The sequence below is a fragment of the Poecilia reticulata genome, chromosome 2 (assembly GCF_904066995.2).
Source record: "Poecilia reticulata chromosome 2, P_reticulata-male-v2, whole genome shotgun sequence".
NCBI classification, from domain to species: domain Eukaryota; kingdom Metazoa; phylum Chordata; class Actinopteri; order Cyprinodontiformes; family Poeciliidae; genus Poecilia; species Poecilia reticulata.
This window is the reverse complement of record NC_088831.1, coordinates 36,562,449-36,674,494: the sequence shown is the minus strand read 5'-3', so window position 1 is coordinate 36,674,494 and position 112,046 is coordinate 36,562,449. Positions and strand designations below refer to the sequence as shown.

At 37.6% G+C, this 112,046-nt stretch overlaps 4 protein-coding genes and 1 long non-coding RNA gene across 9 annotated transcripts; 2 read left to right on the top strand and 3 right to left on the bottom strand.

Annotated features, from left to right (window-relative positions):
* Positions 1-9,528: 9,528 nt before the first annotated feature.
* Positions 9,529-10,319, bottom strand: LOC145554216 (uncharacterized). Its single transcript, XR_014090251.1, has 3 exons — positions 10,189-10,319; positions 10,006-10,108; positions 9,529-9,781 (listed from the first exon to the last, which is right to left on the bottom strand). It is a non-coding gene; the product is annotated as an uncharacterized LOC145554216 (long non-coding RNA).
* A 5,850-nt stretch (positions 10,320-16,169) lies between these two features.
* Positions 16,170-50,867, top strand: LOC103461746 (alsin-like). Of its 4 annotated transcripts, XM_081604532.1 has the most exons (41): positions 16,172-16,387; positions 18,002-18,196; positions 19,432-19,592; positions 20,349-20,573; positions 21,793-21,983; positions 22,062-22,094; positions 22,899-23,099; positions 24,057-24,181; positions 24,294-24,532; positions 24,624-24,711; positions 26,173-26,342; positions 27,941-28,097; positions 28,938-29,034; positions 29,227-29,304; positions 30,443-30,634; positions 31,626-31,797; positions 31,874-32,069; positions 32,982-33,047; positions 33,232-33,391; positions 33,533-33,664; positions 34,839-34,967; positions 35,133-35,156; positions 37,078-37,148; positions 39,245-39,311; positions 39,412-39,593; positions 40,429-40,494; positions 40,600-40,698; positions 40,837-41,001; positions 41,415-41,526; positions 41,675-41,752; positions 41,826-41,956; positions 42,406-42,558; positions 42,938-43,052; positions 43,133-43,290; positions 44,161-44,262; positions 44,354-44,533; positions 45,331-45,376; positions 45,562-45,623; positions 46,509-46,658; positions 46,740-46,836; positions 48,299-50,867. In XM_081604532.1, exons 2-41 carry the CDS (start codon positions 18,177-18,179, stop codon positions 48,335-48,337), a joined length of 4,929 nt encoding a protein of 1,642 aa, XP_081460658.1. In that variant the 5' UTR covers positions 16,172-16,387; positions 18,002-18,176; the 3' UTR covers positions 48,338-50,867. The 4 variants fall into 4 exon arrangements, 2 of the variants coding, with proteins under 2 accessions (XP_081460658.1, XP_081460659.1); XR_014086606.1 differs by lacking the exon at positions 48,299-50,867 and having other exon boundaries at positions 16,170-16,387; positions 46,549-46,658; XM_081604533.1 differs by lacking the exon at positions 35,133-35,156.
* A 4,729-nt stretch (positions 50,868-55,596) lies between these two features.
* Positions 55,597-75,364, top strand: serp2 (stress-associated endoplasmic reticulum protein family member 2). The gene is made up of 5 exons (XM_081604531.1): positions 55,597-55,616; positions 55,706-55,952; positions 71,421-71,644; positions 74,121-74,193; positions 74,953-75,364. The coding sequence occupies exons 3-5, from the start codon at positions 71,561-71,563 to the stop codon at positions 74,991-74,993; spliced, it is 198 nt and encodes a 65-aa protein (XP_081460657.1). The 5' UTR covers positions 55,597-55,616; positions 55,706-55,952; positions 71,421-71,560; the 3' UTR covers positions 74,994-75,364.
* Positions 75,365-77,247: 1,883 nt separating this feature from the next.
* Positions 77,248-90,027, bottom strand: LOC103460977 (TSC22 domain family protein 1). Of its 2 annotated transcripts, none has more exons than XM_017302339.2 (3): positions 89,746-90,027; positions 82,472-82,523; positions 77,248-78,771 (listed from the first exon to the last, which is right to left on the bottom strand). In XM_017302339.2, the coding sequence occupies exons 1-3, from the start codon at positions 89,853-89,855 to the stop codon at positions 78,496-78,498; spliced, it is 438 nt and encodes a 145-aa protein (XP_017157828.1). In that variant the 5' UTR covers positions 89,856-90,027; the 3' UTR covers positions 77,248-78,495. The 2 variants fall into 2 exon arrangements, with proteins under 2 accessions (XP_017157828.1, XP_017157826.1); XM_017302337.2 differs by lacking the exon at positions 89,746-90,027 and adding an exon at positions 82,723-85,659.
* Positions 90,028-90,874: 847 nt separating this feature from the next.
* Positions 90,875-109,647, bottom strand: LOC145547511 (TSC22 domain family protein 1-like). Its single transcript, XM_008403303.3, has 2 exons — positions 106,369-109,647; positions 90,875-100,979 (listed from the first exon to the last, which is right to left on the bottom strand). The coding sequence occupies exons 1-2, from the start codon at positions 108,804-108,806 to the stop codon at positions 100,967-100,969; spliced, it is 2,451 nt and encodes an 816-aa protein (XP_008401525.1). The 5' UTR covers positions 108,807-109,647; the 3' UTR covers positions 90,875-100,966.
* Positions 109,648-112,046: the final 2,399 nt, after the last annotated feature.

Sequence of the window (112,046 nt, the reverse complement as noted above, 5' to 3'; positions counted from 1 at the left end):
GTTTCAAAAACCTCCGGAATGTAACCTAACAAATCAGAAGGCGCTGTGCCGTTGCCTAGCAACCACAGCTAGACCCAGCCTGTTACCTAGCAACCCAAGTGGAGCTCCAGCACGTTTTCCCAGCTTGTTTTGGAATAGAATAAAATAGAATAGAATAGACTTTATTGAATCCAAGGGGAAATTGCTTATAAGTTGACAAGCTACTCCATCCTAAGTCTTAAATATTAATCAATCAATCAAATTTTATTTGTATAGCAAATTTCAGCAGCAAGGCATTTTAAAGTGCTTTACGTAAAAAAAACCAGCATGTGACATAATAGAAATATAACTATAAGAGATTAAGTTTATAGTATTATATATATATTTATATGTCCACACCTAAGAGTGATGTAAGTGATTCAATATGAGAAAATAAAAATAAATAAATAACAAGCAAGCACATGCAAATATGATCTAAGAATCTGAAGATTTAAGTTACTGAGTTACCGTTGTATGTAATGTACAATGGCTGCTGGAAAAGGCAAGAGATTTTTTTTGTTGTCTTACCATCCTGAAACCACTGGCTGCATTCTTTTTGGTTGTGCAGGAGGTTCCAATTCTGCTTTTCAAAGATGTACGATTGTACAGTTGCACTTCTGTTTGTAGAAATTTTCATGTGCGAGTGTAAATGTTAAAATCATTATCTAAGAGGGATTTTGTGGTCTTGCTGGTGATCTTTTGAGTATTTTTCTGCTGCATAACATATGTTTACATTTAATCCTCCGTTTTCTGTCTTCTGAAATGGTACACCTTTTATATATATTGGCATTTGTTTGTGTGTTTGAGTCCCAATATCCCTAGGAATGAGTTTGAAACCCTTTTCCAAACAGATAGATGTTCCAGACTTTGTTTCTCATCTGCTCTTAAATATTTTGAGATCAGATAAAACAGAGGAAGGAAGTAAAGGAACGAGGAACAAAAACATACTCTAATTTCCTTTTTCCACCCTTGATTCTGACTTAGCTGAGATTTCATATTTTTCAGACTTTTTAAGACAGCGTTTGATCAATGTTAGCAAACTGTTGCACCAGTTTTATTGGTTACATTCTAACAGTGTAGATGCAGGAGAATGTGATGTGCCAGTGCGTGTGGTTAAACAATGGCAAGAATGATGACCACATGAGATTACATCACAGGAAAGTGATGTGAAATATCCCCCAAAAATTGTCTTGGAGTTCTCTTACTTTATCAGCTAGAAGGAAAATACTGAAAACAAAAAGACGTGGCTGCAGAGGGGGTTTAAAGTGAGTTAAATGGTGGGGCAAATCTGTTATTTTCCCCAGTATACACAATGTCCTGGTGTTTTACTTACCCTCCCCCACAGAGCACACAAAAGTCTTTGAGGTGACGTGCTAATTGATGCAAAGTAATGGAGGAGGAGAACACACAATGGCTGCCCCACTAAGCTTTACATAAACTTATCTTTCTTTTACGGTAACAAAACCTACCAAAAAGTATGTTCTCTTTTTCTTTTTTGGTAATATTTAGTGGAACCAAACCGAGGAGAAATCCAGGAAAAAGTTTGAAGAACAGGAGAAGGAGGAGGGGAAGTAGAAGAAGGGGTTGACCTCCTGTGGGTCTGGGGTCCCCTCACCCAGCTGTGGTCGTCACCTCACACTGCAGGACACACACTCACACACACACGTACACATACTCACCATGGCTATCGTTGCTCTGTGGGAGTTTGACCTGAGCCAGATGGCCACCACTCTCCACCTTTTATGACTCTCCTTTTTCCTGTTATGTTATCTCACTAAACTAAAATATTTCACACCTAAAAAAAAAAAATAGAGATCCAGGGATTCAGAATACACTTTTCTGGGATGGATCCATTTCAAGACAACGCTAGTCTTTCATTGCAGCGTGAATGAGGTGAACAACACTAAATCAATTATCTATCAGTTAACACGCTGCTTTTATGGACGGCTGTGATTAACGGAGAGTAAATAAATCAAACACGTCAACTCTAGCAGCCAGGAGCAATGTGGTGACTGACAGGGTGTTTTGCAATCAACGTTATATTGAGCTGGACACAGTTTTAACTCGTTTTATCAAAAGTAGAAGGAAAGAACAGATTGTAGTCAGCTTCATTCTTCATCATTTTGTCACATCTGAGGTGGGTAGAGTAGCTAAAAATTATACTCAAGTAAGAAAAACAATAAGAAAAAAGTAAAAAGTAGAGTTTCAAGAAATTACTCAAGTAAAAAAAATATATTAAAGTACTGAATAACTCATAAAATCTGATTTAATATTTTAAAATGTTGCTGTCAGGCAGTCAATATGTAAAGTTGTAATATAATGTAAATGTAAAGTAATTCTGGCATTTAAAAGACTAATTTAAAAAAAATACTACAAATAAGAATCTGACAGCATATTAGGGCTGTTAGGAAAAAAAAGGAGAAGTACATTTCCACCAAAAAAATGTCAGTAATTTTCTATGAGAAAAAATTTCTGAGATTTTTTAGAAAAAACTTCTGAGGTCAAACTCAAAATGTCTGTTTTTTTTTTCTAGCTAATTTTGGACTTTTCAAACTCAAATTTTTCGAGATTAATCTCAAAATTTCTGAATTGTTTCCATGGAAATTTACTCTTCCTTTTTTTCCTATTTACTCTGGCCCTTAAACCATCATAGTAGAAACAGTTTTCAAATAAAAGTTTTCATTACAATATACATAAATTAGTATTTGCAGTAGGTAATGTTAGTTTTACTGATCTCCTAATACTATCAGCAGATAGAAAATGACATTAGAACAAAAAAGTTGGTGCAACAACATGATGTCTGACTTTACCATAAACTGTAGGTTTGTGTCTGTCTTTTCTAGATCAATTATTTTTGTTCTTTCTTCATTAAAGTTACTTCTATCTAGAAATTTTGCTCAAGTAAAAGCAGCAAAAGTTGAAATTAATGTGGCTCAAGTAAAAGTAAAAAGTATGGTGCAGTAAAAGTACTTCTAAAAGTAATTGTTTTTCTAAAACTTACTCAAGGAAATGTAACTCTTACCTACCTGGAGCTCAGCTTGGGTTGCTAGGTGACAGCCGAGTGCCCTGATTGCGATTCAAAAATCTGAAGGTTTTTTTAAACTGCTTATTTTCCAGATACTAAAAAGCATAAACCTACTGCCAAAAACGGACTATGTGTTCTTTTAAGTATTTAGACAGTTTTTAGAAGCAGTAGCAACTCAAATGGAAGTACAAAAACATGCAAAAACGTGAATTTTGCATGAAAGATCCATTAAACAGACATATGGGTGTCAGTCTGACTTTAGTCACAAATAAATAAAATTTGCCTCTATGTCCCATAAAATGCCTCTAACAGTAAAATTTTGATCTCCTTTCTGTTGTATTCTGAGTTTCTGCCTCTGATTACACAGTAGCGGTGCAACTTCTTAGTTTTACTATTATACTATTGAGACATTGTGATGGTGCAGAGAATCTGTGGTGGAGTCATTGTGCCACATTTTCTAAATAGTTGTATTAAACTCCTGGGAAATTGCACACAATTTGATAAATCATGTACTTAAATTTGTTTTTTGCAACATTTTTGCACGTTTTTAAAATGTACACTATAAATTTTTGTTATAGGTTAAAAAAATTATTCTTTCAATATTTTTGTGAATTTTATATTACAAATATCAATATTTTCTCTACTCGGATTTTGTTTATTGTGTGATTTTTTGTCCACTGTGATAATGCATTTGTCAAAACAAAATAAACACTGTAAAATTATAAAACTGAGGTTGTGCTGAAAATAATGATACCAAACAAGGTAAGGTAAATAGTTTTTTTTTAGGTGAAAATATAAAGGTAAAATCAAAATTAGTCAAAAACGGCCATTTGGAACAGAGACTCCAGAAGGTTAAAGGGCCGGTTGTGCCAGAATGTATTGACAAAACCCATTAACAAATTGTTAAAATATCAATGAATTCTTAAAATTAAAGGATATTTAACATCTTTTCAGTCCCTTCTGGGTTTCATGATTGTTTTGTGATTCCTTTGCATTAAAAATCAAAGTGTTTGACATACTAATTTGGACATATAATATTTCCAGTTGCATTTATTTATATTGGTAAATGTGACTTTTTATTATTTGCTGTACAGATCATGGACTATAATCTGACACCATTTAAGGCTTAGGCATCTGTTCAGTACAAGTAAAAAAGTTTTTGACAATTTTTGAGAAAAATCTGCAATAAACTCTCAAATATGTATTAATGCAGAAAAAGTGCAGGGATTTGTGGATTTTGCATGAATTACCATGATAACTTGCAAGAGACTGGAGGGACTGATAGATATAATTTGACAGTAAACAGATAAAAACTACATTGATTTGATTGATAAAGTAATATTTTAGCACATTTAGTGTTTAGGCTAAAACTCACAGGGCCTCATAAAAAGCTATGGTGGGCCGGATCTGGCCCATGGGCCTCAGGTTTGGCACATGCGCAATAGATGATCCTCCACTAGCCATGTGATCTGACAAATACTTTGATCAGCATGATCTGATGCACATAATAACATTATGTGACATTTATCATATAAATATTGCTCAATGAATGCTGGAAGTTGTTATTCATTCATGTTGGTTTTGCAATCCCAGCTGCATGCATATTAAGCTCACGATTTTGGTCACTTGAGTGGTGTAAAATTTGAAAGTGGAATAAAATGCACTCCAAAACATACTGCCAAATTACAGCAAAATGGTTCACCAAACAAGAAGTCAGTATTCATTAGTTAATATATACGCTCCAGGCTTAAATCCAATAGAAAACCTTTGAGGTGATTAGCTTTGTTATGTTCATCCCCTATTAAAGTAAGAGAGGACATTAAATGAAGCACAAGTGGGCTAAACTTTTGGATTTAATAGCAATTTTCACAACTGCCATCCAATTTCTTTAAATTTTGTAATTGTTTTTCACTTACTATTGTTCTGAGGAATAAACTTAATCCCCATGTTAGCTGAAACAGCCCCAGTTTTCCACCAAGAAGTCATTTAGTCAGTTCCAAGAGCCTGAACACTGAGATGCACTAATTTAATTTATTCTATGTGCTATTAGCTTAATTAAATATTTAGAGCAGATATTTGTTTGGTTTACTGAAGAACCAGTAAACCACTCATCCTTAAAACACACAAACATTTACTAACCCAGGAGTATGAGCACGAACCCACTTATTCTATAGATTTCCTGCATGTTCATTTGCTTCTTAAAGCCATATGAATTAAACTATTTTGTCTCAAATAAGTCTCTGATATTCATATTTTTATTAATACATGCTATTCTCCCAAAGCGCCTTCATAAAAGGCAGCTTTTTGTGTGTTTTCTGGTGAGTACGATCATGCCAAATTACCCAGCGCCTAAAATATTCTTTATCAAGCTCCAGACATGTGTTTTCAATGTTCTTTAAATATACTGCCTCTGCACACACATATTCACACACAAAAACGCACATGCACAAGTATGATGCCAAATAGTTAAAAGAAAACCCCTCCCTTTACTCTCTGAGTCACAGTTTAGTATATCTCCATTTTGTTTTCTCAGTATTTCGTGTCAGAGAAATTTAACAGACATTTACTATGTTAAAACATGATGCTTATTTGCTAAAATATTAAACTATTACCGAAGCTATTTTCACAAAGAAACAGTTTCACCAAACAGTCACAGTAATTATTCTTGGAACAGAACATTTGCATAAAGTAAAATATCAAGCACCATTCATTCAGTCAAAAACCATGAATGAATGGCTTTCCACTGAAGGGACGAATGTTCGTGTGAGCGCAGGACGCTGTGGTCAGTAAGCCACTCTTGCTGCGTCTCTGTGGCCTGGCTGTAACCCTGCATGGGTTTACCCACCCACACATGCACACACGCAGCCTCTGCAGCCTTGTAAACCCGGGTTGTGTTGTTTCCAGCAGCAGTAATATTTTACGAGAGCTCGGTAGGAGAAATACAGGCTGCTCAGGTCACGACATGAGGTTACAGGCATGTCTGCTTTTGAGGGTTCTATCGAATTTGGGTTTTTGTTGTTGGTTTTTTTTCAGATGCCAAGCTACTATACGTGCAAACATTTTAAGTTTGGCATGCTCCAGATATTTTGTTTTTGAGAATGAGAGGCTTTATTGTAATCCTTTAAAACTGTTTTGAAAAGTTCTTCAGGCTTTGTGAAGGAGAGTGGTTCAAATGGGCAGATGAACAGCATCTGTAAGTCATGTACTTGATCAAAATAAACACAAGATGCATCATTTACTTAGTTTATCATATTAAATTAAATTAAATTAAATTAAACCTTTATTTAACCGGATTAAAACCGATTGAGATCAAGATTTCTTTAACATGGGTGACCTAGTCAAGAAAGGCAGGAGCATACATCATAATAGGCAACAGCAATAACAAAAATAGACAGTAAAAATTTATAAACTGCAAACAATTTGACAAAAACAGTGTTGTTGTGACACTAATAATGTCAAATGTAAAAACACAAGCACTGTTGACAAGATTTCCTTTGTTCTTTGCATTTTTGTAGGCTAATAATGCTATTATCATAGATAGCTATAAGCTATTAGCTTAGTTATGATATGTAACACATGTTAGCTATAACTTTTAGATAAATTAGCTAACATCTAACTTAACATAGAATAGACATGTGCTAGCTATTAGCTGGTTTAGCTACAGGTGTATAGCTAACTTACCATACGTTATGGTAAGTTAGAACTAGTAGTTCATTCTCTTCGTACTCAGAAGTCAGATTTTATGAGTTACCAGTGGGAAACTATCAGATCTAGGACATAAAAACAGCTTTTGTATTTAAAATTGTGTAGCAGTAGCCAATATAAACTATGTAGTATAAGGACCTCTGGTGGTTTTTATCTCTTTAAACAAGAAGAACACACAGTGCTCTCTCTATATCTTATTTTACCTTCACGTTAAGATAAATGTATTGCTATTAGCTTGTATTGCTAACAGCATTAACCACTACAACATTTAGCAAATACAGCTGTTTTCTAAAATGTTATTACCAGGTTCCAAGACTTCTGCAACAGCTGTCATGGCTAAGGGCTAATGGCAATAGCTATTAGTCCTTAGCCGATTAGCCTATAGATAACTGACTGTACATGATAGCGATGAGATTGTAAGAAGTTAACAAATAACCAACTTACAATTCATTAGAAATGTTACTCATCTCTATAGAGGTTTGTTGGTGCTAAAATAATTTATTTTAAGTCTCAAACTGTATTTTTCTTGGTATTTCAGAAAATTTTACCAAATGTGGACAAGGTTTACTAAGCCTTGATGATTCAGCTTTTTAATAAAATCCCTTGATAATGGTCAGGTGTTGGCAAAAGTGAGTGAAACTGGAGCCAAAGTCTAAGGAAATCATTTAGAAAGTCCCAACCCTATAGAGGCATTATTATTAAATAACCTTAAATGGTTATAAAACACTCTAACTTGGGATGATGCAAGATTCTTGCACATTATGTCAGATTTTAGATAATAGGCAACCAATGCTATTAATGACTACATAATTTCAGGCTCTTAATTTCTCACACAGCCCTCAGTTTCAAAGGTTCAAAACACTCTTGTTTTAGAATCTATTGATCTAATTGGTTTGTGAAAATCTGATCAGCTCTTGTTCTTTAGTTTACACACAAAGACAATGTTAAAATGTGAGATGACCACACCCACGGTAATTGAAAGCATTTACGTTGACATTGAATATCAGATGACCTGGAAAAAAAGAAATGAAATAAGATCATATCAGTAGCTACTGCCAGCAGCTGTGCTCTTTTAAGGTTTAATGTTTGGATCCAACACAAGAAAAATATTAAATGTTCCTTGTCTGAAATACCAGCCGTTGCTCTTTTTTTTCCCCTCTCTCTGTTTTAAGAGTTGTTGTAAAAGTCAGAGCCAAAACCTGCTGGATGCTTTTATGTAGAAAACACTAAAATTGCAAATAAGAGCAAATCACGAACGTGAGTAAATAGAAAAAGAATGGGGAAAAACAAAAGAAGAGACAACCATTGTATGTGGAGGGAGGAGAGATTAACTTGTTTCTTCATTAATATTAAAAAAAGTACTAATTTAAGCATTTATTATGCCTTGCCTGTCTTTGTTAAAGTGCATAAAACAAAGTATTTCAGCAAGACACCACAAAATTTGAATGTTTGACAACATCCGGCATCATAACTTTATTTCTCCCACTGTAACAAACCAAACCATGTGAAAATCAGGTAAAAACTGAACTTAATTGCGCTACTTATCTGATCCACAAAGTGCTGTAAGAGCAGTAAAAACCCGAATGTTCATGTGAAGAATGACTTCGACCGTTTGGATGCTGATCTTCAGTAATCATGAGGTCACGAGGTCACGGGACCAGATGTATCCCTTCTGTGTTCGTCTCAGGTCCAGTAGGTCGACTTCACGACAGACACATTCAGGTTGTCTGTATTTATTCTAACAAGAAGAAATCAAGTTGGTGGTTAACATCAGTCCAGCAGTTTCTGCCCCTTAGTTACAAACAGCAACTGAAAAAAGGGGCAGGAGCTGTCAGTTACCGGTTGCTACGGTAACCACCAACTTCCAAGAGCAACGTAACAGAACGTAAAACACCAAAATGTCTAGAAAAACAACTTATTGACTAAATAAAATAAATGGAATAATTAAATAATTTTGACAAACTTTACATCTATATAATTGTTAAAATAAAACCCTGTTACACATGCAACTTCCTCAGGAGAAATAAATGCACTTGGGTGTGTGTGACATCATCCAAGATGGTGGCCATGTCACCAATGCTTGAGGTGTTACAAATATAACATGGTGTGCTATAGTTACATGGTAGCGTTCACAGTATTTCTATTGTTTAAATTTAATTATTTCCTCTGATTATTTTGTGTACCCACAAAGTTAGTGTATCCTTAATGGCGGGTAGCAAAACCATTGAGAAATTAACTTTATCACAAAATAGATTATTATAGAGCTGAAAGAATAATTTTTATTATTTTAAATAATATTTTAAAAGGTTCTCTGTTGATGTTGGTTAACATTAAATTAATTGGGCCTTCTTTGTTGTTTTTCGTTACAGTGAATCAGTTTGTTTAACATTTCATAAATTTATTTGATGCGTTTGTTTATTTCGCTTAATATTTCTTGTAAAAAAAGATGGAAACATTGGCATTAATTTTCATAAATTTTTAAGTTTACTTTTACTTGATGGTTGTTTATGAATCTTAAAAATGATAATACTCTTATTTAATCACGTTATTGGTAAAGTTATTTGTTTAAGATTTGATACGTAAGTTTTAGGATTTGAGACTTGAATGCTTTCACTGTGGACTCATCGTTGGTCTTTCAGGCCTTTATCTGAGACTTGTGAATATGTACTTAAGACTTACTTGTGTCTAAATTCTGTTTTTGTCTTGATTTTACACTTGAGTATGTGAATATTGATGTATAAAGCAGAGTACTTTAAATAATGACAGTCCAATGATTTTTTTATATCTCATTTTATTAGTATGGTGTATAGATCCAATAACGTTACATGTAAAGATTTAAAGCAAAGCCAAAAAGGCTTTAGTTAAAATACAATGTTTTTGATATAAAATTATTAATGCAGATCAACACAAACAAAAACATAGGTTTTCATTTGCTTGTTTAACATCTTTGAGAGCAGTGGAGTCTTCAGTTCCTCTTGACACATACATATGAGCGAGTTGAGGTACAGGGATAACTCCTCCAGCAGCCAGTCGCTGTGAACACCAGAAAGAGAAGTCAGAAAACCAAACGGCAGAAAAACTCTAAAATAATCAATCACGCCTTTCAAAACTGACTAACAGATCTCAGTTTTACAAGAAACTAAAACTGGATTAAGGCAATTAATTAATTATGACATAAAATAATGTATATTATCAAGGTAAACTGAGTCTTTGAATCTTCTCAGAAATGGGAAATCATCCTGCACAGTTTCATTTACCAAGATAATTCATCGTTGCACAGCGGTTTGAGCTAAAAGGCTGTCCAGCACACCAGTTTGCATCCAGAAAATTTCTTCCATCACTCCACAACCAAACAGAACTCTGGAAACAATAATATTACAGATTACATATTTCATTTAATAGTTTATTGAAAAAGCTACAAAAAGCATTTGTACTGATACCTCTTGTGCATTAGTGGCTCCAATCCATATCTCTACTTGGGAGTTCACTGAATCTAATATCAGCCTGTGAATGAACTGGTATTCGTCATAACTATGAATTGATGCAAGGTTTGCCTCCATGGTCAAGCAGTTTTGCTGCAGAGGAGACGTAGGTAATGTTTAGTATCAGATAACTAATATTGTACAAGAAAATTGGTGATGATTTAAACAAACCAAAATTTTTCCCCAATGAAGTCCTTCAACCTGAGGCTGGGGAAACTGTTCCAGATGGTGAGTCTGATTAATTTTGTTTGTAATTTATTGATACGTTTATTGATAAATACCACTCATCATATTTATTTTGCTACAGGAAATACTTTACATCAGAATTTTAGAAACCTCAGTTGAATTCTTACAATAATTTTAGTCATTTTGAGAAAAAAATATTGTGGTATTTACAATGTCAGTTTATAACAAACTAAATAATGTTTCAAAAGATCAAGATAAAAAATTTGACTTCCTTGTGTTAACAGATTATTACTCTGGTTATTATTATTATTATTTATTTATTTATTATTTATTTATTTATTATTTATTTTAACAAATAAGTGCAATTTTTTTCTCTTTTTGAGAGAGACTGGCAGTTAAAGTTTTTTTTTGTGCAGTTTCATTGATAAAAGTATAATAATTATTAAAACACTCATCCACAAATTCTTAGTTTGAAAATTGGCTGCCTCTGTCTGGAGTAATGTTTTGGATGGCTACTTTTACTTTCACTTTTAGAGTTGAAGTAGTTCTACTTACTAGAGTACGTTTTTGGGTGCTCTGCCCAGCTCTGTGTTAACCAGAGATTTTTCCTGTGTGTTGTCAGGAGACCCCCAGGTCTTGACGGTGCAGTCTTGTCCTTGGGGCTGGTCTCTGTTCAACGGTCGATGCTATCGGTACTTTTCAACATATAACACTTGGGCTCAAGCTGAGGTGATCTTCTGTCCCTTTCATCACCAATTTTCTTGTACAATATTAGTTATCTGCAGTGGTGGGAAGTAACGAAGTACTTAAGTACAATTTTCGTGTATCTGTACTTTACTTAAGTAGATTTAATAATGGGTACTTTCTACTTTTACTCCACTACATTTTACAGTAAGTATCTGTACTTTCTACTTCACTACATTTCTACAAAACTGTCGCGTTACTCGTTACATCCAAGTCGCATTGCTCTTCCGTTAAAATATGAAGTTCAGGTTCTTAAGGTGGCACCGTAAAATCCGAGCAATAACGTGACTTAGTGTCTGTTGTCACCCGTCGCCTCCACCTTTACTCGCACGCAGAGCTCCAGACATGCGCAGTGGTTTCCTCTGAGCGGGAGAAGCTCTGTCTAATCGTCAGTAATATAATAGCGCTGCATAAATCATAATATATGGCGACATGTAAAATCAGCAGCGCTTCGCTTTCACAGACGGTGGGGACTTCGTCCAACTTTTAGCGTCACTTGGAAGGAAAGCTTAAAGAAAGGTAAGATCTGTGCTAGCAAAGCTAGCTGTACAGAGACACATGTTGCATCTGATGAAAAAAAGTTGTCACTCATGCACTGAATTATTGTGTGGAGGTGTTGACTGAGGTGTCGCATATATGGGACAACGCTGGTACCAAAGTCTGCAATATAGTGATATGACATTCAGGAACGATCCGATTCTTCTGGACGGATCTTTACTAAGTCCTAAGGACTGAAGCCGTTCTTTGTTCTTGTGTACACTGCGGTAGCTATATATATATATATATATATATATATATATATATATATATATATATATATATATATATATATATATATAATCGCTGAATAAGTAAAAGTTGAACGTATGAACACAGAGCATGCTCATTGCTCATTGATTGATTTCGTCTCCTGTCATGGTGGCAAACATCGCAGTGGGAGGGAGGGTGAGAACAGTCACGGTGCTCATTCTGCTTAGTTACTTGTTGCGCCGTTGGACAGTGTTCATAGTTGAACATTTACCGTTAATTGCGATGTTTCAGTTGTGGGTTCTGACATGGGCAGTATGGGCAACCAACCGCCCAGGGCATTATTTTTCTAGGGATAGCAAGAGACCTCTGCGGATTATAGCACAGCGATGAAAGCAAAACAGAATGAAGTGAGTTTTAATTGATACTGGTTAAATTCATTTCAGCTCTTAAGTATTTAATATCTAGTTGTTTTTATGGGAATGTGGATCTTTCAGATCAATCTGAAAAGCAATTTTGATAGGTAAACTTAATGTTATTATGTCATTTAGCGCGGGGCGCTGGTCTTGGGTTCGGTGGTCTTGACTACAACTCTGCTGCATGGCTCCTTGGTTGCATGTCCTCCACCCCCCCCCCACACCTTCTTTACATCCCCTTTCAGTTAGATTTCTTTCTAAATAAATGTGACTAATGAAGTTCATGCTATGTTAGGACAGGAGACAAAATGTTTCCATCCCTGAAATTATGATCTATAGAATCACATATCTAAGTCTAAACTGTTACAGAGAATACACACAATAAGAACATGTTTCATCTGTGGCATTGTTCATTAAAATGGCACATTTCTGATGTATTAAAATTAAATACGATCGGCACACTTAATGATATTAGCGATTAGGTAATGCATTCAGCGAGTACTTTTACTTTTAATACTTAAGTATTTTTAAAAGCCAGTACTTTTTTACTTTTACTTAAGTAAAATGTTAATGTGGTACTTTGACTTTTACTTGAGTACATTTTTGACTGTGTATTTGTACTTTTACTTAAGTAAATTTTTTGAGTACTTTCTCCACCACTGGTTATCTGATACTAAATAAATCAGATAACTAATATTGTACAAGAAAATTGGTACTAAATAAATCAGATATTCACATACTCAAGTGTAAAATCAAGACAAAAACAGAATTTAGACACAAGTAAGTCTTAAGTACATCCACCAAAGTCACTAAACCTTTAATTAAACATCTTAAACAAAATAATTTGAAAAATGGTGTAAACTTAAAGATGGAATAGGTTTCTTGTACTATATGCACTTCTGAAAAACTTTAATGAAGATGCAACTGAAAACAGTGTATTGTCTTAGAATCCCAGTCACAAAACACAGGAATTGATATTTATTTTGCAGAAAATTATTAAAGGGAAAACTTCTGTACTCCCTCGTCCCTCACTGGGGTCAGGAGGTGCTGGTGCCCATCTCCAGCTAACCTTCCGGGCGAGAGGCGGGGTCACCTGGACAGGTTGCCAGTCTGTCACAGGGCAGAAAACTTCACGTATAACTATGAAATTAACATCTCACGTTTTTTTTGTGGGAGCGGAATAGAAAGCTATTTGGTTCTTATTTTCTTTAGAGATATCATCATGATTTTTAAACTAATGTTTTCTTCTCAAACTAGAGGAGAAGAAAACTGATGTCCGACTTCCTGATGAATTTATTATTACATTTTTGGTCTTTAAAGTCAAAATATTTATAGTTTATTTAAAAAAAAAAAAGACATTTTAGTTCCATTAGTCTTTTTATTTCTCAAATGTAGTATCAGGCATTTTTTTCTATTTTTTACATATGCCGTATGTTTGTCCTGAACTTGATCTTTATTATTAACTCCTCTTTATTCCAAACTAACTTTTAGCTGCATAAAATAGATGGTTTCATGAGTAAAAAAAATCATGTCTCTAATTAGTCAAATCACAGACTGTTAAATTGAATATTAATACATATTAATGAGTATTTTTTTTACCATCTTGGAAATATGGCAAAGTTCACAGAGCAAGGTCTGTAGCATAAAACTTTAATAAAATCAGTTTTTAAAAGTAAAGTATTGAAATCATTTTTGTTTCAATATTTACACCTTCGCTCTTACTCTTCTGAACATATGTGATTACATAAAATTTTGCTCTGTATTCAACAAGACACAAACGCATTTTAACAGCCAAATATCTCCAGTAATGACTTAGGAAAGCAAAATTATCTTTACTGTACATTTTAGAATATATTTTTTTGTTGTTGTAGTTGTACTTTTAACAGCACAAATGCCTGGAAAAGTCCCGCCATTTTGGATGTCGAAGTTACGACACAGGGCATACTACTGTCCCAATTCTCACATTTTTGCCCACTTGTAATCTGCTCACTCAAATTCTTATGTGTACTTAATCCACACTTTATAGAGGGGCGCAGGGTGCGCACTGAGCATTGGGACCGGGCCGTAGATACATGTTAGGATCGACTTATATGAGTTCACAGAAGAGTGATGTCACTATGTATTCTTTTACTTGCCATTCATAGCTGCGCTGCTGGAGTTGAACACTTCTGTTAACAAAATGAAACCTGGAGATGTAGGTATTATTAATTTAGTGCAGTGAGCCACAGAAAAAGGAAAAATAACACGTTTTACCTTCTGAAGACCGATTAGGCTTATGGTACTAAAGGTTGGTCCTAACATGGATAAGTCCTAATATCGGTAAAAATACAAACTGTGTCATTTTTTGAAAAATAAAAAAAAACAGAAGTATCTTTATCAAAGTAGACTACTCTTAATAAACGTACACAGTAAGTCGTCATGAAAAATCACTGATGATATTATGATTTATTACTTGTTGACAGACAAAATTTTTATGACAAACATTTATTTCCACAGAGTAATTTGTAGGAGCATTACATCAGAGGATCGCCATCTGAGGCATGCCTCCAACATCACATCTTTTCCCAGTGCCTCTCTGTGGAAGTCATTTCTTTACATGTTCCTCAGTAGATTAAACTTTTTAAACATAGTAACCTAATTTGTCTTCTTTTTGAAAAATACTTACCGGTAGTATAAATATCGCCAATTATGTTTGTTCTATTTAAGCAGAAACTGTTGTTAATCCATAATGCTTGTCATTTTTCCATGTTCTAATCTATAACATTAAACCTGAAAATTAACATCAAATACTTCCACTTCTATAGTTTGTTTTATTTTTCCAACCATCAGTCATTTTGGTGAAAAGTGATGAAAATGCCTTAACTCGTATTCATTTAGTTTTGATTACCCATTCATTGGATCAAATCTTAGCTGAGTTTGTTCATAAAAAATTTTTAGCTGGTTGTTTTAACTTTTTAAATTTCCCCAACTTTTACTAATTTATAGTTTAGCATTGAATGGCAAGTATACACAAGTATTTCCTTGTATTTCCTCCTGTTTATTGTCAAAAATGTGTTGTGTCCTTATCTGAGTGCTTTGCAGCTCAAGTGAGTGAGACCTCTGCTGTTCAGATGCATACATTACTAGTCGATTGTGAAAAGCAAATAAATGACTAATGGATAATTATCTAATTTACTGGATAATTTATTGGTACATATGATACACTTTACAAATGTTCAAAGATCTACTACTATTGGTATGAAAAATCTATATTTGTGGTTCAATTTACAGGATAAAGTATTCATTTTTGTTGTTAAATATTAGAGCTGAAATGTTAATTTCTTTGTTATGAGTCCTGAAAAAATATCTAAAATATAACAAAAATATTTTTATCAGACTTTAAAGAATAAACCTTAGTAAAACACTATAAATAATACAGTGTAATAAGAGTCTCTAAACAAAGTTTATCAGAACACAATAAGAGGTAAAATAGTAAGGCTTTGTTTATGATACTAAAATTACAGGATCTGTTTTGAGATAGTAAAAAAAATAGCCTTAAGTGGTTTATTTATTTATTTTTTATGATTTTTTTTTGTAAATCAAAATTGTGTAAATTAAACTTTAAAAATAAGGCAGAAAACAAATGCAAAACTTTTTATTATAATTTAAACTTTAACTTTCTATTTTAGCCTGATCCAATTAAGAATACCACAGCTCTTGAAATTGAATCAGAGTATGCCCTCTTTCGTAGAATAGAATATCTCTACAACTGACGGCAGTTAGAATCGCATCGGAGTGGGACCTCTTTCGTACACCTTCGCTTTTCTGTCACAGCCTCATCAGCGGCAGTTACAGGTGTGTCGTCACCGCGATGTTTGTCCCTGCGCGGATTCCATCGCACAGTTTATCGTCCCTCCCAACAACATCAAGTGTACTTCTGCTTTCTGAACTCCTGCAGTGATTTAAATATATTAAAATTCATTAGCTCGCCGTATCAGCGGTGCCAGTCACACCAAATTATCGTACTGAAAGCCGCCGCGACAAAACAGCTTCTTCACTTCCAGACGAGTTTGATGGAGTCGCTGGTAAGTTTAATTAGCCTGTTTAGCTTCGGTAGCTGCGCTAGCCACTAAGTTAAATCGCTATTCGACTGCCGAATATATTGAAAGACATCGTTTACTTTCTATTCAATTAGCAATGTGCAAATACAGTAAAAGTGGATAGAAAGAGAAAACGTTTGTTTCTGGTGTAACACTGTAATACGCATGTCTGTCAGCAAGTTCAGAGTGTGAATGACTTTAACAATAAATAAATCAGCGGGGTGTTTACAGAGCAACCTGCATGAAGATAGGAGAGAGGACAATCATAAATCTGTTTCCTTCACTTTAACTGGATCTCTGTGCAGAGTTTGAGTTTGAAGGATTAAGACTAAACAAGACTAGTATGAGTTCAGCAACTATTTACAAGACATTGCAAGGACGGAATCGTATGTATTGTATTTAGATTTTGTTAAAAAAATAATAAATCTAGTATGTAATTTAGTTCTTTTTACCTTTACACTTAAAAAAAGGTAAACAGACTCCACCTTCAGTCAACATCAGTATCAAAACAAACTACATAATGACTCTTTAGTGGGGTACAGGAAAGTTTGATCATTTTGAGTACAACTTGGCAGCATCATGCTGTGGGGATATGCTGCGTTCCAGTTGTACTCAGAACTGGGGGATTCTGACGTCACAGTCACCTGGAAAAATCACCTGCAAGTCAAATTTCCCACCAGGAAATCTGGAGCAACTCTGACTATCCCGAATATGTTTTGTGTTTCAATAATATGGCCACTTTTCAGATCAAAATAGTACTATTTTTTTGGAAACATGTTTATTTTATAACACACATGTAAGGGAAAATAAAATAAATGCTACATCTAGAGCCGACAGCTCTAATTAAAAATGGTTGCTTATTGAAAGTGAACCTGAAAATTATGTTTGTAAAAGTACTGCGAACAATGTCTATGGATGCCGCCATGTTGAAATTCTGACACGTTAAATAGTTGTGAGAAGGTGGTCTTCTTCTGCTTGTTTAATTGCATTTAGGAAGCAACATTTTGGTGTATTTCTGCCATTTATATGCTAAATATATATTGGGTATATTTATAAATTACTAAAATAACTAAATAAAACATATATCCTCTACATTAATTAGATTTTTTAGGTACCCAACCAAAAAAATAACATTACGAACTGAAAACTTTGTCCAAAGGAACATGATCTGTTTAGAAAACCTCCTGAATAATTAAACATGGTGATGGCAGCATAATGCCGTGGGGATAGTTGTCTTCATAAGGGGTTAGGAAATGTGGACAAACCTTAGAAAGCTTGTTGGAAGTTACAAAAGACGAGGGATTTGGTGTTCACACACCATTCAATTAGGTGGAGCTTTAGCTTTGTTGCTAAGAATTGTGGGTAAATATTTTAGCATTCAGATGTTCTAAGATGGTTGACAAAAACCCCAAAAGACTTGTGCGAAGTGCTGAATATGAATCTTTTTTTCTCTCTGATTTTTGATTGCTTTATCTGGTAGAAAATCAAATCCCAATAAAATTTTATAAAGTTATTGTTTTTGGTTATGTAAGCAAGATGTGTTAAAGTTATGGACGATTTTGCTTGACAAGGTCTTAATCTGTCTTATCTGTTGAGCAGAAGTTCAACAAACAAGAACCTGGATCCAAATGAGCAGAAGAGGCATCAACTCAGGACGGAGGAAGCTCCTGTCTTTATGTCAGCTGAACGTAATCAGAAGAGACAACAGATGAGTTTTGAGTAAAATGTTCATAAAGGGGCTGTTGCCGTGCTGGAGCTCTGAGAGCATGAAGTGATGGAGAAACCAGAAGGAAGGTGAGCAAACCATGACAATCTGTTTCCACTAGTGTTCAAAACAAAATCACAATTTTAAAAAATCAGATGGATCCCTCATCTGCTCTGTTAGGTTTCAGTTTTAGTCTTGTAGAGTTACTTTTAATTAGGTTTGTGTATTAATGCCGTTTCACAACAAAAGCAAGCCTTTTCTTTCTGTATTTCTGAATTATGATGTGAAAAAGTCTGCCATGAAGTGTTTTGGACTGACTGTATCAACTTTCCTAATAATTTTCTATCATATACTGATACTGTGCTGATGTGTTTATGTGACTACAACAAATATTAGAGATCATTGTGAGGTTCATTTTTGTTTGTTTGTCATGTGGAATCCATTATAAATTTTCAGAAAATTAAACACATTTTAGTTATATTCTACAAACTTTCTGTCTTTTTTTCTGCATATTTTGTCACAACTGTTTGATAATATCAATTAACAAACATAAAATTGTCCGTTTATGGCCAACGTACAGGTGAATTCACCTGGAGCTGTTTTGTTTTTGTTGTATCTCGTCTTTTATGTCCCTAAGATGTTTGTGGACTGTAAGTAATCCTGTAAGTTTTAATTGAAAAATAATTTTTTTAAATCCATCAGTTGATCTGGTTAAATGTGATCTTTGTTAAATGATCCCCTGTAAGCTGTGAAATGTTTTGCATTTATTTTACAGAGAAATGAAGTGTTTTCTGCTTTGGCTAGTAACATTTCTGATATTTCAATTTTAAACAGGCTTTTTGCTATACTTCATTCTTATACATAGCATTAATTTATCCCTTAAGTTTAGGAGCTTGTAAATTAAGGTAAAAATATGTAAAAATCCTTAAGAGAGTTTAAAGTTAAGTTCTTTCAGCAAAAACGATCAACATGGCTCAGTTTTTTTTTTACTTTGTGATATATTAAGAGAATAATTTATAAATTTCTCCTTTACATGATTGTGATTCATGTTTGCTATCATTCAGACGTATAGCGACCGTTTGAGTTTTAGATTTGTCTTCTCTTTGAAGAGTGCTGGCATGTCTGGGCGTGCAGATCCCATATAAGCCTTTTCAACTTTAGGGATGAATGAGATGGTATGCTAACTCCTTTATCTCTTCAATCTTTCACTTTCAGACGGCTTTCTCTTTCTTTTCGTCTGTTTTTTATGTCGTAATCGGCTGCAACATTTGCTCTAACGTTGTGCTCAGTTAAATGCCAGAGTTTGTTGTTTCTGTGCCGGCAGCCCTGCGGATGAGAGAGGCCTCCAGCCTCCAGACAGAGGCCTCCTCCATGTCTGGCCTTCAGGGGGAGGAACCCAGCAGCTCTGCCCAGAGACGGTGCTGCTGTCCAGGCCCGTAATGCACGTGTCCCTGGGAGAAAACCACGGCATCCTCCTGACACAAGGTGCGTTTTTAATGTAAACTTTACTACTTAGGGAATCATCTTGGAGTGCTGCCAAGATCTTGATTTTTGATTTCTAATAAAACTTTTGGTCATTTGAGAACGGTTAGACACTGGACTGAATAAATAGAAACGTTCCATGATCTTCTTTGCTGATATAATGGAGAGAAAGGAAGATATTTGTATTCAGGATTGAAACGATTGATTGTGACAAATCAATTTTTAAATTTTCAGAAAATGAAACACAATTTATCTAAATTCAAATTCACTAAAGGATTGCTAAGTTACTGCATTTTAAGCAATAATATGTTCATTTTAATATTTAATAAAGAAATTGAATGAGTTACATAATCAATGTATTTCTAATATTGTATAAGAAAGGCTTATGTGGTTAATTAATTATCAGCAATTAACTATATGTTAACGATTAATTGCGATTAATCGCCAACATAATTTCTACAATAATTGTTAGTTACTTTTAAAATTAATTTTTAATTTTAAAAGTTAAAAAAACATTATTGCTGTCAGTCTGCAGTTAGCGACTATTTTAGTAAAAAATTATTCTGACAATTACTCAGTTACTCTGATAAGAAATTGGCACATTCTACATATTCTTTTAAGCATTTTAATGCAATATAAGATGTACGTTAAAAAATTGTGAACAATTAATTCACTTCTTTTTTTTTTTATAAGAAAATAAACATTTTATTGCCTAAAATGCAATTACAGCATTCCTTAGTGAACGGTGTTGTTTTCCAGGGGGTCTGGTGTTCTCGTTCGGGGAGCTTTCCTGGAGGGGGGTGAGCGTCCCGGTGTCGGCTCCGGTGCTGGAGGCCTCTTTGCTGGGGAGGACGGTGGTCCATGTAGCCGCTGGGGGCTTCCACTGCGGCGCGATAAACGAGCAGGGCGGCGTTTACATGTGGGGGGAGAACACTGCAGGACAGTGTGGGCAGACGGACAGAGCATCTTTCACAAACACTACAGGTTTGTTTATTTCATCATGTCAGACCAGTTTTTGGCAAAAATGTTTGCTTTAAAGGGGCAGTATAATGTAAAATCAATGTTATAATGTTATTCTTTCATGCACGTTTGAGGAATCCCTCAATCTTCTGTGGCACCAATTCGGGGTGCATAAACCCAAAACTCTTCATTGGAGCTGTAGTCAAGCTTCCTCAGCTCCTGCAGACTAGCGGCAGCAGAGGTTGGCAAACACCTGGTGAAACTGGGTGGCCTTCTCAGTCCAAAGCTCCTGAGAACGTTTGTAAACGGCATAATGGAAAGGTATTGCTGTGATGACATACTGAAGGCGGAGTGTATGAAAGAGCAGGAGCTTCTTAAAGAGACAGAGACGTCAATTTACAAAGTAAAATGTCTTTTAAGTAATGTTTGATATATGAAGACATGTCAAAATAACTCGTTTTGCTGGATGATAAATTGTTCCAGAAATTATTGCAATAAAAGATGATGTTGTTTTGAGACAATTTTCAAGTAATATTTTGATAATAATTAAAGTTTACTCTCTTAAAGACTAATAAAGTTTAATTTTGTAAATAACACTGCACATTGAAACTGGAATGTGCAGCTACAAAAAACAATAAATAAAAAGCATAAACAGATTATGATGGCTAAACAAAATGATCCTTCCAAAAATATGAATAATCAAAATGGAAATTATTTGGCTCATTTTAATTTATAACACAATTAATAGCTTATTATGACAGGCGTAGATATAAACAGCATTTTTTAATAACTTAAGATAACATATTTATTGTGCTAAAACGTGGCACCAAATGTCTCTAAAATATAATTTCATTAAATGCCGTTTTGCCTCACATCATTTATTTTGCTTCTACACTGTGCAGTAGCTCTGTCTGCACTGATGAAGATTCACTCACCTCAGCATGCTGGATGCTTTGAGTGGATAATAAATTGAGCCAAAATTGATTGGCTCACTTTAACCACTCATAGACTCTGGATGTGTCATTAAACTTTGAGTCCAAGGTGCCGTCATTGAATATTGCTGGAAAAGAGATTTCATGGAAAAAGTAACAAACTGTAATAATCTACACATTATCTAAAGCTGCTCCTTGAAATATTCAAAACACTTTGCTTTCAAGACAGGAGTTGACATTTAAAAGTTCAATTTAATTGCTATATTTCTGTTTATTGAGGTAATAATAAAGTGAATGCTTCCCTGTGACAGTTCCTGAGCCGTGTCCCGTCACTGTGGTGGACAGTGAGGTTGTTCCTCCCGTGGTTGTTCGGGTCGTGAGCCTCGCCTGTGGACGGGAGCACAGCCTGGCTCTGTCGGCCCAAAACGAGCTGTGGGCCTGGGGGAGCGGCTGCCAGCTTGGCCTGGTCACCAGCACCTTCCCAGTGTGGAAACCTCAGAAGGTATCCTCAAGGCTGAACATCAGTTCCTCCTATATTTGATTTTATTAATCAGATTCTCATTGTTATCCGTTTGTGAAGGTTGAACATCTGGCAGGCAGACATGTGATTCAGGTCAGATATACGTTTGTTGTTTTTGTGCGATATGTATAAAATGCTTTTCCGCCTCTGATGGTGTTTTCAGACCTGATAGTCCAGTAGAATCGGTTCGATTGGGAACCAAAGCTGCTACATTTGTTATGTTTTCAGCTGACACAGTTTGGTTTCACACTGCACCTCCTAGCCTGTGGTGGCGCTGCACCAAGAACTACTGAAGGAAGCAACATGAAAACCTCTGAGGAAGACACTGAGCACATCTTACTTATTCACAAAATTTAAACAAAAATGAAGTGGCATCAGATTTAAGTGGTTATAGGATTTCACTTTTTTCTTTGTTAAAAGACAATGAGTCATTTCTCCTGCTAGACAAACATGTTGGTTTTGGTTGTATTTACCCAGAATGCCTTGAGTGAAGTCCACTTCCTGCTTTTGGAGTGATTTCTGGTTCATTTGCATTCATATTCTTTGGAACCGCCAGGTTTTTAGGCAGACTAGAGTTTGTTTTTGGTCAATGTCAGAGTTTGACTGTTCCTCCCCAAACCAACCAACTCCATATTTGTTTACATTATGTGAAGAAGTAAGTTGTGCTCTGTCTCTTCTTCAGATAATTTCTGGTCATTTCCTTCAGTTGTTCTTGCTGCAGAGCCTCCATGGGCGAGGAGGGGAACAAATTTTTCAATTAGTTTGGATCATTTGGCAGTGCAGTGTGAAACCAAATCAGACCAGCTGACGATGTAGCAAATGTTGCAACTTTGGTCCCCATTCAAACCAAGTCTACTGGACCACCAGGTGTAAATGTTTCTGTTTTGTCTCTTGTAGGTGGCATGTGGTGCCTACCACAGCCTGGCACTTGTCCGCAGTTTACCTGCTCAGGACTTTAGTGCTCAGAGTACCCCGAAAATCAGGGAGCGGGGTCGGTCACCTCAGTGCCCGTTGGCAGACAGGGAGGAACTGGCTACAACCGATGATGCAGTCTACTGTCCGCTCGGGGTGGAGCTCTCTGAAGTCACAAGAAGTGAGGTAGAGACGCCATTTTTGTTTGCTGCAAGTTAAAGAGAGCAGCAGTTCCTTTGCTTCGCAACAATAATGGGCAATGAACTAATATAAGTCTGAAACGTTTGGGATATTTTGGTTTTATTTTGACTGATTTGATTAAAGGGGCAGTATTATGTATAATAAATTTGTTTGTTTAGCTTTACATCATGTTGTAATGTCATTACCTCATCAAAAACAAACCTGGAGTGTTGCTTTGAGTCTTTCAAGCATGTTTGACAAATCCTTTAATCTCCATGGCAACAGAATGCCTGGTTGGACCAAGCCCCGCCTTCGAGATGTAGCTCCTCCCCCACTCAGCTCCTTCAGACTAGACGGTAGCAATTAGCAAACACCTGGTGGAGCTGAGCACCAGCTGATCTCATTACAGTAGCTGGTAAAAACTTTGTTAAATGGTTAATAGAGGAGCCATGTTGTGATGACTAAAATGTATAAATGTATATATACAAAAATTTACCAAATTTGAAAATACAGAATATGAATAAATATAAAATATGTATAAATATTGCACAGAGGTAGTGTTGTTGCACAATGTAAATATTGCCTTGAAATTACATAATACTGCCCCTTTAAACTGCAGATAACTGTACAACCTGGTGTTGTATTCAACCATCCACTTTACTGAGTGTGTTGGTGTTTAAAAAAAAAAAGAAATCCAGATTTCATTAAATGCCTTTTTGTCTCACATCATTTATTCTGCTTCTACGCTGTGCAGTAGCTCTGTCTGCACTGATGAAGATCCACTCACCTCAGCATGCTGGATGCTTTTTTGAAATTAAAAATTAAATCCTCAAAAAGACATGTAGGTGAATGTTCTGGAGAGGCCTAGTCAAAGCCTGAATGTAGTGGATAATTTGTGTGAGGATGTGAAAAGTGCTTTCATAGTTCTTATCTCTTGCTTCTCCTCTTTGATGTGCATTCCAGCCTTCTTCCCGGAGACGGGTTCCCAGGCCGCGGCTCCATCCGGCTGGAATGTCATCTGGCAGCAGCCGCGGCTCCTCAGCCAGTTTATCTTCATTCTCTGATGACAGCAGATCTAATCCTAAACAGTACCGTGTCTTTAAATATGTCCTCCATCTTCCATCAAAAAAAAAAAAAGTGTTTTCTGACTGATGAAATATTTTTCCTTATGTCTCCATTTTCTGCTCTCTGAACCTTCAGGAGAAATTTCCCAGCATGCAGCAGGCTGGAGGCTGAGGAAAACAGAGCGGAGTGCGCGTCGCAGACTGACGGCAGCCCTAAAACTAATCCGGCGGCGGATTGGGCCGCCAACAAGGACTCTGCGTTTTCTGACGACCTGGAGCTCCAGAGTTTGCTTGATAATCTTTCTGTTCAGTCGGAGTCGCAAAACGCCACGGCGACGGGCGACACCGACTCAGTGAGCAGCCAGACCGGATCAGGTTCGGTTTGGATTTCTTTTTCTTACTCAGTTTTGGTTCTTACTTTCTTTCCTGTAATGCTTCCTCTTCTCTCTTTTAACCTTTCATCCAGAGGACAGCTGCATTTCTTCAACTCCGTCTTCAGATTTATTGACTTCAAGTTACAAAGATGATTCAATTTTCAAGATGCAGACAAACAAGTAAGAAGAGCTTTAGCTGAACCAATCACTTTTTGTCATCAGTCTGAGAATATTTAGTACTGTACAAAACAAGGTTCTGTGACCTGATGATCAAAACAGATTAATACGTTTAGTTGTTGCAGAGCATTTTATTGTTTAGAGCTCAGTTTATCAATAACATTTAATCAAGATTGCTCAGTGTGATTCCCAAAAGAGAAAAAGTACAAATGATTCAATTGGATTTCCATTTTTAGGCTGAACACAGAAAGCTTTTTACACTGGTAACTTCACTTCTTCAGTTAATTTCTTTCATATTTTTTGTTCAAAGTTTTTAAAAAATATTGCTAGTATTTCAGTTTGTCAGAAGAGATGGAACATTTTGCATTTGCTGTAAATGGACTTTTTCTGTTTCCTGCATTTTTTCTGTGAGCTGCAGTTTATATTTTATGAATTTATTTACTCTTTATTTAACCAAGTAAGTTGATTGGGAACAAATTCTCATTTTCAACAATGACCTGTTTAGAAAACATTAAAACATCAAACAACATAATGTCATAAATCAGAGAGAAAAATAGAAATGCAAAATTTTTGTTTGTTGTTTTTAATACTGGAATAAAGTTGTAAGTTGATGATAAATCTACATCAAACTGTATTAAAATGAGGAATACTGAGCGTCTTCTGAAGTCATAGTTGGTATTAGATTTACAAATAAGAAAATACTTAATCTTTTATCACGTCTGCATTAAATTTTTGTCAGCCCAGGGCTTTGAAACAAATTCTTTAAATGTCTGAATTCATTTAAAAGAAAGAACCCCTTCGTGCTGAGCTGCTCACATCAGATCTTCATGAATCTATCGAAGCTTTTTTCTCATTAAAACAACTTTTTTTCATAAATTTATGGCAGTATTGTGTCTTTGGAGCTGCTTTGGCAGCACCTTTTATGCCAATCCAACAATAACCTGCATATTTATGCATTTCTATTTATGGATGGATGTTCAAAAGTCTCAAATCTAAAGTTAAGGCCTTAAAATGTCTTAAATTAATAAAAATTTAAGTTGGCCTTATCACTAGTGATTCATTTTATTGTAGCAGGACAATTTAATCTTGTGATTTATGTTGTCTTTTTTTCTCGTGGTTCTTTTCAGTCAGGAAAACGTTTGAGTCTCGAGGCGGTTGAGGCTACTGCTAACTAGCAGCTAATATATCGTTTCTAGCTAGCTAGCTAAAAGGTGTAACTTTTGTCTTCGCCTTTGGATCATTTCTTTTGCCAAACTATACAACGTTACGATCAGTTGGTGCAAAATAATTTTGGCACCACTACAATATAAAATGTAAAAATTTCCGTCATGATACAGGTCTTATTTTTTATTGATGATGGTCTTAAAAAGCCTTAAATGAAGCAGAAGCCCTGTATTTACCAACGAATGTCCGCTGGAAACAATCCATGGTTCAGTATCTGACCTTTGACTTTCCATTCCGCAGCGGCGGGGCGTCTGCGCCGCTCTCGTCTTCGCCGGTGTGTCTGGAAGAAGTTCGTTTTTGTGTGGAGAGGGAGAAGCAGGCGCTGCTCGGCTGCAGCCTCACAAACGCACACCAGAAGGGGAACGTGGCGGCGAGCGGCAGGCGCTCGCTTCCTGGAACCCCCACCCACGGTACGATCGGACGGGTGCGAACGGACGAACTGTTTATTTGGGAAAGTCGCTTATTTTCTTTTGTGGACGATTTAGATGAAGGGATTAATACCTGAAGCCTTCAACGCTGAGCCAGGAAGCTGGCGCTTTCAATTAACAACTAAAAATATTTTTGTTTGAGAAATGCAAAAGTAAAGTAGAAAATGTTAATTAGTTGGGTAATTAAGCTCCATTTGGATTTGGTAGAACTTTGATCTGTTGATGGGACATAATTATGATTTCTATCTAGTTCTGCTCTCCCATTTCCGTGTTTGACCGCGTGTCAACAAACTGTTTTTATTCATTCCTGAGAAATTTTACCCCGATTGAAGATCTCCAACCTGAACAGCTCACAGTTGAGAACAAATGTTTCCACTCTGCATTTTTAGGCTAAAGAGAACAACACAATGCTTCAAATTTGACCCTCATTTTGCAGAAACCAAATGAATAACTAAATCAGCTGGCGAACAGGGAGGATCGTTTGGTTTTAAAAAAATAAGCAGACTGGCAGATCAACTTCCCGTTTTCTGGGTTTCCAGAAGTTTCAGGATCATAAAAATGAAAGTCAGCCAGCAGCCTCTCTTGTCTTCGCTTCTCTCAGCTGGTTTGATCAGCGCAATAATTTGTCAGTTTGTGTTTCTGTGAACTTCCTGTCAGCTGATGAGGCCTCTGAAGATTTACAACCTAACCACAAATAACACAAACTCTTCAAAGCCTTCTGGTTCATGTCTTTTGTGAATGACTGTAGGGCTGAAACCATTAATCTATTATTTAATTATTGACAGTATAGAAATTGATTAATCATTAACTAGAATGACTCAAAAAATTTAATTTGCTGAACAACACAGAGGAGATATTAACCCACAACTGTACAAAAAATACAGTTTACATTTGAAATGATAAAAAGCCCAAATATGTTTTACCCAAAACTCCTCAAGTGGCAGTTTTAGCTCTTTCTGATTTAAAAAGCCTATTAAGCACCTTTGTCTATCCAATTACTGTATTAATCACTTAATACTCAACAGATTAGTCCGTATTGATTTAAGCTTCAGATGCAACCTTTGGACAAATGACCAAGTGTTTATAAAGGATAGCTGTGTTTTCCATTTTAGGAAATAAATGTTTATTTTCTTATTTAATACAGGAATTAAGTTATTAGTTTATTTGTATCTTTTAATTATAATTTTATATCAAAAAAGCTTAAGTGGTTAAATGAAAAATCAGCAGAAAGTACTATCTTTTTTTCTCTGACAAATTGTCTGAATAATTGGTAGAATAATATTAGATAATCATTAGTTGCAGCATTAAATGACTGTTTATTGTTCAAGAAAGTTTTTTTCAGTGAAGATTTGCACATTTTGATATTTTTATTATTATAACTGAAAACCAGTCAAGATCCAGTTCTTTTTCTACCAGATCCCCAGAGTTTCACTTAAATTGTTCTGGTAAATCCAGTAGAAACCATGATGAGGTTTTCATGGCTTCTGGAGCAAAAGCAGGCCCACAGCATGATGGATCCTAAAAACATCTGGTTTTATCTCGGTTATGAGCTCATGTCTGTGGGTCTTGTTTTCATGCAGGATCGCCACGGAGACGCCGCCAGGCTGCCTCCGGGTTGCTCTGTGCTGGTGCAGCATCAGATGATTCAGGAGATGGGCTGCCGTCCCTGGAGACAGAAGTCTGGAGCTGGGGACGCGGGTCTGAAGGACAGCTAGGACACGGAGACCAGCTGGCCAGGTTTGTTTTATGAACTTTAAACGTGACATTACGTTTCCTTAAACAGGTTTATGAGTTTTACAAAACAGGTTTGTTACATTTTTTGTTCAAAAAATAAGATTTCAGTCTGCTCTGTTCTGCCTATTTTGAGCTCCTGTCAGAATCAGCTGACCAAATTTGCTTGAGTTACGTTTAGGTTGCTAGGTAACGGGCTTTGCTTAGCTGGGGTTGCTAGGTAACAGGCTGGGCTTAGCTAAGGTTGCTAGGTAACGACATGGAATGTGATTTAACAAAATGAAGATTTTTGAAAAGGCTCATTTTCCAGACACCAAAAAACATGAACTTCTTTCCAACTGGGTGGATTTTTTTAAAGCATTTAAGCTTTTTTCCCTTTTTTTCAGAAACAGTTGATGCCACTTATTGTATTGTATTTATTTTAAAAATTTTAAGTCTTAATAAGAATTTTGATTTATTGTTGTAACAATAAATTTCAGTTAATGTTTAAAAAAAAACTGGCACAACTGTTATTCAAATCATGTTAAAAGATGTCTCTCTGTGCAGTTTACTGACAGTGTTTGTGGTGCTATGAATGCTGTGCCATACAGTTACCTAAAGAAGTGATTAATAGTTTTTAAGCAACATTTTTATCGTTATCACAATAATACTTTAAATATTACAATTAAATTTTAAATGTACATCTCTGGACTCTGAGGGAATTCCAGAGGGAATTACAGAAATGTGCAAAAAGTGAATTTTGCATCATAGATCCCCTTTAACACACTTGTTGCTTGTAGTTACATTCATATCCACGTTTTTTCTCTAACCACTGCTGCTATGGTTGTGTGTGCTCTGTGTGTTTAGGCTGCAGCCTTTGTGCATCAAGTCTCTCACAGGGCAGGAAGTGATCAAAGTTGCTGCGGGGTCCCACCATTCGCTGGCGCTCACTGCACAGTGTCAGGTAACAGCCAGATTTAAACATGCAGCCAAACCATCCATCAAACCCGCTGTACGGCTTTCATCCAAAGTGTAATTTGAGCTTAAAACGATTTGCTTTTATTGGTTTGTTAAATTAATTTGAGCTGATGGATGTTGTGAGGATTTGAAAAATAAATTTGTAGCCCTATAAATAAATAATTCTCGTGTGTTGCAGGTTTATTCATGGGGAAGCAACCTGTGTGGACAGCTCGGTCGTGTCGACGGCCCCGTCACTGTACCTCAGTTAGCAAAGGTTTGGTCATTGATTCCTCTATGTACGGTCATATCAATGTTAGGCTTTAATCATTTAATTAGTTAGTTAGTTGTTTTTCTACTCTAGTTTAGTGTAGCTTATCAAATACACACATATCCAGTAATATAGAGAAAAGCTGATCTCTGCAGAAAAACCACATGTTGTAGCGTCCAGCATAATTCTGGCTGTATATTTGATCACTTTATTTCATCAGACTTTACTAGATTGTTGGTTTCCTGATAGGGACTTATCAGATTTCTTAATTTTTAGCTTTTCTTGAACTCGCTCAGAGACATTTAACCAAATATAATTGGGATGTTTTTAATCATCAGCAAACTGTGAGTGTAATTTTGATCTTGTGTGGATTAGAGAAAAGTGTTTCGTCATTTGATCATATTCTCCTTAAACTGAAGAACGGTCCAAATAAAAATTAAAAATCCCAAATTAAGCTTCAGCATGTTGTTGTGGATGATCAGCCTAGTCGTAATGGCCACTGATAACGGTGGATAAACAGTTTTTCCTGTAACGGTAAGCTGTTTCTCCACTACTATTGGAATGTTGACCAGCCAGTACATGAGAGTGATTGGCAGCACTAATCATCCTCATGTAGATCCTCTCTGCTGTAACAGCTGGAAAAGACGAACAGCGTGGCTGGTATGACCTAAGCAGCTGTATCTGTGTGCATCCCTTGGAGGATGTAAATGATTACTCTTTGAATTCTGAGATTTCCATAAACTTGTCAACACAAAACCTTGTAGTTCTTGTGCATGGTGTTCTCTGCCATCAGAAAAACATTTAAATTTTGAGTTTCTGCCAAGCGACTGTTTTGTGATTGGTTGCTTCTGGTCGGGTTCGCTGCATTTCTGCAGACGTTAATAGCGGCTAAGGAAGGAGGTGAAGGAGATCGATGTTTTCATAGATGATCTGTTTCATGACAAACTGTCATGACACGGTGACAGTTTTAACAAATATGAAAAACAAACATAATACTGCAGCTTTAATTGATTTAGTTTTTTCTATGGCTATACCTTGTTTCATGCTGTTAATGAGAGTGAAAATGTGCATCCTGATCAAAAGAAAACACTTTTTTTTTTTGATTTTCCTAAATCCACACTCGTTTCTTGGTTGGTTCCTGCAGCTGTCTGACGGCCTCCGTGTTTGGGATCTGTCAGCCGGTCAGGGCCACTCCCTGCTCCTGGCGGACGGCGACTGCGTCCAGCCGGTCCTGTTGTACTGCGGCCAGCAGAGCGAGAAGCTGCAGAGTCAGAGCTCTCCCCTCAAAGCGAAGAGTTGCACGGAGAGACCTACGCTGCTGCCCTTCTGCATCGAGGTTCGTGGATTCAACGCACAACTCCAGGCTGTTATGGGTGGAGTGTTTTTCCAACCGGGCCGCTGAATGTATGGAGGAGGGATGAACTTGGAAGTCAGAAATACATGAGAAAACTGCAGAAACATTTGGAATAAAATGTTCCATACAGAACTCATATAATCAGTGTTTTTGTTTCAAGTCTAATCTTTAAATTTATCGGGTCATGCTTAAAAAATGTCTGGGTCTAATTTTTTAAAATCTACAGTCAATGATCTGTTTTGGTTTTATTTTTGTTCACTGAATACACAAAGTGACAACAATCTGGTATCAAAAAGTATTTCCTTCTGTCTGTTACATCTGCAACTAACAATTACTGTAGTTATTGATTAGTACGACTAATCAATCAGAATTTTAAAAATGGTACGGTCTGCAGGTTTTTCATTTAAACTCAAGTCTTTCTTATACTAAATTAGAAATGCATTAAAAGTGCAAATTATTTTTGTAATAAGAAAATAAACATTTTATTGCCTGGAATGCAATAATTTCTGCTGGGCTAACGTTAAGGCAGTGTGAGGCTGATCTGTTTTTAATAATTGGCAGGACTTGAACCAGGTGAAGCTAAAACTTTGTTACTTGAAGAGTTTTTGCTTAAATGTATTTATAGACAAAGATTTTTTTTCATCTTAAATACAAAATGTAAATATTTTTGTACAGTTTTGACTGAATTACAGCTCTGAGTGTGTTGTTGTTTTAACAAACTGCCTTTTTTCGAGTCTTTGCTTCAGTTAATGATCAATTACTAAATATTTTTTTCTTCTTTTTAATTTATGTTTGTTGCTATTGTTTGTTCTCTTATTCAGTTAATTATTTTGTAGATCAATAAATGTGTTAGTCTGTAATATAAAAAAAAAAAGATTACAAAAGATGATTATTTCATAATCGATTAATCACAGTTGATCCGATTAATCGTTTAATCTCTAGTATGCCTACTCCTTCATCTGTCTTTGTGCAGATGAGTTACATCAGCAGCGTGAGCAGCGGCGGCCGGCTCTGCGCGGCGCTGACGGATCACAACGTGATGGGTTTCATCGCGGCCATCCACGATCTGGCCTCCAGAGAGAGGCGGTTCTCCTGCTGGATGAATGACGTCCGGAGGGTCGTCATCGCTCCGCTGCGTAAAAAGGGTGCGAAGCTCTGCTGCTTCAATCAGAGATCAAACCCAGGAACAGCAGAGGATTTGATGTCATTTATGTCCCACAGAGACGACGTGTCAGACGTTGGGGGATCCATGCACGCACCTCTTCTTTGCACTTTGCGATAGTTTTATTCAGCTGAGCAAGATGATTGGTCGGCACGCCACGGCGCTTAGCTACTTCCTGCAAAATGCCCAGAGCCGTGATGTAACTTCCTTTCCCCTGCTGACGCACTCTGAACATTTTCTGGAGATGTACAAAAAGTAAGGATTTTATTAAGCCTAACTGATGAATAAATGGTGGCTTTACTGCTAGTTTCATTTTCTATTTAGTGTTTATGCAGTCACTGATCACACAGACAGAAAAATAAATGTTTTAAAGTTGATATGTTGTGCTAAATTCACATTTTGCATGTTTTTATACTGCTTTTAAAAACAACCAAAGCTCTTAAAAAAAAACACCAACCAGTTTTTTCAGCAATAAGTTTATAGTTTTTTTGGAGTCTGGAAAATGAGACAATTCCAAAGTCTCCCAAATGTTGAGTCACATTCAATAGTCGCTATGCCGTTACCTAGCAACCCCAGCCTAGCCCAGCCCCGTTAACTAGCAACCCAAGTGGAACTCCAGCACGTTTGGTCAGCTGGTTTTACCGCTATGTGTGCTGTACAATGGCTGCTGGAAAAGACAATTGCTTTGTTGTGGACTTACTATACAGAAACCATTTGCTGCAGTCTTGTTGGTTGTACAGGAGGCTCCATGTTTTTAAAAGCAAATATGCAAATATATTATACAAATAATGTATATTTGCTCATCTGTTTGCAGCCATTTTCATGTGTGAGTGTAAACTTTGATTTTGGGGGTGTGGCTTATTTGAATTTAAAGTGACAAGCGCCCCTAAAACAAGAGCTCAACAGAGCCAAAACTGACCAAATTAAGATCTCATTATCTAAGAATGATTTTGTGCAAAAAATGTGATGAACATGTTTCGTTCAACCCACAGACCTAACCTAACCAATAGGTCACAGTAAGATTTTACACATCTTAAGCCAAGGTTCCAGTAATTATAGTTAAATAAATACTTTTAATTTAAAAATGGATAAAGTTCGTCCCTGACTGTGCTCTGCTCCCTCCATCTGTTTCGCTAATCAACATGAAATCTGTCTCTGTGCCTTTAGGTATTGTTCTGCAGTTGGCGACTTTCAAGTAATGGGTGGATTCCAGTCACTTCATAAACTCTCACTGTAGGCCTTTTTTTTTACGTTAACTGTTTTCATGGGAGGAGTCCAACTTCCCCTGCTTGCCTTGCTGAAAACATTCTGAATCTTCTCTTTGTTTAACCAGAATTTGCTAAAAAAAAAAAAATCTACTATTGCTGATTGTTTCTGATGCTGTAAAAACATGAAGTTGTTGTGTTTCTCCCTGCAGGGAGTGCTTGTGCGGCCAGCAGGCTGTTCTCTCCCAGCTGTGTGGAGCAGACCAGTCTGTCAGCAAGGAGATTGATCTGGTTTCAATGTTCTACCAGCCTCTGCAGCAGCTCCACCATTACAGCACAGTCCTGCTCAAAATGGCTACATGCTATGACGTGGTGAGCACAAAGCTAGTTTCCCTCACTTTTACTATTTATTTTTATTATTCTTTCAGTTTTATGTTTCAGCTTTCACCCATAATTCAGTAACTACAGATTTATTTACTGTAAGGTGTGTTGAAAGCCTGTTTCTCTCCCCAGCTCACTGAGGAGTATCATTCTCTGCAGCAGGGCTGCAGTCACTACGAAGCTCTCTCTTCGTCTCTCCTGAGGAGGAAGAAGGAGGCTGAAACCACACAGCTGTTCTGGAAAACTCATTCTGGCAAAACTACTGTGAGAACAACGCCTTATCAGTGACCCCCTTTTTCCTTGTCTGCTTTTGTTGGGAGTAGATATAACTCTTTGGAAACTTGTTCTGCTAAAGAGATTTCTCCAAAACACTCAATATTTTTTTCCTTAAACATCTACTATTTTCTGTAAGCATGACTGTTTATCTGCAGGTTAATTCACATGAGAATTAACTTTGTCACTTTTTTGCATCATATAGAAAACAAATTACGTTTCTCCTATCAGTTTAAATTGAACCTATTATGCAAATTTCACATTTCACACATTTTTGTACTTTTTGGTTTTGGTTTCAACTGCTTTTAAAAACTGTTAAAACATCCAGCAACAACTTAATGTTGATTGGTGTTTGGAAAATGAGCTGTTCCAAAAACCTCTCAAATGTTAAGCCACATTCCTCAGGAACTCTGCCGTTACCTAGCAACCCCAGCCAAGCCCAGCCTCGTTACCTAGCAACGGGAGTTCCAAGCAGAACTATAGGAAGTCAGCTGGTTTTACAGAATCACTGTATTGCCATGGCCAGTAAACAAGTTCACAGGCTACAAAATCACTTTGATGTTATGGTACAAACATAATTTATTTAAATAAATAATAAAATATGAAAATATTATTAAGCAGCTGGAAAAAATGAAGAGCCCACTGCACTGAATCCCATTGAAAACCTCATGGTTAATCCATCAAATGTTGATTTATGAACTCTTCCTGAGGTAAAACATTGGCATTATTGTTTTTTTTGCATTATTTGAGGTCTGAAAGCACTGAATCTTTTTCGTTATTTTGACCATTTCTCATTTTCTGCTAATAAATACTAAATGTTTGCTTGAAATTTTAGAGACATGTCAGTATTTCATAGAGTAAAAAATCAATGTTCATTTTACTCAAACATATAACTATAAAAAGTCAAATCTGAGAAACTGATCATTTAAAGTGGTCTCTTAATTTTTTTCCAGAGCTGTATATTTTACGGATTTACAATGGCTGCTGGAAAAGACAAGTGTTTTGTTGTTGACTTACCAGAAACCACTTGCTGCATTCTTGTTGGTTTGGCAGGAGGCTCTACTTCTGCTTTTCAAAGACGTACAGTATTTCAAACATCTGTGGCAGTTTGATGGTCTAGGTCTGCCTTTACACTATAGCCAACAGGTGAGTGTTTGTTTTTCAGGAGAGTCTGCGTCTGCCGCAGCGCCGTGTCATTTGCGAGAGCAGCAACAGATCTCTGACTCCTCAATACGCTGGCCGCTTCTCCAATCACTGGTTTATCCTGTTCAACGACATCCTGGTGCACACACAGGTACCCAAATTAAATGCCTATAAGTTGCTTCTATAAATCAGAATGCATTTATTGTCAGAATGTTTTGCTTATTTAAGGTTTAGAATCAGGGCGGTGTGTTTGTAGCTGACATTTCCAGTCGTCCTCCGTCTTTACACGTCTTCATTGTGTCTTTCGTTCACTCAGGGATCTCTTCCCTCTCAGAGCTTTGTAAGTATAATAAAGTAGCATCTTAGTTTGACGTCCCACCCACCAGTTTTTGCTCCATCCAGTTTCCACTCTGAAGGTTCAGATACGGGGCAATCAATAAATGTGAGCGCTGGACGTCGTAAAGTTTGCAAAAAACGTTTTCCACCCGTCCAGACGGCTGCGTTTGAAGTTTTCAGGTTTATTTTTAAAAATTGGACAATAGTTATTGGTGAAAATTTACATTTAAATACATAATATTAAAAGGAAGTGGCTAATTTCCATCTCTAGTCGACATTTTCAGCTTTTCAAGAGCCATTTTCATGTGGTGGTGTCGGATTCACCTAATTTAAATAACCACATCTGAAAAAATCACCTTGTTTTATAATTGTGGAGTTTTATTTTTCTCAGTCTATACCAATGTGAGTTGAATGATGTTATAGTATCACTACTAAATCTTGTTTTTTCTGGGTGACGTCCAGTGCTCACGTTTGTTTTCTGCATGTTTATGTAGTGGTGATAAACGGGGGTCTTTGTGCTCATTTGGGTTTAATGTTTAGAGCGTTAGTGGATCCACTCTGAGAGCTGGTCCACTAACGTTCAGAGGCAAACTAAACTAATCTGACCAACTCCAAACAACGAGGCATTGCTGTAACTTTGGACTGGTCTCCTGTGTTTCCCTCACTGGTTGTTTTCATCTATTATAGAGACTAACTTTGTCCTCCTCTGTCTGGTTTGCTGTGGTGTGTTGATGGAGGAAAATGCTACATTTAGGAACGTTTCCCTTTCCCCCAAAGCTTTATCACCCTGAAGCTTTAATTTACTGGCGTTGGTTAAAAGGTTGCTTCTTTTCAAGTGCTGCTTCTATTGTAAGTCATTGATAACCTGTAAATTCAATCAACTGTATCTAAGAAGACAATACCACCTTCTGCAAACACAGCTCCAGAATACAGTGATAAATTATCTTAAATATCATTAAATAAATGCATATAGATATAGTTTATTATCATTAAAAGGCCTAAAAAACATGTTACATTCATATTTGTCTTAAAGGAGATCAATACTAGGCACAATCACTGCAGTCTGATAGTTTTCTACTAAATTCAAATCCCTCCAGAATCAGATGAAATGTTAAATTTGATCAGAAGTTTGATTCTCTCAAACTTAAAACCAGGAGGGAAAGCATGGAGGTTGTGAAACAACACAGAGTTTCAAAATGGAGGATTTACTCTTTTTGACCAGAAAGTAAAAATCATATTTAGAGTTTAAAATTAACAGGAAACATGATCTGTAGAGGAGCTTAAACTGATAACGCTGACTCATGCTGAAAAGGTTTATTAAATGAAAAATGCTTGTTTTCCACAGAGACATGACCATTAAAGGCTCAGGATAATAAATGTGCCACCTGTTTACGTTTCTGGTGATACTTTTACAGGAAGTGAAGCTGAGAGGGAAAGTTGTTCTCCCATGGATTAGCTTAGTTCCTGGGAAATATGCCTGAAGTAAAAAAACACATTTTACATCTTCAGTTTGTGCTTCGTTTTGAATCTCAGTTGATTTCATTTCCATCGTTGGCTTTAAATGTGTTTTTCCATCATAAAGAGTCTAATTTACAGTTTTGAAACAGTTTTTTAAATACAGTCTTATTGCTACAGCTCCTCTCATTGCTACTTTTCCTGCAGTTGCAACTTGCTAATTTATTTTCCAGAGCCGTTTCTGAGCAGAAGCACATTTTGTTTGGTGAAACTGAAATTAAGTTTCTGGGTTTTTTTTATGAAAGTTCCCCAATTTGTCTGTTTTTAGGAAAAGCCCTTTTGACGACAACTGACACATATTTGTTGGTCGTTTTTTTGTCAAGTGATTTTCTAATTTCAGAGTGAGTAATGTTGCTCAATTTGAGAATTTCAGAAAAGCTGTAATTTCTGTCGCTGCGTTTTCTCTGCAGTTCTCCTCATTTCGAATCTATCCTCTGACCTGTCTGTGGGCGAAAACGATTACCGGAGACAGCAGCGGACTGTGAGTTTCTCAAGACGTTCTGACCAGAAATGTGAAGAAAGTAGATAAATTATGATACTGACATTAGCGCTCATTAGTCATTGGGGAAGTTCAGATGACTTTACAGCCAATTATGTGACTATTTCTGTTCAATAACGAAACTAAAACCTTTCAAAAAGCTACAAAAGAAGAAAACAAAACTTGGTAGAAGCGTTTTTTCATTGGAGGAAGATGAATTAGTTCCTAAAAACTGAACATCCTTCCTGCAATTGCTTTATTATTGCCTTTATAACCACAATCTGCTGTCCTGCAGATGAACTTCTGCACTGCGCAGCGTTTAACGGTCATTGGCAGATACCATGTCTACAACATGAGGCCAAATTAATACAACTATTTTTTGATAAACTTCACACAAAGAACAATCTGCTTATGACGTAACCATACAGCAACAAGTATCTGTGTAAGTGTAGATTGGCCACATTTTAAATTAGTTATTATGCATTTAGGGGTTAAACCTTCTCATATTTATATATTTTGTTGTAAATGCCGTCACATTGTGAAAGACCAGCACACAAATGATGGGAAATTAAAACTATTTGCTGCAGTTCAGACTTTACAGAAAATAATTCAGAGGTGTGAGGTAGCCCACCATGATACAAACTAAAGGCTGCTTTTTCATTTAGTAGGTGAAAAGCTGAATGTAATTGATTACATTCAGTTTTACTGTAAAGGAAGCACAAATTACATCAGTACAAATTTGTAAAGACTCCGTGTAACAATGTATTTGCTTTAATCATTGCAGTTTGTGCATTAAAAGCTAAATGTAGAGATGTGCCGATCAGGTTTTTTCCTGCCGATACCGATCACCCATGAGGGCCGATCACATAATTATTATTTTTTTTATTTTTGTCATAAACAGTACCGGTTACATTATGTGGAAAAAGGAACCATGAATTTACCTCAATTTAGACAAAAACTTGTTTTTAATAACTTTTTCCAAGAAGAAAACTAAGCAAACAAGCATTGTGCAAATTGTACTGCTATCGGTAATAATATCTTTGACTGATAACATATGAAGGCTCTGAAGAGGCTAAATAATGCAAAGAGCCAAAATAAAACCTCTCAACATTGCCAAAAAAATTCAAGTATAAAACGTAACATTCAAAGGCAAATACAGGTTCCATTACAATAAACAATCCAGAGTTACTGTATGAAAACTTCCTAATAGCATGGCGGCTAGCTGATTACTGCTAGTTCTGAGTGGCTGTTTCTGACTGAGCGGAGTAATTATGCATAGCAGGGAGGAGATCGATTATTTTTTCAGAGATTATCTGTCTCATGTTAGGACAGCGAAAGTTTTAATACGTATGTAAAATGTATTTTTTTAAGTTAGATGCTGCAGCTTTAAACAGAGGTTTGGTGTGAGAGTCACTACCAGGTGGAGCAGAAGCGGCGCTCCATCTGTCAAATATTACTACCTGTAGCGCATAGCAGCGGTTCAACAGCGAGAGCAGAACCAGCGTCTTACATCGCAGCTCGAAGACTTAAATAATTTTGCTGGTTATTTGTTTAGCTTTCTGACCGTCATGCTAATCCGGGTGAGTGTTTGTAGCTGTGCGCTGCTTTATCTGCTATCTGATCCTCCATATGTCTATTTTTACTGCAGTGATCCTTGATGTAGCCAAACTCCATCAAGTATGGCATTGTTTTTATGCCATATTAGCTTTGTTGTGTTGATGCATTTTGACCTGCTTCAATTTTCTGCCGCAACACGCAAACTTTCCCATTCACTCAGTGCGTTATAGTTACACATCGCTTAGGATTTGTTGCTGCACGTTGTGCTCACTGCTGCTTTCCACTTATTTAAAATAAATCTTCATTGTCACAGTAGAAAGAGAAAAAAGTCAGGGAGGAGGCAGCAGCAGAACGAAGGTGCAGGGTAAGGAGGGATTGTGATCAGAAAAACAGGGAAAGGGAGAGTTATGTGCAGAAATGTCAGCGTTGTAGTAAAACCACATCACGGCAGAAATAAAGCTTAAACATTTTTTTAAATGTCACAAAATGTAAGCACTGGAATATCTTTCAGGGAAATTAATACTTTATTGTACTTTTCTCAGTTATACGATCAAAATAATATGTCCAGAGGAGAGTTTCACCCTGGCGGCCTCAACGCCACAGGAAAAGGTACATTTTTGGTTTATCTTTTTATTATCACTGTGTAATTTGTTTTTTTAAATCAACCCTCACGGCGGTTCTTTACTTTGATCCTCCCGTCTCTCTGTAGAACAAGTGGGTGCGGTCCCTGAACCAGGCGGTGGATCAGGTGCTGGGAGGTGCAGGTCAGGGGTCATCACCAGGGGTCACGGCTGCAGTGTGCCGCACGGCTTCGTACAAGTTCGTCGCAGATGAGCGATTCAGAGACGCTCAGTACAGCGGCGGCTGGATGGCAGGACGGGTCCACGGCAGGTCAGACCGCTGCTGCGAACCCTTAAAAACGCCCACAGTGGATTAGTAAAATTAACATTTTAATAGTAAAATATCTAGAATAATTATTCTCAGTTTTTCTTTAACTGAAGAGCCATAACTGCTTTGCTGCATCTGCTCATGTGGTGGCATGCGTTCTTTAAAAAATGTCTTTAAAGGCTGAAAATATAATATTTTAATGTCACTAATAACTGGACTAATCGTGATTATTTGTAATTAATCAGATTGATTGTGATTAATCAATTCTGGAAATAATCGTCAATTAATTAAGTAACCGATTAATTATTTGGCGTACAAGCTCAGTAAAAGGCCAACAGCTGAAAGAACATCTCACTCAGGGCAGTAATCAAGCTAAAACTGTGCAATAAATACATTTGCACTCTAGTTTTCTAAAAAATGTTTTTAATATGATTTTACAAGCTAAATCTGTAAGCCATGAAAAAGGTTAGTTTAGTTTTCTCTGATTTTAAAGTGTCAGTGTAAAAACGACAATTTTAAGATGCAGAAATTCTAAATAAGAGCGATGAGAAGAAGTGGTCCTAAGCCCGGCCCTGGGGGACACCATCCCCATAGCATGGTAAAACCATGCTATGTTCTATGAGATTATCAAAACAGACGAGTCTCCGCTTCTACAAATTGTGACTTTCGTCGTCAAAAGCTTCTGATAAATCGATGAAAATAAACTTTATTTTATATATCATTTTGAGACTTTGTGTAAAAATGTCAAAGAATCTTTTTTTATCGTTGTTTACATGAGTCGGTGACGCTTTGAAGTGCTGAAAAGCTGAAAGTGTAATCTGCACATTTTGTTTTCCAGAGGAACCATGAAGTGGCCGGACGGCCGAGTGTACAAGGGAAACTTCAAGGGTGGCCTGGAGGACGGGTCTGTATGAATCTGGACCAGTCGTTCTCAAACTGTGGTCATTAACTGCGAGTTTTAAATCTTCTCTACAAATTAAACCATGTTTTTATCTTTTTTTCCCCCCAGTTACGGAGAGTGTGTAATGCCAAACATAGCGCAGGACAAACCCGACGTGTACCAAGGACAGTGGAAAGAGGGGAAGATCCATGGCTTTGGCAAGTACAAGTCAGTACGGCGTTTTATTCAAACCCAATCAAAAAATGTGTTCAGGAACATCAGAACAGTTGGTTACTGGATGCGTCACCAGATCTGTGACGTCTTAACCTAGAGCGCCCCCTTGTGTGTGCTTTGGGTGGCACTCAGGTATGGCAGAGGAGAGGTGTACGATGGCTGTTTCTGTGACGGCCGTCGCCACGGTTACGGCATGTTGAGCGCTGGTAAACTGGCCCGCGCGTCTTCAGGCCTTTTCATCGGCCAGTGGATTCAGGACAAGAAGACGGGGTACGGAGTCCACGACGACATCATGAGGTAAAAATGAAACATTTCTGAACAAAATGTGAGATTAAACACAGAAACACGATCAGATGCTTTATAAAAACTATAACAAGGACCAAAGTTGTTATAAATAAAACTCAAGCATACTGTTGACTACTATTCATCCAGTCGATTTATATAAAATCACAATACTTAAAAAAGTTCAACCAAAGTATTAAAAAAACCACAAAAAAATTAAATAAAACGTAACTTTTTTCACACTGGCTTTTTTTCCCCCTAATTCTCCGTCACCATAAAAAATGCCTTAGTCGATGGGTTATCATTCTGTAGCAAAGTTTCTGAAACAATTTTTGATCTTGTAGATGATCTTTGTTAGTTTAAATTAATTTAATTAACCTGCATTAACAGAGCTGTGGGGTTGAATTAATCTCGTTTTTGTTTCTCAGGGGAGAGAAGTACATGGGCTTCTGGCTGGATGACCAGCGGCACGGCAGTGCTGTGGTCCTCACCCAGTGTGGAGTTTATTTTGAAGGGTCATTCAAAGAAAACAAGATGAGTGTAAGTACAGCAAAGGATAACTGTGATTTGTTTTAATGTCAAATATAAGTTATAGTCTGTCTGTAATTGAGCAACCAGAGACATTGTAAACCAGACATGTTATGATTCTGCTGGTTTTAATGGCTTTATCCCTGTAATCTGTAATCAGAGTTCAGGCCTGTTGGTGTCGGACGATGACACGGTGTTTCACGGGGAGTTCAGTGACGACTGGACCATCAACGGGAAGGTAAAACACGCCCGCTTTGCTCTGAAGGCTTTCCTCAGATGAACTGATCGATCTTCTTCTTCTGTTTCTGCAGGGGGTTTTGACGCTTGCGAACGGCGACCGTCTGGACGGCCTGTTCAGTGGCGAGTGGAGCGCCGGTCTGAAGGTCGTAGGAACGTACGTCAAACCAGCCGTGGACGAAAGCAAAGAGAAATATGAGCCACCGTGAGTATTTACTTTACTTCCTCATAGAGATGAATGCAGTCAATCTACTTACAGTTAATTATCAGTTAAAGATTTAGTAGATTAAAATTAGTTCCAATTTATTGACAAAAAAAGCGTCTGCTTAGATTTTCTGTTAGTGTTGTAGTCTGGCCACCAGCCAGCAGAGGGCGCCACTGGCCATCCTTAAATGGAGCCAGGATTAAAGATGGCGGCTGTTCCAGGACGGGAAAGAGAAACGATACAGAGTGCGGTTAGAGACTCAAAATTCACCATTTTGAAGTTTTATTTTGAAATACAAAAACTGGACAATCATTAAGTTAATAGAACCGCAGGACAGAGCAGCATCAACATTCAAAAATTCACTGCAATATTCGTCCGGCCCCGACTGTGACGTTCGTCCGGCCCGGCCCCGACCGTGACGTTTGTCCTGAATGTTTGCGTGTCGACAGCCTGGGTCAGTACGCCGTGCCCGCGGCTCAGAGGTGGATCTGTGTGTTTGACGAATGCTGGAGTCGACTCGGCTGTGACGGCGCCGGCAGAGGACAGCGGACCGCAGCCTGGGAGAACATCGCCGTTACCATAACAACGGCTCGACGGCAGAGGTAGGTGCACAAACAGCAAGACTGAGGAAACGTTTAGCAAAAGTCAGGGTTCCTGCAGAATCTAGAATTTTTTTTTCTAACTTTAACCTCTGCTTTGTTTACTAAATCGTCCATCCATCTTTATATTCATCTAAACCAGCGTTCTGCAACTTTAACAACCCAAAGAGTCAGTTTCCCCCTAAATCCAAGAAAAATAAAACTTCTTTAAAGCCAAAACTTTTCTAAAAATGGCAATTCGATAAATGTCAACCATAAGAAGTTTACTGTCATTTTTTAAAGAAAGGGGAAAAACAAACTTCATTTGTGAAACCTGATTATTAATAACACTTGGCTGTCTGTTATGATCAATTAAATGTGTGTGTGTTGTGTGTGTTTGTAGCCCAGACCTCAGTAAATCTCACACCAAAGTTCTGGAGAGTTTGGAGTTCATCCCTCAGTACGGCGAGGCGGTCACCACTGCGAACTACGACAACGTCAGACGATACCTCACTAAGGTCGATTCTCCCACCTGAACGTTGATCTGTGCAGCTCCTTCACAGGACGGATGAATCATGTGTGTGTGTGACTGTGTTAGGCCTGCGAGACGCCCCACCACCCCCTGGGCTGGCTGGTGGAGACGCTGGTGACGGCGTACAGGATGACGTACGTCGGCGTGGGATCGAACCGCCGGCTGCTCCGGCAGGCGGTGCTGGAGCTGCAGGCCTACCTCACTCACCTGTACAGCATCATCAGGTAGATTTATTCACCACCAAGAAGAAGAGAGGGTGGCATGTTCCTTTAAGAACATGTTGAGTTCACATTAAAGGATTCAAAATGGCTGACCCTGATTTAAAGGTGGCCTACTATGCTTCCTGAAACAGACCAGGATATTAGCATAGATCTATGAGCTACAAAACATGTTGATTTCATTATTTTTATCATATAATTCTGAAATAATGAGGTTATAGTTCTGCTTTTTTTTAGTTCTTTTCAGAATAATTTTACAATTTAATGTATTTTTTCTTTTTTTTAAATGTTTTAAGGCTCTGTCACTTTAAATCCAAATAAGCTGCTGCTGGCCACGCCCCCAACTTAACGTTTACACTTGCACATTAAAATGGCTGCAAACAACAGCACAATTATATTGCTTACATCTTTGAAAAGCATTAGTAGAGCCTCCTGCACAATCAAGAAGAATGCAGCAAGTGGTTTCTGAATGGCAAGTCAACAGCAAAACACTTGTCTTTTCCACCAGCCATTGTACAGCACATGCAGCAGTAAAATCAACTCTCTAAATCTGCTAGAGCACCACTTGGGTTGCTAGGTAACGAGGTAGCGTGACTCAACAACAGCTCAATCCAGACATCAGAAAATATCAACTTATTGCTAAAAAATGTCTGGATGTTTTTTGTTTTTAAGAGCTTAGATTGTTTTTAGAAGCAGTTTAAACTCAAACGGAAGAAAAAAGCATTAAAATTATGAATTTTGCATTATAGGTTCCCTTTAAACGACAGAAATCTGGGCTTCATTTGCTCATTGTGTTGCTTCCAAGGCTGTTGGTTTCACCTCAAACTACAGAACAAAACTGATGATCAAACTTTGGCTGTTTGCTGCTGCCTCCAGGTTTCTGTTTCCAGGGTTGCCAGATGATGGCGGCATCATCCCAGACGCTCCTGACATCAGTCCGTATAAAGCCCGACGAAACTCAAACAAAGTGGATCAGGGGTCAGAGTTCACACAGAGGAGGTCATATGAGGAAACAAGATAAATGTTGAGAGGTAATTTTAAGTCGTGTGTCGTTTTATTTGTCCTTCAGGGTGTTGGTGGTGAGCTGCTCCTCGCTGCTCCTCCCCCTGCTGCTGCCTCGGCTCTACCCGCCTCTCTTCACCCTCTACTGCCTGCAGCAGGAGCAGGAGGAGGCCCAGTACTGGGAGCGCATCCTGCGGCTCAACAAGCAGCCAGACCAGGCGCTGCTCGGCTTCCTGGGAGTTCAGGAGTCAGTCTGCAACACACGCGCACACACACACACACACACACACACACACAATATACCGCTCTATCACTCCAGAGCATAAACTGCCTCATGAAGAAGAAAATCATAAATACAGAGTTGGTAAAGATGCTTAAAATCCTTGAAAATACTTGAATTCAATTATGTGTTTTCAAGGTTTGGAAAGTGCTTGATATTCAGAAGCCAGAAATTACTCAAGTAAGAGTAAAAAAGTTTTTGGTAGAAAGTCTATTTAAACACTCAGTAACTGATCAAAATGATCAATCGTTTGATTTTTAAGAATTACATCATCAGAGAGACTGAAATATGATATGAATAACTTTTTATTTTAACGACGAAAATGACAACAATTCATATAACAGAAAATGAAATCAGTTTCTTTCAATAAAAATGAGTTAAATTCGTGTTTTGCTCTCAGACCAGTCAGGTGTGTGAAACATGTTTTAAAACATAACATTTGTAATATTTTGATTCACTTTGTCCGAGCTGCAGAATGAAGAATACGACCACAAAAAACATGCATAACAGTAATGCATAATAAAATATCACAGTGAATTGAAAGTATTTTTTAAATTTTTATTTTATTTTCATTTTTATCTTCTTTTTTACATACGTTTTTTACATTTTAATGTCTTTTTTACATAGTTTATCTTTCAGCCAAACTATGAAAGATATCTGGCGCATAGTGAGGAACATGCAGTATTTTCCTCTCTTCATGCATTGAGCAGTTAGCGGTTATGCTAACAGCTTTTTGTGGATATTTGTTTTGTTTCCTGTTGTAGGAAGTTTTGGCCTCACTGGATGTCGATTCTGGGGGAGAAAAAGCAGGTCAGGATGTTTTTTATTCAGCTTTCACAAGTACTCCTTCATACATACATGATTTAAAAACATGTATAACTAAAAAGTAATAACACTGAAGTTTCTTGTTGTGATGTAAAAACGTTTAAAGTCATCTTCAGTCCCTATAAACTGTATTTACTTTGTTTTTTTACTTTATTTTATGGTGTCTACAGATCGTTTCCAGCAGTAAAGACGCCTGTTTCATTTCTGCTGTTGAGACTCTTCAACAAATCAGGTGCCACAAAATAAATGCAACACAAATAATTGGCTCAGATAAAATCACTGCAGAGGGATTACAACAGGGGTGTCCAAACTTTTAGACACATTTTGCCAAAATTGTAAACTCAAAAACAGACAACCTAAAATCAGATAAATGAAGCAGCTGGAGATCTACTTGTAGATCCAAGATTTGAAAGGGATTTCTACAAAGGTGTATTTTAAATAGCGAAAAAGTAAATTAACACCAAAATCTCTGAAATTTTGAGATTAATCTCAGAAATTTTCTAGAAAATATTTTCAGAACAAACTTTGACATTTTTGTATAAAATTTCTGGTATTAATCTAAAAATTCCAGATTTTTTAAAAGCAAGTTTTGAACTTTCCAAACTCAGAAATTTCAATGTTTTTTGGGGAATATTTCTCACATTAATCTCAAAATTTCAACGTTTTTTTCTAGCAAATCTTCAACTTTTGAAGCTCAGAAATGGCCTCAATTTTTCTATAAAATTTCTGAATTTTTTGGCAAAAATTTACTACTTTTTTTTTTGTTTTGTTTTTCTACAATATCTCATACTGCACTTCCTATACTTAATCAACTTTAAGAGAGGATAAAATCTTAGCTTTTCAGTGAAAGTCTTGATTTTAAAATTTGGTTATAAAAAGACGAATACTTTGTGTTGTACTTTACATTTTGCTGTGTCAAAATATTATGTTGGTAATTATTTTAACCCTGATTACAAACTAAAAGTCTCCATCTGCATCTAAGGGCCAAGTTTGTATCATTTATGAATTTCAGTTGGGGCCTCACAGAACCAGTCCAAGGGCCACAAATGGCCCCCGGACCTCACTTTGAACACCTCTGGATTAAAATCCATATTTAATGAGCATGTTCTGCACGCAGCACCACGTTTACACCGTCGGATAAACTGTTGGTGATTCAGAAAACGTTTGAGGAGCTGACGCTGGAGGTGAAGCCCTTCCTGGCCGGGGACTTCCTGTGGTGCATGGACGACCTGTTCCCCCTCTTCCTCTACGTGGTGCTCAGAGCCAGGTGGTGCAGATTCACCAGCACCGGCAGTCCAGTCCGGATGTTTCTGAGTCGTTTCTGTAGCTCATGTTCTTATTTCTGCAGGGTCAGGAACCTGGGAGCTGAAGTCAGCCTGATTGAAGACCTGATGGATCCCAACCTCCAGCATGGAGAGATGGGCCTCATGTTCACCACACTAAAGGTGAGAAAGCCCAACAGACATCAAAACACTAAAACACAGATCACACTGGTGCTTGAAATCCTTGAATTTCAACAACAGGGTTTATTAAAAGTTTGGAAACTGCTTGAAAGTTCCTGATAGTCAGTGTGCAGTTCTTCAGAGTTGCCAAAAAATAGAGCAAAACTTCTACTCAATTTTTACTTAAGTAGAAGGAAAAAATACTTGAGAAATTACTCAAGTAAGAGTAAAAAAGTGTTTGATAAAAAGTTTACCAAAATACTGAGTAACGGATCAAATTAGCAATCACTTAAAAATTCCATCATCAGACGGACCAAAATATAAAGTTCAGTGGAAATTTTGGTATTTTGAAAATCAAAATTACAATAATTCATTTAAATAACGAATAACAAAACCAGGCAAATGAAAATTTTCCAAATCAGTTTCTATCAATGAAGAACTTAAGAAACTTTAACAAAAACTGCAAGTGTGTTTTTTTGTCTGGTGGATTTTTGGTTAAACATGTTTGTTTTTCAGTCAGTGGGTAGAAAATACAGAATTTTACTCAAGTAAAAGCAGAAAGTACCAAATAGTAAAAATACTCCTAAAAGTTTTTTTTTCTCCAAAAAAGTTACTCAAGTAAATGTAACTAGTCACTGCCCGACTGCAGTTTTGTAATAAATGTCAACTTTATTTACAGTTGAAGCCAGATATTTTCATACAATTGATAGAGAAACATTTTTTCCTCACTGTCTGATGTAAAACGAGATAAATTTGGTCTGATTTTAATTCTGTCAGAATCACCAAAATGATTTCTGTTTGCTAAATGCCAGAAAATGTAGCGAGAACATTTTTCAGAGATTTATTTGTAGCTCTCTTTGTATATTGTGTTAAAGCATTTTATTTAATTAGATGCTTAAATACATTGTTTCATACATATGTATAAAACGATGTATGTGGGTGTTAAACAATGTTATAGAATTTTATTATTTATTTTGGGTTAAATTATTTTGTTTTTTGGACCAGATTGGTGGTTAGGGGATGAGACTTTCCAAAACATAAAATGTTGTTATATTTTAATTTACCTTATCTCTGATGTAGCATACCATCATGAGACATCATTAATGCCAGTAATAAATGACATAAAGTAGTGAATTGAAACTGTCTTGTTTTAGTTGATACTGTTTTTATCTCCATAGTGTGGTCCTTGAAAACTTACCTTGAAAATGCTTGGAAACTGTTCAAACCTTGTTATTATTGTTCTGTCTGTGGATTTGAACAGGTTAAGGCAGAACTTACATGACTGCATGCCTTCTTGTTTTTCCCATTTTGAGGAGTTACTGAGACAAATGGGCTTCTGTGTCACATCATATTTATGCCCTATGGAAACAGGAACTCATCGGATGCTAATAAAAAAATTTCAGGGTTTTTTTTCTCTTTATATTCTGGACAAAAACACATTTTTGAGTCACTTTACTCTCCGTAGGCTTGCTTCATCCAGATCCAACAGGAATCCACCACATAACCAGTGATTCAGTCCCAGTTTGATGGAACAGAACCAGTATTATCTCCCGGTTTCCTGCTGCTGCAGCGACGCAGAGAGGTCGGCGTCCATCCGGCGCTGCAGAAAAAGCCGGTCTGCCCGCCGATCATTCAGGAAGCAACAGTTGGCAGAATGACGCAGCACAGCGCCCTCTGCTGTTGGAACCTGGTAACACCTGTTCATATTCACTGACGTTCACAATGGACCTTACCACAGGGGCCGCGTTTCATTGGCTAATGCCCATTTCACGTCACAGCGCAGCTACCACGTGTGTGACCGTCTCACAAACACAAGCTACAGTAGTAAACACATGCTAATGTACATTGTGGACTAACAGACCGGCAGAAAGTTTTTGCGTCAGGACTCGAAAAAGAATGGTTCTCCACTGTCAGTGGGGTATCTGTACAGGCGATGTCAGGTATCCTGATTGTATTTGTGTAACTAAAATTCACATATTTCCAAAATTTGAAACGGAATTCCTTGCTTGGATCAAAGCTTGTGCACGACCGCATTTGCAGCTCAACCGTCGTAGGATCAATAAAAACAAAGGAGTGTCTGCTGTTGTAAGTATTATTGCTTTGCTTTCTTTGTGTATAGTGAATGACAAAAAGAAAGTCAATAATAAGCACATCCATTATGAAAACCTTTTAGCCAAGTACAGCATAATGGCAGTACCAATACAACTTCTACACCCTGAAGCTTGTCTGTTACACAGCCTTACGTTAGCTGAACAGATCAATATGCAATGTATACCGTATCTGACATACATTAAAGATTTTATTTGACCTGAAAAAGCTTTTTACTGAACTGTACTCGTGTTAGCCATGCTAGCTTTTACTAAACTGTAATCATGTTAGCCACGCTAGCACCGAGTACAGTGTATAAGGCCTACGCATACTCAAACATTTGAAAACAACAGAAATCACTGATTCAAAAGTAACCCTCAAAACCATGAATGTCTGACTTACCCAGCCTTGCAAGAAAAATAGGAATCAGTGATCTTGTCCACAGCTATATTTATGCTGAGGGTGTGAGGATCTGCTGTTTTCCTCATCGGTTGGTAGCATTTAGCTGCGACGCGCTCAATGTTAGAGGCATTGCGTGGCTAAAACATCTTGATGTCGTCCAAAAAAGATGACATGAACTTGTTGGTTCTCTTGTCCATTGTCGCGGCTGATATTTTTTGAAAATCCAGCAGAAATGCTAAACTAATCGACTCAGAAATACACTGCAGAGAGTCAGTCGAAATGAAAGACTCCATGTTTACACATAGAAGCTAAGCTCCGCGAGGCTCTGTTTGTGAGACATGAAGTCACGTGGGACTTTCGAGGGGCGTTTCTGGGCGGAGCTTGGTAAGGTCCATAGAAAAGGAACATTATTCCACAGAGGGGAAATTCATGTGCAACAGCAGAACAAAAAGTTACAAAAGTTTTGAAAATATATAAATAGAAAACAATAATAATAATAATATACTGTAACTGTACAAAATTACAGATAAATATTGTACTCAAATAAATGGCAGCATGTACATAAACATTTCTAGACTTTGATGGTTTTAGAGTCCGACTGCTGCGAGGAAGATTTTTGTTTTAAACATGTTTGATTGAGATTCAAAAGTTGGAGCTGCTGTGTTTCTCTTGTTTTCTCCGTTTTTATATTTAAACTTCAGGCAAAAGGAAACAACTACTTAACTTTAAAAACCTGATTTATTCAAACACTTATGAAATTAGTTAAAATGTTTTTTCTAACACATTACTAACAATTGTCTTGAAAAGAACATACAGGTTGATGAATACAATGGGATTATTACTACTAGAGCAGCTACGTGCACAGAAAAGGGAATAAATCCTGTTTTTACTGTAATGTTTTGTTTCTATGAGAGAAAATATTAGTAAAAAAATAATGTCAAACCGCTTTGGATGCAGAAATGCAGTTCATTGTTTTACTAAATGCCTTGTTTGTGGTTTTCATGAGTGTTTAAAACAACTAACAAACCTTTTCAATGTCTTGTATTATGTCAGCACTGAACATTAATCACTACTTTTAAAGTTAAATATTTTATAAGATATTTTAATTGGAAAGAAACAAAGATTTAATTAAGATGATTAGAGCCAATGTTCAAATATCAGTTATTTAATCTCAGATGTTATAAGGATTGGCTAAGTCATTATTTGATGCCAGGAAATGTTCTAGAAAGGTATGTTTATACCATCTTTTACGATGACGCATCAAGGTACTTCTTTTCTCTTGCAGTGAGTGTAATGTAATTATTTATTTATCTGAGAGGTACTTTGATGTTTTTATTCTTTATTTTCCTAAAACACTGCTTTTAAAATGCACTCAGAGTAATTCCTGCATTGCAGTGAACATTTCAGCCCATCGTTTTGTACTGGTTGCTTTTGTTTTCACAAACTGTAGCACCTTACACATTACCATCCTTTCTCATCACTTGAATGGAACTAAAGTGATTATTTTTCTAATCAAGTTTGTATATTTTTTAACTTCATAGCTTTATAAAAGACTGATCATCTGCACTGACTGTTTAGTTTGATGGTTGAATATTTAAAAATCTAGTAAGAAAAGGGGGTAATAAACTTATTTTGGTTCCTGAAATGTGTCCTGACTGATTTGTTTTGTCTTTGTCTCTGATTCATAAGTTTTTGGACAATGAAATGTAGTTCCGAATTTTCTACGTAACAAAGTATTCAGTATTTTCTCGCCATTTCTCCCTTTATCTACTGTTCAAACACTGAGCAATATATCAGCATTTCGTAGTGAAAGTTTTTACAATCATGACGGAGATTTAGTAATCTTTATTGAACAAGAAAACGGTAACGGTTTTTCAAAGGGTATTCGTATCCTAGCAACACAAGAACAGAAGACGAGCATAAAAACCAGATCCGGTTAAGAATTCTTCAAAATAAAACACTTCCCGTTTCCAAAATAAGTCGTGCTTGGCACTAAAATGTGTTTTACTTATGGTTTTTGTAATTATACACAATCGTCACATTCAGTGAATAATAAATTATACTTCACAATAGATAAATGAGCAAGAACGGCAGGAAAATCGGAAGGAACGAACAACTAAAGAAAACGAATAAAATAATGCATTTTAGATAGAAAATTTTAAAGATAACGGGATAATTTAGGACTTTTACACAGTTCTTTCTCACTAAAGAGTAAGGTGGAAGCCTTTATTAAGATACAGACTTCATATACACACCTCCTTAACATTGTAATATTGTGTTTGTAGACATTTTTTTTAGAATCAACTTACTAATATTTAAAGACTGCCAAGTTAAATTTACAATTACTACACACAGCTGTTTATGTGGACATAAAAATATATCTTATATAAATATATTTTCAACCACCTGTGCTTTGCTGTTTTCGTTTGTGAATGTGAAGCGTTCAGATTTACTTTATTTAAATCTTAACATTTTTCAGCTAGTCTGCAGATTTTGTCTGAATAATGGCACCAAATGGACTCAGGAGGGAGCCAGTGGTGCAGGTCAGTGTTGTGTTTTACGGTTTGTTGGAGGGAAATAATAGTTGTTTATGCATAAAGTTGATAAAAAGAGAGAATGAGCACCTGCAGTGCAAACACCTGACAGCTTTGTGTTTAGTCTGTGATCAGGCTGGTGCTGACTGTTGACTCTGAAAAGCAGATTAATCTGCGAAACTGCAGCTTTACTCTGGCTGGCTTCATGTTTGGTTTCTGGTGTAAAACGTAAAAAAAAAATTAATTTGTTCAAATAATGAGCTGCAGAAAATAGTTGTGAGATCTGCTTTCATTATGAAGGATTCATTAAAGTATCATGGAATATATGTTATTTTTATAAGAAAACAGTCTAACAAAATTATTTTTTACCAGATATTAGAGTCCATATATACGGAAGAGGATTAGGGCCAATGAACAAAAAAAGGAATTCTGACTTTTTTGCCCTTTGAATATGATTTTTCTTTCTCCGAATTTTGGCTTTTTTCAGAATTCTGAAAAAGTCGGAATTCTGAGAATTCTGAATTTTCTCAGAATTTTCAAACTTTTTCTCATCTTTCTCTAAATTTTTACTTTTTTTCTCAGGACTCTGACTACAATCTGCTGAGATAAAAAGGCGTAATTATTTTTTTATCACTGGCCCTAATCTTCTTCCATACATTAGACGGTTTGCTCTCTTCAGATTAGACTTGGATTGAGTTTTATAGCAACAAATTCTGGGTGAATTTGGTGAGAATCAAAGAATTTATATTTATATTGCTTCTCTTATAAAAGGCTCTGGGGAGCTTCCTTAAGTGTAAGTTTTAAGTAAAAATCTTTCTACTAATTATGGACGATGATCCAAGAGTCCAATGTATGATTCACCAGACACACAAAGAACATTCCACCATTGCTATTGTCTCAATCTGCAGACAATCTGTGGTGTGAACTGATTAAATAAATGTATCAAAACTAAAGATTTATGAAATTGTACTCAAGAAAAGTATTTATCGTATTAATTTTTTTTTCTTGTAATGTTCTTACAGCAAGAAAATTATTTGGAAAAGTCCGACTTGAGTTTTCAAAATCAGAGATTATCAGACCTCAGAAAGTCGCCTGCATCTGACAGATAATGGCATAACAAAAACCAATTGACTGGTTCATTTACTCTTTCCAGGCTGCGTGACAATTTGTCTGAAGCAGACGCGGTTCAGCGAAACGCGGGAGGACGTCTGCCGTGTTTAGGAAATAACCAAAAGCTGCTGGCTCCTGTTTTGGAAAAATCTGAACAATGGAGACGAGTGAGCGACACAAAAACATTTCTGACAAAATAAGATTAAAGGAAAGAAAACAATCACAGCAGCAATTAGAAGAATTTAGATGAACATTTACTTCTTCAACTTGCTAATTGTGCAACTGGATGTTTGTAAACTGACTTAACACTAAAAAAAGCCCTTTTTTCTCATATAAATTGTTCTGATTTGTGTTATGATTTGATTCATTTCGGTTTGTTAGAGTTTAAGACAGAAAATCAGGGTTTTTATTCGGCTAAAGGGAAATTATATAGTAAAAAGTGACTAAATGAGAGGCAGAAAACTAATAAATGTGGAGTGGCAATAATACACAGCGTAACAGATTAAATCTTATCTTGGTGTAGTCTTATGAAATGGAAAGATGGATTTTCATCAGTGTAGAAATTTTAATTCCTACTTAATTATATTTTTTCAAATCATCTCTGAATTAATGAAATTTAGAGGAGGAAAACTCCTTAGTACTTTAAAAGATGGATTCCAGATTTATCTTCACCGTGTCTGATTTGTTTTGGTGATACAGAACGGTCCCCACAGTGTTTTCCATCTGGGTGGAAAACTTTCTTTAGCTTCCAGTCAGAGTTTGAACTGCAAATAAACACATCAAAAACTCAGGATTTCCATATAAACACCTCAGCTGTTCCTGCTGAGTTTCTCAATAGAAATAATGTTTTACATCTCTGTAAATTGGAATCTCAAATTCAAGCTGAAGAACAAGCCCAGAGTGTGATAATGGTTTTTTTTACACTATACAAATATGCATAAATGGGATGAACAACGCCTTTTACAAGCAGCAGCAGAAAAAAAAGGTTGTGTTGTGATCTAGCATTTAATATTGCTTCAGTAAACTGTGTTTGTGTGCGTTCATGTAACTTCCGACTGTTTCATTCCCCCTGAACGCACCATTAGCCTTCCTGTACATGTCAATACTTACCTCCTTCTCTTCCTCGCGTCATTAGTTCTGTAATGAAGATCACCGCCTTGAATCTGTGGTGATACATTTACTCTGTTGAATAATAAAACTGTGAAAAATATGAAGACTAGTCGACATAATTATTCTCATCTCCTTTCACTTCTCTGGGTTTTCTGTCTCCGGTTGATTTTCTACCGGCCCAATCAGCAGGAGACAGAAGGAGAAGTCTTGAACGATGACGTCAATTTTCTGCGCTGTTTTGTTCTGTAGTTTTAGCGACGGAGAAAGTTCCGTTCAGTTCAGTTCTTCCATCGGTTTAACATTAACAGCCGCCATCTTGTACAGCTCGGCTCTTCGCAGCGGGGGACGGTTGTTTACAGTGTACGCAATTTCCGCTAAGTTTCATAGCGTCAAATTGGCAAACGTTAGCGATTGTGTAAAATTTTAAACTTCAACATATAAAGCTGCTGCAGCTAACAATCGTTTCTCGATATCCGATTGACTCCAGACCTTCTTTTACAGGCTAGTATCGATTAGATCTGTGGCAGAATTTTTGTCTGCATGTTTCAACTTTTAAGATATCATTAAAATATGCCCTACAACGGTGTATTAGGCCCACTGTGCATTTTAAAACATGAGAAAATTTCCGCCAAAAAACAAGGAAATTTCTAAACTCCAGAAGTCAAATTTGCCAGAAAAAACTCAAAGTTTGACATTAATCTCAGAAATTTCTAGAAAAAACTCGGACATTTCTGAGTTTAAAAAGTTAAGGGTCTTTTCGAATTTTCAAAACGTTGACATTTTTGTAGATTAATCTAAATTTTCGGAATTCTTTCTTGGAAATGTTTTGATTTTCAAACTCGGTAATATATTTATATTTTTTTCTAGCAAAATTCTGAGATTAATCTCTAAATATGAGGGGGGGAGGTGGTTTGGCAAATTTTTGACCTATACATTTCTCTGTTTTTTTAGAAAATTTCTTAAGATTTCTTAATTATTTTACAAGCAGATTTCTAAATATCAAATTCAGAAGTTTCTTTTCTGAATTTTCTGACAATAATCTCAAAATGTCTCTAATAAATTTTCGAATTTTCAAACTCAAAGGTGTCTTTGCTGCAAAATAAGAAATTTTCTAGACAATAAAGTTTTGACACACATTTTCTTGGTTTTTCTAGAAAATTTTCTAGATCTCAAAATTTCTTAGTTTTTTCCAGGAAATTTTCAACTTTTCAACTTTAGATTAATCTAAAAAAATTTGTTTTTTATAGCAATTTTTTTATTTTTAAAACTCAAAAATGTCTTTTCTCAGATTAATCTCAAAATTTCTTAATTTTTTCTAGTAACTTTTTGAATTTTTAAACTTAGAAATGTGTGTATTCCAGAAAATTTCTGAGATCAATTTAAAAATATTAAAACTTTATTCTTGGTATTTTATGTTTTTATTAAAATTTTTCTTAGACCTCTCTGTCATACTTTTGAAATTGATAAATAAAAAGCTAAATCTTTTCTATGGATAATCTCAGATTAGGCCACCAGTTTGTCATTGCAGACAATAAAGACGTAAGTAGTTGCATTTACTCAATTACATTTACTTGAGTAAAAGTACAACTACGCCTTTCTTTTTACTTTACTCTGAATGTTTTTATTAGAGATGCCCCTGAACATGTAAGGCGAGGAGGAAGCTACCGCAGTATGACTTCATTTCTGTGAAATCTGCCAGCTGGGAACTTCCAGGGACGACTGGACGACTGAACTCAATAATTTATGCTCCGTGTCGCTGCGAGGATCTTCTGAAGAGCAGCTTCTCATGACATCCACTGGAAAACGAGCTAACAGGAGCGGGAATCCACATTCCTGAGGATGGCCTTGCTGGCAGAGGTTCTCCTTCACATCCTGGTGAGGAATGTCAGATTCAGCCTTTGTCCACACACTGACACCCTGACTAATAACCAGGGTAAATATGACCTTAGAGGTGCTGCTGTGACACCCTGAGGCCTTTTCTGACCAAACCACGAGGCCCTTTAAGAACAAACTGCTTACTTCCTGAAAGATTATTAGCTCCTTCACAAATTCTTCACTTGTTTCTTTATACATATATATGCAGGGGTGAAAGTAGTTTTAAATTCTTGGGGGTACTATGACAATATATACATTTAAATATATACATATATATATTTGTGTGCTTTGGAGTTTCTGTGCTGAATAATTTTTTTGCGAAGCAATAAAAGCTGATAGCTCTTGAATTGCTACAAAATAAAGCTGTATTTCCTCCTTCAGCCCACTGGCTGAAACGTTGACACCTTGAGATGCCATGAGACCTAAATCCTGAACATCATGGCATGGAGTGCATCCCAGTTTTCCATGTCTGGCATATAACCATTCATTTTAGCTTTTAAACTGGTTATATTGATCCTGTGTCCAGACAGAGGGATAATCAGTAGCCCAGCATCATGACCTGATTGTTCTGAGCTTCCACTTCTAACATGGCGCCTCCTCACCCTGACTCTCATACTGACAGGAGGAACCACAGAGCTCTGTTAGGTTAAATCTCATCTTCTGAAGTTGGGATCTTTTTCTTCCAACAGGTTCCAGAGGAACATCCAGATGTTGGACTGGATTTTATTTCAATGTCATTTGTGAATGTTAGCTCCTCATTTTCAACAGTGGTTGAAGGTTGAAAAAGGTTTTTATTTTGGAGAAAATCTCATCAATATCAATATTTCCACTAAATAAGAGGCAAAAAATAAATAAATAAATTGTTTGATAAAGTAAAAGTCTCTCAGACTCTGAGCCCGACAGCACCAAACTATTTTTTTATATTAGACAATTAATTTAATTTCACATAATTATTGCGGTAGAAGTCATTTGTTAGTTAAATACTTAATGAAACATATTAACCGTGTTTGATGTTTGTTGGTATATTCAAAAAGAACGAGATAAATAGTCTAAGTTTGTGGTTTATTGAACGTTCAGAAATTACAGCGGCTGTGATGCGCCACAGCAAAGGTAAACAAAGGTAAAACAACCTGAACAGGTGATCAACTCTAAACCGCTCGCACCTTTTTACTCTCCGTCTCTCTCTGTCATTAGCACACCTGTTACCATGGCAACCGCCTGCGCTCCTCCAGCCGAGCACAGATCACATTAAAAACATTTAGTCTGTTACGACATTAGGTTTTCAGGCTTGATATTTATTTTGTGATCATTAATAAGCCTCCCCGAACACATTGGTGGTTGATTAGTTCATTTTAAACTCCTGCTCTGCTAGTTATTTTGGTAATTGAACCGAAACGCACAGGATTGCCCAACACCTTATTGAAACAATAATCACTGAGATTATTATTATTGTTGTGTCATTAATTTGAACACGTTTTATTGATTATTTTTGTTGTTGTTCTTTAATAAAGTTAAGAACGTTTTGATAAGGAGCCAGAGGAGGACGTGCTGGTCTCAGCCTCCTCCGCGACCGACTAGTTGCCCCCCTGCTCTAGCAAAGCACGAACAGTTTCAGTAACAATATGAAATGGGAAAAAAGTTATTTATTAACTGATTACGTCGTGTTTTAGATTGTTCTTGAAAAACTAATTAGTCACGGCTGCACAGTGAACCCGTTGATTTTTTACAGCAGACAGCCGCTCCCCTCTCTTGCAGGTACTGCGTACCCCCGCTAAATCTTTTAGGGGTACCTACCCCCTTACTTTCACCCCTGTATATGTATGTGTGTGTGTGTGTGTGTGTGTGTGTGTGTGTGTGTGTGTGTGTGTGTGTGTGTGTGTGTGTGTGTGTGTGTGTGTGTGTGTGTGTGTGTGTGTGTGTGTGCGTGTGCGTGTCAAGATTGGTTCATTTATTATTCAAATTCATTTTGTTTAGTCAAAAAGCTATTTTCTGCTGACATTTATTGGTATATTGGTTTTGTCCATGGTGCTTTTGGCAGTTGGTGGTTACCATAGTAACGCCATGAGACCTTCACTGACCCACTTCAGGAGTTCGAATTACCATCATCGTGCTCATTTGGGAAGCGGCTCTTTAAAAACAAACTGATTAATATATTATAAAACTTTCACTTTTTTCTAATATATTTCCTGAGTTTAGTAGTAAGTAGTTACATTTACTCAATTACATTTACGTGAGTAAAAGTACAACTACGCTGTACTTTATACTTTTACTCTGAAGACACTGAGCACAACTTCTTTCTTCCTGAAATATTAACAAAAATGGAGTGGCATCACATTTTGTAGGAGTCTGATGCCATTTGTCTTGTCATTAGTAAAACACGAACCATTAGCCTTAGACACGCTCATTAGTTTTGATTGTATATTTACCCAGAATGCCCTGCGCTATAGTTCGCTTTCTGCTTTTGGAGCGACCTCCGGTCCGCTTGCATTCAAACCGCATCAGAGTTCACTTCAGGAACCCTAAAACTCAACCTCCAGTGAAACAGATTATGGCTTCAACATGTTAAACTTTACATCAGTTATTCTCACCCTTCCTGGTTCTTTTGTTTTCTGCCCTCCTGCACATTTTATATTAAACATGAAGCTGAATTTGATCTCAAAGCAGAGAGGAAACTGTATACTTTATCTCTCTACACTGCAGCGTCCGGACCAAAAATGACATTCTGTGTCCTTCATTCTCCCTGTTCACTCTCAGGTTGTGGAAAAACAAGAAGACTGCGTCCTCATGTTGTTTTTTCAGCAACATTTTATTTTAAAATTGCATAACAGCTGCTTTCCAGTTGTTTTTGTTTAAATAGCATTTTTTAAAACTTGGGGCGTTTTGGACGCTCCCCAACTTTGCAGAACTGCCGTTAAATGTTTGTGTTGAGCTGAAGGTTGGAGTCAGGCTGAGGTTTGTATCGTTGGCCTGCAAAGTGCTGACCCAGTTCTCCTGCTCTGGTTGGCATCACCTGCAAACGGCGGCCAGCTGCACAGAGACGCTTTCACTGCGCCGCAAACACTCGCTGGCCAAGTCTGTGAAACGTGACTGTGTTTGAAGTGATGATTGAGCGAGGCCCCAGAAACAAGCTGCAGGATTTCTGCTACTCCAAGTGTGTGTGTGTGTGTGCGTGCGTGCCTGCGTGTATGTGTGTGTGTATGCGCGCGCGCACACGTGTGTATGAGGCAGACGTCAGGAGCAGGACTCTATCCAGAACTTTTTTCCAAAATAAACACTCAAGCGCTTATACTAAAGCTAACAGATGTTAAAAATAAGCCTCTTTCTACATCATGTGTCTTTGAGACGCAGATGGAGAAAGTGTCTCTGGAAAATTTTCTTTTTTCTTTGTATGTGTGTGAATACATTTATAGTGGTCTTTGCCTCCATAAAGCATGTAAAAAAGTTTAATTGGACCCTTTCTTTCAACATTTTTTGTCAGGATGCACATAATTTATTTACTGCAACATAGAAAATCTTTTTCTGTCATTTACCTGCAGCTCCTGTTTTTACAGAATATTTAATTTAAGGATAGATTTATCTTGCTAACTAAGTATTTAGTTTACAAGCTAACTCCTGGTTAAACCTGTAATTTGGAAAATAAATTTACTTTGAAAATTAAATATATAGTTTGGAAAATCAAAGTTTAAGCTCGTGGTTGGGTGCTAGGGTCCAGCGGCCCATCGTGTGAGTTAAAAAATGTTTAAGATTGACGAGAAATTTGAAAATATCCCTTGATAATTATCTGTTATTGGAAGATTAATATCTGAACACAAGCTATAAAGTCTTAAAAAATGCAAAACATTTTTAAAATTTAATTAAATAAGCAATGTTAGCCTGGTGGCCCACCAGGCTTATAATACACAGGAGGAAACCCTGGAAAATAAATATTTACTTTGGTAATATTTAATTGGAAGCTAAATATTTTGCAGTTAAATATTGAGATTAAATAAATAATTACAAATTTATTTATTAATTTAGTAATTACATTAATAATTTTATTAATTTAAATAAATAATTGAAACTATTTTAAGAAGTTTCATTCAAACCTGTTGATGAAATGATGACTGAGAGGAAGCGTTGAGTCAGCTGGGATCAGATTATATCTTCACTTCATGTTAACGCAGATTAAAGCGCTCCAGATTGTGCTTTAACGGCTGTGAGTCCGTCGGTTTTCAGATCACTATACCAGGAACACGACAAGATCCTCCAAGAATCTCTGAAACTTTACCTGCAGCTAAACTAGACGGGTCAAGTTTCTCTAGTGTTTGTGCATCTATAGGGCTAACTCTGCTAATTTAGCGACATGTATACATACATTTTTCTGTGCAGAAATAGATTAATTTAATATAATAATGTGGAAAAAGTGTGACTATTTTCTGGATGGATTGTAGCTCCAGAATATTTCCCCAAACTCTTGGGAATCATTAAGATGCTTTTGGAAAATATGAAATTAAACCTTTTTTTTGTGATTTTATTACTGAATCATGAACTTTGACCTTAACAGATGTGAGTGAGTGCTTTAGATGTTGTTCAGGGTTATTTTTGGCGTTATGGGTGAGTAATTTCATTTATTTATTTAAAAAACTCAGTTTTTAAAAACAAAAAAAATCAAGTGATCAGCGAAAACAAATGCATACATAACCAAGAACAAAATAATTAGCTTACTACTTTTATGTTTGAAAAGGAGTAGAAAGAAGTAAACACTTATTTAATCTTACCGCTTGATATATATATATATATATATATATATATATATATATATATATATATATATATATATATATATATATATATAATTATATAATAATTATTAGATAATTAGCAGAAATCTGTTGTTAAAACCATGTTTGTATGTTAAATTATGTTACTCACACAGGCTAGAGCTAGAAAGTACAGCATAGTAAAAGTACTATTTTATACTAGTGAAAATTATTATAAACGGAATCTCATAAGACAAGAAAATATGAATTCATAATAATAATGATATGAAAATTGTAAATAACTCCTTGTCAATTTACACCCTGTAAATTCTTTATAATCTGTTTTATATGACAACAACAACAACAGAAGAATAAACTAATGATGGTAAAATAACATTAATCTAGTAGTAATGGTAATGGTAACACAGAATTATTGCGTATATAGGAGTAATTTGTAGAAGATGTTCTCTGCTGATTATTTCCATAAATGAGGTGCAGCTTTGGGCGTTTTCCTTTCTGAGGGGATTCACACATGAACCTCTGTCCTTCGCGATGCCTTCAAGGTCGGTGGGAGTTAACACGCTGGAGGAAAAGAAGAAGCCTTGTTTGAAAAGACTCAGACGTTTCTGTGCGGTTTCACACAGAGCTTATGTTGTTTATGTCAAACTCATAAACGCAGACATCAAATATTTCCTTCCTTCCTCCCCTGAATTCGTCTCTTAGGTTTCAGCTGTGTTTTGCCTCGGTTAACTACTGTTTACCCTCCGCTGCTGCAGTCATTGAAGTGCATGTTTTAGCTGCACAAGGTGTGCTCAGGCCATAATTACGGCATCACGTATCGGGTATAAACATCATGAATTGGGTCAATTATTTTCTCAGGTTACAGACTATTTACAGTGGAGAAGAAAGAGGATTACAGTTGGCTTTTTTAGTTAACTCTGGAGTAAATCCTTCACATTCAAGAAATTACTCAAGAGTAGATAAGTATTTGGTAAAAAGGATTACTCAAGAACTCGTTACCTGATCAAAACATCAATAACTTAATATTTAAAAATTACACAATCAGACTAAAATATAAAGTTTGGTGGAAGTTTTGGTATTTTAAATGTCAAAATGACAACAAAATCAAGCAAAAAAGAAATTTCCAAATCAATTTCAATTTGGATTTTATTTTCTGTGGGATGAAAATTATGTAAGAATTTTAAAAAGCTCATAGTTTCCAACCTATTGAGAAGGAAAAACAATTGTAACAATACAATATATTACTAGTCTCATTAGTGTCATTTATTGTGAAAATTCAATGAAAATATCAAATAAACTCAAAAAGTTGTTAAAACCTGCATTTATTACATCTACATTTAAAAATATTTTCTTTTCAGTTTTTTTGCGTTTGAATAATTAAAATATGCAGTTTTAACCGTTTTTAGACGGTGTTTCCTCCACAACTATCAGGGCTCACTTTTCTACATATACGTCAAACAGTTGACGTATATATTGGTTTCATCTATGTTGGTCTCTCCCATAAAATCCAAATAAAATACATTTAAGTCTGCAGTGACGACTTGACCAAATGTGAAAAAGAACAAATTTACTCTCCGCTTTCGTCCCCCCCAACATGTAGCTTCAGATGTTTTGATAATCTTTGCAGCTCTCCTCCAGTTTTCCAGACAAAGAGGATCTCTGGGGATTAGGGAAACAAGACGCTTCAAATCCAGGTCATGCAAGACATTTGATGAGGAGCTGCAGCCTCTGGTGATTTCTCTCTCACATGTGAATAGTTTTTATTCCATTTTGAAAGTGTTTCTCTGTGAAAACCAAACCCCACTGCATGCTAGTGTCCAGTGTTCTATCAGATTAACATACATTGATGTCAGACTTGCCTTCTCACCAAGCTGCTTGCCTATTGTCCTGTAGCTCATCCCAGCCTTGTGCAGGTCTACAATTTTATCCCTGATGTCCTTACACAGCTCTCTGGTCTTGGGCATTGTGGAGATGCTGGAGTCTGATTGATTGAGTGTGTGGACAGGTGTCTTTTATACAGGTAACAAGTTCAAACAGGTGCAGTTAATACAGGTTTGGAGGGCTTCTTAAAGAAGAACTAACATGTCTGTGAGAGCCAAAATTCTTACTGGTTGATAGATGATCAAATACTTATTTCACACAATAAAATGGAAATTAATTATTTAAAAATCATACATTGTATTTTTCTGGATTTTTGTTTTAGATTCCATCACTCACAGTTGAAGAGTACCTATGATAAAAATTACAGTCTTCTACATGCTTTGCAAGTGGGAAAACCTGAAAAATCAACAGTGTATCAAATACTTGTTCTCCCCACTGTACGCATAGCACAAACTGACGGTTACATCCACCAGTCAAGTATACGCTGTGATTACTCCACGCTTTTATTGAAGTCGTTCAGGGTCTGCATCTTTCGAAGGACCCGGTCTATGTAGGACGGGTTCTTCGCAGGCCGTGAATAAACTACAACCGGAAGAGAGAAGTTGTGAATTCGGACAGGTTTAGCTATAGGCATGAATACATAGACGCCTCATGGAGTGGGTCGGCCCGTTCTTCGATACGTAACAGCATCCGCCATATCGAATGTGGCCTATGTACCCTTAAGCTAATACAAGTGAATGGACCGAACTTCACAAAGTGCCGTTCTACAAAGTATTTTAAGTTAATATCTGTCATTGACACATTTTCTCACACACACCAATATATTTGGTAATTAAAGAAATGACTAAAGACAGAGTTTCTAACTTTTGATGTTTTGGGGCATTTCTGAATAAAGAGCACAATGTTTTTGTTTGATAGAAATGATTCTGATCATTTATATTGACATTGATGAACAGAAACACTTTTACAGTGTTTTATTAAAGAATATATTTACATAATTCCATAATTTAATGTACATTTAACATTTCAAGACATGAAACAAATAATTTTCTTGTATTTATTTTTTTATACATTAAGAAATTACTTTTGATTTATAAATCAGTCATTGTCAAACATTAAACTACATATTTTTCTTACTTTTGTCCAGAGAAAAATATTTATTACAGTATGTCAACTCTGCTATTGACAGCAAAGAGTGAAAATAATTCTAAGAGTAAATTATTTTTATTTCATTACATATGCTGTATTAATACACTAATACTTCAGATTGAGACATTTAAAAATACACAAAAAGTGAAAGAATAAAACATTTATTTATTATTATACTGGGAACACTGGTCACAGGCAGGGCTTCAGTCTGCTGGTCACATTGGGAGAACTCAATGACTTATGAGACGTCCTGGTACACAGGCTAAAGCCAAGAATAAAAGAGAAATTATCCAAAAGTGAAATAGAAAATACATATATGTTTCCTTCACATTCAGAAAAAGACATTTTCAGCATGTTGGGCTCTGACTCGTAGCATCTTTTTAGCTAAATACCGACATGGTGAAGCTGAGCTGGGAAACAGAGACTGAAGAACAGCAGCTCCAGCTCTGATCCTGACTGATCTTTACTCACTAAATCCTCTGGTTTTTAATTAACTTCTCCTCTAACAGCGGTTTCTCATCAGCTCGCTCTCATAATGAAACAGTATGAAAACGTTAGCTGCTACGCTAACAATCAGCGGTTACTTCGGGCCAATTTAGCTACATGGGAAATATTTCTCTGTTGTTTAGAAGCTAATTTCTGGCTGCAAAGTCAAGTAATTCTGATCATTTATCCTTACCTGTGAAAGGTAATGCCAATGAATCCAGTTTGTTTCGTAAAACGGTTGAAACAAGTCCACACAGCACAGGACCTAAGGAGCTCCGATCGCCTTGCTGCCACATAGAAGATGGCGGACGCTGTTACTTACAACTCAGCGCTCCATGAGGCGTCTGCGAATTCATGTATATGGGTCTAGCCTTCAGTTAGCTGTTTAGCCTCCACCTCAATGGACCTTACCACAGGGCCCGCCTTTCATTGGCTAATGCCAATTTTACGTCACAGCGCAGCTATCACGTGGGTTACCGGCTCACAAACTCATGCTAATGTACATTGTGGACTACCAGACCGACAGAAAGTTTTTGCGTCAGGACTCGAAAAAAAATGGTTTTCCGTCAGTGAGGTATCTGTACAGGCGATGTCAGGTATCCTGGTCGTGTTTGTGGAACTAAAATTCACAGATTTCCAAAATCTGAAACGAAAAGCCTTACTTGGATTAACGCTTGTGCACGACCGCATTTGCAGCTCAACCGTCATAGGATCAATAAGAACAAAGTGTCTGCTGGCGTAAGTATTATTGCTTTGCTTTCTTTGTGTCTAGTGAATAAAAAAATAGTCAATAATAAATACATCCATTATGAAAACCTTTTAGCCAAGTACAGCATAATGGCAGTACCGATACAACTTCGACATCCTGAAGCCTGTCTGTTACAGCTTTACGTTAGCTGAACAGATCAATATGCAATGTGTACCGTAGCTGACATGCATTAAATATTTTATTTCACCTGAAAAGGCTTTTTACTAAACTGTAATCGTGTTAACCCCGCTAGCACCGAGTACCGTGTATAAGTCCTAGACACATTCGAACCCTCAAAGCCATGAATGTCTGACTTACCCAGCCTTGCAAGAACAAGGCTGGGTAAGTCAGCCTTGTTCTGACTTACCCAGCCTTGGGTGTGGACAAGTAATCTTGTCCACACCTATATTTATGCTGAGGGTCTGAGGATCTGCTGTTTTCCTCATCGACTGGTAGCATTTAGCTGCGATGCGCACAATGTTGGAGGCATCGCGTGGCTCAAACACCTTGATGTCGTCCAAAAAAGATGACATGAACTTGTTGGTTCCCTTGTCCATTGTCGTGGCTGATATTTTGTGAAAATCCGGCAGACTCAGAAATACTCTGCAGTCAGTCAAAACGAAAAATCCCATAGAACCTAAGCTCTGCGAGGAGGTTAATGTGAGACATAAAGTCACGTGGTACTTTCTAGGGGCGTTTCTGGGCGGAGCTTCGTAAGGTCCATTGAGGTGTTTAGCCTCCACCTCAACTCATGTTGCCTAGCAACCGTGACGCCGATCTCTCTCCTTTGACAGATCGGCGAAGGTGAAATAAACGGAGCCGAAGTTTTTTTTCTTTTTTAGCCATTTTACTCCTGATTTCTGCATTATTCTTCACGTTTTGTAGTAAAGGCTATATAGCATATTTTCAGCAACAAGGCAATTCAAAGTGCTTTACACGAATTAAAAGGAAATACAAACAAAATAACAAACCAAAGGAAAGAGCACAAAAAAGAGTAAATGACACATTAGGGCAAATCGTAATATTCAGACAAAACAAAGGGCAAAACAGAGACATGAATTAAGGCGTTGACGTCAACGGGCCATAAAACCAGGCGGCTGAGCTTCCTGGCAAAGACCGATAGAGATGTTGTTTATTGAGGAATGATGTCCTTGGAGGAGCTCAGCTTCACAGCTCCATGGATACAGGAGGGGGTGAGGTGCAATCCTTGAGATTGCATATTTACAATCTCAAGGAGATTGTAAATATGCAACCCTTCCAAGGCCACACGGGGACAGCCAATTCAGAAGCAGAATGTCTTAGGTCGGGAAGATTCTAAATTTCAATCTTTCCTAAAGTCTCTCCGACACATCTCAGTTCCCAATCATCCAAATTAATTTGGTCGTTACACTGAACCGAAACTAGCAACTTCTCCAAGATCGATTCCAACTTGTTGTGAGTTTTAGAGTCCTTGTCTCTGTCCACACTAACAGAGTGTTTGCTAGTTCGGCCAAGTCTGTCACAAATTTGTCGATAATCCAGGAATCCACAAGCTCCAAACAGCAGAAATCCTGTTATCATGAATAAATCCAGGGTGAATCCCGCCGGGTGTGTCCCCGCAGGACAAGACGGCTCTCCTGTGCCCAGACTTCTCATTGAAAATTTGATTAATTGCATTGAGAGATTGGTTGACCAGATCCATAATTTGTAGAAGAAAGGCTCCAAAAATATAGAAAAAAACAGGACAAAAGCAGAGCAAGCAGGGCAGGCAAGGGCAGGGAGGGAACAGAGGGAAAAAGCTTCCGCCTTCATCGAGAGCAAGAGAGAAAAGTCCATAAAAGTCCAAACCACTACAATGTACGTATATCCATCTAGTTATCATTTAAAACAATTTATTGACTTATTTTTGTCGTATCTTGTCGCGAATGCTAAGCTGACAGCTCCTCTAAATGTCGCGGACCTATTAATGCGCATGCGTACTCACTGCAAGTATGCTATTCTGACAGGGTATGCTGATCGGACAGAACAGGTTCACCAGTTAAAGCTAAGTGAGTAATTGGTCAGTTTGCAGAGAAACCTATAGGATTTGATCTAATAAAACAACAATAGAAAGGGTTATTATTCCTTATGAATTGTTTTCATAAAGTCAACAAGCTGATTAGATTTCTATTAATCTGTCATATTCATCATTTGATTATGAATCAGCTGTTTAGACAAGTCCGTCTGTTTTCCTTTTTTCTTCCCTGTTGGAGTTTTTTTTTATTTTATTTTTTTTTCTAAGCAAAATCTTTGATTCAGTTGCTAAGCAACCACTGCTCCGTCTCTCCCCAGCTTTCACTCTTAGCATCCAGCAAGCTCGTCTCAGAGGCAGAGAATAAAAACAAAAACATGTTTACTCTTTATATTAGGTAAAAATTAGTCCTTAATGTTCCCCCTGCATGGTCAGGCTGCTGCTTTTAACGTTTTGGATCAATATCCTGCTGAAGGACCCATTGATGACTCATTTTTATTTATTTTTTTATTTGATTTTAATTTAAATCTTGTAAAACAGTTCATGATGTTCCTGGACCTTTGGAAGAGAAACAGGCCCACAGCATGACCATGCTTCACCATGCTTACCAGTTTTTCACGGAAACATTCAGTCTGAGACATTTTAGCAAAAATTAAATAAAATACAGCATGAAATCCACATATTTACATTTGTGAAGGTAGGACAGAAAATTATTTTTCCCATCTTTTCCTCTTTTTTCAATAAAAACTGAAATTATTTTTTAAAAATGTGGAATATGTCATATTATCTGTTGGAAAAAATGAGCCAGATTTTTCTACATTTTAATGTTATTTAATTATTTTTCCTTTTTTATGTCAGACATATTTTTCAGTTTAGAAGAACTGGCATCACCTTTTATAAAGAATTTCTTCAGTCATGGGAATATATATTTAAAACACAACCTTATAAAACATAGCAGATTCCAAATTATGCTTCAAAATAAATAGAAATGTACATAAAAACACAGTTTTTTGTGCATATGGAAATTTAATATCAACTTTAAATACGTAAAAACTTGTAAATTCAAACCATTTCTTGGTAAAATGCTGAGTAAATAAATAGACACATTCTAAAGTAAAATTGCTAAAATTACATTTTTAATAAGGTATATGACACAATACTGTTACATTTTCAAGATTTGTTTGGTTTAGTTAAACTAAATTCAAGAATATTTTGAATTCATTTAAAATATAATCTTAAAAACAGAAATTGAATGTTATAGTAATTTGAAATATCCATGTTTCTTCACACAGAAACTCATGCTGCTGGTTTTCAGCAGCATGATTCTTCTGTATATTATCAGATAAAATCTGAAGAAGTTAATAGATTTATTTTCTACAAATTTTTTTTAAGTAGCTATTTCATCCTAACTTTTATAAAACATTCAATATTTTAATATCAAATTCGGTCAAGTTTGTATGCACAAACAATTGTAATTTGCTTTCCTGTGGTAACAGAAAATAAATGGAGTCATGATTAAATTACACGTTAAAACACCTGCGTGAAGCTGACACCCCACCCACGTCAAAAAATCCAGCAAATAGTCTGAATGGTTAGTGCTCCGTTTGTGCAGGTTTGTGCCGTTAAAATTTTCGTTTGTGCAGTTTTGGTTTCTGAGATATTAAACATTATTTTTTAGGTCATCTAGAGTTCACCATCCCCCCATATCGCTCCAAAACAAACCAAAGTGGGCTAGTTCGTTAGTGCTCCGTTTGTGCAGGTTTGTGCAGTTAAAATTTTCGTTTGTGCAGTTTTGGTTTCTGAGATATTAAAAGTTATAATTTTGGCCGATGACGTCACCATCCCCCCATATCGCTCCAAAACAAACCAAAGTGTGGGCTACTTCTTGTAATTCTTCAGATTCTCAGCTGTTGTACAATGTGTACATTTTGTTTTGAACTTCAATAAAGACTTAGAACAAGAAAAAATGTGTCTCATTTCAAGAAATGTTTTAAGATAGCAATGTTTTTTCACGAACGTAGCTTCTCTCCACAATAATTGAATCCTAATAAAGGACATGCAGCCTGACCCTAACGTAATGTGTATAACCTGTTCAACTGTGCTTTGATTTCGGAGGTGGTCTGAAGAATTATATTCACATTGTTGATGTACTGTCTGCTGATTATGCAGCAAACGTGTAAAAAATTACATGAGCCTATAACGGCCAATTTGCTAGTTGCTTGAGCAAAGTTTTTGCCGAGTAAAACGGAAATGTGTCATTATTTCAAAGTTCATCCAAGTAATGTACTTAATATTTAGTAAATATATTTTCAATGCAACGATCCAATTTCTTACATTAAATGTGTATGGGCTTCAAGGATTTTGAAAAGCTCCACATGTTTTGCGAACTTTGACATAGTTCTCACACAACTGGGATTGGCTCCACCCACACTGTAGTGAGCCCCCCCCCCCCCGATCTTGTTTTGCAGAGCAAGTGTAATTTCAACCTCTCGTTAATATTCTAGCGGTCTCAAATCGTTTTGAATAAGTCATTTTGGAATTTTTTCAACCCCGATTTTGATTTTTGAACAAGGTAAGTAAATTAATGCTCAACTAGCAAATTGGCCGTTATAGGCTCATGTAATTTTTTACACGTTTGCTGCATAATCAGCAGACAGTACATCAACAATGTGAATATAATTCTTCAGACCACCTCCGAAATCAAAGCACAGTTGAACAGGTTATACACATTACGTCAGGGTCAGGCTGCATGTCCTTTATTAGGATTCAATTATTGTGGAGAGAAGCTACGTTCGTGAAAAAACATTGCTATCTTAAAACATTTCTTGAAATGAGACACATTTTTTCTTGTTCTAAGTCTTTATTGAAGTTCAAAACAAAATGTACACATTGTACAACAGCTGAGAATCTGAAGAATTACAAGAAGTAGCCCACACTTTGGTTTGTTTTGGAGCGATATGGGGGGATGGTGACGTCATCGGCCAAAATTATAACTTTTAATATCTCAAAGACGAAAGCTGCACAAACGAAAATTTTAACGGCACAAACCTGCACAAACGGAGCACTAACGAACTAGCCCACTTTGGTTTGTTTTGGAGCATATGGGGGGATGATGACGTCATCGGCCAAAATTATAACTTTTAATATCTCAAAGATGAAAGCTGCACAAACGAAAATTTTAACTGCACAAACCTGCACAAACGGAGCACTAACGAACTAGCCCACTTTGGTTTGTTTTGGAGCATATGGGGGGATGGTGACGTCATCTGCCAAAATTATAACTTTTAATATCTTAAAGACAAAAGCTGCACAAACGAAAATTTTAACTGCACAAACCTGCACAAACGGAGCACTAACGAACTAGCCCACTTTGGTTTGTTTTGGAGCGATATGGGGGGATGGTGAACTCTAGATGACCTAAAAAATAATGTTTAATATCTCAGAAACCAAAACTGCACAAACGAAAATTTTAACGGCACAAACCTGCACAAACAGAGCACTAACGAACTAGCCCACTTTGGTTTGTTTTGGAGCATATGGGGGGATGATGACGTCATCGGCCAAAATTATAACTTTTAATATCTCAGAAACCAAAACTGCACAAACGAAAATTTTAACTGCACAAACCTGCACAAACGTAGCACTAACGAACTAGCCCACTTTGGTTTGTTTTGGAGCGATATGGGGGGATGGTGACGTCATCGGCCAAAATTATAACTTTTAATATCTCAGAAACCAAAACTGCACAAACGAAAATTTTAACTGCACAAACCTGCACAAACGGAGCACTAACGAACTAGCCCACTTTGGTTTGTTTTGGAGCGATATGGGGGGATGGTGACGTCATCGGCCAAAATTATAACTTTTAATATCTCAGAAACCAAAACTGCACAAACGAAAATTTTAACTGCACAAACCTGCACAAACGGAGCACTAACGAACTAGCCCACTTTGGTTTGTTTTGGAGCGATATGGGGGGATGGTGAACTCTAGATGACCTAAAAAATAATGTTTAATATCTCAGAAACCAAAACTGCACAAACGAAAATTTTAACGGCACAAACCTGCACAAACGGAGCACTAACCATTCAGACTATTTGCTGGATTTTTTGACGTGGGTGGGGTGTCAGCTTCACGCAGGTATTTCAGTTGATTGCGCGCGCCCGCCCGCGGCCACGCGCTCATGCCCGCCAGGTGCAAAGCTAACCGTTGAAAAGCTGTTCGACAAAAAGCGGAACTGTTCCTTTAAATGCCCTTCCTAATAACAAGTTTCAAGAGATTATTACCTGAATCTATTTTCAACACTCTGGATGCCTCTTTACACGATAATACAAGGTCATTTTTAACAACGTTTAACGGTTGAAAAGTAATTTCTTCGTGTTCTTGACGCGTTCTGATTTAAAATAAATAAATAAATAAATAAAATACATACATTCTGTGCTCTTATTTTGAAGGTTGACCCGCGAGTTTCTGGTCTCCTAGCAACTGAGCTGCGCTAGCTTGACGCGGCGGTGCTGTGGTCAGCCTGCAGCATCAGAGGAAAATAACAGGCTAAACAGAGTGTAAACCCCTGGTTGTGTTGTTTCCCTGGAAGATGGTGGCCAAACAGAGGATCCGGATGGCCAACGAGAAACACAGCAAGAACATCACGCAGAGAGGAAACGTAGCCAAGACGCTGGTGAGCCGTTAGAGTGACAGCCAGATGCCAGCATGACATATTAGCCCAGATAGGTGACGCTCAGCCCGGTAGGAGGGCGATAATCATGTTAATTACAGCAGATGAGGAGTTTTGTTTATTCTATTAATGGATTTAGACTTTGTTATAACACTGATGCTGCTTGCTACAGGTATATGCTGTTATAAAGCAGGGGCGCTTCTAGGGCTCTGAGGTATTGGGGGGCTTAGCCCAACTCAGAAATCTATGGTGTTAATTTAAAGTTATTTTATATGAAATTAATTTTTTTGAATGTAAAGATTCAACAATCAGAATTTTGGACTTACAATACTGTTCCTAAATTTCCTTTAAAACACTTTTGTTTTTAACAAAATGTTTTATTTGATTAGCGGCAATAACCTTTTCTAAACAAAACAAAAAACAACCTTACTTGCTTGTATACTTTGTTGTGCTTCCTTTATTTATTTATTTATTTTTTCCTCCCTTCCTACTTTTCTTCCTTGTGTCCTTCATTGTGTTCCTTCTTTCCTTGTGTCCTTCATTGTGTTCCTTCCTTCCTTCCTTCCTTCCTTCCTTCCTTCCTTCCTTCCTTCCTTCCTTCCTTCCTTCCTTCCTTCCTTCCTTCCTTTTCCTTATGTCCATTGTGCCTTCCTTCCTTCTTTCTTTTCTTTCTTTCTTTCTTTTCTTCCTTTCTTTTTTCCTTGTGTCCTACATTGTGTTTTCTTTCCTTCTTTCCTTTGTTCCTTCATTCTTTTCCTATCTTATGTCTTTTTTGTTTCCTTCCTCCTTTCTTCCCTCCTTCTACCTGTGCATCTTTTTCTCTTCCCTCCTTTGTTTACTATTTTTATTTTTCTGTGTCTCTCTCACCTTTTTTAACTGTTGCTCCTATGAATAAATTCATCCTTGGTGATTAAATACAGATATTTTTTTTAATTTAAATTACAAACTCTTGGAGTTTCTGTTTCTCTTCTGTTGTGTTAAACATGTGACAAATAACTCATCTGGTATCCTCCTCCTCTTTGTCTGTCCAGATCTCATGTTGTTCCATCTGTCAGACTCTTCATCTCCTCCTGTGCTCCTTTTATTCTTGCTCTTTTAAAGCAAAATATAAAGAAACGAGAGTTGACTTTATTCAAATAATTTGCTCAGTAAAAGGACAAATTTCATGGATCATCTTGGAGCTTCTTTCAGTTGCGTGTAAACTGGCATCTGAAGATGTTTTTGTTTTCCACCTACTCCCTCTCTTCCTCCAGCTTTGTTTACATCATCCCTGACTGACTAAAAGCTTCCCCCACAAACACGCAACAAGCTCATGACCTCACGGTGACGCCGGTCCTTCGACGCACTCTGAGCCCACAGTGGGAAGGAAACGCAAACTCTGCTCCGAGTCGGCACTTTTCAGTCCATAACAAGACGCTGGGTTAGCTTGGTGCAGCCGCAGAGAGTCACTGTTTCTGAAAACAAGAGCGGATTAGCAACGCTAAAAAAAACTACTTCATACTGTTGTTATATTTAAATCATCAAATTAATTTAATGATTTGAAACCTGTAAGTGTGTCAAAACAGTAAAAACAAAAGACAAACTCTTTTTTTATAGCATTGTATGCATCAAAGAGTCATCAACGGCCGAGCCGGGCCCAAGGTATATCTGAGTTAAGCGGCTGCTTAAGGCCCCACACCACCAGGGGGCCCCCAAGAGCACCAAGTTAGCATGATAAAAAAGGCTGAATAATGAATAATACAAACTAAATACTATTAAATATTAGAAAAAAAAATTCTAGTTGGTTCTCAAACAATACTTTAATCTCTGTCTGGTGTTGTACGGTGTTGTACGGGGAATGTAAGATGTCAAACTTGTTAATTTGTTTACTGAACATTTAGTGTTTGTCAGCCTACCTTTTAACCTTTTGTCAGTTGGTTAAAATATTATACCGTATTTAAATACCACTCTGCATTTCAAAATCCAAATCTAGTTTTTATTATTTAAGCAGAGGAAAAAATGGCCGATTTAGTTTCCAAGGTTATTTTTATTTCTTGAACGGGAACCAAATTTTCAATAACACTTTTGTGTTTTAGTAAAACATGTGGCAAAAGGTTTGAACATAAACTATGGAGTCTACAGATAAATATCAAAGTAACAGGGACTAAATAATAAACTATAAAGAAATGCTTTTCCTTTGCAGAGGAATCAGTTTGATGATGTCATATATGTGGCTGTACATGTTAGCGGTGACACCATGAAACCAAAATACTGTTAAATTGACTTTAAATAATTGCAGAAAATATTCCCACCACAGAAACAATGGTTTGGTTTAAAGCTGCAGAAGAGCTTAAACAAAATGAAAACAAAAATATTTAACCTCCATCATCATCGTTTGTATCAAACTGATTCACTTTTACTTTGCAGCTTCATGCATTTGTTTTGTGCTAATCTACACCGTGTGTGTGTGTGCGCGTGTGCGTGTGTGTGTTTCCCGTAGCGACCCCAAGAGGAGAAGTACCCCGTCGGCCCCTGGCTTCTCGCCCTCTTTGTATTCGTTGTTTGTGGATCAGGTAAACCCAGCAGGAGGGAAAAAATAATATGTTGGTCTAAATTTCTTTTTATAAATATAACAAAATCTGAAAAGTGTGGCATTCATCTCTATTCAACACTAACAAGTTGAAACAGCAAATTTTAAGACATTTTTACCCATTCTTCATCGTAAGAGTAGCTGAATTAATCAATGTATAAAGAGCACCAATGTTTTATTCTTGCTGCAGGTCTGGACTTTGACTAGGCCATTCTATCACATGAATATTTGCTAATTTAAAACCGTTCTCTTGTAGCTCTGTCTGTATTTAGTTCAGGTGGCTCCCACTCAGTTTAATGCTGAGAGGCTGCAGATTTTACTAACATTGTAAACCTCAATAATCAGGAGGTTTTTGTAACAGCTCATTTTCTAGACACCAAAAAACCTTAACTTACTGCCAAAAATGTTTGGGTGTTTTTTTTTTTTTTTTAAACACTTAGTCTGTTTGTTTGTAGAAACAATATAGACCTAAGTGGAAGCATACAAATGTGCAAAATGTGAATTTTGCATAATAGATCTTTAAAATTTCAATAGCCAACATTGAGGAAAAGGTGGAAAATTTCAAAGGTTCTGGAAATGTCTGAACAAAATAGATCTGCAGTTCTTCAGCCAATGTTTTAGGATGTTTGTAGTGTGTGGGAGTGTAAGAGTGACACATTTTCTTTTGGTGTTACTCTACAAACGTTGAGTTTCTAATGTCGGTCGTGGAAACATCCTGACTTGTGTGTCTCTGGGCTGTCAGCCATATTCCAGATCATCCAGAGTATCCGTATGGGGATGTGACACAGGGGGCGGGCTGCGACCCCTGACCCTCTCCTCATGCCCTCACTGAGCCCGGCTAGCCACCGCCTGCACTCACGCCCTCATCCCCTCATCCTCTGACCCCCGATCAGCGTTTCCAGTGTTGCAGTCTGTGGTGCAGACAGCTTTTCTATGGACAGTCTAAAACCACGCCGACTGCTGAACCACTTTCATTCGTCGCTTGGCTCGTGTGTGTGTGTGTGCGTGCGTGCGTGCATGCGTGCGTGTGTGTGAGAGCTGGCGGTGAATCCTGCTGACTATGTGCCATAACTGTTAGTTTCTTCTGTACTGTACGAATGAAGAATGTAGATTTTTTATTTTATTTTTTTCCAAATAAATGTGAAGCAATTGGAGCCGTCACTGTTTGTTCTGAAAACTGGGTCACTGTTGGTGGAAATTTGGTTAAAACTGAAGATCAATAAGTCAAATTTACAGATACAGAAAAATGTATCTCAAGGTTTCTACAGGTTTCACCAACTCAAATTTAAGGTTTTTTTAAAGAGCAATGCAAAGGAAATTTAAAACTTGTATCAGGACAGAAATGTACTAAAGAAAATTGCATATTTTATTTACTAGAAATCTTAAGGTGTTTCCTTTTACCTACATTTTTGGTTAACTCTCTTAATGTTATATATATATATATATATATATATTATTATTTAAACCTTTGTTGCACTTTGAGATATCAATATCTGAATGGCATTATAAATAAAATGTAATATTGTTATTACTAGTAGTACTAGTGCAAAGCTTTTTCACACAGAATTAATGTAAAAAAAAATCAGAGTTGGGTAGTAACTAGTTACTGTAGATGTACGTGAGCAAACCAGGCGATGGTGATTGGTGCATCAGCATATTGTGGTTGATTTCTCCAGTGGTTTGAAAGTAGGAAACAGGTAAGGAAGGAGAACTAAAGGTCTGCTGGGGTAGGAATAGCAGCTGGGAAGGAGGGTTCGTAGGAAGGAAGATTGGTAGGAGAGTTGGAAGGAAGCTTGGAAGGAGATTTGGTGGGAGAGTTCTGAGGAAGGTTGGTAGGAGGGTTGGAGGAAGAGTTGGAAGCAAGGTTGGTAGGAGGGGTTGGCATTGGAGCCCTACTTGTAACCGTACTTCTGCAGGCTGCATAGTGCAGTTGTTGGCACTGTTGCCTTGCACCAAGAAGGTCCTGGGTTCAAATCCCAGCCTGGAGTCTTTCTGCATGTTCTCTCCAACTTCCTCCCACAGTCCAAAAGCTGTCAGGTTGACTGGTCTCTAAATTCTCCTTAGGTGTGAGTGCATGATTGTTTTTGTCCTGGTTGCCCTGGGATAGACTGGCGACCTCTCCAGCGTGACCCCGCCTCTCGCCCGTCGGAGAAAGGAACCAGCAGCCGTCATGACCCCACTAAGGGTAAACATGTACAATGGATGGAAACTGAAGTAGTTGAAGGATATGAATACATTTGACAGTTTGAACGGGGTTTGAAGCTGAAAAGTAGATAGCTGCGAAAAACCTTAACTGAATTTTCCAGAAATTATTGGATGTCCCATTTATTTCAAGACGATGTAGACATTAAGCTGAATATTTTATAAACCACTGAATATGTCAATACCAAAAGAGGTAGCAGTCGTGTCCTGAATGAGCAGAATATGGTAAAAGTTGAATGGTTGAAATGGCACAAAGAGGAAGTAAAGTGGTGAAAAGTGTATGGAAAAAAAAGTGGAGAAACTAATGATTTATAGCAACAAAAATATGTTTCTATCAATATATTTTTGATAGAAACATATCACCAAGTCGAGCTTTCTGCTCGACTTGGTGTAGAGCTAACCTGCAGACTAATTTAGGATAAAATGATTAATATTGTGACAGTAAAATTACCATTTGAACCAGGTGGAAAAATTGCCAATTGAGTCCTGGGTAGAAAATTTACACTCAAATGTTTTTCCATTTTAATTTATATATTCTTTGTAGTTTTGGCTAAACTTATGTTTAGCCAAAACATTGTTCTTTCAGCAAATTACCTTTTTTAGAGTGGTTAAACTACTTTAGGTAAATAATTTCTGCCTTAGTGAAGATATGAATTAACATTTTTTCAAATTCAGTTTGGTTAACCACCTTCATGCACGAGCTGCAGAATAATAAAAATCTCAACAAGAGCCTGTCAGGCAACATGAAGAAGGTCAAAAGATATTTTTTAGGTTTTTCCAGCAGAAAAATGAAATGAAATTCATCTTGTTGACCGAGACAAAGACTCTGACCAGGTTTGTACTTTTAAGCAGGTTTATTGAAAGTTGTGAAGTGCAGCTGTCAAGTGCAATTGTAGGTATTTTGTCATCTCATCCGGTCTTTGAAGAAACATGCACAGAACATGAGCATACAACTGATACACAGAATGAAAAACAATAACATCTTCAGAGCCTGTTCCTTTGTTTTGTTTTCTTCCCAAGTTTACTTTTTCAGATCCAAAAGGGTTTCACTGTCAAAAAGAAAAGAAAAAATAAACTCCAAAAGGTGCAATACTTAACAAAAAGAGCAATGAGAAATGGTGCACAGTCAGAGTTAACGTTGCAGTAAAAGAGTTGGGCAACATTGTTGGTTGTTGCCAGTTAAATAACCTAACCCTCCTTCCAAAGTCCAGAAATTACAGCATTAAAGATGGCTGACACAGATTCCTCCGCATCAATCTGCGTGACCTAGATAGCATCTGTTCTTCCTTCCTCTTCCTCCTTTTTTACATCCTACTTACACTATACAGAAATGTACATCTGCCCGTTGAACTTTTACCAAGAAAAATGCAGCTTAGCCCAAAGTGTCGATGGAGGCTGAGGAAGCAGCAGTGAGCTTCATCGAGGGCAAAATGACGAGCCTGAAAGGGAAATACTGAAAATAGATTTATCATCATCTTCACCGTAAGAAACCAGGTTTTTGTTCAACCCACAGTTTGAGTAACATCATCAATGCTGCCGAGTGTTGAAAATACCCTCCTCCCCCATTCCAGATGGGGACTTTGACGTGATAATAACAATAATATTAATAATAATGGCTCACAATCTTTTTCTGAGAAGAACTTCTTCATCTCTCTCAGGATCTCGCCTCGGTAAAGAACCGCTTTTTATTTACATCTTTCAGCAAAACAATGACAACCAGAACCACCAGAAGCGCCTGCTGCTGCTGCTGCTGCTGCTGCTGTCAGCGTCAAAGCCGGACACAGGCACAGTGATCTCATTTTAATGAAAGCATAACGTCGTCACTGACTGTTTCTTCATGGTAGCACATTCTTGTTGATGACCGAGGGTTATTTGGCAAATGTGTGATGATTCCTGGCCGCCTCACACACACAGCATAGGAAGATTGTCCACTGCGCTCGCTCTCTCGTCCCGCTGGCTGCATCCTTCAGAGATAAATATGTGCAAATTCTCGTCTTGACAGCGTCGACCTCCGGCTGAGGAAGGCAAACTGCGGCGCCGCAGCCGCTAAAACGTGAGAGGTCGCTCAGTTTGTGTTGTCGGGCTACGCCGAGGGGCCAGCGCTGTGCGAGGCGGGCTGGGCCAGGCCGGTGGCGGCGGCGCTGGGCGGTCCAGAGGGCGCGGTGGTCTGCGGGGCGGGCGGCGAGCCGGTCTGGACCTGGGCCTGGAACTGAGCCATCTGCTCTGGGCTGGCCAGCGTCTTCAGCAGCGTGTTCTCCTGCTCCAGCTGCGAGTTTCGCTCGATCAGCTCCTTGATCTGCTCCTTCAGGACCTCCACCTCCTCGCGCACGGCGTACATCAGGTGGCTCTTCACCAGGTCCTGCAGACACACACACAGTCAGTGTCACCAATCACAAGTTTCTGACCCATTATTGATCCTTAAAAAGCCTGACCATTCAGATCTGCTTTATCTGAATTGTTGCTAGAAAGTGGCTGAGTTGGAAACAGACGGGTGACTGTGACCTGGTGGGCGGGGCCAACAATCAAACCTCTCTAACAGGAGGAAAAAGTGGTCAGTGGTCGATTTTAGACGTTTGCCGAGGATAAGATCATCTTCACATGTAAGTATCAGCCCATCACAGATCTCCAAAAGTTGAAGGAAATTGGCGCCGATAAATCAGTGGTAATTAGCTAAATCAGTGCTAATCAGTGCAAAATCTATTAGTGACCAGTGTACTCTTTAACCCAACGATGGGTTAAAGAGTCTCCTTGGTGAAACGATTGGAAACACAATGAGACGGTCGGATTCTTCATAAAAATAAAGAAAATTATGGACAACCAAAAAAAACTGGTGCCTTCAGTCAGAGGCGTCTTAAAATTCACTGCAATACAGACTGCTTTGCTGCCAATAGCCATCGCTGTCTACAATATCTCTAATTAAAGGAGTTAATTAAATTTTAATCGAATAACCGATCTGCACGCCAACGACTTCAGCAAATGAAAGTGACCCGGATAAACGGTCAAAAACATGTGGACACTTTAATTAGGATGAAACAACTGATTTATTTTTATTGTATTTTTTATGTTTGCCTGTTTTAAGGTTGGATAATTGGTTTTAGGTATTTGAAATGTCTTCCAATTACACATAATTACCTGGCCATATTTTCATGTTTCCTGTCGACGTTTTTCAGGATTAGAAAGTTTCCTGGTGTTTTTCCCAAACAAATAAATATCTGTGAGTAAAATGAGGTTTCAGCAACTTTTCTGTCTGAATAAATAAATTCCAACAACTGGATGAAACCAGTGGAACATTTTGTTGCTCCAAATTACGTGTCAAACGTTTTATGTTTCTTATAGTTATATTTATTTATATAACTATATTTAAGACTTTGGAGCTTGTCAGCAAATAAGCAAATTCCCCCTGGGGATCAATAAGTTATATTATGTTCTAAACTGAAGGCCTGTGGGCCAAATCTGGTCCACCAGGAGTTTTTATGTGGCCCTCTAGACTCTAAAGAACCTTAAAATATTTATTTTAGTCACTCAAATTACAGATAAGGTATCATCTGTATATAGCAAAACTACATTATTATAAAAGGATGTTGAATATTTAATGTTACTATTAATATTTCAAGAGTTTGTTGATGGGTAATTTATTAGTGCCTTCAGCAATAACCAGCCCTTTGAGAATATTCATGATGTTGATCAAAACGTGCATCAGGAACTTATAAAAATTAGTTTGAAATAAAGATTAGGGCTGGAATCTGTATTAATCAGATTAATAGTGATGAAATAATCGTCAACTAATTTAGTAATCGATCATAAAATGGAAAACACAGACTCAGAAGTAGGTCACTGACTGAACCAACAATCAGATCAGTAATTAACTGTTCAAAGAATATTAAAAATAAAAAACCTGTCAATACGTTCTTTCAGAAACTCTTCAAGCAGCCTAGTTTTAGTTTCATCTGGTTTAAATATTAAAAAATATCCTATTAATCATGTTTTGATCCAATTATTGGAAGTAATTTTAGTTGCAGATTCAATCTTCGCTACAAATGATCAAGTTTTCAGTAAAGGAATGATGGGTTGTTGCATTTTAGGCAATAAAATGTGTATGTTCATATTTAAAAAAGGAATTGGTTATACACTTGCCTAGTTTACTGCATGTCTAATATTGTATAAAAAAAGACTTCAGTAGTTAAATTTAAAGAATCTGCAGAATGTGTAAATTCCTTTTATCCGATTAATTGATTAATCAACATAAAATTGTTAGTTGCAGCTCTAATAAAATGTAAAACAATAAAAGTGTTTAATTTTGTAAACATGTCTATACACAGTGTTTTTACAGACGGGGGAGATGAAGCAGAATTAGTGCAAAATGCAAAATGCAAACTGCGCTAAGGTGAACAGTTTGTGTCCAGGATGTGTGTGGTCTGCAGAGATATTATCGACTATGTTTAGCTTTGTCAATCTATTCCTTTTTTAGTCTTTAATGCCATCAAGATGCAGATTTTGTGTATATTTCCAAACACTTTTGGTGCCTCTTTATGTAGGAACAAAAACAACTGATAAATCCATGTGTGTAATTTACATGAGAATGTAATTAACTCAACTCTCATTTCACTCAAGTGGAAACAAAAAATAATATTTTTTCTTCTCAAAAAGATCAGGAAGGTTTAGTAAGAGTCTCTGGATTGTAAAGGCTATTAATCGCTGATTAAAACCCCAAATTAATTGGTAAGTTAGTGAACAACTGCACAGTTTCTTAGAGTAAAAATTACCAATCATAATTAAAAACACTAAATGGACCCTGGTACATAAGAATCTATTACTGTGGCTTCAAGTAGTCGATACACAAAATATTGTTTCAATATCAACACATCACTTGATGCCACAGAAACGGGTTTTTGTTCTACAGGAAGTTGAAGGTTTCATCATCTTCTTAGTTTTCTAAATCTGAGCTTTTCTTCAATAGTGTCATTTCTGCAGTGAATGAGTTTCTGAAACAGCGGATATCCTGCCGGCTCTGGACAAACATGTTTCAGTGAATTAAGGTGAAAACACAACACAAGGTGTGTTTTTGTCCTGCATAACATTACTGGAATGTATCCGCCTGCTTTAGAAATGTTTATATAAGGCGATGATGTGGCAGCAGAAACGGTAAATAAGTGAACAATGTGATGCCACTGGAAAAAAAAAGGTATTTTAAACTAAATTAATTAAATTAATCAATTATTGTAAATTAAACAGGTATGCTTTAAGACAGTTCTTAATTTCTAAAAACTCATATTTAATATGCGTTTAATGGAGGATAATTTGGTAGCGTCAGCTTTTGTTCTTGACCCGATTCTAAAATGGTTAATGTGCCAAAATAAAACAAAATGTATATCAAATAAGAGAAGCAAAAACTGGAATGAACTGTACTGGATATAGATGTTGTGAATATGATTAATATTAAAAAATAAGCCTTTAAACATTAATTTTTGTCTAGTAAAATATATTCACATTTTGAACATTCATATTCACTTAACTTCATAGTTTTATTGTCTTTTTTAAAATTATGTTTAGCTTTGTCACTCTAAAAAATATATTTTAATTTTTTTTAAATTCACTAACAAGTTGAAAAAGATGTGAATGTCTGATCCTTTGTTCTTTATTTGCCATAATCCATAAAAGAAAATCTGAGAAAAACGGGCAAAGATGAGGAAGAATATTCCTTGGCTGCCAACTCTAACTCCACCCACATGTCGGATCATTCAGCCAATCAGAAGGCGAGATATTTATACCAAGGCGTGAGAGTCTTCCAGTTTGCCTAGCAACAGCCCTGACAACGGAGATGGCGAAACAGAAAACAAACCGCAATTTCGCTTTACAGAGCATTTTAAAATTTTTATCTTAAATTTAATTAAAAACAATAATGAGATGACGCTACATTAAAACACTGAGACGAAATAGAATAAATATTTTCTATGTCGTTGTTGTTTAAATTACAACTGGATTTAGTTATCGTTTGTAACAGAAGATTGAATTTAATTTTACGTAGTAGAACAGACGTGAGATTAAGGAGAAAAACTGACCATTGCTTGTTCAATCTTGTTGTCGATGGCCACCACGCTGGCTCCGGACGAGCTGCAAGGGAAAAAAAGAGAAATAAATACAACATTTCCAGCCGCGCCGCGCTGCAGTGAGGAATGAAAAGACGGGAGACGCTCTGCTTTTCTCCTCCGCTGTAAAGAATGTGGGTCGGGACCAGGAAGCATCTGGAAATTTCTCTAGACCCCGTCGTCCTGTTTCACAATAAAGCCCCCTGTGCTGGCGAGGTTTTTACCTGCTGTCGAGCTTCAGCCGAGAGCTGTCTGAGCTCAGCAGCGACGACAGAAACGAGATGGAGAAATTTCTCAGCTGGCAAACGCCTAAATCCATGGCCACGGTGTAGCACGACGCATTCATCCTGCTGCGGGTTTACTAACTAAAACAGCCCGGAGTCCAGCCGCCGCCTCACCGCCTCGGACCGGTGCCTCCACTCCTAGCGGCCCAGTAGAGAAGCTGGAAGTCCCGCACAGCCTGAGCCCCGCAGCGGTACGGATGCAGTCCAAGGTCAGCTCATCTCAGCGGCACACAAAAGGACTGCGGATCTCCACGATCCCGCATAATTTATCCCGCGACAGAGCGGGAAGCTGGCTGCGGATTGGTGGAGGCGGAGGCTGTTTTGAATAATTCATGCGGGGACGCCCCCACCTGCCCGCCGACGGCGGCTCTGCGTGAAAACTCCTGCAGAGGAGGAGGGAGAGGACCAGGAGGAAGAGGAGGAGGAACTACCTTCAGCGGTCAGGAACTGGACCGGGACAAAACTGCTGCAAGGACAACTATCCCTCCGTCATCCCGAGAGGACGGGTCAGGACTCGGTGGTGCTTCAGTACCGCCATAGTTTAGGATTTTTAAAACGAAATTCTGTTAGCAGGGCCGGATTTACAAACGTGTGGGCCCCTGGGCTGGAAGCCATTTTAGCCCCCTATTCATTAAACAGTATTTTACTAATTACAATAATTATTGGGACAATTTTTAGTCGAGCAAATTCATAACACGCATACGACTAGCACTGTTATAAACGATTATTCTGACAATTAAAAAAAACTTTATTTATACTGCCATAACAGCAGTAGTATCGGATATCATCATTGGCCCAAATTTTCATATTTGTGCGTCCCTAACTACTTTGCTGTAGTTTAGAAAATTAACCTGACATTAATGGCTGACTTTTTAACATGGACAAAATATGTACAAAAATCAGAAATTTTATCCAATTTAATAATAAAGCGACAGGTTCACAAATACACTTCTAAAAATGTCTATATTTTAGTTTTTAGTTTATGTATTTATCTTCAGCCACTTTAATAGATGAACTCTCACTTTAATAGATTAACTCTCCAGCCATTTAGCTTTTGTGTCCATGTTAGCAACGGGATTTGGCTCCTTTGCAACACAGAAAAAAATATTTATACCACCAAACCGTTTGTTACAGCCGGGATTGTAAGAAATTTATTTTCTGGTTCGTCTGTAAAAGCTACACTGGGTCTCAGCTACAGCAGCCCACCATGTTATTCGCTCCACCTGTAAAATACACCCGCTGCGCACTTCGCTGCCGGGTTCACTCTGAACCAGGCAGCAGCTCCAGGAGGCAAAGGGCGGCCACACTCCAGGCATCGCACCAGTCAATTTAGGAATGCGTATTTGCCCCCCGCCCCCCAAAAAAAACAATAAAAACCTGGTCATTACCATAACTCAATGAAATCTGAACTTGAAAACTGGACACTGTGCTGCTATCACTTAGCTTTCGCCAACAACTCGTAGGCGGAAGTCAGAGTGTTGTGCAACACAAATAATCACTAAATAGTAAAATATATTTTAATGAAGCTTCGAGGCAAATAATTTGCCTCAATGAATTTCAATAATCAAGGCACTCGAATCCGTTGAGGAATCATTACAGACTTGGATATTTGTAAAAGTTCCAAAGGATTCAAGTTGTACATGATTAGCAAAAGATTCAGCAATACATGAAATTGTCAGAGACGGACAAAAATATCTCAAGGGGAAACGAAAAATGCACATACTCAAGATCCTTGTTTTTGTTGTTGTGGAGCAAATTTTGTGTTAATTTGACAGAAATTTAGAATGAAATGAAATAAATGCCCATGACACTATTATAAGGAGCAAACTACTTATGGGACTGATTACCTGGACAAAAAGGCTAGTAGCTTTAAAACGGAGTCTATCAGCTGTAAAGGAATTTAGCACAAACACAGATTAGCTTGACCAAATGCCGAGACCAAAAGTATACCTTTACAGTATTCAAATATTTCTAATATCAAATATTTAGTGCTAGAGTAGTAACATTTCTACATCTCATACAACTTTACTGCTCTATTGCAGGTTATCGTTTAAATTATGCAAACATGCAGATTGTTTAGGGGTCAAAAATTATAATTAGGATAAACTTTAAAAACCTTTAGCTTTAGCCTCCAGAACCAACAAATCTGGATTCTGTTATGTACTGGAGATAAAATATGAATTTATAACCTTTCAAACACTTTACATTAAACATCCTGAATTGTCCCTCTTCTGTGTTGGAAGATTTTGGACACTTCATTACTACATGTAAAAGAAGATTGTTTTGTACAACTTAAGAACATATGTGAACAGATTTATAATCTTGTTTCACACAGTAAAACTTGTAAGACAACAGTTTTACAGAGGAAGAAGAAATGGAGTGATTCAATGTGATGATGTGCAGTATATACATACACTGCTCCCGTGTGGCCATTTACGGTACTTCACATGATGCTTTACACTTTAATGGTTAAAAACAATTATAAATATTTACATAAAATACAAGGAAACATAAAAAAATTGATGGGAAACTCAAATATCATGCTGCCCTTATTTCTCCAGGTGGAATATTTTTCTTTAAGGAGGATTCAATGTGGTCAAAATGACTCAAACAACACACCCTAAAAGTGAACTCAGCTTCACAGATGGGAGGATTTTGGTGAAAAATAATTTATCAGCTCAAATTTTGACCTCAGAAATTTACTCCTTAACAAAAAACATTCACGCTCCCACATTCAACCTTAAAACTGCTGATATTTGATAATATTCATATTCATTCAATTAACAGTAAATTTCCCAGAGGCCACTGTAAAGGTCACAAGTAGCACTGATGTCGAATCTGCCAGAAAAACAAACACTATTCATTTTATACTTAAAAAAAAAAACACGACAGTTCGTTAATATTAAACTTGCAGAAAAAAGATGCTGCTCAAAAAGTTTTAAATATTTGTTTAATTTCTCTACAATGTCTACAAACAAATGAAGATTTTGCACATTTACCCTTTATATTAATTACTGCCTTACTTCATAATCAGACATAAAAAAACAAAGGTGCAAAAAGGAAAATGTAATCCCAATAAATACAAAGAGATAATTGTTTTTTAAATTTAATTAGAGGTTCTAGAACGGTGCATCAATTAAGATTTTTAAATTATTCTCTTTGCGTTTGTTTACATGTGATTCAGAAGTCACCCGTGCGATTGACACCATTAATGCAAATGTTCTCACTTCGGAAATTTTATGAAGACGTACGATTTTCACCAGTCATCTCAACTTTTCCACATATCTGACCAATAGTCTTAACGGTTTCTGTACTTCCTTCTTTTCTTACCAATCACTGCATCTCGGCTGAATTTCAACTCTTTGCCTCCTTCTAATTTCACTTCCTATTTGTGACCCTAAATGGTAATAGTCCTTTTTTAGTTGCCATTTTGAGATGTTTTATAGGATGTGCTTAAATTCTGTAAACAGTTCATGTTAACTTGAATAAAAATATGAATGACAGTTTTTCTATATATAATTCTTTACAAACATCAAAATAAATTAAATGGTTGTTGTTCCCAACAAAATCAGTAATCATTTGTGCATTTATTCTGTTTTTACTCATTTTTTAAAAAACATTTTGCATTACAATAAACAATCCAGAGTTAATGAATGAAAACTTCCTGATAGCATGGCGGCTAGCTGATTACTGCTAGTTCTGATTGGCTGTTTCTGACTGAGCGGAGTAATTATGCAGAGCAGGGAGGAGATTATTATTATTATTATTATTATTATTATTATTTTTTTTTTTTTTTTCAGAGATCATCTGTCTCATGTTAGGACAGCAAAAGTTTTAATACGTATGTAAAATGTATTTTTTTAGGTTAGATGCTGCAGCTTTAAACAGAGGTTCGGTGTGAGAGTCACTACCAGGTGGAGCAGAAGCGGCGCTCCGTCTGTGAAATATTACTACCTGTAGCGCGGAGCAGCGGTTCAACAGCGAGAGCAGAACCAGCGTCTTACATCGCAGCTCGAAGACTTAAATAATTTTGCTGGTTATTTGTTTAGCTTTCTGACCGTCATGCTAATAATCCGGGTGAGTGTTTGTAGCTGTGTGCTGCTTTACCTGCTATCTGATCCTCCATGTTTTTTTTACTGCAGTGAGCCTCGATGTAGCCAAACTCCGTCAAGTATGGCATTGTTTTTATGTCGTGATAGCTTCGTTGTGTTGATGCATTTTGACCTGCTTCAATTTTCCGCCGCAACACGCAAACTTCCCCATTCACTCAGTGCGTTATAGTTCCACATCGCTTAGGATTTGTTGCTGCACGTTTGCGCAGTGTGAAGGAAAGAGGAGACCAGCTGCACAGGCAGGCTGCGAAATGAGATGCAGGTGATCGGTATCGGCAACAAGAGCCAATGATCGGCGATCCCCAATCATGCACTTTTTCACGGAAATCGGCCGATTATGATCGGTGGCCGATCAATCGGCACACCTCTACATTTAAGCTCAAAAATTTTTAACTTTGATCACAACCTTTTGAAAAATATGCCACAAAAGCAGTAATCATGGGCTGGAACAATCTCAAAAAAACAACATTGCAACATCCTGGAGGGACTGACGGGGTGTGGTGGTAGAAAAAGAAACTTCAGGGCATTTACTTTAAAAACTGAGTCTCAGGCAGATTTATGCAGTGCCGCTATAAAGTCGGCTTCAAAGAAATCCTCTGCTCTCTTCTGATCCTCAAACACCTCAGGACTCTCTGTACCAGGAGCCCAGACGCTTAAATAAGGAACGCTAAGCCGCCATGATCTCTTCCGGTTTGGTCCCTGACTGGAAGGCGGTTTAGCCACTTATCCACACCCAAATAGCCTGCACACCTGAAGCTCTTAAATGAGTCGACTCCAAGAATAGATCCTAAGATTGGATGTCTTTCAAAACACGTTTGTTCAGATCGTTAAACATTCTTTCAACTCTGAAATAGCTGAGTTTGAGTTTAGGAAAATTACACAACTTTTCCATCATTCCTCATCACTAATAAAATCCACTCTGTGGGTTTGAACTGGTGTTTTAAACTGGTCGAAGACCTTACTGGTCACACCTGAAATATTAAATCCTGCCAAATATTGCATTCAAACATTTCTCTGAGGATGCAATTTGCACACACCGATATTCTGCAGTTCTAAATCACTGGATAATGGCGTTTTACTGGCAGTAACAAAGTAAACTACATCACTTAGGGAGATATGGACTTAAAGTTTTATCACTATATTTTGTGATAATGATAAAAATGATGAACTATGCATTAGAGGTGTGCCGATTGATCGGCCACCGATCATAATCGGCTGATTTCCGTGAAAAAGTGTCTGATCGGTGATCGCCGATCACGGTCTCTTGTTGCCGATCACACAAACCGATCACCTGCATCTCATTTCGCAGCCTACCTGTGCAGCTGGTCTCCTCTTTCCTTCACACTGCGCAAACGCGCAGCAACAAATCCTAAGCGATGTCGTGTGGAACTATGACGCATTGATCAGAACTAGCAGTAATCAGCTAGCCGCCATGCTATCAGGAAATTTTCATTCAGTAACTCTGGATTGTTTATTGTAATGGATTCTGTATTTGCCTTTGAATGTTACGTTTTATACTTGAATTTTTTTGGCAATGTTGAGAGGTTTTATTTTGACTTTTTACATTATTTAACCTCTTCAGAGCCTTCATATGTTTTCAGTCTGTTGGAAGATAGTTTTACCGATAGTACAATTTGCACAATGCCTGTTTTGTTTTTTTCTTGGAAAAAGTTATTAAAAACAAGTTTTTGTCTAAATTAAGGTGAATTCATGGTTCCTTTTTCCACATAATGTAACCGGTAGTGCTTATGATTTAAAAAATAATTATGTGATCGGTATCGGTGAACGGCCCTCATTGGTAATGGGAATCGGCAGGAAAAAATCTTATCAGCACATCTCTACTATGTATGCATCACTTCTTTTTTAGCGTGAATGTGACGTTTTGTCACAGCAATTATAGCCACACAATACAAATACTGCTCTTGAAAAACATTTATCTTTTCTAAAACGATTCTTTAGGACGCCACTAAAATAAAAAAGATTGTTTTGCATCACTAAACTCCACACAGCAATTGCATTTAATCAAAGTTTAAAATTATTGGTATTTACTTATGCTTTCATTGAATGAACAGTTTTGAATTTTTTTTAATTAATTGGAATTTATCATGGGAAAAAAACATTCAGAATAATTGAGTCAAAACGTTACAAAATTGTATTATAAATACAAAACGCATATACAACACCTTCATCTGTAAATATGTTTTAACCAAAACTCCTCAAGTGGCAGATTTAGCTTAACTTTGTTCACTAGAGAAAAGCGATATTATAGGATTCTGAGCTTTTCTACAATTTTAAAAAAGGAAAATATTTATTTGCTTCTTTTGAGGTATTTCCAATGTTGTATTATAAAAAAGCTTAAGAGGTTAATAATTTATACATTCATCAATTAGTTGCAGCCACTGTAGTGACGTTATTTCTTCATTTGGGTTTATAGTGTCAGGTTATTTCAGCTACATCAGGGAGGAAAATTAGTTTTTTATAATGTTTTTCTCAGTTTAACGTCAGTCAGTCTCAGAGATAGTTTATCTTATCTGTAGTTGTGCGTTTTATAAAATGGAGATAAGACACAGGAGCATGGAAGCAAAAGAAGGAAAAAGAGTTCAACAGTATTTAAAATAAACGGAAACAAAAAGTAAAATCTGGTCGTTGCCCGGGGCTAGAAATGATTTGATTATGCCAAAGAGACGCATTAAGGATTTGTTTTACTCATCCCTACCCTGTTTATTTACATGTGATTCAAAGTTCAGAGAATCCAGCATTGACTGAACCTTTAAAGGCTGAAGAAAGGATATCGTAAAACCAGCTGCAGCAGCTACTGCAGCGTCTGACCCCTGACCTGCCTCTCCTTTACCTCTTGAGGTGCTGCTCCAGCTCCCAGAACAAAAGCTTCACTGACATCTCGTCATGGCCCTGAAGCCGGATTCCCTGCACCCTCATTGAAACGTCTCGCAGCGGGAACATTTGGATCCCCTCCACGGAAACAAGCGAACCCCTTGAACCGAGCGGCTCAGTTCGGCCGGAGAACCGGGTCACGGCGGCGCACGCATCGGCCGGCGGAGCCGCGTCCTGATTCAAACGAACGATTCTGATGATCCGGTAAACATGCCTCTCATCTGTGGCTGCTGAGTGGAGTGAATTAAGTGATGCTGCTGTGCAGGAGGTGACGCGTGGCCATGTGACGCGAGGAGTTACGTAAACCTTCAACCCAGATTAGCGTTTGGGCCGGTGATTTCCCTGCTGTGGCACCAAGAACGTATCAGACGGAGACGTTCTGTGAGTAAACAGGAACACATCAGCAACTTTTACGCTATGCTGATAGGAGTTCATCCTTCACAAAGTCTCAAATACTTTGAGCAAAGTCTCTGACTCTGCAAGACAAGAAGGCCCAAAGCAGCACAGTTTAGTTTTAAAAATGATTTCTGGCGTTTCTCGTTACCCTGTCAGTAAAATTAAGAATGCACTCATCCACTATATTCCACTAAACCAATATCTGATACAGAAAAATAGTTCTTAACGTAAAACTTTTTTTAATGGACATAAATGCTCTGAAAAATTTAAATATTACTTATTTGTTTCTTTTATGGTATTTGATGTTGTATTAAAAAGTCCAAACCAATCATGTTCAGATAAACTCCCTTCCTGTTCAAACGAAATGCATAAACTTTAGCAAATAGAAATAATTGTGATTCTGACTGATGTAAAACAAGAGAAGTTTAGTCTTATTTAATTTCAAACAGCGAGGAAAACTGTAAATGTTTCCAAATTTCAGCTTTTAATCAAACGTTAGATTGAACTTTATTACCAACCAGTGCAGTTTGACTGTCGAGCATTTTCCAAACTGTGGAAACGCTTCATTGAATGAAAGCATTTTCACTCGTATGTCAAAAGGTCACTGCGGCACGCCTTCATGCCTCAGCTAGCAGGAAACACAGCATGCACTCAGAGGGCTTCTGCTGGCTTAGTGTCAGGCAGACAAAGAACCAACAGACCGGAGCGCGGCGAGATTTTTCTTGTCCCAACAGACATCATGTACTGGAGTGGATCAGGAAAGAGCAGCGCTTCTGGGAAAGGTCCAATGGTCACATGACACGACTTTAACACTTTCCAACGCCAGAAACTAAACTCCACCCACCTGAAAATATTCACCAAGCATACCCTTACTGAAGAAAACACTTGTTTTGTTCACCTGGTTGAGTTTGACATCCAGATCTCAGAACGACACGGTTTCAAGTACAACATCCATTTCTGAGCAACACAGGAAAGAACAATTTTATTCCAAGATGTCAAATCAATGAGAATAGATTCGAAGGGAAATGATACCATTTTTGAAACCTAAAATAAATCTGAAAAGTGTGGCATGCAAATGCATTTATCTGTGCCTGAGTAAGTCCACATTTCACTGTTAAAGCTGCAAGTTTTTAGGTTGATTTGCACATATTCGCCCATTTTCCTTAGCAAAACAGCTCAAGTTCTGCCAGTCTGGATGGATGTAGAGTTTCTGGGAGCATTGATTAATGTCTGGACTTTGACTGGGCCATTTTAATATGTGAATATGCTTTCTAAAGCATGCCAGTGTAGTTCTGGCTGTGTGTTTAAGGCTGTTTTCCTCCAGCCAGGTCTAATCTTCTGCTGCTTCTAAGAGGGTTTCTCAGTTTTAGCTCCATGTATCTCAACTCTGAACAAGAAAACAGAAGCAAGCTGCTCCTTTTCTGGACTCCCTCTGCTTCTTAATCCCGGATCGAAAGACACCGAGATGGTCAAAGCTCGAGTTTTTCAGCCAACCCCACTTTAAAACTTCTCCAAAACTTTTCCCCTCATTTCATTCAATTTTAAAATTATGAATTGCTTCGGTCAAATTCTCAATACTGGGGTTGTAAAGTGAGAACATTTAATTGTCGAAGGAGAAGGAATGTGTTTAAGTTCTCCATGTCAGACATTAAATAATCAGACTGTAAAAATGATCTTACAAAATATGTTTCCCTTTACTCCTCTTTTTCTCTCGTATCATTTCATATTAATCTGGTCAGACTAATGTAGAATTAAAATCCAACTTTCCATCAGAATCCTATAAAATGAAGATCAAAGCAGACAACAGGTTTGCTTGATTTTAGGACTAGAAGCCTTGAAACAAGCAGAAATCCTCATAAAAACCTTGATTATAGTTCAATTAAAGTGAACTCTGGTGCAGTTTGAGTGCATGTGTGAACGCCAAGTGGACCGAAGACCAACCAAACTACAGCACAGGGCATTCTGTGTAAATACAGCCAAAGCAAACGAGCGAATTGAACACTAGTGGGGCAAAAGAGAAATCCTACAGCCACTAAAATCTGATGCTACTCCATTTTTGCTTACATTTAGTTTAGAAGCACTCATGTCTTCATATTGCTTCCTTCAGTGGTTCTTGGTGCAGCGCCACCAAAGGTGAAGGGTGGAAACCGTTTTTTCAATTAGTTTGGATCGTTTGACACAATGCAGTGTGAAAGCGAACTGCTCCAGCTGAAAAATTTTATAAATGTTGCAACTTTGGTCCCCAATCAAACCAAGTCAACCAGAGTATCAGGTGTGAAAACACCTTAAATATCACCATAACAGCAGAAGCACATCAAGCAGATTTAGGTAAACTCACCAAAACCTCCAGGTAATAAAGAAGTTAAGCGAGTGGCTCATATTGGTACTGGTTACATACCTTTGTAACTCCAGCTCTGAATTCAGAATCTACCATTACTTAGATGACAAAATGCTGAATGTGGGTCACTGCCGTGTCTTTGAAGGAGGCCGTTTTGCTGTGTTTCCAGAAAAAAGTGGGCTCTATAACATTGATAAAAGGGGACCTGATGTGTCAGAGCCATGAATAAAAGAAGGCCCATTGAGGCGGAGAGGCTTTTGGCTGAGCTGTAGTTTGATAAAGGAGAGCACAGACGTTACCAGCAAGTGCTGGCTGTGGTTTTCCCATAGTCACACCCTGACTGTGGAGATTTCCACAGAGCTACTCTGAGTCAGAGAGGCAGGGAGGAATGATGAGTGGCCAATCTGGCCTCCATAGGTAAGAGAGGGGAGTGCTTTTGAAGCATTTGGGCTGACGGCAGCAAATCCTCACCGACAGGTGTGAAAGGCCCTGATTCATCGCCTCGACATTACAGTCTCAATAAAACTTTATAAACATGTAGAAATTAGTGTTTCTGCAGTTTTAAGACTTTAAGACCATTATGAATGAAATTCAAGACCTGTATTGCAACACAAATATACAAAACAATCAACCTTGACTTCCGTCCTGCCAGCTTTTATGAGCAAAATGAACCTAGCAATGTAAGCAACAGAAGTGATCCAACGCTGAAGATTAACGTCGACCAGTTAACTGGCAAAAAATGTGTGTTTGAACCGGCTAGCTTTCCCTTTCGGCTACCCGGCTAGCTTTCCCTTTTGGCTACCCAACTTTTTCTTTTTTTTTTTTTAAAGCTAGCTCATTTCTTTCCTCCCTCACAACCAATGGCTTCTAATATACCATTCCAGTTAGCAAGGGTATATTAGCAGCAAGTTACCAGACATAGACGCTCCAAAGCAGCATTCAGCTTATAAGCACCACAAATCAGAAAACTGCAAAACAGCTGAAACACTGAGTTCCCTTACATCTAGACTAAAAACCCACCTGTTTAGAGTTGCTTTTGAACATAAATGGGTCGAACAATGAGACATTGTCGGTCTTATATTTTAAATGAGACATTGACCAACATATTTTATGTGTAATGATGATGGCACTCATAAAAATGCAATATTTGCTTTTGGTTTTCTCAATTGTTGACTGTATGGTGGTTCTATGACTTTGTGTTTTTATGATGCAAAGCACATTGAATTGTTGCTGAAATGTGCTATACAAATAAAACTTGACTGAGGGGAAAAAAAGGCTACATAATACAAGATTAAATAGTCCTGCCACCACAAAATTTAAAACCTGTGACATAACGCATTTAAGGACAACTTAACTTTTAAAAATGAAACCAAGACATTTCAAGGCCTTAATTTGATAAAGAATTTATTATATTTTAAGACTTGCAAACTCCCTGAGAAAATGAACATGTTTGTCATCTATCCTGCGTCTTAGTCTCCTTACGTTTATCCTGCATCGTTTGTTGAGGAGCCAGAGAAAATGGCCGCCACCTGTTTCAGAAGACCAACGGGGGAAAACTCCAGTTGCAGAGGTTTTGATGAGTGTGTGAGCATTAGGTTTACATAATGTGAGGTGAAACTTGGCATTAACAGGATTAGAAGACAAAGACGTTCCAGCTCAGTCAGTGCATGGCAGAAATAATGCTAACGGCAGCAATAAAAGACGACAAGAGGGCCTCCAGGGAAACAGCGGAGGGCCACATCTCGTTACTAAATCAATAATCAAATCCTGGCAGTTGCTCTGCTTTTCATTTAACAGCTCTGCATCTGCATGCAACATGTCAATATAAGTGGATCAAGAATATGTTTTTTAGCTACATTTTCAGGAGAAATATACAATATTGGAGTATTTTCTCATTATGCAATTGATATCTTGAAAATTAGGATTAACTTAAAACAAATTTCACAATCATGTTTAATTTGTACTTATTTTTTTCCCCCAATGAAAATGAAAACCATAAAAATATGACAAAGATTTTACTTAAAAACACCATCAACTTAAGCTAAGACTGACAAATTTTCAATAAATATGTCAACTAAAACCTTTCAATATTGATTATTGGCTTCGATTCAAACGTTTTGCACTGAGGGCCAAAATCCCCAAGTTGGAAGTCCTCAGGGGCCAAAATTAGCATTTTCTTGCCATTAAAAAAAACATAAAAATGATATTATTGTAAAGTGTGGCCCCTGGGCCACACTTTGGAAAACCCCTGGTTTAGATTACGCCTTTTTATTTCAACTGCAGCCTCAAAGGAAGCAGAGCCAGAGCAAAGAGCAGAGAGAGAAGGAGGAAGTTTGAGCCATTGATCATGTTTTCATTTCCACCATGTTCATTTTTTTAAATAAAATGAACAGAAGCTTCTTCAGATGTGCAGTTATGCAGACTGCTACAGAAGACCATCCCTGCCTCCTGTAGCAGCTAATTTTTTTGAAAAAAAACTTGGATAACATGAGTGGAAAAAAACATCTTCCAAAAAGAAAAAGAAAAAAAAAATCAACTCCCCACTGATTTTCTGCTTGCAATACCTTTGATCATCTTTGATTTATTGTCTTATTTGCATTTCCATTAGCCGCTAGAGGTTAGGGAAGGTTCACCAAATCAATATGTGAAACCATTAAGGGAATAATGCTTGGCCCAGTTTCCTGAATCCATGTCAGATTACAGGTGAAGACGGAGCAGTGAGCGGATTAGCCACAGATCCACGACAGCAGGACTAAATCTGGGAGAAAACAGGACCATCACGGGTATGGCTTAGTAACAAACATATTAACACACTGATACATGTTGCCATGGTGATGCATTCAACACAAAACTGAAGCTAAATCTACTTCAAACTGGAAGGAAAAAATGGTAAAGACCTGAGAGGGAGAAGGACCAAGCCTAGTGCACAGCGCCATCTTCTGGCCAACCACAATTTTACACATCATTTCTGTTTAACCTCTAAAAAAAATTTACTTATTGTGATTTCCAAACAGTGAGAAAAGCAGGAGTTAAATAACTTTTACTGCAGCCGCTTTGTTTCATACTGGTGAACTGCCATTATACTCAATTCCCACTTAAAGCAGCATTAAAACGTGACCAAGAATAGTAAATACATCGTTGTTTTAAAGAGAACAAGTTAGAGTCGAGTTTTCATGCATTATTAAAACCTCCGCAACAAATCCAAGAATGCAAATTAGTCTGCGATCAATAGTGCTTACAGATGTTGCATCTGTCAGAAAACAGAGTTTAGAGAACTATCAGTCCAAATGTTAAATTTAATCTTTATAAAAACAAGTCAGAAGGACAAGAAAAATATATTCTTCTAGATAACTGTATTGTCTTATTGTGAAAATGTTTGTTTTTTATTTTTTTTAGGACCAAATGCTACTAAAATGGAATTCAGTAAGCAAGAGATACAAAATAAAATGGTGAAGTAGTATATTTTTGGGCCCTAAATTGCAAACTAAAAAACAAAAATGTAAAAGCGCAAGACTTTAACGGAGAAAACCGGACATAAATCTTCACAAATGCTGAAAAAGAAAAACATCCAGGTTATTGGAACCTAAAGAGAAGCAGTTTCAAACTGAGGATGATTTCATTAATGTGATACATCTTGATAATACCGATTAAAAACAAGATTTAAACTAAAAATGCAAATAGAGAGAGATAAGCCCAAAGCTTTTGACACTGGAATATATATATATACATTTTAAAAACAACCTGAAATCTTATAGTAGTCATAATATTAAAACTTTATTTATAGTAAGACTTTATTCTCATATTATTAAGACCGTCATTATTTTGACTTCATTGTTGTAATTCTATGAGTTTATTCTCGCTATATTATTTTCATATTTTGTCTTAGTACAGCCTTAACGCTGCACCGTACTCTAAAAACAAAACTAAAGTCCATTACTTTGTTTATAGTACAATTCTCCAGATTGCAGTTCTGGGTTTAGACCACTAGATGGCGGTGTAGTGAGCCATTTCTTCACATGTAGTTTCTACTGAGATGCATGAAATTAACCCCTTAACAAAATGCAGCTTTGCACAAGAATGTGTGTATATTTAAGCAGTGTAATGTGGCTCAGTGTTGATGTGTGTGATCTCATTACCCATCAGATCTTATTGTGCATCTGCTCGCCTAAAATTTAAAGAGGATTTGAAATCAAACTTCAATCTGCAGCTGGTGGCATCATTCCTCTCCTAGGATGGTGTATTATTGTTTTCCACATTTTACTTTTCCTTTCTGCCTCCATTTGAGATTCATTGTGAGAAACATTTCTACCATTTAGTTGGGCTCTTGTTGGTCATTTGTTTCGCTCTTTCTGCAACAAATCCCACCAGCAGGTACGTGACGCAAGACTCCTGCAGCTGCTCCGCGCCCTCAATAACTCTCACATGACTGATTAAAAAGCAGGAACAGTCCAACCAAATCAAGATTACATGTGAAAAACAGTCTGTTTCACCAGCTTTGACGCTACTAACATCCTCCATTTGTTATGATAAACAAAAAAATATACAAATTTTAGGTTTAAAAAGCATTTAAAAGCACCAAATAACATCCAGCAATGAGCCAAAGTAAGCAGGCCATGGTTTTCTAACCAGCAGGGGGCAGTACAGCATTGCTGAAAGAGCTGGAAGAACCACAGGGTTTACATTAAATTACTGTTTCTATGTCAACAGAGGCGACTTCTCAGACATATTCTGCTAACAACTACCCATATTCTGGGTGTTTACAAGATTGTGTTCCCTGGTCTGAAGACATGTGAATCAGGTGGAGTGTTGCGGTAAGCTGGGTATATATTTATAGTTACTGCAGGGAGAACTGGAGCACGAGAACAGAGTGATACGAGCAACACTGAGCAGAAGCTAACCCACAGAAAGCAAAGGCATTGCTCATTAATGTCGGTTACCCAAAAATATGGCAGAATATGGCTGATTTAAAACATTATATCCAGTTAAGTGCTACAAATCTCCTAAATGTGCCGATTCCTTTATGTAGGTCACTTCTGAATGAAGAAAGAAAGAAAGCCTCAGTAAGAAATCCCTTTGACCAAAAGCAGAGTCATTCATTTGGTTCTGTGCAGTGCGAGTAATGTTCCCTGAGCTGACTGGACACTGTTCTGGCCACAGGAATGCTGGACATGATTCAGCACATTGCCTGCATGTTCGGGGGGACGACACCAGCAACCAAACCACTAAAACCCCAAAAATTACTTTGGGAGATTCCCCAACTGGAGACGGAGCCACAATCAATGTGATTTCTGAGAGATGAAGCAATTTGAGTGCAGATATTTAGGCGATTCTCACTGGATGAAAACAATTTATTTCTCCCGTATTTTCCATGGATTTGATGATTTAAACTTCTGAAATTAACAATGACAACCAGACAGTATCGGCCAATCACTTAAGGAAATCAGCACAGATAAATTGGCTAGCCGATAAATTGGTCCATCCTTACTTATTTGCTTAATTAATTTTTTTTCTTGGACCATGAGTACTTTTGACAACAATTTTGTCCCACTTTACTAAAATTTTGGACACCCCCAATCTAGACTGTACAAAATACTGCAATAAGTTGGTGTGTTAATAAAAAGGAAGTTTTTCCAAGAACTGTGTACAAACCCTCCTTCCTCAAAAGAAACATCTCCACCTTAAACTGCAAACCGAATTTTCTCCTCTGAACCAAGTCTGAAGCTGCTCCACCACAACAGCCCAGCCAGTTGGTCATGCACATTATTACATTTAATTAAAAAGCTATGTTGAAAGACAAGAACTGGCCAGAACAGTGGCAACAACAAATGAGAAAGAACAGTTTGTTTACAGAGAACCGAATGACAACAGGAGCCGTTTCTCATCGATGTTCTCCTTTTTACGGCTCAGGCATGTTCGTTCGCACCAGCATGTTTAGCTTTGGGAGGGTAATTTTCTAAAAGATGAAAGGGACACTAAACACAATCCATTACTGTCCATTACAGGCCATTAGTTTTCCCACAGCACTCTTAAGTGAAACAATCCTGTTTATTGATAAAAAAAAGGGAGCAATCAGCAAGAAGGGGAGCAGACACAAACAAAAATCAATGAGGCATCTGCACAAAGCGTATCAATAGGTACAATACAGGAAGCAGCGATTAGAGACACGAAGGAGAGGAGTCTCTGCACTAAAACTCGATTAGACAAATTACAAAACCAGTCGCATGTCTGCCCATTCATATTCTGACTGGTATGAAAGAAAGAGGGCTAATATTTAATCCCCTCCCCCTAAAACACACAACATGCTGATGCTCTGCTGTTTTCTGGTGCTCTCCGGTTTGGCCTGTGGGGTAAACAGGCATGGTAAAAGGGGGCGTCGGGAGCAAAACAAATACATAACCACCGTTTTCTTTTAAAGCAACAACATGAGCAGCTGCTCATCGATACAATGTGGGAACGTCAGCTGTGCTACATTTGAAAGTCATTTAAATTACAACAATTCAGATTTTTTTGTCTTTGACTTAAAAGCAGGGCTGGTGTAAATGTAATCGATTAATAATCAATTATTCTGATGATTAATTGACTAAGTAAACTTAGGCCCTTACTAACTCAAACTTAAGCTAGTAAGGGAAATATGCAAGTAACCCTAAATTAAGTTATTTTGGTGCTTATTGCCTTTACTTGGCTTTATACAGGACGAACTTCCGGTTTTAGGTTTGATGCTTTTATTTTGAAAGGGACAACTTTCAGTTGGCCTGTCGGGCTAAAAAATGTCCTGAACGATAAATTTATTGCGATAAACGGTAATACTGTTGTTCTGAGAGCATTTTCTGGTAATATAATGGTGAGGACATAATAATGCAGGAACACATTCTCAAAGATGGATCAACTTTAAACTGTTATGAACATTTAACGCTGGAACTGGGACACATATTAAATAACCAAAATAAGTAAAACAAAACAGTCCTTAAAAAAGGGCTAATTGAGACTAAAGACTGAAGACTTTTGTCATCCAGTTTTGGTTAAAAAAAAAAAAAAGAAAAAAAAAAGTCCTAACTTCTGGTTTGTGTGTTAACTAGCTTAACAACAAAAGAATGGATGAAAAGCTGCAATGGAGCTTATGCAATGTGTTTTGTTATCAGCAAACAAAGTTTGCTTATTGTTTAAAAAAAAAAAGTATGTTTTCAGTATGACTAAACTAGTTAAGACTAAAAATGCACATTTGTTTCATCATTTGCTAAATCTACAGTTGCTTATTGATAGTAATACGATAGTATTTTAAGCTGCAAAAGTTCTTTTAAAGTTGCTCAAAATGCGGCGCGTACAGCTAGCTTACCAAAGGATTGTGTTTAAAAATAACAATGGATAAATTTCTTAAGACCAGGACACTCAAAAGAAAAACTGAAGATACCATTAAAAAGAAAACAACGCCTGGACTACTTACATGATCGGAGGAATTCATGTCTGCAATATTTTTCAGTTGTAGAACTTTTGTTTTTAAAACAGTATTATGATACACAGCATGCTACCGGTATGCAGATATAACTCTGCAGAGTGTGATATGATGGTGAAGATGCTGAGAGGAGCGCTGCGCCCCACGCTGACTAACTGCATCTCAACACCTATAATAAAATATTTACATTGGCTGAAAGAAAATGTCTGTTTTCTTGTATTATGCTTCTAGATAACAAATCAACCTAAAATTTTATTTATATATATACAACCATTGGTAAAGACCAATTTCTTTGTTGCTTTCTGTCACTGGAAATCTTAGAATCCAAACTTTCAAAAGCTGTAAAAAACTCAAAATTCCCTAATTAGACTTGTTCATAGTTTTGTTGTGGCCAGTTACATTTACAAAACAGCACCACCCTTCTCATTATAATGAACAAAGACGACAATAACTGAGTTCAGACACTAACATTTTCATTTCAGGTTGAATTAAAAAGATTTATTACAGGGCCAATTTAAAGTTAGGTGGTCTGTGGGTGTTTATTAAATGGCCCTCATCCTGACAACGTTTGAGAAATAGTATATTACATCTATGCCAATCACCACAAAATCCGACAAAACCAGAAGTGACCAACATTTGAAGGATTTATATTATCCCATGATGCCTGTAGAGAAAAAGTTTTCAGCATCTGGATACCATTAGCAGCTAAGGTAGAAATATTTGAGGCATTACTAAAAGTTAACTACCAGGAGGGCAGTAATGAAGGAAATACACCAAGTTTTCCTCCTTCAAGAGTTTTATTTTCATTATTTCAGTAAAAAATTTTACATCTGGGGTGCTTATCGGCTTTGTTCAGACTGGTTCCATCCTGCCCTGGCTGGTTGTGTCCTCAGCAGACCTGACTAAGTTGGGTCGGGTCGGGTTAGGTCACTTCCGCTGTGTGTTGTGAATTTTGGGGATCTCGCTGATCTCCACACAATGAGCAACAGACCCAGGTCACAGCAACTCCCTGCAGCGCCAGTGGGGAAAGATTACAGCCAGCAGCAGAGATAGTCATCGCACTGCCAGTCAGACCTCATTCCCATAAGCCTCCACGCATCTGAGCTTTCACACACACACACACACACACTCCACACCCTGCCCACCCCAACAATGGATCTGCATTTACAAAAGAACACACAGCTCATTCATTTCAAAAGAGGAAAAAAAAATCCTTGTGCTCAGCTGTAGCTTTACCAAAAGGTGCTTTATTTGCACTCAAGCACCTTTATTGCAAGTTTATGGTAATTAATAATGATGGGATTTGCATCCAACTTTTTAGCACTATTTTCAAGCAGCCCAGGCACTGTGTAAAGCTAATATTCGTCACACTAATAGCCGTATGTCATTTAGATGGGAAAACTATGCACCTGGACATTTGTTTTGAATCTACTTTTTCTTTTTACCCGTTACTGTAAAACCACAGTTCATCAAGCTAATATTAGATCACTGTGTGTCTATAACTGCCTTTGCAACTTCACAAGGAAGTGCAATATGTTATAGCAATGCTAAAAACTGATGAGGATTGGCCTGTCACCATAACACATTTTGCAGAACGATAAATTGTTCCAGAACTACTTATGATAATATTGTTGTTTTGAGACCATTTTATCCAGTTTATCCAGCTAGCCTTGCACACTGCATAAGCTAATGTGGAACTACCTTTCCTCCACCTACTGCTGGGCACTGCTGGTTAGGTGCCTGCAAAAAGGCTTCAACACTTTCTTATCAGAAATACAGATTTAGCTGTATAGCTTGGCTAATAATCAAGCTTATATGAGCTTGGAAGACTTGTATTAAGAGCAAAATAGCAAGATGGTATAATGTTCTAGGTAATGGGAAAATTACTGCGACATGTTTCTTAAATTATGGTTTTAAAACCAAAACCACAACTTTGTAAGTAATCTTTTTTTCAGTAATCTATAATTTATCAGAAGTAGGGATAATCATTTTCCGTTTTTAATAAAACAAATGTGCGAATACTGCAACACTGTGGCATGTTGTAAGGTAAACATACTGTGGAAATCTCACACGAGTCAAAGCCTGGTTTTAATAAGACCTTTGTTTCCTGTTAAAGGTTTGTTTTTAGTAAGGATCACCACTTCCTCCAATGATCAACACAGCCGGCTTTTAGAAACATCAGAGTTCATGTATGTCAATCTAATTACCATAAGAGCTTCTTGTTCTTGCTTCTTTTTTCTTGTTTTCCTCAAAATGACTTTAGTTGCTTCACCGCTGAATGGAAGATGCTTTTCATTAACATCTAGGGACATTTTATTCATTTTGTTTGAAATACAGAAGTTTGAAAGGGTTGTACTAAGACAGGAATTTTAAATTATTTCCTTGATACTTGTTTGGCAATTTTCTCACCAGAATATCAGGTTGTCTGCAGGTTTCATGAACTCAAATGTAAGACTTTTTAAGACCAATATGAATGAAACTTAAGACCTGTATCGCTTACACTACACTTTATACAACAGTGCCAAACTTTTTTTTGCACAGAATGCATATGGTTTGGCAACAGAAGTGAGCCAGTGGCAAAGACGAGCGTCGCACTGCCAACTGGCGATTACTTACTCTTAGCTAGTTAGCAAGTGCATATTAGCAGCTAGTTCGCGGTAGCATCAACTAGTGAGTCACAGAACATAATGAAAACATTTGCATACAATTCAAACTTTGTTCGACAGAAAGGAGAAAAACAAACTACACAGACTATAAGAGATCAAATAGTCCTGGCAGGACAAAATATAATGTGCATGTGCCACCAATTTAAACCCATTCTTAGGACTGTTTTTTCAGAAACAACAAACTGTACAGCAATGTTTTAGAATGGAATAAAGAAATAGATTAAAATTGATATTTAGATAAAAATTATTTTTAAAAAACAGCAAGCCAAGAGCAGGTTAAAAAGTGCAGCTAGCACAGTATTTTTTACAGTGCATTATGTTAGTTGTATTTTACCGCAATAAATTTGCAATAAAGGGCTGCACAGCAATTAGACAACTGATAATGATGAAATGGCTTTATGAAACCACAAAGTGGTAAAAATACAAATCAATTAATATAACTTAATAAAATTGTTTGTCTGGGGGGAAAACAATAACTTTTGTTTTCCCCAAAGATATTAAGTGTAATTCCTTCCAATCCAAATCTCCTTTGCTAGCCAACGAACCCCAGGAGTCGATCGGCCGTGGAAAGCACCGACTACCAGCCTGTTCAAACTCATCCCAGTAATGTCTCGTCAGCACCTATGGAGCCCATGCACAGCTGACACCTTCCCTCATGCAAACACTGGCTGAAAAACAGACCAACACATGAAATGACACCCTAAAGAGCCCCTGTTGTTTGGTAGTGCTCCCTTAGAGGGGGGTGATTAATGAGAGCAGAGACATCCCACACATGAAAGCCAGAAAATATGTTGACAGAAGCCACACAGAAGACCACGGGACCTGCACAACCGCTGATGTGGCAAACATCCAGAGCAAGCTGGGAGATTTATTAGAGAACAAGGAAAGAAACAGGTTTCTCTGCAATACGCAAGTGGGGAAAAATGTCCCAAGATGCTACAATGTTTTCACCACTTCGAAGGCGGCGCAACTGAGTGCTTAAAAAAAAACATTTCAGAAGATTTTAAAGCTAAAACTTTTAAATATATTGCAGCGTGGACAGAGAATGAGCAGCACAGATGAAAGTGAAACATCAACACTCGCTCTGCTGCTACGTTTAATAAGCAAAACCTTCTGAAGGGAGTCACCAAAAGTCAGCTACATTCCAAGCACGCCCAATTTGAAAGACGCTTCACATGTGAACGCTTCAAAAGGTTCTGTGAAGTACCGCCCCGCAAGTTACCGTTTGGATTCAAGGAAACACTGGAGACTGCTACTGCAGCTACAGCTAACATGGAAACCGTTTCAACACGGCTGTAAGGAAGCAGCTTGAACCCGATCCACTACGATCCAGAACAGAAACCGATCCAACACTCACCAGAAATCAGCATTATGGCAGCAACTAGTGATTATTTTAATAATTGATTAATCGGAGAGAGAAAAAACAAAGTAGATTCTGCAGATTTTTCATTTAGCTTAGCATTAGTCATTAGAAGATGCAAATTAACAAATTATTAATTTTTAAAGAGAAAAATAAAAATTTTATTGCCCAACATTCCTTTAGTGAGCGCTTGTACATTTGTAGAGATGCATCTGCAGCTTAAACAATACTTTAGCATCAACATGTGAAAAGTTGCTTTACTTATCAATACAATGTAGGGTTGATTGTTTTGTTTTTTTGATTAACAGATTAATAATTGCACAGCAAAAGGTACTAAATGAGATTTTAATTTTTTTTTTACAGAATCTGAACCAGGAAAAGCTAAAACTGATTTAATTTTTTGTAGTTATGTCTTAATAACTGTATATTCCAGTTAACTATTAAATACAAAATTAGTTGAATTCATCATAATTAATTTTCATATAGCATCATATAAGTTTTGCTTCTTTGCCTCTGAATAGTGATCAGTCAGAACATAAGCGAATATTTTCCCCTGTTCGTTAAATGCATCAAAATCACACACACATACACACACACAAAAAAAGAGTAACATTTTCAACCTACAAACACATAAACCACCAGCATCTCTCCTGATGTACATTTGAGAATCATTTGTTTTTGATTGCAACAATCAGAGTTGGTAGGACGGACATCAAAGAAAACCTTAAATCATCAGATTGTTGGGATCCTGCATAAAATAAAAATAATTCTGACGTCACTGTGACCTCCTGCAAAGCACTTGGAGAGCAGTTTAATATTTTCTCATGAATCAGCTGATAGTTTGATCGGAAATGTTATTTTCTCCACTGTTTGTACAATTAGAGCATCAATAAATATCAGTACATTTTAAAATATGATTAAGATAAAATAAATCACACTAAGTGTTGCACTGAGGTAAATTAGAATATTGTTCAAAAACAATGTTTGTGTTTGTGATGGTATGAATGCTGTGACATGCAGTTAAACAATAACCTAAAAACTTAGTAATAAATAGGTTTATGAATGTTTTTAGTTATCACATTAGCACCACAAAATATTGTGATAAAATTATAAGTTAACATCTCCCAACACTACTACAGTAGAAAAAAAACAGACCAGTTAACAAGCTAATTAATTAATCCACTTTTAGTAATACTCTAAAAAAAAAAAGGGAATGACAAAAAGGCGCAAGATTCTGTGCAATAAGCACTTAAAAACTAATAAATTTAGTTTATTATGTTAGAAGCAGAACTAATTTATACTTTTCAGTTTTTAAATAACTTGTATCATTTTGCAGAATGTCACACATTCATATTAACATATCTCTTAATGTTGGCGAAATAATCAAATTTATATCGTTTGCTCTTTCAGCTGCTTGTGTTTAATATCTGAACACATTTAATGGAGAAATAATGTTTACAAGAAAAAGTGGGTTAGCATCGTTAGAAATGAGGCATTTCCACAAGCTGCAGGGCGATGAAAATTCCTGCTTAACCTCAGAAATGACTCCTTCAAACTCGAAGGTGGCACATTCCACACCAACTTTACTTCAGAAAGTGCAAGTTTTCAGTAACAGAACACGGCTAATGTCTAATCAGATGTGCATCCAGCAGGCATTCAGTCACTAATCTGTCTTCACACGACTGCTTCCTCCATTTCTACTTTTTTAAACAATGAGCTGAAGGCAAACTGCACACCCAAGCGCAAAGTTTGCCCTGTAAGACAGACAAGTTGAGATTTAAGAAAGAAAAAGAAGTTGAATCACTGCAGGAGTTTGTTAACAAGAGGTAAAAACAAAGTATTTTTGGTTTAGTTTCTAAGTGCAAATATCCTAGTGCACTTGAAATTAAACTAAACTAACTTACATGCAAGTTTTCGTCAAGATACAGGAGCTAGTTCAATAATTCTTTACTATTGATGAAAAAGTATAACTTTTACTGGCAGATAAGTAAATCTATAACATAGAACAAGAAATACTTGTTCTATAGTGGAACAAGTATTTTTTGAAATAAATATTAAGAAAATATTGACTTAAAACAAGCTTCCTTATCTTGCAGAAAAGTTAATTGTGAGTTAGTTTTGTCTTATTTAAAGTGTCCTGAGATATTTGCACTAGAAACTTGATCACAATTATTGAAGATTTTGTGTTTTTGCAGCGCTCTTCGAAAAGAGAGTGTAGCAGCTTGAGTACTGCCAGATTATCTTTCCCCACAGCAACAACCAATACATTTAGCTGCTTGTGTAGCATTTTTTATATATGTATATCTATATATATACATGACTCTTCAAAAAACAAGGAAATACAAATATTAAAGTAAGTACGCGTCTCTTACCCATCATCCTCTCCGTCCACAGTCTTGAGACCGGCTGGTGCAGTTAAGGCACTGGCGGTGTTGGTGTTGCCCTCGGTTTCCTGGCCCAGGCCGGTGTTGGATCCCACCTCGCAGCCAGACAGCTTCAGTAAGGACTGATGCTGGAGCAGCAGCCTCTGCGCATCCTGCAGCTGCGTGGTGGTGAAGCTGGGCAAGCTGGCATACAGGGCGCTGGCCTGGGCGGCGTGAACCAGGGCCTGGGCACTGCTGGGTTCCTGCGATGGATGGGGGGACATTCGGCCGACGTTGCCGGCATTATGGGCTTGAGGTTGGTGATCGCTGGGAGGCGGAGCGGTGGAGGCAGACGCCGCGGGAGGAAGTTGGGTGCTTGAGCCCGGATTCTGAATTTGAGTCAGAAGGGATTGCGGTTTCTGCTGCTGAATGTCAACGTGGCTAGGTGGCTGCTGTCCGAGGCCGGCTACCCCAACATGGGGCGGCATACTGGAGACGGGAGCCGGCTTGTGAAGGAGCCCCTGTGATTGCTGAGGCGCCCCCATCATCTGAGTCGCTCCGTTAGCTTGAGCGGCCAGCACCGAGCCGGATTGGTTGGAGAGAGGTTGAGAGGGGGCAGCTTGGGGTACACCTTGCTGTGATTGGTTGTACCCAGGAGGTCTAGTTGATGCCGGAGATGCGGCTGATTGCTGAGGAAGGTTAGTGTAGCCCATCTTTTGCTGCTGAATACCAACCAAACCCTGCGAGGAGCTTGGCGGTTGATTAGCAACTGCCTGGGCGTAGGTGAGCTGCTGCGGCGGGACAGCACCGATGGCGGTCTGTTGACCTGGCTGATGGAGATTTGTGGGAGCCGAGGGGGCTGCTGTCGTCTTCACATGAGGATGGTTGATATCCTGGGTGTGCATGTGAGCTTGGGAGTGAGGTACTCCCATGATTCCTTGATAGCCCTGAGGAGGGGAGGCGTAATCCTGGGCATGCTGGAGTACTGGGGAACCCCCAGCCTCTCCACTGCCCAGGTTCTCAATGTAATGACTCAGCATACTCATGGTGCTGCTCACAGAGCTGCTGCTTGTGCTTTCCCTCTCTGAGGGAAAGTTCTCCGTTACGAACTGACGCGAGGTCAGAGACGCAGCTTCGGACGCTGATGGCGCAGAGGTGGGCGCGTCTTTGTCGTAGAATTCGGTGCAAGTCCATCTGCCCTTCTTGAACGGCTCGGAGCTGGAGTCCAGCTTCACCACCCTGAAGCGAGAGGTGGCGGCTGTCACTGCCGGCGCCGGAGCAGGAACAGCTGAAGGCACAGCCGCTGCGGGAGCGCTCACAGCTGATCCAACTCTTCCCTGGATCCCGCTGGGGACTCCCACGCCTCCAGAGGCACTGACACCAGCAGCAGCAGCAGTTGTAGTAGTCATCGAGTTGATGTTGACGTTAGCAGCAGACATATGGCTACCTCCAGCTGCAACACTGCTTCCTCCAGTGCTGCTAATAACATTGGGAGGAAAGCTACCACCAGCGCCGCCGCTGCTAGCGCTCATGTTGATTCCCCCTCTGACAGGCACGTTGGCGGTGCTCAACATATTCACATTACTAACACTGCTGGTTGGGGGATTAACAACACTAACTGTGGTGCCTGTCGCAGAGCTGTGCATTCCAGGGACAGATCCTGGGGCCACAATCCCCGCAGGCTGGGGGACGATACTTGGAGCGGCGGCGGTGGCGTGGGAAACATTCTCTTGAGTGCCACCCACGTTTGAAGGCATTTTCTGGGTGAGAGAAGGTAAAGCTCCGGTCAGAGGGTAGCTCTGAGCATGGTTAAGATGATGAGGGTGTTGGTGATGCATAGTCCCATTTACGATAGCCCCGCCACGGTGTTGCGCCTGGGTCAAAGTATGGGGGTGAGAAGGCTGGTTGGGGGAGACGGCTCCAGGGGTCTCCGCCTCGTGGAAGTTATTTAGGGTCTCCTCTGAAGAGCTCCTCTCAGCTCCAACTACATCGTTAGCTCTTGAGAGGGATACATCCAAAATTTCAGAAGAGGACAGATCCTCAGTATGCGACTCATCCAAGTCATCATAACTCTCCGTGTCCTCTGCAATACTGTTGTTGGTACTAACTGATATCTGCGCTGGAGTCACACTTGTGATCTGAAAACCACTTTTCTTTTTAATCTGAGCTCCAGTAGGCTGCGCGGGTTGAGGCTGGAGGTTCAGGCTGTGCGGAGGAGGAGGGTGATGGGGTCCCGGGGAGGACGACGCGGCGGGGGGTTGAATCAACAGGGAGGGCTGGTAGTCATCGCCTGAAACGTGGCTGTTGTTGACCACCACCGGGTTGGCTGTCGTTGACAGCGTGGAGCCGCTCCCGCTGCTCGTGTTGCTGCCCCTCCTGTGGAAGACAGCCGGATGCGGCATCTTTCTGACGCTGCCAGAGTCTCCTGCGGGGTCCGGATGATGCATTCCGACTGAATCCGGGCGGTAGTTGGTCTCTGACAGTAGGTAATAAGGTTGCAGCTCGTTAACGGCGCCGTTTTGCCGACACTACGGTTAACAGACAAGCCAGCTGAAAATAACAGAACAAATATAAATGTGTTCTTGTGATCCAGGCGATTTTAACCGCCTCTCGGGCAATTTTCCCCCCCCGGAGTCAGTTAGCGAGCCAACTGAAGCTAGTGGCCGCTTGCTCAGCAGCTAGCGAGCTAACGTCAGCTGATGCCAGTCGTACTTCGCCGGTTGATTATCAGACTGCGTCTATGTTACACACAAGCGTACATCTCCGGTATTTTTTTGTAACTAAATGTTGTCTTTCGATGAATACAAGAACTCAAAGCAAAGCAGCTGCTGAGTGAGTTATTGTTATATTAACTACTAGCTGGAGCTAGCTGCCAGTCTCCATCACCGGTTAGCAGTCTACAGTGAGCGAATCTTAACTGCTGAATTAACTCGGAAATTGAGCAAATAAACCTTTTCAGCCGGAGTACAACGACTTGAAAGCGATGGGATCACTTAACGGCGGAGTGCAAAGGTTACATCCATGCCAGCGAATCCTCGTTTTAGTTTTGCTGTATCACCGGTGCTCTTCCCCCAGCGGTAGCGTCTCCTGCTTGGCTGCTGTGACGGGACTGAAGAGGAGGGGTGCTCCGTAATATGGCGACCGCGCATGGTCCCTGCTGCCAGACATAAAGCAGTCTGGGTGAGGCGGCGAGCTCAACATCAACACCGACGAAGCAGGACGAGAGGCGACGGAAAGAGCCGAGCTCGAAATCAACATAAACGGAACGGCACGAGAGATGACGAAAAGGACCGAGCTCAAAATCAACATCAACAGAAAAGAATGAAATCGGACAGATCACAAAAGATCACGGAAAGAGCCGAATAAAACCGAAGCTCTTTAAAAAAATTCCAATTCACAAAAGCCATTTTTTTTCTTTTTGAAAACGTATGAAGATAGACTTATGATTGATAAAATTATTATTATTTCTAAATACCATCATTCATCTACTAAATAACAGTTCAGATATTCTTTATTGCTTTTTTTCAAATTCAAATATTTACTTACACTAAGATTACAAAGTCTTTAAACAATTTGTGAAAGTTAAGATAATGATGTCACTGCTTTGCACGATTGTGATAGGAAATTTATCACAATCGTGCAATCCACTTCCTGGAGTGACACTGTGGAACATCAAAACAAATCAGATAATCCTAATTCACTTTAACCAGAAATAAAAATTAATCTGGGTTATACTTTTGTAGTGTATAAAATATCTGGTTCCAGCTGCATTTGCACAAGAAATTTGTACATTAAGACCAGCAAGATGATAACCAATCTCTCCACCTATCAAGTTTATCTGTGACTGCATCTTTGATGTATAAAAAATAATTAAGTTAATATCCCTTCCTTTGTCTTTCCTAGTCAAATATTGGTTTTTGAAAAGCTTTGCCCACATTATATTAGTAAATTATACCAATATCTGAGGTTGCTAGTTGGGATGTCAATTGATACAATGGACTAAAAATAAACATTTGTGGCAGGCTGAGCAAAACATCACCACCACAACAGCGCTGGTCACACAAAGGTAGACAGAGCGTTGCTGGATCTCTCTGCAGACACAAGTGTTGACCACACTGAAGGATTATTCTACACACAGGTAGCGTTTGGGGCCTCTGTCTCCCCCCGGCTGGGAGAAATGTCCACTTTTGTTGGACACTAAAGGTCAATGAACTTCGGTGTTCAAGCATGGTAACGTTGTCTGTGTTCTGGTGTTTTCTGATCACCACTGGATATCCACGTCTAGTTTTTATATGGAAGATTTGCTTTTTGACGTGGTTTTAGTTTGTGTCCTGTTCAAGTATTCATGCTTCTTCAACTTTTTAGTAATTTTATCACTATACAGCTACAGTTTTGGAGTATTTTAACAGGATTTCCTGTTACACACAAATCCAAAGTGAGGCATAATTCTGACGTTGAAAGAAAACAATACTTTTCATTTTACCAAAGTGTGGTGCACATTTGTTTTCATCTGTTCTACATCAAAATCTAATGCCACATTTCACAACACTTAGAGCTGAATTTGCAACTGTGATTGTCTGTAAACAATATTTATCAAGTCTTATCACCTATTCACAAAAGGATTTAGATCTGTTGAGCTGTTACTTTTACTTTTGAGCCGTATTCTATAATTTAATACCTTTGTATTTACTGAAAACAAGCCTCTATGTCTTGCTGAAAAGTTACTTGTAAGTTGTTTTATTTCACGTATACAGACATATTCGCACTAGAAACAAGACCAAAACTACTTGGTAATATTTTGTGATTTTACAGTGTATTTTGGTTATTTTTTTGATTTTACAGGTGTGTCAGTAATAAATCCTGGATGCTGCTAGTGAAAGCAAACAAGTAGAAGATGTGCTCAATCAGCAAATTAATAAAAGAAGAGGTTTGGATTGGATGGGTTTTTTTCTTCCTAATCAATTAATTTATAATTTGAAAACTACATTTTGTGTTTACTGGAGTTATCTTTGTCTTCTGATTAAAAAAATACCTTGATGACAAAACGGATTCAATTGTGACAAAAAGAAGAAAGACAGATAACATCTGGAACAGAAAGGACATTTTCACAGTACTATTTATTTATTTTTTACCATGGTCATTTATTTCTGTTGTTATTTGATTAAAATGTGAACTTTGTTAAAAACCTCTGTCTATTAAAGCTTTTTGAGAAACTTGTGCTGGCCTGCTCCAGTTTTACTAAAGTTGTACACCTGTTTTAATCTGCAGGCAAAATATCATCTGGAGACATGTATGCGCCACAACATGCAATCTGCTGCACAACCAGTCAATGTTTGTTGTTTTTTCCCTTTACCATTAATGTGGGTAAATGAAGACTTGTTTCATCTGCAGACTCATAAATCTAACTTTTCTTTATTTTCCATGCATAGGTCATGTGGGAACTTGGATATTAGTTTGCTATATTATATATTCAGTAGAACAGATTTTACTACTTATTGTACAAAGTATGGTGTTAAAACGTAAACAAATCCTCAGGGAGAGACTTTATATGAAGATATGGGCTAATAAAAATCTGGATTAAAGGCTTGTACGTTTCAGTGCAGTCATTACAGAAATTGCACGGATAAAGAAGCATACAGTGAGCGCAATGAATTAAACAAAGAAGTAACCTTAGACGTGCACACCTG

Coding starts and splice junctions, on each gene's coding strand:
- LOC103461746 (XM_081604532.1), top strand. CDS start 18,177: ATGGAGAAACCAGAAGGAAG. Junction 33,048..33,231: donor TCACTTCATAAACTCTCACT/GTAGGCCTTTTT, acceptor TTCTCCCTGCAG/GGAGTGCTTGTGCGGCCAGC. Junction 43,053..43,132: donor TCAGACGATACCTCACTAAG/GTCGATTCTCCC, acceptor TGACTGTGTTAG/GCCTGCGAGACGCCCCACCA.
- serp2 (XM_081604531.1), top strand. CDS start 71,561: ATGGTGGCCAAACAGAGGATCCGGATGGCCAACGAGAAACACAGCAAG. Junction 71,645..74,120: donor GAAACGTAGCCAAGACGCTG/GTGAGCCGTTAG, acceptor TGTTTCCCGTAG/CGACCCCAAGAGGAGAAGTA. Junction 74,194..74,952: donor ATTCGTTGTTTGTGGATCAG/GTAAACCCAGCA, acceptor CTGGGCTGTCAG/CCATATTCCAGATCATCCAG.
- LOC103460977 (XM_017302337.2), bottom strand. CDS start 82,844: ATGAATGCGTCGTGCTACACCGTGGCCATGGATTTAGGCGTTTGCCAG. Junction 82,524..82,722: donor CGGCTGAAGCTCGACAGCAG/GTAAAAACCTCG, acceptor TTTCCCTTGCAG/CTCGTCCGGAGCCAGCGTGG. Junction 78,772..82,471: donor ACAAGATTGAACAAGCAATG/GTCAGTTTTTCT, acceptor GTGTGTCTGCAG/GACCTGGTGAAGAGCCACCT.
- LOC145547511 (XM_008403303.3), bottom strand. CDS start 108,806: ATGCATCATCCGGACCCCGCAGGAGACTCTGGCAGCGTCAGAAAGATG.